At 37.7% G+C, this 144,179-nt stretch overlaps 8 protein-coding genes and 1 non-coding gene across 14 annotated transcripts in view; 4 read left to right on the forward strand and 5 right to left on the reverse strand.

The window, feature by feature from the left end:
- Nucleotides 1–12,836, forward strand: part of galr2b (galanin receptor 2b) — a 16,282-nt gene extending 3,446 nt beyond the window's left edge. Inside the window, exons 2-3 of the mRNA XM_059347070.1 lie at nucleotides 1,684–2,066; nucleotides 9,624–12,836. Coding sequence (XP_059203053.1) covers nucleotides 1,693–2,066; nucleotides 9,624–10,386 — 1,137 coding nt within the window. The 5' untranslated portion in view covers nucleotides 1,684–1,692 and the 3' untranslated portion in view covers nucleotides 10,387–12,836. The remainder of the gene's footprint in view (nucleotides 1–1,683; nucleotides 2,067–9,623) is intronic.
- Nucleotides 12,837–22,366: 9,530 nt separating this feature from the next.
- Nucleotides 22,367–56,566, reverse strand: axin1 (axin 1). Of its 2 annotated transcripts, XM_059347703.1 has the most exons (14): nucleotides 55,917–56,566; nucleotides 55,345–55,523; nucleotides 54,407–54,526; nucleotides 51,023–51,208; nucleotides 43,740–44,705; nucleotides 37,006–37,146; nucleotides 35,960–36,056; nucleotides 34,679–34,816; nucleotides 30,915–31,444; nucleotides 30,650–30,814; nucleotides 29,840–30,034; nucleotides 29,526–29,633; nucleotides 26,961–27,110; nucleotides 22,367–26,629 (listed from the first exon to the last, which is right to left on the reverse strand). In XM_059347703.1, the coding sequence occupies exons 5-14, from the start codon at nucleotides 44,627–44,629 to the stop codon at nucleotides 26,503–26,505; spliced, it is 2,541 nt and encodes an 846-aa protein (XP_059203686.1). In that variant the 5' UTR covers nucleotides 44,630–44,705; nucleotides 51,023–51,208; nucleotides 54,407–54,526; nucleotides 55,345–55,523; nucleotides 55,917–56,566; the 3' UTR covers nucleotides 22,367–26,502. The 2 variants fall into 2 exon arrangements, with proteins under 2 accessions (XP_059203686.1, XP_059203688.1); XM_059347705.1 differs by lacking the exons at nucleotides 51,023–51,208; nucleotides 54,407–54,526; nucleotides 55,345–55,523; nucleotides 55,917–56,566 and adding an exon at nucleotides 47,111–47,277.
- A 5,162-nt stretch (nucleotides 56,567–61,728) lies between these two features.
- trnat-cgu (transfer RNA threonine (anticodon CGU)) lies at nucleotides 61,729–61,800 on the forward strand. Its single transcript has one exon. It is a non-coding gene; the product is annotated as a tRNA-Thr (tRNA).
- A 7,330-nt stretch (nucleotides 61,801–69,130) lies between these two features.
- pla2g10 (phospholipase A2 group X) lies at nucleotides 69,131–72,718 on the reverse strand. The gene is made up of 4 exons (XM_059348888.1): nucleotides 72,619–72,718; nucleotides 70,998–71,166; nucleotides 70,244–70,350; nucleotides 69,131–69,279 (listed from the first exon to the last, which is right to left on the reverse strand). Exons 1-4 carry the CDS (start codon nucleotides 72,653–72,655, stop codon nucleotides 69,131–69,133), a joined length of 462 nt encoding a protein of 153 aa, XP_059204871.1. The 5' UTR covers nucleotides 72,656–72,718.
- Nucleotides 72,719–79,535: 6,817 nt separating this feature from the next.
- On the forward strand, nucleotides 79,536–96,450 carry zc3h7a (zinc finger CCCH-type containing 7A). 3 transcript variants are annotated; one of them, XM_059348703.1, is made up of 23 exons: nucleotides 79,536–79,656; nucleotides 80,959–81,058; nucleotides 83,040–83,079; nucleotides 83,291–83,494; nucleotides 85,075–85,233; nucleotides 85,991–86,071; nucleotides 86,285–86,338; nucleotides 86,426–86,465; nucleotides 86,558–86,910; nucleotides 87,012–87,264; nucleotides 87,791–87,819; nucleotides 87,915–88,059; nucleotides 88,155–88,313; nucleotides 88,662–88,867; nucleotides 89,285–89,385; nucleotides 89,515–89,696; nucleotides 91,422–91,495; nucleotides 91,826–91,962; nucleotides 92,053–92,158; nucleotides 92,258–92,366; nucleotides 92,478–92,611; nucleotides 95,484–95,647; nucleotides 95,745–96,450. In XM_059348703.1, exons 2-23 carry the CDS (start codon nucleotides 80,991–80,993, stop codon nucleotides 95,932–95,934), a joined length of 2,988 nt encoding a protein of 995 aa, XP_059204686.1. In that variant the 5' UTR covers nucleotides 79,536–79,656; nucleotides 80,959–80,990; the 3' UTR covers nucleotides 95,935–96,450. The 3 variants fall into 3 exon arrangements, with proteins under 3 accessions (XP_059204686.1, XP_059204687.1, XP_059204688.1); XM_059348704.1 differs by having other exon boundaries at nucleotides 91,829–91,962; XM_059348705.1 differs by lacking the exon at nucleotides 86,285–86,338.
- Nucleotides 96,451–98,984: 2,534 nt separating this feature from the next.
- rmi2 (RecQ mediated genome instability 2) lies at nucleotides 98,985–101,930 on the reverse strand. Its single transcript, XM_059348431.1, has 2 exons — nucleotides 101,598–101,930; nucleotides 98,985–100,693 (listed from the first exon to the last, which is right to left on the reverse strand). The coding sequence occupies exons 1-2, from the start codon at nucleotides 101,884–101,886 to the stop codon at nucleotides 100,542–100,544; spliced, it is 441 nt and encodes a 146-aa protein (XP_059204414.1). The 5' UTR covers nucleotides 101,887–101,930; the 3' UTR covers nucleotides 98,985–100,541.
- A 199-nt stretch (nucleotides 101,931–102,129) lies between these two features.
- ubfd1 (ubiquitin family domain containing 1) lies at nucleotides 102,130–109,886 on the reverse strand. Of its 3 annotated transcripts, none has more exons than XM_059348980.1 (7): nucleotides 109,574–109,886; nucleotides 107,184–107,456; nucleotides 106,878–107,086; nucleotides 106,731–106,796; nucleotides 106,513–106,618; nucleotides 106,330–106,412; nucleotides 102,130–103,640 (listed from the first exon to the last, which is right to left on the reverse strand). In XM_059348980.1, exons 1-7 carry the CDS (start codon nucleotides 109,587–109,589, stop codon nucleotides 103,530–103,532), a joined length of 864 nt encoding a protein of 287 aa, XP_059204963.1. In that variant the 5' UTR covers nucleotides 109,590–109,886; the 3' UTR covers nucleotides 102,130–103,529. The 3 variants fall into 3 exon arrangements, with proteins under 3 accessions (XP_059204963.1, XP_059204961.1, XP_059204964.1); XM_059348978.1 differs by lacking the exon at nucleotides 109,574–109,886 and adding an exon at nucleotides 108,983–109,535; XM_059348981.1 differs by lacking the exon at nucleotides 109,574–109,886 and adding an exon at nucleotides 108,889–109,026 and having other exon boundaries at nucleotides 107,184–107,452.
- Nucleotides 109,887–111,715: 1,829 nt separating this feature from the next.
- LOC131984092 (UNC93-like protein MFSD11) lies at nucleotides 111,716–124,108 on the forward strand. The gene is made up of 13 exons (XM_059348968.1): nucleotides 111,716–112,160; nucleotides 112,664–112,719; nucleotides 112,839–112,946; nucleotides 113,029–113,108; nucleotides 114,590–114,686; nucleotides 116,963–117,021; nucleotides 117,200–117,344; nucleotides 118,431–118,480; nucleotides 121,861–121,926; nucleotides 122,016–122,141; nucleotides 122,232–122,406; nucleotides 122,498–122,633; nucleotides 123,335–124,108. The coding sequence occupies exons 1-13, from the start codon at nucleotides 112,071–112,073 to the stop codon at nucleotides 123,485–123,487; spliced, it is 1,341 nt and encodes a 446-aa protein (XP_059204951.1). The 5' UTR covers nucleotides 111,716–112,070; the 3' UTR covers nucleotides 123,488–124,108.
- Nucleotides 124,109–131,102: 6,994 nt separating this feature from the next.
- Nucleotides 131,103–139,548, reverse strand: kdm8 (lysine (K)-specific demethylase 8). The gene is made up of 8 exons (XM_059348284.1): nucleotides 139,397–139,548; nucleotides 137,022–137,500; nucleotides 135,377–135,549; nucleotides 134,187–134,319; nucleotides 134,031–134,081; nucleotides 131,587–131,736; nucleotides 131,390–131,482; nucleotides 131,103–131,304 (listed from the first exon to the last, which is right to left on the reverse strand). Exons 2-8 carry the CDS (start codon nucleotides 137,475–137,477, stop codon nucleotides 131,140–131,142), a joined length of 1,221 nt encoding a protein of 406 aa, XP_059204267.1. The 5' UTR covers nucleotides 137,478–137,500; nucleotides 139,397–139,548; the 3' UTR covers nucleotides 131,103–131,139.
- Between the last annotated feature and the right edge of the window lie 4,631 nt (nucleotides 139,549–144,179).

Genomic DNA, 144,179 nt, shown 5'->3' on the forward strand with positions numbered 1-144,179 from the left:
AGCAGACAGAGGGCAGATCGAACAGCGGAGCAACATTGCACGGGAAATGCCGAAGCGTAAGTGCAGCTTCACAGATGAACTGCAAAAAAAATTTCCGACATACCGTCCCGGGACAGGTGGGAGGCGAAGTGCACCGTGTGCAATGCTGGCACATATGTCTCAGTGTCTAATAAAGGTGCTGGAGATCTCAAAGCTCAAAGACAACTAAAGATGAAAAGTATAGATCCTTTTTGTTTGTTAAGTTAGTATCTTTGTGAGACTCTTCTATTATTTATCTTATTGCAGTTATTAAGAGATATATTGTTGAAGCTAGATTTTCTAACAGAAGAGTTCATATTTAGAACATTATTTCATATTATTTATTCATTTATTTGAAAAGAGTCTACGAGAGCTATTATTTTGTTACAAGTTTTTACAGATTTCATTTTATTTTATTACAGAAGTTAATTTTGCACCATTAAAGCATAATAAAGCATGTTCATCAACCTCCGAGAAGCCTGTCTGAATTTGTGTCTCGAGGCCGTGCCGATTGTCCTCTTTTTTGGAAATCAAAATATGGTCACCCTAGATTAGCCAGTTAAAATCACAATATCGGAACATACTGTACTGCAGGTGCAGGCAGGTGTGGAAAAAATGCCTAGAAGAATTAATGCTGGTGGTTTGAAGGCAAAGGGTGGAGGATTTTTGTTCTGTTCACTCACTTTGCATTTTATTAATTGATAAAAATAAAAAAAAGATTAACATTTTTGAAAGCATTCTTATTTTACAGCATTTTTTCCACACCTGCCGAAGACTTTTGCACAGTACTGTATATATTTTTCTAGCGGTTGCACAGCAAAGGACCTGCAACTATTGGCTGCAGCAACTTCATTTCATCCAGCACAAGACCCAGTTCTAAGCTTACACCCAGTGGTGCCACTGGGCACTAGCTCGCTGTGAACCCCAGTTCTGAGGTTTGCACTGGCTGAATTTAAGTTGCAACAGCCTCTAGGCCTGAAGGTCTAAGTCTGAAGCTGTGTCTCGCTCTCCTCCAGTTGAAGTTGTCTGCCAGCTGCTGGGAGTAAGGCAGAGGGGCCAGAACTAGAGGTACATTAGTTGTTTTCACATTTATGGACAGGCAAACAGTAAATTCATCAAATTCAGTGCCCCATATTGCTATTTTCAAACTATGTAACTGTCATATTTTGCAGCACAACTTAGTCTTTAACGTAGATATCAGTCCACGTGCTTTTAAGATATCTTGAGGTCAAAGGTCAAGTGACTCATTGGAAAATTGCCATACTAGTTTTAACTTTGCGAAAATATAGTTTTTGTAACATTATTTCACACCCTTCTCAACAGGATATTAACATGACATGGTCCCAATAGATTCCTGATCTTCAAGTCTCAAATGACGTTCTCTGTAGCCTTAAAACTGTGTTCACTAAAGCATCTGAAGAAGAAAAAAAAGGCAAAGTGGGCTGTTGGAACACTAGGGGGTTAAAGGCAACTGAGAAAGTTGGGAAAGGACTTTTAAGTTACATCACGAACCCACTGGCAATTAAAAGTGATGAAAACATGTCAGAAACTACACATGATATTTAGGATTTTCACATAAAAGAAAAAGTTAAACTATCCAAATCTCTATAATGGTTAGACTACACTTTACTTGACACATGTATCTTCACTGTTCTTCTTTTCCAGACTTGCAAAATGTCTGACTTTGAGGATTTCAGCAAGCCAGGAGGGCAGGGGAATGTATCTGAAAGCTACCAGCTGAACCCCACCAGCGTGATCGTGTCTGTGGTGTTCTCCCTCATCTTCCTGCTGGGCACCATCGGCAACAGCCTGGTGCTCGCCGTGCTTCTGCGGAGCGGCCAGGTGGGATACAACACAACCAATCTGTTCATACTCAACCTGAGCGTGGCCGACTTCTTCTTCATCATCTTCTGCGTTCCTTTCCAAGCCACTATCTACTCTCTGGAGGGCTGGGTGTTCGGCTCCTTCATGTGCAAAGTGGTCCACTTCTTCATCAACCTCACCATGTACGCCAGCAGCTTCACACTTGCTGCTGTCTCTGTTGACAGGTATGTTAATCAACCAACCTGGTCTCACAGAAATCCGTGAAATAGCCATGGATTTCGCTTAACTCAAAATCCGTGGAATAGCCACGGAATCGCTCAAATTTCCGTGAAACTTACACGGATTTCGCTACAATGCAAGTTAATGACAGTCATATCCCGTGGCTATTGGTTTGTTCCAAGTCACGTGACTTTCAAGGTCCCAGCGGTCAGAACAAAAAACATGGTTCTCAAACAGTTCTCTCATTTTTAGTGAAAAAATCAATATTTTGACCTAGTTTCTGCATAAAAATGGATTTTGATCACATTTCTAGCGAGAAATATATGTTTTATTTTCTAAATATTCCATCCATCCATCCATCCATCCATTTTCTTCCGCTTATCCGGGGCCGGGTCAAAAAATTGGATTTTGAGTTAAGCGAAATCCGTGGCTATTTCATGGATTTCTGTGAGATCATGTTGCAATCAACCCCTGTGAGTCACAGAAAAGATGTAAAAATAATACACTGAAGCATATGCACAGCAATACTTTCACACCCATCAACATGGATCACATGTAACATTTAAAACATCCATAGACACTTTTCCAATTACCGTTAAATAATTATGGTAAAGAAAAGGGGTTATTTGATAATTGATGACATTTCCCATAAAGCCTTTTGCTTCCTGTTGCAAAAGGTTGTTGCTACAAGGCTGCAACTAAAGACATTTTTTGTATCCGGATACAAGCCTGGATATGGATTTAGTTTATGCCGGGAGTCATGTTATAATGGACAAATACTGTTTTTTCTTACCTTATATTCAACGGCAATGCAATTTTCATGCCTTCAAAGCATCAATAACTATAGATATTGGCATGCAAATCATTAAAAGTATACGTCCACATCCGCATACTTTACTTTTCATCATTTTATGGATGCACAGACTTGTCAGTGATGCTTTTTTCCCCTTAAAAATAACAAGCACTTTCAGATAAAAAAAAATATCACTTTCCATCCTGAATAACAGATTTGGGTGCATCCCAAATAAATGACTTAAATTATTTATTATCAGAGTCAGCAGTAGCTGCGACTTATCTTCCTGTATCTCTTTTGCTTTTATTTCATCATCTCCCATCAGAAATGTACAGAGCGGTGTAAGTAATTCAGCATTCATTCAAGGTCTCAAACTGCTATACACACACATACACGTTTCCCCTTTAATTAATACTATCCTGTCAAATTTCCTAATTTATTCCTCCAGATTAATAGTTGTAGCTTTCACCTTTACATAATTCTTACAGGCTGTGAAACACAGTATTGTATTATGTCCGAAATTCCAACGTATTGCAGTATTTTGCAGTAATTAAAATGGAGATTTAATAAAAACACAGTTTTAAGGTTCAGGTGCAGCAGAGGAACATTTATGTCCCCCAGAAAGAAAGAATAGAGTGATCGGATACATGAAAGACTGAATGATTCATGGGCACATATATGTTATTAGAAGGGGCAAGATGCATGACACATGACTCGTAATGACTTATGTATGAATCAATTCAGAATGAATAGGGATGCATCAGTATCTCTGTAAGCAGAACATTACCTGCATGTTACCATAGAAACATCAAGCAATTAACAAATGGATCCAATTCATTGTCAAATGCAAACATCTGCATGTCGCTGCACGATCAAATTATGTCACATTTACAAGCTATTATGCTGGGAGATGAGGTTTTGTTTATTATTTATGTGTGTGTGTGTGTGTGTGTGTGTGTGTGTGTGTGTGTGTGTGTGTGTGTGTATATATATATATATATACATATATATATACTGCATATATTCTGTATATATACTATATTTATTTGTTGTTGTCACGTTCACAACACACGAGAGGCACGGAGGAAGAAATTTTAAAAAATTCATAATCACAAAACAAAAAATGGAAATTCAGCTGAGTAACTTCTGTTGAAGTCAGTACAACAACCTGGCAGAGTGAGTGAAGACCCGGGGTTCTTATACTGATGACTTGATGAGAGGCAGGTGGCGTCAGAGGGAGAGGAGTTGACAAGATGATCAAGGGCAGCTGAGTGGAGGGTGCTAGAGAGCAGGAAGGAACCAGAACACAACAGATGTTGTTGAGAGAAGAGGAATGAAGCATGAAGGAGATTTGTTCATTAAAACCAAAAACATCCAACAGGTGACAGAAGAAGAACAAAAGAAAGGATGCACACGTGAAGTGTTCGTCAGTGCTTATTTATACATGAGATAACCTGACATCTGCTCCCTCACCTAAAGACATGTTATGATACTCATTTGCAACTGAAAACTTTTGGAAACAAATGTAAAAAGATAAAACATAATTAAACTGAATCAGAAAAGAACTCATGCTTCATTCTCTAGTTTGTTAATATGAAATAAAGAACACTTGGTCATGCAGCTACATGTAGATGTTTGTAGTTATGAAAGAAGTATTGAAATCTTTAAAAAGTACTAATACCACAATTTGAAAAATACTTACTGCTTACTGTTACTTACTTACTGTTACTGCATTCAAAGTAAAAGACTGTAAGTATAGTCAAGAAAATGTACTTAAAGTATGAGTGTAAAAAACAAACAAATTATGCAGCCAAGTGGGCTCTTAAGTTGTTAAATTAGTATCATAATATAAGATAATTATTATTGAAGCAGATGTATTGTAAGTTGCCAGCCAGTAGAGCTAATTCTATACAATTTTTATACCTATGTTTGGTTAAATATGCTGCATAACAAAACATAGTATTATACTGTATACACTTATTATTATAGGTTTTTCAAATCTTCATCTGCAAAGTTACTAAAGTCATCAAATAAATGTAGTGAGACAAAAAGTGTGAATTTCCCTCTGAAATTTAAAGCAATATAAAAGCAAGAAACTTTCAAACACAGCAAAGTACAAGTAACACAAAATTGTACTTAAGTAATATAAGTAAGAATATTGTTTGTTTATTATTTGTCTCCTTATTAGCACTAACATGTTTAATAAGGCTACAAAGTGCACCAAGCCTCCAAAAAAAGAACTATTTCTTAGATTTGGTACAGTTGGTTCATGCTTTGAACTCTTTTTGGTGCATTTAACCCATTACAAGTGTTATGTTTTTCATGTGAAGCTAAAAAAGGAAAAAGAAAAGAACAACAACAACTCTGGGAACATAGAGGATGACAGATCCCGGAGGAACACGTTAATGGAATTAGTCAAAGACCCATCAGACCTTACGGAGATGCAGCATCTGTAATTGACCATCTTATCAGAGAATCATGCATTATCCCTGGCTGAAAATTACATCCCTCGCAGTCGGCACTAAGCCATCATTATAAGCCTGGTTGTTGGGCAACATAGTCAGCTCAGTCAATACGGATAGAGTCGGTGTGCAGCCGCCCTCTGCAGCAGACACCCTGTGCTCACACTGGCTGTGTTTACACTTTAGAGGATCCAATAGATTTTTCAGCCAGACACTTCCTCCCCAGTCTGGAAAAGAGCAGGGACATCCGAGTCAGGGTGTTAATGGATTTCTGCTGTTTTTCCTCATCAGTTCCTGTGTAACAAATAAAGAAAAGGCAGCAGCTTACAGTTAGACTTTAAACCAGCAATCCCCAGCAGGAATTAAATCACAGTTCAGGCTGAATGAAGAGCAGCACACACACACACACACACACACACACACACACACACACACAGACGCTCGGTCTTATAATGGAAAATATTTTCTGCTGCAGTGAGCCGCCAACACACAGATCATACTTTTGCTGTGATTTTATGCCAGAGGATATCCCATGTGAAAATGATTCAATATAAAACAGAACATTTCAGCAGTATTGCTTTTAATAAGGGAGTTAATTTGCACAAAGATTTAGGCATAAGATAATATGATGCAGAGTTATTCATGCCTCTACTCTAACGCCTAAAATATGAAAAAAACGAAATGGAGATTTTTTTTTACATCTGTTTTTAAATAAACATCTGTTGAGACTGCAGTTTTACATCATTTTTATAGCGGTTTCTTCATGTGCTTGTGCAAAATGTAATGTGATCAGTGGAGAAACAGCAGCCACCAGTACATTGTGAATTGGAGCATACTTTGAAATTCAGCCATGGCTCCATTTCACAGAAAAATTTGATGATCTGCTCAACAGATGTTTCTAAGTAGGCATTTTAATTGGTCTCCAACTCTCCAACTCAAAAACATTTAGAATCAAAAACATGCAAAGAAAAGCATTGTCAGATATTAACAGATTCATGATTTCTTATATCCGAACTTGTAGTTTTCTTGTTTTTTTTCATGTTGAACATGAAGAGTCTTTGGCCCTATTTCAGTGAGATTTCAAAGACCAGAGGGTCTGTTGCCTGTGATTCTGGAGAGCTACAGTAGCTGAAGTGGCCTGTAAGTGCACAAGAGGAGGACATGGATTTACAGCTGTACCAATCCCTGCCTCAAGGAAAAGAAGCTGCAATACCTCAAATACTCCCTGTCTCAGTAAACATCAGCTCATAAAGCAGCAGGTTTATTGTTTATTGTATCCTTTGGATCCCGATTAGTCTTCATAGAGATGAAGACTATTCTTCCTGGGGTCCACATTAAATCAAACAATTATTACACAATTACATCATTACAGCATTTACACAGATAATAACATGAAGTCATTCATCCTAACATGATTATAATGTATATTAACATGATTATAATATATATTAAGTAGTACAAGGTATGATTATAAAAAGAGTTACATGATTATAGAAGAGTATACGAGGTAAGCATAAATTTTACCATGGTTCACCAGGTTGAATGCATGTTCAAAGAGGAATAAAACCAGGTGACGATGAGGCAATAACTTCAGCAGTAATAGAAGCAGTGCAGTGTCAGAATAATTAAAATGATCTGTGCTATGAAAACACTAGGCTCTTTTTTTCATAATGTGTGGCGGGATTTGCGCCTTCATCGCCTACCTGCTCAGCGACATCAAACGCACAGCATAAGGCACAGTCATGCTCTGTGCTATTGTCATGGTTTTACCAAGTGATGCAATCACAGTCAGAAACTATTGAAAATCAAACAAAAAAATGTTTTTCTGTCGATATAATAGCCAGTGTGACATATTCCCCTTGCAGTGATTTTATTCAATAAAACCCAGAAATGACTGTGTTGTGGATGATTAACATCCACAACACAGAACGTTCAGTGTGAGCCACGATGCTTGGAACATTGGAGTGTGGAGGTGGAAGCGTCCTTGGAGGAAATTTCCTTTATGTACTCAAACTGCTGAACTCAGTTGTCTGAGTCTCTCAGTATTTTACTTCAGATTTAATTTGTGATACCCATGCTGAACCTTTGAAAACACAAAAGCAATACGTTTTACACAAACACCGGTCCCCTGGTTGAAAGCCCTGTGTTTATAACATAGACTGGATACAAATTATGGATGTAGTCACCGTGACGTCACCCATTGGTTTGTGGACTGCCCGTTCGCATCAAGTTCAGTGTTATGCTTGTCGCCATCTTGTTTCCTATACGGGGAGCAGACCATATTTGGACTGTGGAGGAGGAGAGGGATCTGATCACTGACTACAGCCTCTCTACACCTCAACCTGACTGAGAGAAGCTGCTGCTAATTCATGTTAGCATTAACTGGAGCAATAACTGGGATGTTAATTTTGGCTAGCAAAAAAACAAAAACAAAATGTATGTTACTGACCTCAAAAAACTGAACAGCGAGTCCTTGGAGTGTCTGTTAGTCCAACCAAACACTGAACAAGACATATTTACTGAAAAAAACGTTCAAATAAACTGTCATTAAGTGAAAATACAGTGAAAGGGTCAAAGTTATAAGACCAAACTGCTAAACATCTTTTTTATATCTATATAACATTATATATAACTTTATTGACATGTTGTCGTGGATACACATTGTTCTGCTTCTCTCCTGATGACGGCTCGCCTTGTTAGCCACCTGTCAATCAAAGGTAGCCCCGCCCCAAATCATACGATTCTGTATCTTATTTTTTCTTCTAAATGGGGCCATTATTTGAACTATGAAATTGTCTTGAAGAAGATTTTTTACTAGCGATTGAGACCATAGTGTTGTCCTGTTTTGCATTGAAATGAATGGACAGAAATGTTTCGGCAGCCAAACTTAGCACCCCCTGCTGGAATTTCTCACTTCGTGGTTTGCCTCCTTTCTCAGACCCAAGGGTTGACGCCTGGTTTATAAGTGCACCATGTCATTCTTTTTACTACGTAATGCATTTCAGAAAAGTTAAATGCATATGGAGAGCCGAGATGATGTAGGAGGGGAGGATCAAGGTACTGGATGAAAGGACGAGGGGGGGGTGAAGGGATATTGAGATGTTGGGTAAATGGACGGATGGATGTTAGAAAACCACGATGACTCAGTGTCGGCTGAAGGCGGGGAGACATAAGGGAACTAGGGGAGTCGAGGATCTGTGTGGGGGAGCTGTCTCTTCGTACACTGATACGGATCATGCCCGCAGTGGTTCCTGTAATCAAACAGAGAGAGAGAATAGAGAGGTAAAAGAAAAAAGAAAGATGGGAATTGGAGGGGAGGGATTGTGAGAACAGAGCCAGAGGGCAAGACAATGAATCAGGTGTGCTTATGTAGTCTACTTGTGCGTAAGTTGTCTTTGTTCCCGAACCAAAGTACATAATGGGCTATAATAAACTGCTCTGCATTTGACAAATAGGATCGTTTTGCTGTAGAGGACAGTCTCATTATTTTTATTATTTCCTTCTGGACTGATACAAAAACACAGATTTGTGTTTGTTGTGTCTTCGAATTTTAGTTTAGTTCAATACTGTATTTGAAAGTGATGGTGCATATTAATAACGTTTCTGAAAATAAGCCAGAATAAGCCAGGCTGATTCTCATCGGTGGTCCTTAAAGCACAGACTTAAAATCTGCAGATACAAACCGAGCCTGCACTGTGTAGAGACAGGAGAGACAGCTCCTGTTTCACACAGAATCAACAACATAACAGTTCACACAATCCACAAATAGCATGATAACAATGTGATGTACAAAGACCATGACGAGCAGGAGCAGCTCTTACATCAAACGTAATGATGACAACAAAATAACACCTCACATCTAGTGCTCAATACAAGTTGGGTTTCTAATAACGCCGCCTCTTAATGCTGTGCAGAAGAAATTGTGGTTGGCACAGTTTCTAATATATTGTGGTAAATTGTTCCAATCCCGGGAGGCTCTGGCAGAAAAAAAGCATTCTCTCTCTCTCTCTCTCTCTCTCTCTCTCTCTCTCTCTCTCTCCCCTCTCTCCATCAGCCCTCCAGTCAAAACAATGAGAAGAAATCTGCACCAGTGTGGACTAAACAATAGCATTCATTCATGACTGAACTCGTAAACAGTTTTATTTTAATTTAGTTTACACTTTAATATGAAGCTTTTTATATAAAGACTTACACTCTTTCAACCTATAATTATCACACTGCACCACTCACCAGCCCAGCATGTTCTCTCATTATTATGTTCATGTGGTTTGGATCGCATGTCAAAGTGCTGCTTTTGTCTTTTATAGGTATCTGGCCATCCGTTACCCGCTGCGCTCCAGAGAGCTACGGACTCCCTGTAACGCAGTGGTTGCCATGGTAGTCATCTGGGGTCTCTCTCTGGTCTTTGCGGGTCCTTACCTTAGCTACTACGACCTGATCGATTACGCCAACAGTACTGTGTGCATCCCCGGCTGGGAGGAGCAGAACAGGAAGGTGCTGGACACGTGCACCTTCCTGTTCGGCTACGTCATCCCGGTGCTGATCGTGAGTCTCTCTTACACTCGAACCATCAAGTACCTGTGGACGGCCGTCGACCCTCTGGACGGCATGTCAGAATCGAAGAGAGCCAAACGCAAAGTCACCAAAATGATCATCATCGTCACCGTGCTTTTCTGCATCTGCTGGCTGCCGTACCACGTGGTGATCCTGTGCTACTTGTACGGAGACTTCCCCTTCAATCAGACCACGTACGCCTTCAGGCTCCTCTCACACTGCATGGCCTACGCCAACTCCTGCGTCAACCCCATCGTGTACGCTCTGGTGTCCAAGCACTTTCGCAAAGGCTTCAAGAAAGTGTTCAGCTGCATCCTGAGTAAAAATGGCAGAAATAAGGTCCACGTGGTTCACGTGGCCAACACTGTGCCCGGGTTTGAGGCCGGCTCCACAGAGGTGTCGCAGATGAACGAGGAGCACATGCGGCAGAATGAATGTGAGATGATTAACAGGCCGATCGCAGAGCCAAGAGAAGCAACAGTGACACTTAATCTGCCATTTCAGCGGCAGACTTGACAAGTGATTCAACTTTGCTGATGGGCTCAGAACACATGCCTTATGTGATAGACATTGCAGCTTATATTTATAATAGAGAAATGTAGTAACTTCTCATCATGACATTCACAGTTTAGGTGGCAAATAGGAAAGGAGATAAAATTATTTATGCACAGGCGTACCTATTTTAAGGAATGCATCACCTTTAAAATGACCATTTTATATATCAATTACTCACCATGTGTTACCTTGAGTTCTTGAATAAAACTTTCTCACATGCCTCCACAGTGAATGTAGAATCCAACAGTGGAGTTTTACAATGTTGGGCTTGTATATTTCTGCAAAATGATGCACAGATAACATTGAATCTCTACATTGTTGACCCATAAATATATTGAATATGAACATTCCTGAACTGCAGCACGCTGCAAACACATGACAACTGTAACATGGTGTAAACAAGTGACAATGGCTGTTTTTAAGACATGAAACACCTTGGTTAGGCTTAACCCATAAGAACCCATGGTGACACCCATGTGACAAACATTTTAAATCTTCTAGAACCTCCCATATTCAGCTTTTTTGCTTTTTAGCTAACTTCAAAAAGCTTATTTTTTGTTACGAGGCTAAGTTTAATCCCATTTAACAATTCTACTCCATTAATAGGGAACTGAACAAATTAAAGTCACAATTTTGATATATGTTATGGAGATGCAAACAAAAAGGCAAATAGTTATTTGTTTTTATTAATAATTTATTCTTATTTTGTTACTTAAAAATAAATCAGAAAAATAATTTATTGTTAAACAGCACTATTAATGTCACAATTTTGATAAATGTTGTGGAGATGCAAAGAAAAAGGCAAATTTGTGTTTTTGTAAGCAGAAAATGTCATAGTCAAATATCATAAACATAAATACAGATCTTTGACATTAAGAGGTAGTATTTAAAAAATAAATAAATGTGATCCACTTGTTCTGTGGTATATCCCCCATAAGTTTTCTTTAAGGATAAATAGGTCTGGGTTCTTATGGGTTAAACATGTATTCTGGACACATCAAGCAATGGGATACAATTACACTACGACAAAACATCAACAACCACGTTCCCATCCTCCTCGCCATTACACTTGCCCGACACTGGACCTGTGTGGCTTTTAACATCATATCATATTGTCACTGGGGAAAAAAAACCCCATTGCAGATCAAAGTGTCTGGGGGCTGTGTGGAGGCATGCAAGAAAAAAAGTTCCCTTCACATATTCAAGACAGGTGCCGAGTAATGAATCCACAATGGTCATTTTAAAGGGGAAATATTCCATCAAGGTGAGTTGTGGTGAGTCCACAACCAACAATGTTATCGTTTCATCATTTTTGTCAAGTGCTACTTTCCATAAGAAATACCCACTATTTACTAAAAGTGAAAATGTCTCAGTATTTCCTGTTTCCACCATTTGCCTTAACCATGGCCTGCACTTTGGTGTTGATTAAAGGTTTTCAGCATTTGAGATTCCACATTGTCCCAGCACTTTTTAAAAGCAGCACAGAATGTGTGTCCTAATGTAACAGTTATGTTTCGCCTTTTCAAATGGTCCCGAAGACATTGAGAGGTGACTGTGGGAGGGAATTCATGCGGGTCTCTGTTTGACTTCAGAAAGTGTTTTATGCAGGTTCAGGGTCATTGTCCTGCTTGTAAAGTCTGAAGAGAATAGCATTTCTCTGTAAAACGCTGCTTCTCCTCTGCGGATGTGAAGCCCACGCTGTGCAAAGTCATCCAGTCATCACAACATTTTGCTCCAAATCTCTCACATGATCTTTTCCTCACAGACTCAACTGCAACTGTAATCTTCAAAGTCTGACTGTGACTAGATTTGAAAGTGCTAGTCTGTATTTAAGAATGTAATTTTCTAACTGGGCCAGGACGTGATTCGATCCGTTTTTTTGTATCTCGCATGCAGATGCTGTTCTGTCTTGTCAAGATATTACTGGTATATTTGAGTTATATATGCTGTAAAACTTTTTCTTTTTTTTTTAAAATGGTGTGAAAACTCAATATAAAGTTTTGTTTCAATTACAAACCAGCATTTGGCATAGATTTTTAATCTTAAAATATGGATTGGAATATCTTAAGATGGAAAAACAACTTCAAGGATCAGGTGTGTTTTACATTTATTAAAAAGTCTATTAGTATTTGATAAATATTAAACAGATAAAACGGGGCACATTTTCTTGCTTTACTTGTATTTTGCAATGATGGTATTCATGGCATGTTTCTCTTTGGTGTAAAATATTCTATATTTAAATTAATATGTTTATCAATGAGTGCACTTAAGCAGTTAAGAGTTGTGTAGTTTTAAAGGTGTGTATTTTGTGTATTTAAAAGCTGTGAAGCTCTTTCTCTGTTTTTCTGTGAGCGTGTGTCCTACCTCAAAGCTGTAAAAATTTCAAAAATAAATAAAAGTAAATCTTCTTATCTTTTAGCTTCATTCTGTTCAGATTGTGCAAGATGCAATTTTTCCTCTTGAGTGACTCGTCTCCAGGCAGAACATTCTCCTTTGCACTGACCAATTTCCCTCTAGTTTGTTGTCTTTGTATACTATAATATTTCTGTTTGTCCTGTTCATCATGTAGACTTTTTGGTTATAACAGTAGAACTGTAGAATTTAAGAATATATATACATTTAAATATATATTTATTAACATGTTGGTGTAAGAAAAACTTAAATGAGTAAATAAAATATTTTTTGCTTTGAGATTTTTATCAATCAATCAATTGAACAATCAATCAATCAATCAATCAAATAAATCAATCAATCATTAAATGCGTCTGTCTGTCTGTCTGTCTGTCTATCTATCCTTTATCTATCTATCTATCTATCTATCTATCTATCTATCTATCTATCTATCTATCTATCTACCCATCTATCTATCTACCCATCTATCTATCTATCTATCTATCTATCTATCTATCTATCTATCTATCTATCTATCTATCTATCTATCTATCTATCTATCTATCTATCTATCTATCTATCTATCTATCTATCTATCTATCTATCTATCTACCTACCCATCTATCTATCTATCTATCTATCTATCTATCTATCTATCTATCTATCTATCTATCTATCTATCTATCTATCTACCCATCTATCTATCTATCTATCTATCTATCTATCTATCTATCTATCTATCTATCTATCTATCTATCTATCTATCCATCCATCCATCCATCCATCCATCCATCCATCCATCCATCCATCTATCTATCTATCTATCTATCTATCTATCTATCTATCTACCCATCTATCTATCTATCTATCTATCTATCTATCTATCTATCTATCTATCTATCTATCTATCTATCTATCTACCCATCTATCTATCTATCTATCTATCTATCTATCTATCTATCTATCTATCTATCTATCTATCTATCTATCTATCTATCTAGTAAAACAGCTTTGGCTCACAGGAAGTTATAAAGAGCATAGAGGCCACAAATATAATAACTCTGTGTGCAAAGGTCAGAACAATGGTCTATATGTTCTAAAAAACAGAAAACTATCAATTAGCGTCTCTCTGCCTATTGCTGCTTTATGCTTTTAGCTGCTGTTTTTCTGCTGCAAGAGTAAGAGATGATATTAACAAGCACAGCACAGCACAGCCAATCCCCAAGAGATTGCAGAGAGACCTGGGAGGTGAGGGCAGAGCTGCAAGCATCATAGGCTGCGCTGCACTCAACAGAAGGTGCTAATGATAAATGAAGCTCTTGTGGTTGTGAAATAAGCACACACATTGAGATTGCATAATGATGCTCAAACTTTTGAACAAACTTTTATATTGGATTTCTGTGTGCACAGCAGGGCAAAAGAAAGTGATCAATAACCTGTGATGTGCAAACAAATGGACAATAACCATGGTACACATACAGATCACACACAAGCTTTTCAGACATGTGCTGAATGAGCTCAGAGACCATAGTTAGTACATCAGACTAGGTGTGAGGTAGGCCATTACAATAGAGACTCTGTTATAACACCTGGTGCAGCTCTTTATTTCTTGTGGTTCAATGGATTATTGTAGAGTTGGTTTCTCTCATCATGTTTTCAGACAACGTGTTATTTTCTTTCACACATTGCCATCAATGTGTCCACAGGCCTGTGGAGTCTGGAGTGGAATAATTATTTGTTTTTTAGTGGTTTATGAATCAATGACTTACGGTGTTTTGCAGTTGCTTAAACACACATTCTGAAACATTAAGCGCACTCATCACATCATTTAGTTTTATATTCTAGCATTTCCCTCTTAATGAGCAGTCTGTTTGGATGTCTCTGAAGTCAACACAGAAGCAGGTAATCTAAGAGTCCAACACAGTGCATCAGTTGCCATTTGTACTGTTGTGTACTGGTTTTTGGTTTCTGTTGTACTTCTTGCACTAGAAGATTAATTTTGGATTAGGGAATTGCACCCTACAAAAAAAATATTTATGAACAATGATCTATAAGATATCTTTTGAAATATGACTTCTATTTAAAGTTGTGAAGTGGTCACACAAATGTTTTTTTTACGTTAAGATACTAAAATAAATCGAAAAGGGTTAGGGTTAGATTCAAATAATTACTTCCCTAAGTAACTACTGGACGAAGTGATGTAGGTGACATAGAAGAAGGCAAAGAGGGCGATGTGTATGTACTGAAGTTTTTTTTTTAAACATCCCTCACCCATTCCACCTGTGCTAAACGGCCTTTCTCAGTCTTTATACTGTCACATACTGTAATTTCCTTGTTTCCTCCTGTCCCATAAAGGTCACCTTCTAACAACAGAAATCTCTATAGGTCGTAATAAGCAACACATCCTGGCTCACGACTATGAGAGTAATCTATTAATTATAGTGTTTAATTTTTTTGTAGGCAGGCTTATTTATTATTTTCCGTATTGTCTCCATCTCATGTCTTTCTATTGTCTTTTATTGTGAAGTACTTTGTGACATCTGGTCTGAACACATGCTATTGCACTACAGAAAGAACTTCAGCTGGTGATCTATGATAGAAACAGGTCAGTCAGGGTTTTGGTGAGCAACCTTTTTCTAGGGAGATTACATAAGATACAACCGGCAAGAAAAGAAAAAAATATTGCTGCTCCTAGTTAAATAAAATAAGAAAAAGACTGTATGTACAGACAGGTTTTTTGCCATGTCTTGATGAATTATTTTTTGTGAGTAACCTCATCTTCTTGTTAAATTCATCTGAAGTATGTGTTCATGCCTCTTCGGCCTTCTGTAGGCAGATAGCAGATGAAAAATGAGGACGCAATGATTCGCAACAGCAACATCTCCATTATCAGGAAGTTAGATGTACCACCGCTGAGGGAACAAAGCTTTTTCACTGAGATAAATAAAGTGGGGTCAGAGTGGGACGTTTTCTTTGTGAATGTGACGTAGCTGACGTAATAAGGCCTGTCATGTTGAAGGTGATTGTAGGCAATTTATACTTACGTAACCAACAACCTTGACAGTCTGTGTTGGTGCTATGGTTGCTCTGGAAACCTGACCACAATTATTCTTAGAGGTTGTTTAGGTAGAGGTCATGTTGGGAGTTTTGTAACTGCAGATTTTCATCAATTTTGCTGAGATTTTTTTTATATTTATTTATAAAGTTTTAAGTCAGTGTATAAAAGCATTTCTTTAATAAGTACAAGTTGTGTAGATGCTGCTTTGTGATCTGAAATTACATTTTTGTCGCGCAGACACAAACTAATGCAAAACAGCTTAATATGTAAAAAGTGGAGACTTATTTATTAAGCTGGTTATACAGTTTTGAAAACAATTAAACCTCAGAGGTGCCAAGGGAAATTACATTTATGCTTGTTTACACGTGCTTGATTATTCTACCCAATGTGAATATTTGTTACTGGAAAAGACTCTAACTTCAGTGGCAGAGATTTGATGAAACACAGTGAAACAACAGCAGCTCAACAACAATGAAAACTAATAACCTAAGCTGATGAGGACAGGATGAGGACAGGACGAGGACAGGAAAAAGTGAAAGAGGCAATCACCGCTTTCCAAGCACAGCAGGAGTTGCAACTAAAGCTGTGGATGGAAGTGATTGGTTCATCAGACAGGAGCTACTGGTTGAGTTACAATTGCTGCATGTAAAGGTACATCTAAAAAAAATTAAATATTATGAAAAAGTTCAATATTTTTTGTCAATCATTTCAGAAAGTGAAACTTTTATATCATATATATTCTTTACACATAGAGTGAAATATTTCAAGCCTGTTTTATTGAAATTTTGATGATTCTGGCTGAGAGATAATGAAATCCCAAATCTCAGAAAGTAAGAATATTGTGAAAAAGTTCAATATTGGAGTCCACAGTCAGTGTTGATTTGGGGTGCTATGTCCTCTGCTGGTGTTGGTCCACTGTGTTTTCTGAAGTCCACAGTCAACACAGCCAATTACCAGGGCATAGAGCTCTTCATGCTTCTACAAGCCCTCTGGAGATGCTGGTTTCATTTTCCAACAGGACTTGGCACCTGCCCACACTGGCAAAGGTACCAAAAGCTGGTTCAGTGACCATGGTGTTACTGGGCTGGACTGGCAAACCTACACGGCTAACCTGAACCCCATAGGAGTCTATGGGCTGTTGTCAAGAGGGAGGTGAGAGACACCAGACACCAGTGCTGTGTTCCAATACCCATACTTCCCGTACTTACTATACTTAGTTTGAGTACGCAGGGTGTTCCGATTCCGATCTAAAGGTCCCGGATGTTGCACTCATAACGGTCAAAACGCTGAGTGTGGAACGATGTACACTATACGCACTCAACGGCCGACATCTTGTCTACGTAGCGGAAGAGGCGGAGCCAGGCAGAGCCGCTCAGCTCGAAAAAAGTGTTTGTAATGGCGGCCGACGACGCCGGCGCATTTCCCACATTTGCTGCGTTAATGGAGCCATATTGCCGGATTGTATAAGTAAAGATTAAACAACACAAAGGATAATTTTTTCGCCGTTTAAAGCCGGAAGTTTTTTGCAGGTGACGAGCCACGGCGGCCGTCGCGAGCGTCATTTCCGGTAAGTGCACCACGGAGTATTAGATTTGGAACAACACTCACCTGCTGAAATCTGCGTACTTAGTAAGTGCGGATAGTGTACTGCGTTTAAAGCCTGATTTCCACCGGGCGCGTTACTGCAGTGTAACGTCAGCGTCGCGTATGACGTTGCAAATAGGTAACACTCTAATCAATGAGAGCATTTCCACCGGGCGCGTAGCGTAACGTTACTGCAGCGTCGCGTCAGCGTCTCTACGCGAGCATTAGGTAGGACTTCTATTTCTCCGCGAGATGCTGCCAAATCTCGTGAATCTCAACAGAGCAGATCGCACCAGACAGGAAGTCCGACTCAGAATCAGCGTAAAACACTTCCGCCCCTTTCAAAATAAAACACAATACGCAGTTCATGCAGCCTAAAACTACTTCACATCAACATTATGTTATGACCGGGGCACCAGATCGGCAATCAATCAATCAAAGGGTCTCAGAGGATTGGCGACACGGAAGACAAGAGACTGATTGTTGAAGTGGAACATCATACAATAATTTATGACATAACATAGGCTATTGTTTTTATAAGGATAGATGGTCAGATCAACATATCTTTCACCTCAGAGAAGCAAAGTAAGTTGGTTTTTGTTGTTGTTGTTTACTTTATACACACAGTTTATCCATAGACTGTATAAATAGAGTTTAAAGTTTATCACGGGATCTTGCGGTCTCCCGTATGGTCAGGATTATCGCGTGATCTCGTGATCTTAGTGTATACGGCCGGCTCGCTAAGCTGACGTGCTGCTGCTGTAACGCGCCCGGTGTGAATTGACAGAAGCAGCAAAAACGCTGTGGAGACGTGCTGCTGCTGTAACGCGTCCGGTGGAAATCCCCAGTAAGTGTACTCATGGAAGTATGGGTATTGGAATGCTGCCCAGATGACCTGAAGGCTGCTATCAAAGCAACATGGTGCCATCATACATCACCTCCATGCCTCGCCGTATTAATGCAGTGAATCATGCAAAAGGAGGCCCAACCAAGTATTGATTATAGAAATGAACACACTAATCAGAAGCCTGACATTTGTGTTTAAAATACCCTTTTTCTTTATTGATCTTATATAATATTCCGATTTTCTGAGACACTGAGTTTTGTGTTTTCATTATCTCTAAGCCAGAATAATCAAAACTACAAGAAACACAGGCTTGAAATATTTCACTCTATGTGTAATAAATTTATATAATATACGAGTTTCACTTTCTGAAATAATTGACAAAAATATTGAACTTTTTCACAATATTCTAATTTTTTGAGATGTACCTGTATGTTCTATGTAGGTTTTAAAGGTATACTTTGCAGATATAATAAACAGGAAAAAAATGCAATAGACCCAAATAACAATAATACCTCTTAATCATGACTTATGACTTATACACTGACTCTATCATACAGTGTAGCACAGTTAAATTAACCCTCTATGGAACCGCATTATGATACCAGTTAGGAAAAAAATGTTTGGAGTGATTCTTTGTCTTAAAACAGACTAAATAAACATGATTTGAAGAAATTTTCTATTTTTTGGGGGGATGTTTTTGGGGTTTGTTGCCCATAGGCAACATTGTACCATAATCGTCCACAATAATTGAAAAAGTGTTTTTTTTTTTAAACATAATTCATACAAAATTCGAACATTATTTATTTGATAAACATGTGTAAAAGATTCAGTAGCTTCAAAATGGTTTTTAACCGGTTTCTTGTCTGAATGTTGCCTGTAGGCAACATTGTACCATTGAACCAACGACCCATTGATTGATTTTAACAAGTTTCCATTATTTAATTAGAAAATAAATTGCATGAAACTATTGCAAATGAAGGTTTACTCACCTATTAGTAGGAATATATTTTTTCCAGATGGAAAAGGGCCAGGAAATGACGTTTTGAGTGCTTTTCTGAGGTGCAAATGGCTAAGCTGTTTCCTTTGGAAAAGTCTGCAAAAAAAGGTTTCAATATGGCCTCCTGGAGGTCATTTGACAAATTAAAGCATTGCTATTGGTTCCTAATACTCTTCCCTCTGTTTTAAAGTATTGCATCACTCAAAAAGATGCATTGTAGAAATTTGACCGGCCAAGAATGGGGATGTTGCCTGAGGGCAACACTGTACCATAGAGGGTTAAATTCAGTTCTGCATAGAACAAGGAAAAGAAACACCCCTGCAGTACAGCACATGCAGCAATGTATGGGGAATAACAGTGCAGTCTTTCTGATGTTCCTGACTGTCAGACCACAGGATCTCATCCACATCACAACCATCACAACAAGATATCTGCCCTCGCAGTGCTGCTGACGCTGTTTATGTCCCTGTTGTTCTACCACTGTCAGAAATTGTATTACTGTGTTGTGCTTTGTCTATATCTACTTGCAAGTTGAAGGTTCACAAGGTGCATCTATGAGCTGTTCCAAAGAACTGGTTGATTGTGTGTTGCCATTCTCCTTAATTAATGAAGTCAGATTCATATGTGCGATTCATTAATAAGGGGCACATTTTAATCTATATCTAATATGCTTGACAGATGCTTCGACCATTCTGCATGTAATTACATATGCAAAGAACCCGATGTGTCGAGGGCAACTGGTATAATATATTTTGATCAACATGACATTAGCATTTAATAATTGGGAAACTGCAGATAATTATACATAATGATTTGCATGATTGTACCAAAGCATTTGTACCTTAAAGAATGAGCAATTGCTTTTATAATGTGCAAACTGACTTCACATTGTTGGGTTGAAGTAGTTTTGAAAATTTCCATTCTGATCTAAGAATAACGGAAGCCCTGAGAGGCTAGGTGATTTATTTATTTGTTTATTTTGCAGTCAATGTTAGCCAAAACCTTAGTTTATCTCTAACTTTAATTTGACATGCTGGATATATTATTTATCTCACCTAGACTGGGAATACCTTGCTTAGTCTGCTGCCCCCGCAACCCGGCCCCGGATAAGTGGAAGAAAATGGATGGATATTTAAGTCAAGAGATATTTGATTCTGAACGTGGCCTACATTATATTTACTATAGCTATGATGCATAAAGGAATATTGTCTTAAAAAGAAGTCACCTTGCCTCTCAGGGCTACCATATAAAAAAAGTCAGGAAAAAAAATCCACAAACAAGCTCTTTCATTCGGTGTAGGTCACTGGATCAGCCTTTAAAGCCTGTTGTATTCTTTAAAACCAGTATATCCATTTCATACAAAAAGGCACACTATTCCTTTATATCCAACCTTAATCCTCAGTGGACTGAGGTTACATACTCATCCCTGTGACTCAAAGGAAGAGGAGAAGGGAAATAAATGGTGTGTACTGGCAGGTCAGCGTGTTGCAGAGGACATCCATTCAACACTAACAGTCAGAAACAACAGCTCAGGTCTTTCTTTAGAGGTGTGAAATAACCACATCAAAACACCTGCAGTGCAGCTGTGCTTCCTTCACACATGCATGAGTCAACACTTGAGTGCACAAACATTAGAATTGTGCTTGAAAAACTAAGCTTAAAAAATGTTTTTATTCCACTTCAACGGGCGCCATTAGCCATTAGCATGCTGATATAATTCAAAGACATCTTTTTTCAATTTTCTAATCAAAACCAGTTTATCAATCATTAGTGCAATGTGAGCCTGTGGCTAAAAGCACATAAATATGAACGAGCACAGCATGGTAACATCTCCCTTATTTGCACATTTTTTTAACAGCTCTCCCTGAGTATATGGTGTTGATTAGCTTACAGGGTTTAATGTTAAATCTGTCAATCGGCAGGAAATGGATTATCATTAGTTAATCAATATAAAAATCGATATGTAAACAGGCAGAGAAGGAGAGCAGTGTTTGCAGTGCTCATTTGTTGCTGGTTATTCAGCCAACGAAACGGTTATCTTCATGTCCGCAGGAAAAGCTATTTAGTTCGTTTTTTTCATTCAAAATACACGACTGATCCACAGTTAATTCTGTGTGTATCATCCAATATGCTTGTCTGAACAGTTTTGTTGGAATAATCTCTATGAGATGAACACTGCAAGTAAAATATTACCAGTTAACTAAGAGTGCCCTCTTCAGTTTGGGATTTAACATTGCAGTAAGGCTGAACACATACTGACATGATAGTATTCTGCTATTTCATTGTGTTGGGGAGCTTTTATATTATGATCTATACTGCTGGTTCCCAACTTGGAGGTCCAGACTCCACTGGCGGTCACCAAAGCTTCACAAGGAGATCCCGAGACCTTGATTTCAGGGAGACAACACACTGTTATCCTTTATCTCAGCAATTTCTGTGAAGAAAACTGGATAAAATTGTTTTTTTGTTTGTTTTTTTACTTGTCAGAGGATAAGGGCACCACTTATTTTTAAAGCTGATATTGGGTTGGAACCAGCAGTACATAAAAAAAAAAACTATTACAGAATACTCTGCAGAAATCAATAAAATATGCTGGCTCTGTGATATTGCTGGCTCTGTGAATGTTTTTAAAGGACAGCTGAATGTCTACCACTTTCATTTGGCTGCTATGTGTTTGTGGGCAGCAAATGACATAGAAATAGAATTTTAGTTTATTAAAGTCAGAACTCAAGTGCTGGTTTATTGCATGTATTTATTGTCGAGGTACCTTTAAATGGTAACCATGCTAATTATAGTGAACAGAAACAGGTCCAGGGTACTCAATGTGCTGACCGGGCTGCTGGTTGATGACAAATTTAAGTTGTACATATTTACATAGACACGGTGGAATAGTGACAAACATTTAACAAAATAAAATTAAAAGTCTAAAACATAAAAACATAAAGCAAATCCCTGGTATTTATGTCCCCACATCTGTTTGAAAGTCACACAGCAGACATCATTAGCATAGTAATAAAGGCACTCTGATGTTTATTATATACATTTCATCAATCTTAAATAAGGGATGTTTACTTTTGGGGCTTTCACAGTAAGAATCATAACAGATTTGATACTCTACATTTCAAAAGAAATAAACAATGAAAATCAAGGTAATACTTGTAGCATTTAACTTGATCATGTACTCAATAATAGTATAATTTAACAGACAAAGGAAGCGAATGTAGTAAATATATTAAACTGATATAAGTTAGGAATCTAAAAATAAAAAATGGCAGCTTAAAAAAAGGAGATCTTCCGAACACTGGGTTTCTATGCAACTGCACATACGCTACAGCACTCTGGTTTCAAGGTCCACTTATTCTGCACAACACATAAAAAGCCTTTTATAGCACATTTCTCACCATGGACTCCAGCAGAATAAAAAGATGGTGTCCTTGATTCTAAATGTCAGGTAGCTTCGCCAGCATGATTTTTAGTTTAATTTCAGTCTGTGCTTTTCCAGTGAAAAAGTTTCACTTACTCTGCCAAATAGAGGGGACAGGAAATAAAAATTGGCGGAGATATTTTCAATGTTGCAAAAATAACAAGGTGTGTGTGCTGCAAGCCTCACAAAGTGTTCCATATGAATGTGATGCTTTCAAAGCTGATGTTCATAAGATTGTACTGTCGTCACACACGCCTTGTCCACCGCAAAGAGAACATTCTGATCTTTCATGCAAGAGCTTCAATAAAATAATTAACAATAAGGGTACAGAAAAATAAGTGCTGCCACAAAATGACATATGTGGAAGGGTAATTCAAGAGCGTGCCTACAGTAACCTAGCATCTACTTCTTCTCTTTGGTGTAACGTGATCTATCAAAAGTAGATCGTTCGCACTAAACAATTCATTCCTGCCAGGCACAAGATGTAGCTGTGATAAGCTAGAGAAGGCTACAGATTAGAGATCAGCCTCTTCTTAACTGATCGATCAACCGATTAAAAGTTATAGATGGTAAATCTCGAGGATCACAGAAACGACCATGTACGGACATGGAGGCTGGAGAAAAAAAACATAATCAACACAACGATTCAGTGTGTTAGCCCTCCTCTAAACTGACTGTAATAATAGAGAATAGAGCACTTATATTATGATTAAATATGCCTTTATGTGACCTTCATTCCACAAACACAACGTTTGATAGTATTCTGATGACATTCACTGGCCTTCTCATTCAAATGCTGTGATATGGCTGCTGTGAACAGCCTATAAGAGCCTCTCTGCACTGCAAGCGTGACCTCGAGTGTGCGAGTCAACAGGCGGCAAAGATTCTGACACTGACCTCTAAAGCTTCACTTTAGAATCTGAACCCTTAACAGCGCCATTCAGTGTTTAACTGAAAATACATTAAAAGCAAATCAGCTAAATGGCATGCTCAGAATAACTGCTTTTCAAAATTTGCTCTGGCACCAATTATTGTTGAAAAGGTCAAATTATCTTTTGAAAGATTGACGAAGCTGAAATTTCAGCCTGAAGATTTAACTGAAGTATCATGTAAACAAACTAAATCAAGAGACATTTATTCAAATAGGTTTTCCTTCTAATAGCCTCATTTTTTTATGTGTAGACTTGTTTTAAGCATTTTTCTAACTAATTTACTGAGTTAAAGGACCAGTGTGTAAGACTGGGGGGAATCTGTTGGCACAATTGTGATACAATATTCATAACTAGAAGTGATTAATATGGGATTTTTAAGGCTGACGCCCCCAAGGGGCAAATTATTCCCAGAAATACCGACATAGTAGTTGATATGGCAAATTTTTGAGTTGGGATGAAAATAGTTCTCCTATGTGAACCAATAGGACTATGCAAAGGTACTCGGAAGACTGCTTTCTTAAACAAATATCTTTAAGGATATTTAACAATATTATACATTGAACATACAATGTATTAACACTGTCAACTACATTGCCATCTTTTGAGAAGTTGTGCCAAACATAAGTGCTGTTTATGGTCACTTTTCAGCCTTCCTTAGGTGGTGGAAGAAATAATGCATCTGTCCAGCAAATTGGCCCTCATTTATCAAACGAGCGTACGACAGAAAGTGAGAGTAAAGTGGACATACAATCATTTCTACACAAGGCTCAGCATTTATCAATTTGGATGTGAGCGGAGGGTACGATCAGATCTCATGTCTGCTCTCAGTTCGTGTACGCAAATTTGAGTCAGCGTGAAGTCCACACGTCTGAGTCGGATAATTGATCTTAGACTATTGTATCGATGCCTGGAGCTGATAAAATTCTGCGGTGTTTTGGTTTATAATGGTGACAAACCAAAGCATGTTTAGGCTATACAATATATCACTAAACCCTCATTAAAAATAAATACACCCTGCGACCATGAAATTATTAAACAGGCTACTAGCCGAGGCTATTGAATGTTTTTGTCTTCTACTACTTATCATTATCCTGCTGGACACCGGAGCGTCAGCGTCTCCTTCACCAAATAGACACATCCCCAATCAGTGCTGCCACGTGCTCCTCTGAATTTTTGCTAAATGTAAAGAAGTGAATAATATCTCTCCATCATAATAATAATAATATTTGCATATATGCTATTAGGCTTTATATATCACAATGTATAAATGATGAGTTTGATTGTCCACTGCTACATTGCTGACAGCACCACTGATTTCCTTCATTTTCACTTTTTTTTCCTGCCAAACAAAACCAGTTTGTTGTGTTGCAGTTGTTGGACGTCAGCGTTTCACTTTCTGCCTCTGAGAAATTCCTCTTCTTTTGGAATTAAAACTTATTTTAAAACATTGTTTACCTGCTAGCTGCAACCAAAAAGCTGTGTTCCACATTTAAAAAATTCACCAAACTTAGTAACTTGAGTATATAACTACTTTTATTTCATAAACCTCCGTCGCTACGTATTTCTATGAAATGTCTTTTTCACTCCTGTTATTTGTATTTGACTTTAGGGGGGAAAAAATCCTCTTTTTTTGGCTGTAATGCCCCCTTCGGAGTCGTATACTCTCAGGGCGAGCCATCGTGGTATTTAAATGACGCTTGTTTTCAGCTGCCACATTTATCAACAGCCGATCATTTTTACGATTTGATTGGAAAGATACCAACGTTTGATGAATCACATGTGAGCCCTGTCGTGAGACGAAATATACACTAAGATCTGCGCTCGTTTCTACGCTCGTTTGATAAATAAGGGGCAAAATGTCTATGATAGGCCAAAATCAGCCAATATCAGCTGACCAATATAAGCTACCACTTCCTCCACTTGTGGAGGGCTATTCAGTTGGTTGCAATCTGAAACCTCACCACTAGAGTCCACTAAATCGTACACACTGGATGTTTAATAATAAACAATAAATTAATCAATTTATCTTTTGGATCGGGGAACCAACTTGCATAGATATCCACCTTGTGCTTTCCAATCGTGTCTTTTTTTTTTTTACAGTATTATTGCATCTACTGTTTAATTTGTTAGGCAAATTTCTTTAAACCTCAACTGGTAAAAACAATGCAGCAGAAACTGTAGCCAGTGGCTACATTTACATGCACTATACACCAAATAACCAGAAAAATAAAGAACTACTAAGTTAAGCGATTAAAAGCAATAAGAAGAGCACAAACATTAGAGTCCAGAGGGCTCTTACAATGAATAAAACAAACAAAAAATCAGCCCTAATAAGGATTTTGATCGTCTTCAACAGGGGCAACACTCCTGCTTCAATAAGATTGAAAATGAGCATTTTAAATACTTAAATAGATATAAAATTTTGTTATCTTTTAACACAAACTGTACACATCTGGTACCAATACATATAAAAATTACAAGTGTGGTTACTTTAGAAAGGACACCCTCTGATACATCATATCAAAAATATGTAGCTTTAGTAGCACTTTTGTTCTTCATTATCTAGTAAACTTTACAATGCTACATTACACTCCAAAGAAGTGAATGAGGTCTTTTTTTCTTCTTCTTCTAGTCCAACAGCATCACTGCAGCGGTGCTACCGAACCTCAAAGTTGTCCTCACAAGTTGTCCACTGTGACATCTGCTTCGCTCTTCCACTCTAGATCCACTTCCACTTATCACTTCCTTCATTTCTCCTCCAATCCCAATCCTAAAACACTTCCTCTTCACCATCCTCGCTCCAACACACGCTGGCTTTTTACTCCATATTCTTCAACGTGATCTTCAATCAATTTTTTCAACTTTCCCGATAATCTTCTCCTCAAAGATAGGCAAGATAGCATCCTCTTCACGTACCTCTTCAAACACCACCCCACAGTCAAACTCATCGCTCACCTTCTTGAAATAATACCTGAAAAAGGCGAGGGACAAAGTTAACTTCTCATTGTTCAAAGCTTCACACCATACAGAGACACAGCAACAAGGTTTTATGATAACCCAATTCTATACAAGCTACCTGACAATATTATTTACTTAGTTTTTATGTACTTTGTATTTTATAATTTACCCAAATATCCCACAGACAACTATATTTCCAAGAATGTTTTAGAACTACAAATATTGCTTTATTTTGCTGTGTCAAAGCAAGCTGTATTATAGGCATTGCAATTTTAATAATGATTTTTATTTGTTATACATTTCTCCAGTTATGTGCACAGACAGACATCAAACAGTGGTCCCACCTGTAATTTCCTTTCTTTGTTAGCAGTTCTTTAAACTGGCCCAGTGTGACAACTCTCCCTTTGACAGACGTCCTGTACGGTATCAGCTCCTCACAGAAGTAATATGCCACAGTAATGTTTTCACACGGCTGCTTTTTAGTGGCTTTGTGTCTGTAAATGGAAAAGACAGAAACCCATTAAGAACATTCAAAACTTTCCCATCATTAAATACCACACTTCAAAGTTATAAAGAATGTTCAAACGTATAAGAAGCCCTAGCATAAAAAATATGGGTTATGATTCTGTACTTAAAATGAAATAAACGACTCCACATTGAAAGCAGCCGTCCCTAATGACAGTAAGTCCTGCACTTTGTGAAAGGTGTTTACATAACCTTAAAGGAATGAGGACTGACGTCATTCTACTGTATGTGTTAAAGGTCAAACTCTCTAATTAACTGCTGTTCAACTGTTCACATGTTGACTGATTGCCAAGCAGAGAAATAAGAGCTTTCAATAATCAATTCAGGAGGAAACAATAGAAACGCTCTCTGAGGATAACTCATATAGGGGAAAAAATAACATGGTAAACAAGGAAAATGACAAGCACCGTTTCAACAGGATGCACAGGTGAAATCTACACAAATGAACTGACGTGAAACGAGAAAACAAAACAAACCAAGGAAGTCACAGATACTGCAGTAGAAAATTATTTGCTATCATCTACTTTGGGAGAAAACAGATCCAGATAAAATGTGCTGCACAGCAAAGCCTGCTGTCAACATGTCAAAACCAAATACTAGAAAACTCATAATATACACAAGCCTGAATATATATTTTTCAAGTATTTAGGCTTAAACCTTGTGCATCATTTTGGCTATTAAACGTTTCAATCATTTTTGCTGTGTTAATGCATATGGCATAATGTTTAGTCCAACCTCAGCTCCTATAATAAGGCTACAATAAACTGTGTAGCCAAAATAATGCTGGGTCAAAAATGTCCCCATCAAAACCCATTACCACCTTGGCTTCAAAATTGATTTTATTTTTGTCAACCAGATGAAGCCATTTTCTCATGATTGATGTTTTGCACTAGGTTATTGCAGCTGTATTGTGGAGCACTGCCATGTTTAATGCACTGTAGCAGAATCAGTGTTATTGCTAATCATTGGCAATTAGTACAGGGAATATAGTTCAATTTCTGTGTTCCTTTTATTAAAAACAACTATAACATACAAAACAACTGGCATTTAAGGGTTTCAATTTTGAAAATGACACAGAAACAGGTTTTTTAGCAGCTTTTCGAAGGGGACATTTTCTCCTCTAAGGACATCAGAGTAGCGCATTTTTAAAGTGATGCACAAGGGTTAACCTTTGACAGCAGTTGAAGTAAATGGGCGTACTCTGGTATTCATGACTTCCTCTGAGTGGGAGAGGCCCTGAAATGATGACCTTACCAGCAGCCTTTGGGTGTGCCATGGTGCACAATGAGAAAATGTTATCCTTCGAGATCTCAGATGTTTTTAGTCTGACATCTTTTGTACAAACTTGAACAGCCACAGAACTGCATCTGTTTTTGTCACTGGACGGAAACTGAATTTGACCTCACTACGTTATACAACAGACTAGTCAGAGAGAGATGGAGTTACTAAAAGTTCCCCCAGTTGAGTATTGTTACTACATTTATAGAAACTTATTCTGGCTTTACTGCTGGTTTTATTATTCAAACTGCGATGCCTGTTTTTCTTTTGGCAAAAGCTGTGCTTTATACTTGTGTTGAACAATTTATTCTCTTTTTTGCAACTCAGAACCACCATAATGTTCTTTTAGAACAAGCATCCATTTATTTTATTTTTTCAAATCCCACCTTTCAGCTATCTTTTCAAGCCTGGACACAGGAGGTACTAAAAGGTTCAGTCTTTTGTGATCCCAGCACACATCAGGTCCTGAACCACAGTCCTGCCTGGCAGTACTATGTAATCTGCCTTTCATCTGCCTCTTACACAGCTCCCCTGCTCCACTCCACTTGTTAAGTACCCATCTGAGAGGGTAGTTAAACATCAAACACAAAATGAAAAAGCTGTCTCTCTCCCCATCACTTCTGCCTCTTTGTAGTCTTCAGGGAAAAAACCCAGCAAGGGACCTGATAGGTTTTATACCATCAAGTGATCCTAGTAAGTTATGACAGGGTGATGATCTTTCAGTTTATCTCATGGTGTAGTGGACAATCCTGTCTTGCATTGAAAAATCTTACATTGTCTCCTAACAGACCTGAGGTACTCTGGGTTCAACCAAGTCACATTAAACACATGAAAACCATAGATGGCTCCAGAAAAGATGCCATGGTAAAACAAACTTAAGAACTGTGGGACATTACATGATGAGTTACAGCACACAGAGGAGGGAATTAGGGAAAGGAACTGCTCATTACTGATTTCTAAAATGTCTATTTTAGTAGCTCTACTCAAACACAGTCCTGGGTATCTAAGCTACCAGCGATGAGAATGGGAGATGAAGTGGGTTGTCGTGACCTATGGGGAGTTCAGAGATAGTGGGAAAAGTAACAGGTAGGACACGGTGAACATACTCGGGCTGGGACAGCTCGCTGTCAGAGACGGCGGGCACCACGCTGAGCGGAGGGAACAGTGCAGGCCTGACTGCGGTGCGACCCCTCTGGATCACCTCCATCACATACCTGAGGGACCGAACAACCCCAGTAGTTAGACACAGACTGGTCCTAAGGAGCACACAGGCTAGAGAACAAAAGGGTGACTGTTTCATTTTGACTCAAAAAAAAAAAAAAAGGATAGATCCGGCTTCTTCCTCTGTGGATCAAGTAAAAAAGATTCTGTTGAAAAACGGCACTGATTAACAGGACAGATTAACTGTCCGTCCACCTACCTTTGCTTGGGTTGTACAGTTCCAGACTTGATCTTCTCCTCCTCAAGCCGCCGGCGCACTTCCTCCAGCTGGATGAGGGGGCTGGGAGCTGGATTTGGGGGCATGGTGGGATCCTGGATGAATGGGTGAGACGGCTGGACGTTGTTCCGCAGTTGGGCCTCATGGCCTGAGGTCCTCTTGGACCCTGTGGTACTCCTAATATGCAAATTCAAGACGTTTTGAGTATCAACAATCAAACTAAACAAAGTTTATTTACTATTTAGAGAAAGTGCCTTCTTTCCTCTTTCTCCCTTGGTAGTCTGCGTATACTAGGAATGTAACACTTTTTGTATTTGCATCGAACCGTTGCAGTACAGGGGTCATGGTTCATGTAAATTGATGCACGTAATAAGTAACCAGTGTTCACAAGCGCAAGTCCAGCCCAGATACTTTGAGCCACACTATGATGAGTGCAAATAAAAAGGCAGAGCTGTAAGACCCTTCTGCAGGTTGGTGCTTTGAATGTTTAAATAAAACCAAGGTGAATTTGTATTTTTCAGTTTCATAGCATAAGAAATGTTTTATATCCTGTTGTGATCTGTTCGCTTATGAGAAAGTGTGTGTATAGAGTAATACAGTATGGTTTAAAATGTTTACCAAGGTTGCCAATGGACAAAATGCTACATCAGCTTCCAGCAAGATAATTTTGCCTGCTTCTGAAAATTGCATTACTGTGTTCAATACAAATAAAAAGAAACATATCCTTATGCCAAACGTATAGTTCTTACTCTTAGCTGAAGCACTTATATTAAGATGATGGTCTTCACTTACCCGTATGGGCTTCTCTTATGCTGAACAATTTCTTTCTGTCCTTCCATCAGCCACAAAAGGATCTTCTGGTTTTTCTCCATCTCCTCTGCAGGCACTGGCATGTCATAAGGCCGCACTTCCTCACCTTTTTTGAATGCTCTTTTACACTGTGTGCCACCTTTGCTACTGAATAACAGTAGAAAACAATTGGTGAGTATTTGGAAAAGGCATTTGGAGTGCATTAATGAGAAAGAGGAAACTTATGCTTGAGTTTTTTTTAGCGTACCTGTACCCTGTATGCTCGATCGGGTTGGATCCCATCCCATCTGCGTAGCTGCGAGACTTTGATCCATAGTGACCCGTCTCCGTGCTCCAGGGTAAGCTGCCGTGCACCCGCATGGCCGCCTCAGCCTCCACTTGCTCTCTGGGCTTCCCAGCGCCTGGGTGGTGGATGTGGTGCACATGTTTGTGGTGGTACTGGTGGCTGGTGTCTCCTTTTAAACCGTGCCTTGATGGATGTTTACCCTGGGCCACTCCAAGTCCCGTCCCTTTGCCTCCAGAGACGCCGTCTGGTGAGCGTGACTTGGGAGAGTGGCGGCCTGTGCCCGGTGACTGGCAGCCGGGAGTCTTCATGACCCGCTGCACGTGGTCGTCCAGGATGCTCTCTGGGTTCTCCTCGTGAGCATCTCTCAGGAAAGGACCACTGTAGGTGTTGTCAGCATAGCGCGAGTTGTAGTTCTGCGGATAAGCACCAGGGGGGAACCTGTGACTGGGTAATGCTGTGGCTGCGGATATGACTTCATCACCTTCCTCTTCCTTTACAACAAAAACACATTCAAAACAAAACATAAGAAAATGTAATCTAGATTAACAATCTGGAAAAATAAATCCAGGTCATAAAGATCAGGTATGAAAATCTGAAGCATTAAGTCCAACACTTTGATTGAACTTAATCATACAAAACATAAATATATCCATTATATTCTTTGAACAGTTTATTTCCCAATTCCCATTTTTTCATAACATATGTTGTACTTATTTCAACCTGCAGATGGCATATTTTCACCACATGTTAATAAGCGTCCTCTCATTCTTACTGCAGAGGTTTGGAGCCAAACCAAGAAAAAACAGCATCCGTCAGATTTGAGGGTTCTATGCATGAATGCAGCACATTTCTGTTTCATGCAAAGACAAGTGCAACCGACACAGCTTCAGCTCTGAGTGACTGGGACAAAAATCACGCTCTGACTGAATGTGCTCCGGGGGGACTGATGGGGTGGGGTGGGGTGCTGCAGGCATTCACAATAGCTTTTGATAAGCAGGCACTATAGGGAGTGGAGGATGTGCAGCGATTAAATAAAACACAGCAGAAGATGCAGATAGCCAAGTCAAGTTGTAATACTAAGGGCCTCAAACCATCATTTTAACAATAACAAATATTATAAACCTAATAATTTCTTACTGGAGGTGCACATTTGATGCATTGTTGTATAATATTTTGTTTTGTCACATAATATACAGCATGAATAACAAAATCTATAAGTGTAAATTATTTTCATTAGTATTCCCCATCAAGACTTGAACCATCAGAAAAGAGATGAGAGAGAATTGAGGGGAGGGGAGAGACGAGTGGGAGATGGTGGTACAGTAAGGAAACAGTAGGTAGGGGTTTTAATTTTATTTTGTAGCCAGCTACAATTTTTACGTTAGTTATGTTAATATTCAAATAACGTTTACTTGTGAATATGCCAAACCAACTAGGTTTGCTATTGCCCTGTGCTCATCATCCATATCTAAAAACTGTATCAAAGAGGGAGGGAGTCTCATCCTGCATTTACATTAATGTAACTTCACTCTGCCCACTGCTTTCTTATATTCACTGTTATTGTACAACTGTGGCGTATGGAGCCAAATATTTCTCGGCATGTTTTTAATAATTGATGCTTCTTCGTATCTCAGCACCAGATCCAGATATCTGTATTAGCTGAGCCCACTGGAAGTGATGCATGAAACCATGACATCTTCATTTGAGCACATTTTTTTCCCACTGGTTTCCTCTTTCCATTTGAAAATGAAAATCCTCTGCAAACAAGAGCTGATATTTCAGATTCAGAAGTAGGTGGTGGTTGGGGATTTCCTTATAACAGTCTACAGGAGCTTATTTATACATGATTGCGCCTGCGAGGACTAATAATATACATGGCTGAATACTCTGTTCTCTTCTGTAAGGAAAACTTTGTCGATTTTCAACCGGCTTTGTGTCATTGCAGTGTGTGTAGTACATGAGATGAACTGTAAATGGCTTCCCTCCATGTTGCCAGCACCCAGGGCTCCTGCTTCATCCAGACGACTTGTATCGGCAAATGAGCGGGGAGCTCCGGGTGCTGGAAGCCAAACGCTGTCATCTGCATATACTGCCCACACTACAATGACACAGAGCTGGTTGAACAACAGCAAGGCTTCCCTTTAACACAAGTGATGACTCTCCTGCTCACTTGAGTCTATTTGTCATCATTTATTTTCATGAACAGCGTGCTGCTGCTTGGTCATGTGAAGTATCCTGTGCATAGCCGGGCCAAACGGTCTATTGTTCTAAAAAAAATAAGTTAAGCGAGGCCATAATTTCATTCTTAGCAGAACTGAGACAATAAGTCTCATCCTCATGAAATCACGTGGCTCTTATCCTCACAGCAATAAAATTTGAACATCCATTTTTATTCCTTTATGCATTACAACCATATCACTTTTAATATCATTGATATAATGGTTAAAAAGCTAAAAGCTAAGCTCATATTTCCTTTTCTAGAAGCTCAGAGTATCACTTGATGAAGCCAGTCATTTCATGTATGCCTCCAGGTTTAATAAAGCAAACCTTGAGCTGTGTGATGGCAGCTTCTCTCCTTTCAGGGCCAAACCACATAAATTGTCTGCCTTGAGACTAAGTGCTTGGGTCTGTGTACTGAGGGAGATTTTCATTTGTGGTGGCAGCAACCATTTCATCACTGTTCAAGTGACATCAAACAGGCGGCACGCTGTTCCAGGCTTACAAGTGGCCGAGTGTGCAGGTGCTCCATCTGATTCATCGACAAAGCCAGATCGCTGACAGGCCAAGGATGGAAATCTCCAAATGATTCATATTGTTTTTTTATTCCCCATTCAAATGGCTGGCCTCATTAATTTCATTAAGGCCAGACGGATTTAAGTCTCCTTTGTTACAGAAAACTTTAAGCCCAACGGCCAGACACACACCTCGCTTTCTGGCTCAGAAGTGGGCTCTGGTGGTCTCTCTCACACATGACTGATACTGATACTACTGGTGTGCTTTTCAATACACCGACTATTGCCATCATTTACCCAGTTCGTCTTTTATTAAGTAGAGTCAAGTCCAAATGAACACAGCTATTTTTGAAAACAGGGTTTTAAAGTAAATTCTGCCCATGCAAGCAGAAAGATTAAGTCCAAATGAAATCCCAAAACCACAACTGATGTGCAGTTGAAAGCATACCAAACCAACAGGGGGCGGTATATTAGTTTTTCAATTGAGAAAATTAGTTGATTGACTTAAAAACAATTGTTCTAAGAGATTAATCTTTGTTTTTACTATGAGAAATACAGTTTGGATTTGATGCTTTTTCCCCTTGTTATGTATGATAGTAAACTGAATATCTTTAGGCTTTTGTACCATTTGTGATTAATTTACTATTTTCTGACATTTGACTGCTGATATAATCTCGAAAACAATTGGCAGACTCACTTGATAAATCTGATAAGAAACAGTAATGGATCCATACTTTATCCTCAGCAGAAGCCAACATAGCTTCATATGACTTGATGTGTAACTGCAGAGTAAAATCATCTCTGAATCACTCCGAGACTGTCTCCTCTCCTTGCACTGCCTCTATTGTGTTTTGTTAAAGGTCATTTAGTCTGCGGACCGTGCTCTCCAATACCAACCTCTGCAGCAACTCCATGTTAAATCAAATTACCAAACAGTGAATCTGCTTGTGCTCTAAACAGAAGACAGTGGTTCAGAATATGAATTGAACATACCAATCGTACTCTCTTCAGTCTCTCCTCGAGCTTCTCTTGAGCCTCCCTCTCCCTCAGTACGCCCTCCAGTCTGCTGATCAGCTCTGCAGCAAACCTTTCCGGCTCCACATGTATATCCTTTGGAATCCGGTTTGTGCGCTGGGGAGAATAATGTAAAGCACATGGTAAAGAACACACTGCTGCATCACTCTTAACACAATTTCACATCCTCTCAGTCACCATATGAAGGGACTAAAGCTTAAGCAGGAAACATCCAAGTAGACAGTGTGAAGTGTTGAACGCCCAAAAAGGAATTATACATTTAAATTTCAATTAATCTCAAACAAGAGTTTACCACCAACTACTACTTGAGCTGACCTTTTTTGATATAGTAATGTTTTAAAAATGTTCAACATTATGGAGAATGTATAATCTATTTCTATTGTTATGAATTTTATCAGGGCTTTGCATTCCCATGCCTCCTGTGTGATTTTTGAAATAGAGCTTGAAACTACACTTCCCTTCAAAGAGCTTTAATAACATAACTTTATAGATTTGATATTAACCTTTTTTTTGTACTGCATTTGAAATAATTTGGGGAACATAAACTAGGGAGGATAACTAGCGTACTGTAATTTTTAATGTCACACATAATCTCCTTAACGAGGACACGAGTAACATTCATTTGCTCACCGAATAGCACAAGTTATTGCTCTACAGTCATGACAATTCAAAGCTGCTAACTCCTGATTTGGAACCAGTTTATGCACAAAAAGGTTGCAAAAAAGTGCCATTAAAAAAATTAAAAAAATCTACAAGCCCTGTCAATTTTCTTATTGCCTATAAAATGCAGTCATGATTAATTTGTTGGGGCAGGGAAACATGAGAGTTATGCTTTAGGGATTTGTGCTTTACTATGTAGTCAATTCATGCATCCTAATAGGATGCTACGTGTGGACTTTTAATTTGACTCTTTACTCCGAGGCCTAATTAGGGCCGGGGTTTTCCTACCAAGAGACAGCGTAAGCTGCAGAGGGAGGCATCAGGCTGTCACAGGGGAGGATTCATGTCTGCTAGGCTTCAGTGCTCACAGCTTAGGAAAGCATCAAGCTACATTTAGACAGCCTTCTCTTTCACCATCAGCTATTCTTACACTCCATCACAGGCCCTGCGACACAGCAGAGCTTAAATATGCACATCTCCAATGGTGCAGTGGAGAAAAATAAGGCAGAGACAGACAGTTAAAGAAAGGTGTAGAGGCGGAAAGTGAGAGGGAAGGGAGAAAACCCATGAATAACTCACTGGAATATGAGGTAGTGGCACTCGCCCATTTGCTTTGGCACTTTCGTGCATCTCCCGGCGATGCTGTTTGCGGTATCTGTAGGGTGGAACCCCATCTCTGGAATTAACAACAAAGACATTTTCATAAAACATCCTCATGAATAAACAACACAGGCAGCTTTGAAGTTGAAAGCTTTCCTCTGCATTTTTTTTTGCCTGAAACGGACACCTTGTAAGTCTTGATTAATCAGTGCAGCAGGACAGGCATTCTCACAGGCTTATCGAGTCCCTCCTGCACCACAAGTGGTCTGGCAGATTACAGTTACATGTTAACATATCCATCATTCTGTAATTCCGTGTGGTATTGGTCATGCTGGGTTTCACACTCTCCTGTGCTGGAAGCTCTGGACCAATTAGCTGATAACTGCTTCTAATCCATTCATCTTCAAACACATTTGTGTCCAGTTGTGCAAACTTTGAAGTTTCTTTGGCACAATTCCCCTGTGGCATCACTGCACCTAGAAAGCATCACTCCTAAAATCTTCTTTCCTAAACAGCACTGATCTACAGAGCCTGATCTACAGAACCAACTGAAAATAGTCCTGCTTCAAGTGATCCCAGATGGTACAAAACATTGCCTTTGGTCTCATGCCTGTGCCCAAACAAAGTTACCTGTGAAAGGAGACAAATTCTGCTTTGTTCAACTAAAATTTAGAACAGTGACTATAAAGAATCACTTTGGAAACATTTAAAACTCGTTTGTGTGTCGCACTTGCAAAAGAGGTCAGTAGGTTAGCGTTTTCATTAATGCACCTTCTATCAGACATGGATTCATGTCTGCTAAGAGTGAGTTTTTAGGATACCTAATTAGCACAACAGATCAATTCTAACAGCTTTTACTGGTTTGGTTAACGAGCAGATGGGACTTTAGTTGACTTTAGTTCAAGCACATGTATGAACAGGCAGGAAGTGCAATGAAACCAACTGGACACTTATTCCTGTCTCTGACTGACACGGTATAACAACCTTAAGTATGAAGTGTGTGTGTGTGATGGGAGAATACATACACACTGCTGTCGGTAAGGGAAATGGTTTCTGCGTCGCTGGACATGCTCTGCTGCTCACTGTCGTTGGCACTGGTGGCAGGAGCCATAGCATAACCGATGTTGACATAGTACGGGTTGATGGGCTCCCGACATGGTGCGTGCCTTAAAAGAGAAGAAGAAATACAGGAAATGCTGAGAAAAATAGATTTACTGGAAAAGATCATGATGTGATAAGCATGACTGTAAAAATACATTTAGAAACAAAGACAGTACACAGCTCTTTGGTATAATCCTAAATTAAGAACATGCAGTGTCATTTTATTATGACTAGAGCTGGACAAAATGGCCTAAAAATAAAATATCCCATATTCTTTAAAAAAAATACACCAGATTTAGGATTTTAATAGATTTGTTTTTCTAGAAAAACTATAAAAAGGCAAAATATTTTTTTAAACAGGTTTTGTTTTTATTTTTTAAAGAGAAATGATTAACTAAAGTGTCAGAGTTGTCCTTAATTGGAATGTTTCCTTTCCTGCAACCCAATGTCATTTTCTGTCACAATTTAGTGTGGTTTCTGAATAAGGCACACAGGTAACACGTTTTATACTTTGTGTGTGAATATAATCTATGATATATGTAAATATCAATATTACTATTGTGGTAGTGGTATAAGAGACAGTAGGACAAAAAAACATTACATTACATCATATTACTGCAAAACATTTTATTGAGTGCCTTTAAGCAAAATGCTTTGAGTGAATCTGTATGCCCTGCCACTGATATGTAGACGTTAATATAAGTCATTGGGACACGCTGGTAATAGACTTTGGACTTGTCTTGGTTTTTATTTTGTTATTTGTATTTGTATGTGCCTTGTCTATGTATTTATTACATATCATATACTCTTTGAAAAGCAGACATATTTACAAGTGTACCCTGTGAGCCATTTCTTTTTTTCCCCAGGTTTTAGGATTTTTCCGATGAAAAAGTCCCAGTATCTTGGCTACAAGTGAAAAAGAAAATTTAAGGGTCTGCATCGAGTTTCAATGTCAATTTGCTGTTATCAAAGTCACAAATATCAATAGCTGACCTCAAAAATCCAGTGTTGTTTGGGTTTAATGGCCACGCCAGCTAACCACATGTGGACATGAACTCATTACCCAGCCCACATTACTTCAATAACTGCCTGCAATTTGTCCATTTTTCCTGTGTAGCCCACTTTCTACACCTCCTAGACTGGCATGTTTGATAGTATTTTAACACCTTTATGAACACACCACCTGATTACTGATCGATGGACAACTGCCTATTCTGATCCACAGTCTTAGAGAAAAGCTTCATTCGTTTCTGACTCTGCTGAACACACTTCTTGCAGGGGCTTTGTACACATGAATTAAAGATGTTAGGCATCATCTCTTTTTATTCAAATTGGAATTCCCTGAAGCTTTCTCCCTGTTTGGAATGCAGAAGCACCCAGAGTTCAAAATGAAACCTTTGTGACCAACGGATTTTCATTAGCATCTACATTCTGCGAATAATTACAGTGCCGGGTTCGAGAATCGCTGGGACAAATAAAAAAAAAGTGCAGTCCACAGAAAATGAGTTGTGATTATATGCGGAAACATTTCAGATGATGCAAAATTAAAAGGAAACGACAAGGGAAAGAAACAAACATTAATTAAATCTGTCATTTGATGAAAGACAGTTGAGCTAAACTGATCTGCAACACTGCTCACAGTTGTCATTTCCATTTTGACATTTTGTTCAGAACCACAAAAGTGCAGTAAAGTTTATGTCCTCATTTGAAATCACTGGACAGTTACTTGACAAATGGTTATGTGCTGGATTCCTTTATGAACCGATTCTGTATCATGTTGTCTGTTACTTATTTTTATATCTCATTTGGAAACATAAAAACAATCTAATGCTCATATTTCTTAAAGGTCTAGGTGCTACATACATAAAAAAGTAGTAAGACACAATAAAACACCAGCTTTACTTGAATTCAAAATAATTTAAACTGTTTAAGAACTAGTTGTTTTGTCAACCATGTTTTCTCCATGCATTTTTCAAAGATAATGGCGTCCTCATTTGCCCTCTGTGTGCAATCAAAGCTTCCACATGCCATTCCCTTCTCTCTCCCTATCCCGTCGGCCCCCTTTCATATCAACTGTCCCTTTCTGCTTCTCTGCTATAAAAAAGGTTAGACTCAAACCTCAAAAAATAGTAGGTAGCATTATTAGCAGTAATACAACAGTTCATCCATATCGTTATTCTATGTTTGTCCCAACTTCATTCCAGCTTGCAGATGATTAGGACCCTAAATGGGAAAAATCTACTTTCATGAAAAATACAAAAGCCATGAAGTTTCGCCTTTGAAGAACATGGCTTACTTGAACAAAACTGAGCTGTTCACATTTCAAAAAGTCTCCCCAAACATTAATGAATGTATAGGTCATTCTCTTTCAAGTCATCTGATTTCTAAAAGCTGATCTGAAAGACTATTTAATCTCTTTTGTTGCCTGTCTCTGAAGAGATCAGACACAACTGATGTAAAATTTAGTTTCATAAAAACCCAACGGGTGCCGCTAAAAGGCTTTTTAAAAATGAAGCGTGTCTTTCTGTGATTCCAGCCAAATGCTTGATTGCTGAAATAATGATGTGAAAATACGCCCAAAACTGTGTTTCACTCTCTAATTAACACTGTATTTTTTTCTTATATTTCTGAAGAGATCTCAAGCAAAAATTGATCTCCATCGAAAAATGCCTCAAGTTATGTTTTCCAAAGGAAAAAGAAGTCAAACACAAACAAGCATTTGGTTCAACATGCATTCTGCAGATATCTAGCAGAAAAGCTGCATGAAGAACCAATGTGATGTAACAAGACTGAACCACAGAAAGAAAAGACAAGTAGGCAGCTGCCCAGTCTAAGGCAGGTCGGGTTTTGGTGCAGTTGAACCTAACTACTACAACTGTTCTGTGACCAGTGTTTTAGTCACATAGAAGGCCGTATTTGAAAGGTATTATCTGTCTGTTAGCTCAGCTATTCTCAACCTTGGGGTCGGGACCCCAATTGGGGTCGCGAGATGATTTCTGGGGGTCGCCAAATCATTTTGGAAGTCAGCTCTGTCTCCACTGTGTTTAAGAGTTCATGTGTTTTAGTCTTTTTGGTCACTTAATGTCTTTTTTTGGTCATTTTGTTTCCTTTTTTGGTCATTTTGTGTCTTTTTTTTTTTAGTAATTTTGTGTCTTTTTTTGGTCATTATGTGTCTTTTTTGGTCATTTTGTTTCTTTTTTTGGTCATTTTTTGTCATTTTGTGTCTTTTTTTGCTCATTTTGTGTCTTTTTTGATCATTTTGTGGTCATTTTGTGTCTTTTTCGGTCATTTTGTTTCCTTTTTTTGGTCATTTTGTGTCCTTTTTGGGTGATCTGAAGTGTGCGTGTGAGATTATATTCAGTGAGCGGGGGTCACGGACAACATGCATGTTAAATTGGGGGTCGCGACTCAAAAAGGTTGAGAACTACTGTGTTAGCTGATGTGAATTCTTGTCACAGGTGCTGCAGCAGTCAAAGTCAAACATGGGAAAGTTTCTGGAGTGTCTGACACCATTTCAATTATTCTGCTGTGGGCCAATATGATTGCAAAGTAAACAATAACAGCAAACACATTAGGATCTTAAATCCTCTTGTGTTTAGTTTGCAACAATGACAGTAAATGTTCTGTCCAATCTTTCAATAATGACACGATGTTTTGTTTTTTTACTGCAATGGGCCTTAATCCTCTGCCGAAGATGAAACCATATTACATGATAAATTTAAATCAGCAGTGACATTAGATAAGTTGTGGTAGCAAGCAATTACTTATGTTTTCATTATTTAATTGATACACTTTCAGTTGCAAAGACACTTAAAATATAAGCACGTAACTAATGCTAAGCCACTTTTTTATTTGTTTAACATGATTGCAATTTCTTATGCTGGAGGATCACAAGTACGAAGAGTGAACAAGCATCGGCACTCAGATTACTCAGAGCCTTTTAGAGTCAATCCATGTCTCTTCTCTGTCATTCTACCGGCTGCTGTGTATTAAGCCGGGCAGACGGACCGTACAGATTAAGACCAATTTTATCCCCGAATTGGTCACCCCCAACTAATTTTAGAATCGGGCCGAATTCCTGCCAGGCTGGTTGTCATTTGACGTGCAGAGGGGTCACAACACCTGATTAATTTCTCTAAGCGGATGGATTTCTGGCATGTCAGAGATTTTGGTATGGCTGCTGTCAGAAGACCTGTTCCAACTGGAGTGAGCTTGCGTTGGAGTAGTATTTTACATGTTGTTACTCAAACTCTAGCCTGGAGACTGCCATGATATTAAACTTAACTTTCCTGCAGAACAGACATCATCTTGTCTGCATCTTTCAGCCATCTGCGGCTCCATGCCTTACTTTTTTCCCTACTTTGCACCAGGGTAGAATTGCACAAATTAATGCTGCCTTTCTTCACCATTTAGTGAACATTGGAAACATCCATTTTGTTTGATTTAAATGTAATGTTATTTAAGTTATGATAAGTCTTGATGATAAGTAACAAAAACCTAACAAATGCCCATGTACAGCTGTTGTGTGTATCGGTGAATTGCACTCTCAAACTGTGTGGACACTAAGTCACATGGAAATAGGGGTGGGCGATATGGGCAACAAAAAAAAATCTTGATTATTTTTTTTACTTTTCCAACTATAATCTGACGATATCCTTTGAAATGTGATTAATTTACCAAAAAAAAACAGCTGTTAAAATTCTTCTTGCTTACCAGGACATCTGTGGATGGACACAATGTTTCACAACAGTTCTTGTTTATTTTTCTTTAAACTTAAGCATTCAAGAGACATTGAATGGGTAAACATCAGTTTGTTTTCTTTTTGAGATATTATAAATACTCGATGATGTAAAATTGCATATAGCTTAAACAACGTTAACGATATTATCGTAGACGAAATACATCGCCCCCCTCTACATTGAAACCACTAATCCTACATAATGATCCTTTAAAAAGTGCTCTACAGGTATTGAGAATTATCAATGAATAGATTTTGTAGTAAAATTTCCAGTGTAAAACTACACTTCCTCTTGGATTGGTTTTCAGGCGTCATGAAATCTAGCCTGACTGGAGACTCTGACCAATCACAGGTCATTTCAGATAGAGGGCATTCTTTTTGGCTGTTCAACAAATACAGATGTGCATCCATTCAAATAGTGAAAGCCTGATTAAATGGTGGAAAATCTAGCTAAAATAAATTGTTACTCCAGCATTGGCATTAGCTGCCTAGACTGCAGAGCAACCAAAAAAAAAAAAAAAAGAGTCTAAAAGAGTCTGACAGTAAACGCATTCTAACGCATTAATATGCTGAAGTGTTTGAGATGAAGAGAAAATGTTGCTAGTAGTATAGCCTTCTGCTAACCAAAGCCAAAGGGTCACAACTGTTTAAAGTTCATGTTTATGTAGCTTACTTGAGTCATCTTTAACTTAAATGTTTACAAATGTGTGCTTACTTTCACACGCAAGCACAAGCAAATGTGAAAGTTATGCAAAGCATCAACATAAAGTTAAAAAGACAAGCAGACAAGTCAGTTATCAAAGGAGAAGAAAATGCTGGTCACTCTGCTCTACTGCGACCTCAGCATTTATGCCACTGAATCAAACAAACAACTGATTTCAATATGAGTGGATTCCTCCATCTATGCATCAAAACGGACTAAAAGCTAATGTTTCTCAGCATCAATCAGCAGGCCATCAGCACATTTGACACTCCACGGATTAGAGCATCTGCGTGAATCTACTATGACCTCTCACACTGAGAATGAAAAGCATTTCAAAGCTGAGAGAATATTATTTTAATGCTGCTGCTGCGGTCGCAAACACAAATAGCTGACCAACACAGTCACTCTTTGCACTGCAGCAAAAAAAGTCAACAGAAATCACAAACTTTTGAATCTACGTACTTGTATTGAAGGGTTGAGTCATGTGTTAATAGTGCAATAGGAAGGTCACAGCAGATGTCCATATTAATGCGAATGAATAATAAACAAGGGTGTACTCAACATTCAAACTACAATGTTTCACTGTTGCAATGTTTTTGTTCCTTTTTTTTGTGTTTGACAATTTATTTCATTATCATTTCTGTGGATGAGAGTTTAGAGCAACAGCTATCAAATCAAATTATAATCAACACCCATCGCTGTGAAAAGTCAACATAAGAAAAAACAAGTTTGGGATCTGATTGAAAAGTCAAACATAATACAATTTGTCATGGAAAAGGAAGTAAATGCAGACTTAAGATTAAGAAAAAAAGAAGAGGAAGAGGGAGCCAAAAATGACAGTCTCCAGGGTAAGTGATTTCAAAAAGCTTATGCTTAAACAAAATCCTGGTGAACTCTTTCCTAACAAAACCCTGTCCAATGAGAAAATACGATTCCCCCAGTACCTGCACAAGAAAAACCAAGAACACTACTTCAACCTTCTAACAAGTTAACTTCTGCAGCCTCTGACATTTCTTCAACACCAAAGGTGTAAATACACCATCTTCCTCTCATCTCTGCTGTCTCCTGTGCTACTCAAACTCTGTTTTCATCTCAAACGTCAAACAGCGTTCGAGGTATTGTGGGGTTTCAGGCTTATTTCTAATTCAGCAGTTTGCAGAGACAAGCTGTGTAGTTAGAGCTGCACTGAAGCTTTCTAGATTGCTGCGAGGATTTACCTGTACTCGTGACTGTCCTGGAATCTGGCGCTGTTGGCAACACGCTGCGTTGCCGTCTCCATCAGTAGCTTCTGAGTAAGCCGGTTGCTCGGTGTGGGGTCACACTCGGGCTGCTCCTCTGGTTCCTGGTCACATCTCCATTCCTCATCTTCATTCAAAGTGGGTAAATAACCCGAGAGCCCCTTTCCATTCCCAGAAACAGAGCTCTGATCGCTGTACAGCTTAGGACTCTCTCCTCCTGTCCGGGTATATTCCAAATATATGTCAGACTTAAGAAATAAGGGATAGGTGTTTTCCTCCATCATAGTCTGTATCTCAGTCTGAGCCTGGTCAAACATTGCAGGATCAATGTGAAGCTTCATGACACAGTCTTTGATGAAGGACTTTGTAGCTGGTTTAATCTGTCGGGAAACAATCCCATTGTTGTCCAGGATGTATTTCTTATATATAGCTTTCGCAAGTTTGACCTTCTTCTCCTCGTTATTAGCTTCAAGTTTGCGGAAGCCGCTGCATGCAAACCAAAAGTCCAACATGTCTGCACACTCCTCCTGCTTGAGGAACGTCCTAAACAGAAGGATGCCATCTTGGTCATCCAGGAGGGAGTGAAGAGATTCTGCCCACTTCAAGTAGGGTGGTGTAGGGGAAGCGCTTCCCTCCGGCTCGTAACCCAAGTCCAAGTCAGGCCGCCTGGGTGTAGCCACAGACGCCTCACATTTGAGGCTCTCGTTCTTTGAGGAGAAGCTGATGTTGCTGTACTGGCGTCCATCACTGCACACCAGCTCCCCTTCTTCCCCTGGGACTGGAGGTCTCGGAGCGTCCTCAGTGAAGCTGCCTCCCAGGTCTGCTAAGTAGTCCCTTTTGTCGCTTATGCTCATAGTCCCAGCATCCATAAACCACGTCCCTGTAGAGCCCACACAGGGCAACTATTAGATCCAGACCTCTACTTATGCCACTGCCAAAAATCTCCTGCAAGGAGGAAAAATATATCATGAGACGCAGCTTTATCACATCATTGAAAGGTAGGGTAGTGCTGGCCTTAACAGGACACTACTATGGGAAGATATTCCATTTTTATAAGTACTCATTCTCAGATGAATGGTAAAATAAAATTTTATGAAGCAATTTATTACTAACAGGTGCAAGCGAATTCATATTAACAGATCTGGAGTTGACAAAACATTGATGGATTGTGTGGCATAACTGCCATATGCTTAGTTAGAAGAGGACTAGTTACTCTTAGAGGATTTTGCAGAGTTCACATTTTTATCAGATTTTCATGAAAAACTCATGTGGCTAGTTCCCAGCTGTACATTAAAATTAATGCAAATTCTGCAGAAATCCAGAGAATCTATAAATGTGAGACAAGCTACTGAAATACTCTAAAAACAGCTACTAGTTCACCCTTTAAAAGCTGCACAATCTGCATGACTGGCTGGTGAAATCAGTCGTTTATACTCAAATATGGAGGAGGAAATCAAAACAATAGAATAGCTGTGGAAAATACTCATGGAATCAGCTCAAAAAGCAATAATAGAATACAATGAAATAGAATATCATGCACTTGATCTGTGACCACATATTCTGCATAACATCTGCAAGCCTAAGCAGAAAGCAAAAGTCACTTGGCTTATAATGTGGTTTGATAGTCTATAAAGTGGTTTGATAGTCTATAATTGTACCATACTGAGTCACATTCGGAGTTATGTGGGAGTGTTGTGGTTATCCAAGCCAAGAGTCGTGGCTTTGGCGCTGTCTGGCCCTGAAGGCAGTAGTATGAACATAGTGTAGTGTTAATGTAGATAATGTAGCGGATTCATATGCATAACCACGCCATTATTTTACACAGCTACTCCAGTTAAATCCAAATTAGTATTGGTGGATCATCACAATGATAAATTCCCTTGAGATTTACAGTATGAACTCAGTAATGAAGCAGTCTCTCTACTATTCATTGATATGAGCAGAACTGCAAAAAATACTTCATTGATCCTAGTATCATATTCTCTCTTTATTTCATTATCCTGCTACCATAGTGCAGGGTCAGCAGCAGAATAGCATGCCTAATGATTTTAGGGATTGAATGTCTTGTTCAAGGACATGTCCTGGTCTTTGCGTATTGTCCCTGAGCTTTCTTGCTGAGCAAAGACACAGTGAGTGTATAAATCTCTACCTCTACAGACTACATACAGCTCAAATTTAAGCTTCCCACATACAGTGTCAGGAACCAATTTAGTCCTGATTCCCTAATGTAGCTACAGCGTAAAAAAAAAGAGAGCCAATTTTCTCTGACTGTTAAAATTCACACATCCATGCAGCAGCCAACATTTCTTGACAGATGAGGGTCGGCCAAAATTGTGGTGACCAGTTACGGCTCTGACCAGTCAAAATCCTATTTATAGCTCAGTGCACTTGTTAATTCTAAATAATTCTTGCAAAAAGTAGAATTACATTTTTTTTAAACGATTGGCAGCTGGCTTTTCTCTAGCTGTGATTTTAAAAGAAATCTTTTTTAATGGTTGCCACCACGTTCCCTTTAGGGCACACCCACTCTCTGTCTTTTCCAATACTGATACAAATCATTCTCCTGATTGCACAAAGACAGTAAAGATAAAATTGGCTACAATGCTTTTTTCTCTGCACAATCCTGGAGTGTGAGCAGCACGTGCACTGTGCATAAGGCCAGGTCTGCTGGGCAGAAAATCACAACCAGAATAATGTGGGTTATTTAATGCCAGCATATTTAATGCCTGGTATATAAATGCTAAGGAATCAATCTTCTTGCTACCTGTATGTAATGATGCATCGGCACGAGAGATGTTCGCTTAGCGCATTAATATTGAAATGAACGGTTCTGCGGTCACAGGTGTGTGGCTTGTACAGGGATAACTAGAAAGGTTTAGGCGTGATTTCAGCCGGTCAGAGAGAGACGAGTTCAGGGAAATGTCCCCTTTTTTCCTGAAACTGTATCCGTTTGTCCCTTTTGAAGTGAGCCTCTCATCACATTCATGTCTTGGCCTCTCCAGAATGAGCAGAACAGCAGCGGCGAGTGGGGGAGGGGAGCCAGAAACAAACTCCGTACACACACACACACACACACACACACATAGCCAGGCCTTTCAGCAGCCGACCGACAAGTGCACAACTTTGTCACACTATTCACCTATTAATATCTGTACTGTCTCCGCTAACAGCTGCTAAACTAAACGAACAACAGCACGACCGCAAACATTTCCCTACCGTCAGAGGACACAGAGGGAATCCCACACCAATTTCCGAATAGATTTACAACCAGCAAAGCGATGGCACATATCTCCCGACTACCGCAATCCCAATCTCTGAGCTGGGGGAGAAAAAAGTGACATATACTTAACCGGTGAAAATCTTCTTGCTGCTTTCGAGTGCATCGGGTATTTGGACCGGCACAAGTCACCGCCAACAGTGTCATAGTTGCGAACTGCAAGACTTTAAAAATAACAAAGAAAACAGTCCGCTCTCCACCTCTCCATGACTGTCTCTCACTGTCTGTGCGGAGCTGAGGCTACACAGCAGATGATGCACAGCGCCTCGCCCGTTCACTACACAAATTACCAGTGTTTAGTTTGGCTACATGTGGTACACTGATTTTGTTTTTTGACTCCCTCTATCTGAAGAATTAAAATAAATATCTAAAAAAAAATTAGGTTATAGCTTTGCCTTTTGGCCTATCATGCACTGAAATGTGGCTCAACATTAAGAAAAAAAATGATTTACAACCAAAAAGACAAAAATGGCACATTGACTTACTTTTTATTAATGAGATGAGATTCAACTTGAACTTGTTATCTGAACATAATGATTTACAGGATTTAAAACGTTTCCTTTAATCTATCTCTTTTTATATCCCTTTTGCAGCAGCATGTGACACTGTTAAAAACACATCTAGTTAGAATCAAACCTGGAACAACACCCAGGATGATTTTATTGCAAGCCAGTACATTCAAAGTACTAGGATAACGAAATGGTCATCAACCCGTCCAAACATATACATAAACATACATACAATATAGCAAAGGGGTGGACAGGACAGGAAGACAGGGAAAAAATTATGATTTACAATCAAAAAGAGAAAAATGGCTCATTGCCTTACTTTTTATTAATGTAATTCAAACCACTATTGGGGGGATAAATACATTCAGCATACTAAATCTCAATACCATTACATTTAATATGGTTCACAAGTAAGTAAGTCTCTGCATTCTTATGCTTATATTATTTATATGCTGTATATAAATGAAGATATTTTCAGCCTCCTAATGCTAAAGAGATTATGCCAGAGCTACAGCCCACATAACAATAAAGGTATATTATATTTTATTATTATAGTAATATGATTTAGTATTGAAGTATTTCGTTTTAAACTTGTTGGACTTGCAGCACAGCATTGTTGCAACAAAGGCAGAGTTGTCCTCATTTTTGGGGTCAAGTTTTTAAAAAAATGCTGCATTTCACATCAATAGCAACTCAATAGCATTCATTACATAAATATTTTTATATTCCAGACTCATAGAAGACATTGTAAAACTGTTAATTAGCTTAGTAGTAGTGACAGGTATACTGAACTTATTTCCACTACATGATACAGCTCAACTCAACCTGTTTTATTTTTTTGTTTTTAATCAGCAAAAGTTGTGGATACTTGGTAATGTTTTAAGTACCCCCTTGGTCAACTTTTCACACAAGCTGAGCTTATACTAAAATGGATTTAAACTGCAGACCACCGATTGGTCAGAGAGAATCATCACTCGGCAGGACATCCTGCACAAACCCCTGATTTTTAAATAGCCAAGCTACCATCAAAAGCGGCCACAAGGTTTTACTCACAGATTTTAAAAAATAGCAGCCCTCTTTAAAGGTCCTCCCTGTCATAGCTTCAAGAGAAATATCTGGGACATATAGGGTCTGTTTGCAGGTTTTCATTCCAACCCAGGACTGCACCACATTACTTTACTGATTCATTTACACAGGTTAAGTGGGTTCAAGGTGCTTTGATCAGTTAAATCAGCTGAGCATGGCACAAGTTTTACCTTTCCTGTTGGTTCATTCACGTGGCCTTTGTCATGAATTGTACCACTTTAGGTTTCACTAGAACAGCTGACAAAGCTCTAAATACCTGTGGTAAACTTAGGGAAACTCCATGATATCGGAGTTTATGATATTGCTCTTCAACACACAATGGACACAATAGCCACAGATTTAACTACCTGTCTCTACCACAACATGTGCCTACAATCACATACTATTTAGGCTACTTTCTTCTAACAATATGCAAAAAGTGGATTTCATGTCTGGTTTCCAATATACACATATTGCAGTGACCTTGTGGCATTATCAGCAATTTTGTGTTACTGTAATTTCCTCTGTTTGATATGTTTCCTAGCTCCTAATGTTGCCCAAAGTTTTCCAACAGCCTTCAAGATATATTTGTGAATGTGTTGGTGTGTTGATGGGAAAAAAACAATGCATCTATGGTGAAAACCAAACCAAGCAAACAATGGGCTGTTGAAATGGATATTGAATGCAACAATGTTTCTATCAACAGAACATTTTACTGCATTTTAGCAGCACTGTTAGAAACACTTGATTGTTTTATTACTTGATGATTTTACAGTATCAAAATATAGGGAATAAAAGGATAGCCCAAAAGCAGCAATAAAGGCTATTGTCAATTCCCATGCTTTCATGCCAGGCGATCATTGAGCAGTCATACCGTTTTAATAAGTCTAAGATGAAAGGCTGATGGGACACCATAAAAACATAAGCGCATTTGATTCTGTAATTACGTCAAACCATTTGGGAATATGAGCAGGAGCAGGAATTTATATTTCACACCCTGTCTCCTCATGTCACGTGAATTGCCTTCTCAAACCCAGAAACCTGTGAAAGTGTGCAGTGTACACACTGCTTAAATATTTATGCCAGCAAAATAAAACCTAACACACTTCAGCTTGCTTGATGCAAAATTGATTTTGGGTAGCAGCAATAAAAGCATCCAAATACTCAAACACTCATATTTTTTCTTTTTGAACATCAATTATTTTCTCTGACCATCTACTGTATTTCTATTATTGTTGTTATTTTCCAGTAACATTTGAGTGTTCTCACAACATGGATATCCAAAGGTCAGGATTTCTTCCACTTGAAAATCTTGTATCAGAACCTCAGATACCCCTTTTTCAACCAACACAAACCTAATTCTAGTGCTGGTGCTGGTTCACAGCTGGGTCAACTTGTGAACCTTCTCAGAACCTTTGTTTACTTTTCCACATGCTTGAGAACCACGCCATTACTTCATTGTATATGTCTGTATATGTCTCTGCTCCCCACAAGCATAATCTATCTATAAAAGCAAGAACGTCTGGTTGTGTGTGTGTGTCTAGGGCATATCTCGCTGACCATTAGTCAGACTGACCTAAGATTTCGTATGTGGCTTGTGCATAGCACAAAGCTGTGCATCCTCGATTTTGAAGATTTTTTAATTCATTTTTCAATATGTCATTATTTACGTAGTACGTGTTGCGGCATTGAATTGTTTCTGTTTGGATGCCTTTTAGTGAAGCTCTGCCCCATTGTGTGATAGGCCTACACCTGGTCAGTAATCCAATTCGTTCTGGATTTCCACCCTGACTCACCTCATCTGTAAGTCTATTTAGCCTACCTATCTTTCGGAGTTTTAAAGTGTGCTACAAGGTTCGATTTTCCAATAATATTCTAAAACTTTCCAGAGAATATCAATGTTCAATGTGTATGTGTTGGATGGTGTGGTACCTTATGAAAAGTAAGTGTTTTATGGAGTTGCAGACGTTGTAGTGGTCTGCATGTAATGTGCAAATTCTGTTATTCACATCCATCTGTTTGTGCTGCATGTAAACTTATTCCCTCCTATATCTGTGTCTGTATACATGTCTAACCATGTTGAATGATTAAGTTTCTTTTTCTTAAAATGACTATTTCTGTGTCTCTTTATATCTCATTGTACATCCATGTATTACCCGCAAGAGTATTACACCTCATTGTACATCCCACTTTCACATACAACCTCATTTGGCCAGAATTGAAAAATCTACTTAATCTCCCACTATACGAATAGGAGGAACTGGTTTTGAGATTAGGCACGGGCTCTGAACCGACCCTCGAGACTGCCTTGGTGGAAAAGGGGTAACAATGAAGATATGCGACCCTGTAAAACACATCACGTGAAGGCGATAGAGAAAATGCTGATTTACATGCAAATCAACATGTTTTACCTTAAGTTTGATTGTCTGCCTCACACATCCTCCAGCAGTACATCCATTTACTGAAGATTCCATTGCATGATTATTGAACACGTCGGGCTGCAGCAAAGGAAGCGTTCCTCTCATCACCTTGACACAAGAAGGTCTGGACAAAGCAGAATGTCGCCATGATAGTTTGTCTTTGTGATCCATTTGTACCTGAAGAAGAAGAAATATTTGTCAAGTCTGCTTTACACACAGCAGAAGAAAACCATATTGAGGAACTACTGTGTTATTTTATATTATTTGATATAAATTATTTTAAGAAAGGAAAGTTCTATCGTGATGCCAGTAACATAGGCCAAGCTCCCAAACCCTATATGCCATAAACTGATAAGGTAGCAAGGTGCCCTCTACTGAAACAGTTTTCCTAACAGAGGTTATCTGAACATAATGATTTACAGGATTTAAAACGTTTCCTTTAATCTATCTCTTTTTATATCCCTTTTGCAGCAGCATGTGACACTGTTAAAAACACATCTAGTTAGAATCAAACCTGGAACAACACCCAGGATGATTTTATTGCAAGCCAGTACATTTTCTGTTTAATATGATCCGGCTAACTGAAGTGCAGGCAAATCACATACAAGTTAAGGTTTACACAGAACCCTCTCTAGCCCATCCCAGCTTTTTTATGCTGGCTAGAGCAAAACTGAGTTATCACCATTGCTTTTTTTAAAACAACAAAACGGTGGTCAGAATCTGGCATGATCAAATGGAGGGCAGTACTGATGAAGAGAAAAGAGAGAAATGAACACATGAACGAGTGCTGTGGACAGCTGGTGTGGGTTTTCAGTTCAGTCCCTCACCAGCAGCTACAGTTTCTCAGTTAATCAAAAGAGGAGGAGGGCCATGAAAACTACAACACCAACTATAAACACAGCTTCTAAACCGATGCGGCTCAAGAGGCCTGATGCGGCTACACATCGGTCAACTCTGATCAAAAGCTGTGTCTGATGTCGATAGACTTCTCACATTCAGAGGTTCAGGGTTACATTCATAATGATACACTCAAGCAAAGCAGAAAAATATGTTTTGTCCATCAAACCAAGTGGAATTCCTTTTTTATGAAAAAGGGGCGTCCCTCTCTACCTTTAAAAAACTCCTGAAGACCCAGCTCTTCAGAGAGCATCTTCTCTCCTAGACCACATGATAAGTCTACTCCTCAAAGAATTGTCACTAGCACTAATAGCTCTTATTGCACTATACCTTGATTGTTTACTTTTACTTTTCCTGTAAGTCGCTTTGGATAAAAGCGTCTGCTAAATGACTAAATGTAAATGTAAATGTTATGATACACAATAGGTACTCATATGTAATATTCAATCTCCTCCAGTGCTTTTTAATGTGGCCTACAGGGCATCTACTGAAGTCCATGGAACTTATTTATTTTAATTTAAAAATTGGACTGACATATTTTACTTTTTTTGTTTTTAACGTTTAACTTTACATAACATTTTGGGATGTTTTCACAATTTACCATGGAGGGAATGCTATCCATACAGGTCCCTGACCATGTTAAACCAAGGCTAATATGGATTTTACATGGTTAACAATTTAAATCACTGAATTACCAGGATTATCATAAATGACTTCTTCTAAGCACAGAGACAGCTGTGAGCACACAGACCTGAATTAAACACTAGCTAATTATAAAATAACGTTAAAAAATAAAAATGTATGGTCATTAATAACTGTGCGTTCATTTTATACAGCTTGATTTGCACCACTGAGATTTACTTTTGCCCCTGTATCACCAGATCAAATGTTAATGCATTTTCCATTGGCATCCTATTTATAAACTAAACTACACAAACACTTTTACAGAAAACTGCAGTAATAAAATATTTCAGCACCACAAGATGAAGTGTGACCAGAAGGTTTGTAAACTGAATCTCTTTTACAGCTAGAAACAGCTGGGTGTGGAGGGTGAATGAAAAAATATTCTTCCATTCCTTAGCAACTACAAACAAGAAGCCCTGAAGCAAGTGGCCCAGTGAAGCTGCTCAGCAGACAGGGGAACAATAGAAGACGATTTCACTGTCTCAGTTCAATGACTGTATGAACTAGTTATACAAGAAATCAGCTAAGCTAATGTAAAAGTGGTATTTTGTGTCAGAATTGTTGAAGAAATTTAGTTGTTAAAAGCCCTCGTTGAGAGTTACTGAGTTACAATGTATTATGTGTTCACTGATCAGTGAAATTAATTTCAGACAAAAATGCTAATTCTGTAGTTTGCTTTAAAACAGTTTTTATATTCATGTCTCCTCAAGAAGGATGGCTTCAAATGTGTGAATGATTCCACTGTGATACTTTAAAAAATATTTTCACATTTTAAAACATCCTGGTGCAGTTAAGTGTTACCAGAGGACAACTTCATGTTTCCCAATTCAGTCCTTTCAGTTGTCTTTTGTTCCACCTGTCAGTGTGGATTTAGACTCCCTAGTAGGCCTTGGCTGAAATAGGCTTATCTCTGCTGAAGACTCTCTGATGAACAAAAGCCCATTAAGACGTGTAAATGAATGCTCCCATTCTGAGTGCACACAATAGATATTTCTGTTTTTTCAAATTGATGTATTCAAAGAATTCAATAGAAAGTTAAGAAGAGCAGAAGAAACAACAAACAAGACACGACATCTTTCAAAGCCCTCAAAACTAAAAATGGCAAACATACAGAGGGCTTATAGACTAAATTGAGACACTTGAAACTGTTGATGTGATTAACAAAGTTATTATAGATAAAAGGGTTTTAATAAAAACGTGTCAGGCATATTAAAGTTATTCGATGTCTTTTTTAAGTTCTGAAATGAAAGAGTAATATCAAAAGACTGTCAGAAAATGTATTCTGGAGTCCTGCTGATGTCCTTTGTCCTGGCTGAATGTATCATGACTAACAAGCCTTGGAGTGGATTAGGCACAGAGGATTGAGCAATTTTCAGACTTGAGTTTATTTTGCTGGATATTATAGCTCAGTGAGCACCATATTCCCACAAGAAGAGAAAAATCTTATTAAAAAGGCCCATGTTTCCTAGGGTGATATAATACAAAAGACATACATCCATAACCATGTACCAAATGACGAAAGTACATTGTCAGACATCTGCTGGCTTGGAAATAATTCAAATTAATTTAAGCGTTCAGTCTATCGGGGTCTTCAGTAGTCTGGGCATGGGATGCACATTCACTGGTCAAATCAAATGATGTGCTTCGGTTTTGATGAGACGGAGGACACAACAAAACCAGTATGGCACTGACATGAAAAACGATAACAGACATAATAGAGCGATAATCAAAACAATGGAAAGTTACGGGTAAGCGCAGTTTTCATCCTCAGAGATTCAAAAGCAGACATCGTACCTGCTGGTTTACCTTACTGTGTGGTTCTTGGTTTTGTTGTGTTGAATCGCAGACTACTCCCACCGCTTTTCTATGGATCGAGTATAGTCCTTCGTAGTCTGCAGTAAAGACTGCCGCCATCTTTAATCACAACAGAGTCCATCTGTCGATGGTTCTTCCCTTTCTACCCTCTCTTTCTCTGTTCCAGTCTCTCTGTTCCAGCCCTCTCTGTTTGTTGTGGGGGGTTCTTATTTTCCATCCAACATCAAACCACCATATCGACAGGCTCATGGGCCGCCCAGTAGGGGGGCAGCTTGAACATGCTGCATTGGCTGTTGTCCTTTTCCAAGCCGCAGATTAACTGACCACATTTATTTTTCTCAAAAGGATACAGATAGCCTGCAAAAAATTATTTCAGCTATCAGGCCTTTGATTTCAACAAGCCTGGTCTCAAAGCACCTCCATGATTGTCCCTGAACGCATCTTTTCCTCAGATGTTCTGATTGATGGGATTTGGAGCTCTCTTTGATTGAGGCCACATCTGTAAAACTACTTGCAAATTTGTATATTTATTTATGACAGATTCTGATGATTTCAACCAACACACTGTTTTGACATTTTCCCCCCATTTCCAGCTGTTCCATCATATGTAACGAAAAACTGACATCTTCCTTTTAAGCAAAGCTCAGCTGGAATTCTTTGATCTCACCAATTGAAATCAAATGTGACCTGAGCAGCCTCGGACTACATTTATAAGTGTAAGCAGACTGTCTGTCTGCATTCATCCAACTACTGCATTTCATTTAAAGTGACACTTCCTTTTTGTTCCTCCTGGTCCCTTTATGCGTTCAAAGCCTGAATGCAAAGGCGTATCTTGTTTACTGTCACTGTTTTGTTCCGCCAAACTCTTTCAATGAACAATAAGAGGAGTTGAATTTCAAAATGGTAGATGCTCTCACCTTCCTCTCCTGCTGTGTGGCTCGTCCGATCTTGTTTCTGTCCGCCATGACTGGGCGCAGTCCCCTGCCTGCCACTCTGCAATACTTTCTCATTCTCATGAACCTGTTTCTGATTCTTACTAGTGTGTTGCTGAAAGATGAGCATCTTTACTTTATATTGCAGCTTCAGCCGTGCGACCCTATTGGAGGAAACAAGGACCAGATGATTGTCTGCACAATCATATTGTAGCTATGGTAACAGACCCAACAGGCATGAGTGATGTGCGCCTAATTGCTCCGTACACATTAAGCAACAGAAAAAAGAGAAACATAAATTAAGCAGTGTTGTGTCGGATCATATTGGTTTCTCAGACATTACACATTTCCGCCCCAAAGGCTTTTCAAAGAACTGCATCACAAAGTGATATTTTATTAATACTTATCATCTATCTGCTGTATGAAGTTGTGAAAATAGCCGAGTAAATGAGGAGATGAAGGCAAAGAAAGGAGGAGAAAAATGGATGAAAAGAAATTGTTGAAAAGAGGGGGAGAGATAATATTGCCTTTGTTACGTAGCTTCATCAGCTGCTTACCTTTCAAATGAATTTCACACTTGCATGTCTGGTTGTAGCCAGGGTCAGATCCAGCATACCCTTCTCACAATGACCAATTTTCTCCTCACACTGCACCAGCAAAGACCCACGGTGTTGGCTGCCACTTGCATTTGTCTGGAATGTGATGTATTTAAACACATTTTATTTCTAGACTTGAACTTGTCAGTGTTCTTTACAAACATGCAGGTGAGTTAATATAAAAATGTATATATTTGGACAATATAAAACAAGCTTCAAAAGCCTAGCAGGAGTGAGATCATAATAGATTGCAAGATGACAACTACGAAGGGCTGATATTCTATTCAGACAAATGTTTCTAGCTTTAGCCCTTATCACAGCAGACATCTTGACTTGTCATAGTATGAGAAGCACACGTTTAACTGTGGTTTTGTTATTTAAATGTCCCAGTAAGGCATAAGGAACCAGCATGCAAAATACAGCACCTTGAAACTTAATAAGTTATATGGAATTCAGTCGTCATTTTTATTATTTACTCATGTGCTTTACAAACAGTGACAAAAATCAAAAATGAAATGAAAAGTCAAAAATGAATCTTAAAAATCATTATTTTTTACAGATCATAGCTTCAGCTCATCACAACATATCCTGTAGCAACTTCCTACAACAGAATAATATATATAATATATTTAAATATATTATAGTTCGTAGTAAGTTTAAGATGAGGTGTTATGTTTACCTCAAGGTGGTCCAAGAAAATGGTTCAGTTTTCTCCCACATTAAAAAAATTCCTAACCAAAATCTCAAGATGAAGCGATGCTAATGTTAGCATTTGGCTAACATCAGCAATATCTTTCATATTGCTATTGCGCAAAAACATCAGTCTTTTAACTTTCTTAAATAGTCTATCACAAGGTCTGTGCTTGTTACAATCATAGTTTGTCTGGTTGTCAGTACCGTGTTCTTTAGTTATTGTGGTGAGACTTTTAAAAAGAACAAGTTGACGATGTCATTGTAACTGTAATAGCTGACCGTTAGCTGTAATGTTACTCATTAGGCAACAGAACTGAGCTTACGTTAACTTAAGCTAATTAAGGCTAACTGATCAGTATCAAATACAGAAACCACATTAACAACAGTAGGCTATACTCTTTACAAAATGATTAACAGCATGAGTGAGTTTGACATTTTTGGGATAATTCAGGTTTTTTTGCCGAAAGAAAAATTTATACTGCTTTTGTGATGAGGTTAACTATAGAGGTTAACTAATAGCTACCTAACGTTGTTACTGTAAGTTTATATATATATATATATATACAGGGCTTGCAGACCCGGAAATCCGGCTCGGGATTTTTTTTGGTGTTTTTTTTTGTTTTGTTTTTTTAAATCATGTTTTAAAAAAACTGACAAAAAAACCCCACCAGATCTGGATATGACTGGGGAGGGCAGCATCACGGTGGATAGCTTCTGCTAACGAGCCGCCGTTAGCAGCAGTTAGCGGCAGTTAGCTCTGTAGCAGTACAGTGTGTATGTGCTAACAGGCTAACAGTTAGCTCTGTAGCAGTACAGTGTGTATGTGCTAACAGGCTAACAGTTAGCTCTGTAGCAGTACAGTGTGTATGTGCTGCTGCTGCAGGATGTGTTCACTTAGCGATCTGTTTGTTTACAACAAGCACCGGACACTGTGCGCAGTTAGCGATGCCGTTAATTCACGATCACTATGTTCATGATCAGCGGAGACACTGTGCACAATAATTAGCCATGCTGCTTTGTTTATGATCATTTTCTGTGCACAGTTAGCGACGGCGAAAACCACAAGTCACCTCCAGAGTTTCTAAATCGCTCCACTTGTTGTGGAGACACGCAGAGTGAGCGGACATGAGACTTTCCCGGTGGTAGTCGAAACACGGCTATACGGTCCGTGCGTGCGCTCTCCCACATGTCAACCTTACTGGGGATTTCCACCGGGCGTGGAACGGCTCCGCCGCGGGTTTGCTCCGTCCTCTGCCCGGCGTCAGTTTCCACCGGGCGCGTAACGGCAGCGTAGCGAGCCAGAGCCACGCGAGACAACGAGAACACGCGATAATCCTGAACGTACGGGAGACCTCGAGATCCCGTGATAAACTGTGTATAAGGTAAACAACAACAACAACAAACAGCTTACTTTGCTTCTCCGACGATGAACTGCGTATTTTTTTTTTTGAAGGGAGCTAAATTTGTGACAGGATTTATATATATATATATATATATATATATAGCCTATATATATAAACTTACAGACTCAATATATTGTTTGGTTTCATTTTCAAAGAGAAGAAAGAGAGGTTTTTGATTAACGTAACGACATTTATGGATAACTGTATCATGAGATTGATAATACAGTATTGTTTTTCTTTTATATAATAATACAGTATTTTTTTTTGTTTTTCTTTTGCAAAAGGAAAGTCAGTGAAACCAAACAGTATATGTTCAAAGCACAGGGACAAATGAGGTTCAATTGAAAAATAAATCAGGTTACAAACTAACCCTAACCCTTCCCATAACTTAGTTGAGAAAGGGCAAGACCAAAATAAATGAAAGTTCTTACTGTAAGTTACTAAAGCTGTGGGCGAAAGACTGGAAACAGGAAACGGCTAGCCTGACTCTCTCCCAAAGGTCAGATCATCCGCTTTCCAGCACCTATAAAGCATCTTAATGTACATGTTGTGCCTCATTTTATGTTTCTAAACTGTACAAAATCTGAGCAAAAACGACAAACAGTAGTTACACTTAATTTCTTGGCCAGTATAATTTGCTCGGCAACCTGTGAGTCCCCAAGTTAAATTAGTTAGTGGACTGTAAAAATTCTAACTAGTGTTAGAAAAATTGCATGAGGAAACCTTGAAAATTGATAATCTGTCACCAACAGAAAAAACCTCACCATTTTTCTGCGCAGTTCGTTGATGGGGAAATGAAGAGCTGGAGACGTCCAAGTTCTCAGTTTAACAAAGTTTTATTACAATACGTCAAAAAACGTGCACTTTACAGAGAATCTCCGGGTTCAAAAACTAATGTCCCTGAATACAAACAGACGTGTTTCAGTTCGTGAAGTCTGAACCACGACTCTCTCCCTGAACCCATTAAAATACTAACATTTGTTTACAAAACATGCTGGTCGATTTCCTCCAGGAAGTTCCGCCCTCCTCACTGGCCGATTCGCCAGTCCCAATTAACACAACGGCACGTCATGCCAGCTGGGCATACGATCTTGTTGCCCCGGACAAGGCCATCCTGGCCTCTTCTCCAGGACATTCAACAAAACCCTCCTGCCTTGTTATGTATAACAAAGATATTATGTCATACAGAGCCAAAGGATTTTCACTGTCTCACATAGATTCTAAAAGTCTAAAAAATATGAAACAGACAATGAAATATATGTAGTCAAAGTTTCTAAACCAAAATTAACACACAAACATAATCATTGTATCAAAATCATATTGTCTGACTTAATATAAATGCATAGAGATATTTACCAAGGCTGACCTGATGCACATGTATGCACAGAGACAGACACAGAGTCAGACAACAGAGACAGACACAGGGACAGACACCAGGAAGTCAAACAACAGAGAAGCAGAAATAAAGCATAAAATAATTTACAAATATAGAAAATAATCAATTATTTTAACACTAGGGTAGCACCTATAGAGTATTTGCTGCAATTTAAAATTAAAGTAGACAATTTTACACAAAACATATACACAGTTGCTCATTTACTTTGAGCCATAGACTGTATAAAATATTTTGGTTAGCATGTTTAACACTCAATAGCCACACCTAAGGTGACAGTGCTGACATGCTTATAGATTTATAAAGCAGCCAGACGAGGCTTGTTAGATTAGTGCAGCATATCATTTTGCTCATTTTGCAGGTCAGATATCAGATTTCATACACAGAAAATTTACTTGAGTCTCACTCTTGTTTACATAAGAAAAGAGCAAGCTCTCTACAGGAAAAAAGTGTGTCTGTTAAACAAAATAAATATATAAATATTCTCACGATTCAGGGCACAGGGGTATTCCTGCACCAGCACAGCAAAAATAAGATGATTTTTCAAAGCATTAGACTGATAAATAATTAAATAGATTGCTACAGTAATACTTCATATTCTCTCAGGGAGTGAGCTGCTTGGCGTTCCCCACATGAACAAAAAAAATCCCCAGATCCATGTGATCTCTGACTCGAACATATTGTATCTCTCAGGTTGTAATGTTGCAGGGGTTTACGATAGAAAAAAAAGAAAGAATCAAATCCATGTGACATTATGATATAAACTATAAGCACCTCCAGATTTACAGCGGGATGCTTTCCCTGTTTAATCATCGATGGTATAGTAAATGCTTTTAAGACGGTTACATTTAGCTCGATAAAGCTTCATCTTAAGGGCACAGAAATTATAAATGGTACAGATAGAAAATAAATATTCAGAAGGATTACAGCTCAACATTCAGCATTCACATTTATCTAAAAAAAAAAACGTGGGACTTGAAGATATAGTATATATCTGTAAACAACTGGAGCAAAGAAGTATGGCTGGACTTTTAGAGAAACGGTCACATTTCAAGGTGCTCTGTTTATTCAAGAGAAGCCCCCTCTTCTGGTCCATGTGCTGACGCCTTGCTATAAGCAGGTCAAGGTGAACACTCCACATCTGTGATTTTCACTGCTAACTCATTCCCAATGGAAATGAGTCTTATTCATTTTTCAAACAGCCTCTAGGATATCTGATCCCCCCCACCCACCCCCAAAAAAGGGGAAAAAAGCCCCTCAGGCAAGCATTCATCTTTGATGTTTTGAAAAGAAAGACAGTGAAAAGCTGCAGTCTGCTTCATGCATATTGTATTGCTGAGAGAAGAATTACAAGCAGGCTACTGGTTCTCATAGTTATTAGCTATGCAAGCTCAATCTCAGTCTCAGTCTGTTCAATGCTGATTCAGAACAATATATCTTGACAGTACTGCACAGATTGCCCTCAAATTTAGTTTGGATATTAATGAAGATGATTGTGGTGACCCCTTGACCTTTTCTCTAGCACCAAAATGAAATGTCAAAATGTCCCCTTGACCAAACGATGACATTGTATTTTTTTTTTTGATTGTTGTCATACGTTATTGAGGGATGGTCATTTCACTGCAGTGGTTAAGTCCTCTGATCTTTTCCTCCACTAAATTACCACCCAATTTAAGCTCCCAAGGAGGTGAAGTCTTAACCAAACTCTCAGCATTGCATTCTTCTGTTTTGTAGCATGTGCAGTTGGCTGTAGTGTGAAATTTGCTGAGAATAATGGAGCAACACTGCATCTAAGATTTCAAAAACAGCACAATGGCATATTCTTTCCGTCCTATACATTTCCATTGTGGGTGTCATTACAGCTGCAATGTAATCTACACTGTTTTTCGATAGGTTAATGCAGGTCGTGTGAATCGGCTGTAGCGACTGCAGCAGACTATAAAGAGACAAGCCCTCACCTTCTTTGTGCTTCTTTGTTGTTAACACTGCAAGAAGGAGAGCAGAGACCTCTGCTTGCTGAAATCCGCTAAGACAGACACATGCTGTTCACACATGGAAGATAACAGCCTCACCTTGTGGCCGAATTGCAGCAATACATTTTTATACAGGTAGTGTAGCTCTTGTGGTTCATGTTTGTGTTGGAGGGAGGAAGACGAGCAGCGGCAGTATATGAAGGACAACAGAAAGCCTACCGCAATTTACTAAAACAATCATCCATAAACGCCAAGAACGATAGCGAACATAGAGACTCTATAAAAAGTATCACGACGAAAATTTCAGCGCAGGCGCGGTGGCCAAGTGGTAAGGCGTCGGTCTCGTAAACCGAAGATCGCGGGTTCGAACCCCGTCCGTGCCTTTTGACAGGCAGTAGTGTAAGGTCTGTTCTGTAAGGTAACAATGATAACAATAACACTGAAATCACAGCTTATAAATGTGTCTACTACCTCTGCATGCGAAACTACGCCCTTGCGGATTGTGTGCTTAGTTTCGGCACAAAAATCAGGGACCCAAACATTGCCTACAAATTATTATTTTAATGCTTTTTTATTTTATTTCATTCATGTTTTACTTGATGGCATATATGCATACATTTTTACTCACTTGTCCACAGTGTACGTAGTCACTCAGCCATTTATATCCTCATCAAATAAGTCCAGCCTACAATATAGTAAAAGCAAGGAGTTTGGTAAGAGTTTAGTAAGAATGTAGGTTTTACATGTGGATTGATTTTTGGCAAGTGTATGCTACTTACCAAATTAACATTTCCTCATTTTGTTGTTTTACCTATTATGTTTGTACTTATATCCAATAAATAATCTTTTTATTATTATTATTATTATTCATGTTGAAAAGGACATTTTAGACATCTAGGTGAGGTTTTGGATAGTTCTGGCAGACAAAAGGTACTGCTTACAATTAGCCTTGTAAAACCTTTTAGCTGTCAGCGTGAAATTTGTGGACATGTGAGGGAACGTTAAATTATTCTATATTTTTGTAAAGATTATAACATATAGTATACATTAAAGATAAGTTTATAAAATCTGGTGAAATATGCCAAAAGCTGCTACTGAGAAAGTAGTTATTTCAAGTGGGATGACAATCAAAAAGAGAAAAATGGATTTGATTAACATTTAACTAAATGTAATTAAATAAAATGTGTTTTCACATCACATTGTGACAGCGTCACTATAATCACGCATACACAGCTGACACTGCTAAGACAAGTACAGTTTCCTGGGTAACGCTCCATGTTTGAGCATCAGTGATTCATATCTGGCTCAGTGCGCAGTGTATCATCACGTTCCATCTGTTGAAGTGACCCTTTGTAAACTGCTGCATGATGATTGGAAGGAAACAACTGGAAGCTGTTACCAAGGTTTTAGAAAAACCTTAATCAGCAGCATCCACAGCACGTCACTGGTGGATAATGTCAAACTGTCGATCCACAAACAATCCACTGTGAGATGAAATCCTGCATTTATCACACAAATCAGTACCTAGTGCACTGAAAATAAGATCCAGATGGTAAAATTGCCGGTTCTGATGTTTATTTATCGTGACAGTGCAAAAGGATATTGTCCTTTATGACAAATACGACCGCTCTAACCATGTAAACAAACAGATCTTTTCACATAAGCACAAACAATAACTCATGCAATCAAGGCTATTGTGATTGACATATGAGTAAGCTCATGCTGCAAAGCCAGGAACTCTTTTCATTCTACAATAAATAAATGAAACGAAGGTGAGGAAATCTAACCACTTTATTTGTTCATGTTTTTTTCTTCCCCAGTAGGATTTGCTGCCATTTCATTTTCATTTTCTGACGACTTGACAAATATTTTTTTATCTTTAAAAATCTTCAGTTTTAGTTGGTCCAACAGATCTAGAGATAGTTTAAATTGGAGAAGAATGTCATCTCAAAAAAAAAAAAACCTATGTAAGCATATGACACATTGGTGGAAAGACTATGTCTCATGCCATTTCCTGCAACAAGATTGGAAAAGCAATTATCAGGACCTTTCTACATAGTTTCACTTTTCACAGCTGCTATTTAAAGTCAAGCTATAGAGATAGAATAAGGGTCTGCATTCATTATGTCTTAATCATCGAACCTTTACTGCCCTTTGTGTTTTTATTGCATGGGTAGGGTATGTGTGGTGCATATATCTTTACTGTCTCTCTCCCTTCTGCAAGCTTGTTAAAAATACAAAATAGAAATAGGAGCTGTGCTTCCAATTAGAAATCAACACAATGCAGAAAATGTGCAGTCCTAAGCAGAACAACATGTACCTGAAAGCTTGAGCTAATTGGCCACATGGGGTCACTACAAGCAAAAGTTTACACTTTTACACCTGAGTCTTCGCTGCATATATTTGATGCTGTTTGGCCATTTGTCTTACATTTCTCATCCTTTTCTGACTGAAAAAGTAATGAAAATTCACCTCCCTGGTGGAATCGAAATGATTTATGATGCCTACATCATTCTGCATGTAAATAAATAAATACACTTTATTTGTATATCCCCCTTCGTACAGGAAATGCAGCACAAAATGCTTTAGAAGGAAATTACATGACAAACAAACTCGTGATATGAAAATAATATGAAAATAGAATACATAGAATGCATTCATGGGTAATAAAACACACAAAAAAAATTATAAAAAAAGTACAGGCCAAGATATGTTATATTGCTATGTCAGCATATCTATTTCCCTTCTAAACTTTTTCTTTGATTATTAGTATACTTGTAAATATTGCTTTCAACTCATATTATGCCCCGCCCCCCAACCCACACACACACACACACACCTTGAAATGTTCATAGAATATTTATAGATAAAATTGCATGCTTTATTTGTGCAATTCTGCGTACATTTAAATATAAATGACTAGGCCACCTGTAAATGTAGGCAGAGGAAACATCTTCAAAGAAAAAAAAAAACAAGGGAGGCTAAAATAGGAGGAGGAGGAGGACAAAAGAGTCTGTAGTGTGCAGTATATATTGGCAGCGGGTTCAGGTCTGCTGTTGGCTGCACACACATTGATTTCCTTGTTTGTGTGGGCAGTCGTACTCTGAACTCAGCATGGATTTTTTCACAGCAAATGCAAGGTATTGTAGGACATCAGAATTGTGTATTCATCAGCATTCAAGTTGTTCTTTATGAATAAATAAACTCAGTACACTCGTAGATAGATGAACAGATAATGTGAGCAGGCTTGGAGACTATACATAATTTGCCTGAAAATGGCAGGCCAAACAGGCACACAGATCCTCTGCTGGTAAGAAGTCATACTTTGTTCTGCACATGGTTGTTATTGTTTATGTTTTGAGCTGTTTAAGCCAAGACTACATTGTGTGCCATCTGGCTCTCGACTGGGGAGCCAAACAGTTGATTAAAGAACGCAATTAGCGTGGAACAGGCTCTGTCAGCTCACCCGGCAGGGATTAAAGAATGTGCTCATTCATTGTGACAGCCACGCTGTCGTGCATATGTTGGATCGGCATTTATTCAATCACAGGATTTCCTCAAAAGTGCCACACTGCTCCAGAAATGCTAATATGAGGTCAGTTTTTAACCAGGATTTGTGTGTGAGATGCAGCCATTGTGAACTTTTACAACTTTTGAGAGAGTCCAGTGCCATGTAGGTGCAGACAAGATGCAGACACAGACTGTGTAATGATGGCACTTGGCGAAAGAATGCAAGACAAGTGAGAGATCATCAACAAAGTCAAGAGCTGAAATCCTTGAAAAGCCACTCGTAGACAGCAGGGACAGGAGAGAGGAGCATGCTGCCAAAAAAACACTCCTGAGGAAAATCCTCATCAACCTTCACAGGCAGCAGGGAAAAGAAAGGACCAGGATTCAGGCTGCTTTCATCCAGAGTCCCATGAGACAGCTTCCTGGGCAGAGTGGAATCAGAAAAACCTTGTTTGATGCAGGGAAACGTTCTGAGATTCAGAATTTCACTAATTATACTGGCAATTTATTACCCCCCAGCAGCTCAGATGAATAAAACTGTGCCCTGTTTCCCCTCTGCAAACCTCAAATGATACTTTTGTGACTTTTAAGATCAAAATAGTTTTGCTTGAGAAAGCACAGTTGCCTTACACCATCAGAAGAAGGTACTGAAACTGTGAAGCAATTTTTCACTTTCTGATCTCATGAATTCAAACAGCTGCTGTACTCACTCATTCTGCATGAAAAAAAGTATGTATGCTTATATATAAGAAGTATGCTTATATAACACAGATGTCTACATCTAAAGTCTTTCATTAAACACATGGCATATAATTTTTAGCCTTAATTGCAGTACCATTCAGTTTTTCTTTTCATTTGCACAGATTGGAGGTAGAACAACATGCACAAACAGACTTCAAGCCTCTAGGATGACTTCCACAACTTCAGAGCTCATACCCGCTGAAGGTCGGACACAATCAGGCAAGTGTTTGTGGGCTATGACCCAGATACTTATTTCCAGTCCTGGACTCACACACCAAGGCATCATCTCCCATTTCAGTCCACACTTCCGAGCGGTGCGCTTGTTCAACAAAGGAACTGTGTTTTCCGTGTGAAGTCACAATTGATGAGTGTAAAAGCTCAGCAACATCTGGGAGGGCTGTGTTTACTGAGATTAGAGCTGTGGTGGTGATACTGTTTACTGGGTGTCAGAGGAGAAATTAAGGTTTTGACTTGACAGCGGGACTTTCACCAATTATGAAGGAGGTTCCGAAGCCAAACCCAAAGCCAAACGTGGTGGACCAAAATACCAAAATAGAGTCATTTACTGCCTGTAAAACATTCACACCCACAGGCAATAACAGGTTGCTAGAAACTTCTAAATAAAATCTCATTTATTTTTATCTTTTTTTGTTGTTTTTGTTTTTCCTTTACAAATCTGAGTGATCACTATTAAATGCAAACTCTCTTCATGTTCAGGCATGTACCTATATATGCTTTTTTGCTTATACGACACAGTGCTTTACGTTCAGTATTTGTGAATATGGCACCATCTGCAGGCCAATTTCTAGAATTCACATTTTACAAGTCAGACCTGCTGGTTTGACAGCTCTGAGTGTGTTCCAATATCCATATTACCATACTATTTACTATGGCATAAAAATATTAAGTCTGTCCCAATGCACGTTTTGCAGTATTCAAGCCAGCAGTGCAGCATTTATGAGCAAAAGTGTCAAAGATCAAGGCGCTTTCTTGCTAAAAAGTATATATATATGTATATGTATACTGCATGCAGCAGCATTTCCTTTGTAAGGGCAGATACAGGATTCATTACAGTACTAAAAATAACATGTATATGATTTGGAACACACTATTTCTTTTTCCATAAAGGTATCCCAGCAGTCAGTTAAAGATGTGAAATGCTTCTCTTTCAGTACTGCAATGAAAACAGCAAACTGTGAAACATCAAATGAGATCACCCATGTCAACATGTGAAGGGTGAGATATGAGATCAGCTAATATTAGTTAAGTGACTCATATTGTAGACTACAGAGGCGGGACCAAGTCATTGTTTTGCAAGTCCCAAGTAAGTCTCAAGTCTTTGCCCTCAAGTTCTGAGTCAAGACAGGCAAGTCCCGAGTCAATTCCGAAGTCAAGACTGACAAGTATCAAGTCAAGTCCCAAGTCCAGCGGTTTGAGTTTTGAGTCCTTTCGAGTCCTTTTAACCACAGGGTAATAATATATTTACACAGATCATGTATGCTTTTAAATCTGTTTTTATTAATTAAAACAAGTGCAGTTGAAATTGCAGAAAAAAAGTGCTGGCAATTGCACTTCCTATTTGCACTATTAACCATTTTTCGTCATTTTTAACATTTAACTCATATTTTGAAAGAATATTCTTAATTTTAAATACATCTGTAATAACAAGTGCAACTGTAATTATTAGTTCAAAAGTGCTAACTTCTTACTTCCATACCAATGATGCCATATTGCATTTAACTAGTTCCACAGCAGCTCACAAACAATGAAAGATACAGAGCTTTAAAAACATATTTTTTTAATCTTTGGGTATGGGGGAAAGTAGCAAGTCTTCTCAAGTCAAAAGCCTCAAGTCCAAGTGAAGTCACGAGTCATTGATGTTAAAGTCCAAGTCGAGTTACATGACTTGGACTCGAGTCAGGCTCGAGTCCAAGTCATGTGACTCAAGTCCACACCTCTGGTAGACTACACATGAAAGTTCCTTTAAGCACAACAGTCTGTAACCATATTGTGATCCTATCAAAGCCTTAACCCATAAGAATCCATGGTGACACCCGTGTAACAAACACTTTAAATCTTCTACAATCTCCCATATACAGCTTTATGCTTGATCTTAAATCATTAAATGGCTAAGTTTAAACCCATTTAACAATTCTAATCCGTTAATAGGGTGTCCTGCATTGCATTTAACTTGCTCTCACCATATTTCCTGAACAAATTGAAGTCACAATTTTGATATATGTTATGGAGATGCAAACAAAAAGGCACATGGTTATTTATTCTTATTTTGTTACTTAAAAACAAATCTGAAAAATAATTTGTTGTTAAACAGCACTATTAATGTCACAATTTTGATAAATGTTGTGGAGATGCGAAGAAAAAGGCAAATTTGTGTCTCTGTAAGCAGAACATGTGTCTTAATGCCATAAACACCCAATGTATCGTATATGTTACATCACAGATCTTTGACATTTAGGGGTAGAATTTTTATTTAAAACATCATAAATGTGTTCTATGTGGTTCACTTGGTCTGTGGTATATCCCCCATAATTTTTCTTTAAGTATTACTGGGTCTGGGTTCTTATGGGTTAAAAGGAAATTAACACATAAGACTTTTCCCACATTTTTTTTTTTTTTGCAATCACGTTTTCCAGTGTGTTACAGCAGACTTTAAAATAGAAAAGCAGGGAAACCTTAGTTTTCCTATTAGTGCACAGAGTTTCCAAAAAGCCTTTTTTTTTAAAAAACTCCAATGAATGAAGTATAGTCACGAACAAACCAAAGACAGGGTGTCAACTTCAGAGTTATAAGTCAGGCAACGCCCTGCACAGTAGGTCAACAAATAAAAGTGCTGTTGTAAGGACTGGCTATCTGATCTCTCTCACAGAGTCTTGACTGTGTTCCAACAAAGGAATGCTCAAGTTTCATTATGCAGCTGTAATCTCTAGTACCTTCCAGGTAGACACTGTGTGTGTGTGTGTGTGTGTGTGTGTGTGTGTGTGTGTGTGTGTGTGTGTGTGTGTGTAGATGTGTCTGTGTGAATATGTAGGTGTTCATTCACTGTAAACTCTTTTAATAGTAGTTTTGTCTTTTATTATAACAACATATTTGATATAAAGGTGGCTGCAAAAACACACCAGTTTTACTCTTCACACACCTCATCATGTGCTTTCATAATACAAATAAGTAGCTGTACATGGAATCCAAAGCCTAAAAAAAAAACAGTGATGGGGAATTTTCTGTTTCTGCAGCACCAGCATGGTTCAGGGAGTCGTTACCAGCAATAACCGGCATATGACAGCCAACTCACATGCACACCCCCTCCCACCCCTCACACACACACACACACACACACACACACACACACACACACACACACACACACACACAATTTCAGCCAAATAAGAGGCATAAGTGACATTTTATATTTACAGAAGGTACACAGGACCTGTATTTATTGTGTCAGTAAATGGTACACATCGGATGTACATCACCACAGGCGACATCTGGCCAAAAGGCATATTTTTGGTTGTAAGGTGCTTTACTCAAGCATTTAGCAGCGTTTCTGTCACACTTGCACAGCAGCTTTTCACATTTGTCGTCCAAATCATCTGCAATAAAGAACATAAATGTCTTCTCAGTGACAAGCTGAAAAGAGGATTTTTCTCATTAACATTGTGTAGTTTGTGAATACTTGTTCTAATGCTTGCACAGTCATGGTTGTTAGTCTTTCAAACAAGTCTTGCTTGATTCATGGTTTATTTGGTGAGGTTTCCGTTAAAATGAGAGAAATCTGGCTACTGAAGAGTAATTGTGCATATTATTAATTCATTTTTCTATCAAAGCATTGGTTTCCAGCCTTTTTAGACTTGGGGAACTCAGGCTACCACTTATGGATATTTTAAAATTTTTCATACAGTTAAAGTGTCAATATGAAAATTCTGCTACTACGAGGCCTCCTCGGAGTGAAGCTGAATGTTTCAACCACATAACCATGATTTTTAGCTAACTATATCAACCGTTCAATCAATCAATTAACATTACTTGTGCTTAATTATTATAATAATAATCATTTTTCAGTTATTATTAGTTTTAGCAAACCGTCTATCCATTAATGATTCATTAAGCTGACTACTTTAATTATTTATTGAAGATGTTTAGCTGTTTAAATCCATTACATTAAGCTCATTTTTTAACTGTTTAGTCAAGGCCTACCTCTGGCTAGGGATCACTGATTTAAAAAATATCATTAACCTTCTATTTTTGGTCCTTAGATGTGTAACCATCATTAAGCTTGTTGCTATTTATGTACAGAAATACTGTGGTTCACGTGGGCTTAAAATACCAATAAATGTGTTTTAAACATCCTGTCGTTCCCCTTCATTTAGCTGCCTGCTTGATGTTTTCATAAACCCCATGGATATTTGTGGATCACACACAGCCTGCTCTGTTTCTCGCTTACCCATAATGGTGTCTTACATGGAACACCAAGCATCAAATTTACATGTGCAACCAGCTGTCTTACTTTCAAAATAACCAAATATTGTGCATAAATAAGAATTAAAAATGAAATACCACATTCAGCTTTCCTGTCCTCACACTTCCAGCGATACTTGGCTGTCTTGGTATAGCAGCCGAGTTGTTCTGCATCTCCATAACAGCAATCATGTCTGTGGCAACACCTACAGAGAGATTAACAACATGATGAATGTTTTATTTGGAAGGCTGAACTCTAGTCTACACAAGGCAGGGTCAAAAAAGCAGTAGGTGGGTCGTCAGAGCACTGTGGTTTGAATCCTACCGCGGCTATTTTAAAGGCAGGGCAGGATCGCCACATGACTTTTCACAACAGATAGTTAGCAGTTGACTGGTTTGAGGGGGTTCGATGTCTTGCGGCGAAGAAGGAAAAGAAGGAGACGGCAATTAGGATTTGGGTGTGGAATTTTGGGCCTATTTTGAAGCACCCATTGGAGCATGTGAGTAGGCCGAATTTGGACATCATTCCCCGCTTCCATCCCATCACACAGCATTTGTGGTTCAGTCGACTCATTCGGAAACGGAAACTGTGTGTGTGTGAGGAGGATGGAGGGTGCCTGAAAGGGGGAGTTAATGTGTATGCATGACCCATGGAGTGAAGGGCTAAACATCACCATTGCATGCTGAATTACATCCTTTGCATCACCTAATGTATAGGTTGTCTATATACTGTATAGTGTCAGCTGAATGTTTACATTTTGGTACACACTATCATCATGTGTCCTTATTCTTAAAAATAAAAACAGACTTGACAGTGTTCTTGAGAAGACTCTGATTAAAGTTGGTGCCTCACCAGTCTGCCTTGTCTCTGGGCCAGCCTTGACCACCCAGTCCACAGTAGCATCCATACCCTATGTAAGATAAGGCAGATCTCCCGGTGCTGCATTTGATAGTTCCAGCCAACTCCAGTAACCCTCGTTTTGCCCGCTGGGACCTGTGTGTTGCCACAGAGGCCGCAGCCACTGCGAAGGGAAATAAAGAACCAGAGAGGAACAAACTCATATCTTTCCTTGTCAACAAGCCTCCGTTTCTTTACATGCATTGTTGAGTGTAAAATGATCTATCTGCAAAGGTTTTTTGTCCACCCTCTACACTTCAATTACAAGTTTAGGTCGACCTGTAATGCAGCTGCAGTATATATCATACTGTCAACGTGAAGGTTATAATGTTCAGCTGGTGATTCAACTGTTTAAGAGAGGTGTTGATTCAACTTTATGATCATTTTGGAGGATGAGGATGTACTGTGTTGAACCGAATTGCATTATAGAGGTGTTTCTATTTTTCTATTTTAATTTGTCGAGCATATTTATGTCAAAGAGGGCAGGTTAAATAGCCTCACTAAAACTCCTTCATCAAAAACTGAACATTATAATTTATAAAGTAAGGATTTGTTGCAGGACTGTTAAACATTAGTGTATTACTGAATGGACTGCACAGACCCAGGGGGCTCAATGGGTCATGGGGTCCCTGGACCAAAGCTTTAGTTTGAAGTGACTGTTAACATTTCTTATTAAAATCAACCAAACAGCCACAGAGACTCTCAAAATTACAACACATGTACACAATGACAAAGAGTAAAAAAAATGGTTACAAAAGACACAAAATGACAACAAACAGAAGAAAATGTGATGACAAACAGACAGAATTACTACAAAGAGACACACAATCACTACTGGGAGACATAAAATGACCATAATGAGATGCAAAAAGGTGCAAAATTAGTTAAATACACATCTTTTTCTCTCTATTTCTGCCATCTGTCCAAACTTGACCTTTTCTTCCCCAATCTTTGTATAGAACAGCCTTCACAGTGTGTCAAATAAAGTGTCAACTTGTTAAAAAAAAATCGTCCATATGTAGTTGCAGTATCACTCTGGTGCAGGCTTTTTACATGTTAGTGCCCACGCACCTATTGTCTTTTCCATAGTTTATTCATTCCTACTAAACTCGTAAAGTGTATACATAAAAAATCCATTTCTAAGTGGCTCCAGAATCTATTAAATCTACTGTAGAAAGGTACATACATTTAGTACATTTTAGTCTGTTTCTTCACATGTCTGTGTTTCTGCACAGTGCAACAGTAAATAGGACTCAGAGGATTGACTTTATACTTACTCACATTTCACACCTCATGAACACCAGAAAGCTTTACTCTGCCTCTGTCTGAACACCTCAACCAAACTCAGATTTGATATAATTGGAAGGTAGAAAATGTTGTTGTTCATAATCATTTTAGTTTGCTTGCACTTGCTCCTTAGAATAACACTTTCACTGAATCACTCTGCATATGTAAACAGAGGCACTTTCCCTCAAGGCTGCTACCTGAACTCCCTCTGTGTCCTGAAAACAACTTTTCAAGTCTCAGCACTTCATCACTAGTTAGAGCTCCAAAGCAGAGTAAATAATCACCTTACCAGATAACAGCAGAAGTATCCGGTAAAACGGCGTCATGGCATGCAACAGGCAAGTGAACTTGACACCAAGCGTGCTTCACTTACACTCAGTGACTGAAGCATTCAGCGGAGAGCTTTTTATGGGTTGTTTGAATAATCTCCTGAGCATCACCATTGGCTGGAGACTACCCCAGGGTTTGTTAAACACTATGCCCTCTAGAGGAAATGGGCTGCAGGTTGTTTTTACTGCTTCTCCTCTGCCTAATCGGAGCGGTGTGTCTGTGTTCCCTACTGCAAAAATGTGTTCTACCAGGTAAAAAGGAATACACATTTGGGATCTATATGAAAATCTAATAAATATAAAAGCCTATTTGTTAGATCATTTAAAGGAATAGTGAAGAGGTGGGGTTGTATGAGATACTTATCCATAGTCAGTGTATTACATATAGTAGATTGCAGTTGATGCAATCTAGAGCAGTAGTTCTCAACCTTTTTGAGTCGCGACCCCCAATTTAACATGCATGTTGTCCATGACCCCCAATCACTGAACACAATCTCACACGCACAGTTCAGATCACCCAAAAAGGAAACAAAATGACCAAAAAAAGACACAAATTTACCACAAAATGATCAAAAAAGACACAAAATGAACACAAAAAAAAAGACACAAAATGACCAAAAAAGACACAAAATGACTAAAAAAAGACACAAAATGACCAAAAAAAGGAAACAAAATGACCAAAAAAGACACAAATTGACCACAAAATGATCAAAAAAGACACAAAATGAGCAAAAACAAGACACAAAATGACCAAAAAAGACACAAAATGACTAAAAAAAGACACAAAATGACCAAAAAAAGGAAACAAAATGACCAAAAAAGACACAAATTGACCACAAAATGAGCAAAAAAGACACAAAATGACTTAAAAAAAGACACAAAATGACCAAAAAAAGGAAACAAAATGACCAAAAAAGACACAAATTGACCACAAAATGATAAAAAAAAAGACACAAAATGACCAAAAAAAGACATTAAGTGACCAAAAAGACTAGAACGCATTAACACATGAACACTTTAACACAGTGGAGACAGAGCTGACTTCCAAAATGATTTGGTGACCCCCAGAAATCATCTTGCGACCCCAATTGGGGTCCCGACCCCAAGGTTGAAAATAGCTGATCTAGAGAAGCGGGCAGGAGTACCCGCAAAATAGAGAAGCAATATACTGCTGTTTATGAGGGCAGCAGAAATATGTACTTATCCATCTTTAAAAAGGACCACCCAAGAAAAATCAATATCAGTTGAAGTGACAGCTATATTTAGAATATTTTAGCCGCTTTATCTTGCCGTCACAAGTTGACACAGGCCGAACTGAAGCCGCCATCGATGCTCACTTCAAAGCTACCAGACTCCTTTGACAAAAACTGTTATTTAACCATGCGGGACATCTGATTGCCTTGCTCTTTTTGTTCGTGTGTGACTTTAGAGAATGAAAGTTTAGTATAATTTCATCAAAGTCACACGTCAACTTAAACAAGGCTGTGAAATAGCTCTTACACTGATAATGATTTTGTTAGGTGGCTAAAAGTTTTCACTTCCACCGCAGTGCACTGTCTAGCTTCTATGTCAGTACTCCAATCTGGAGGTGTGCTGACCGCCATCTTCTGGAATGAATATGTACTTCATACAACTCCACTTGAAAAAAGTCCAAACTATCGCTTTAAGACTTTCATATTGTTTTTTTTTTTGTCTAAATGTTATTTTTGCCTTTGCCTTTTAAAATCACAGACTAATTCTGGGATGCTGCACCGATCCCACACCACAGGATTCAAGAAAACAGACTCTTACTGAACAATGTGTTATATAACTGCACAAAAACAGAGTCAAACACTTAAGCCTATATTTTACAGACCAGAGTCACTCTGTCTAGATGATCATTTTAATTCAAGATTTTGTGGTTTGCACGTTAAACTTGGATATACACTACCGGTCAAAAGTTTTAGAACACCCCAATTTTTCCATTTTTTATTGAAATTCAAGCAGTTCAAGTCAAATGAACAGCTTGAAAGGGTACAAAGGTAAGTGGTGAACTGCCAGAGGTAAGTAAAAAAAGGTAAGCTTAACCAAAACTGAAAAATAATGTACATTTCAGAATTATACAAGTAGGCCTTTTTCAGGGAACAAGAAATGGGTTAACAACTTAACTCTATGGAGTCTTGGGCTATTCTGTCCATTTTTGAATTATTTTCAAGTAATTTTGTGTCTTTTTTTGGTCATTTTGTGTCTTTTTTTTAGTCATTTTGTGTCTTTTGGTGTCTTTTTTGGTCATTTTGTGTCTTTTTTTGGTCATTTTGTGTCTTTTGGTGTCTTTTTTTGTCATTTTGTGTCTTTTTTTGGTCATTTTGTGTCTTTTTTTAGTCCTTTAGTCCAACATAAAATGTGATTTTGAATCTTTTTTTTACTTTCAAAACACTATCATGCTCAATAAAGAATTACAGTGCAGTACACTGAGACATTGAACTGCATCATTTTTAATTAAATTCTGGAAAAGTTGGTGTGTTCTAAAACTTTTGACCAGTAGTGTATATATATGTAGTACATATATATATATGTGTGTGTGTGTGTGTGTGTGTGTGTATATATATATATATATTACTTTCTCCCAACAAAAACACCTGGGCGTGCAGATTATGATAATTATACTCTAATAATATAGTTTTCCCTCTATAATCATACCGACTGCACCCGCCTTCTTCTCCTTGTGAATAAACATGTCAGCGGGGTGAATAAAAAAGACCCTCTCTCCATAAAACAAAGTGTTGCTATCATTATTGTCAGTATGATTTAGTGAGCAGCACTCCAAGTGTCTAAGTTTAACAGCTGAGATTGTTTATTTGACAAATTGCAGTCCTGATCTGAGGAAGGCATGAATTGTGTCATATCATTGGGTTTCATCTTTTTATTATGCTTTCTCAAAGTATATTTTCAGCTCTGTCGCACTGGACTCCATTGTCATTCATAATGTGGTAATGTCAGGGAAGCTAAATCATGAAAGACACACGCTTTGGGCTTTGATAACGGGGGACATATTCACAGTGTTTTGTGATTCAGTTCCTCAGCAATGCCTCTGCACAATGTGAGATAAGCGCCTCCTCCTGGCAGTTATTGCAGCTGCCAGGGTGACTGCACTTCATGAGAGGAGACACGTCCCTCGATCCCCTGTATATCTGATTATTTTCAGCTCAACCTATCCATCGCCACAAAACATCCAGTCAACAATTAGATCATATCAAGATGCATACACCTGACTGAAAAGCCTGAATAAGCTGCAAAGGTGCAGTGAACTGTACAGAAAGCAGAAGCAAAAAAAGCTATGGTGTTTAATACTTGCTTTCTTGACATTAGCAGGCTCAGAGTGAGATGATATGTGAATGAGAGTGAGATAGCACAGAAACAAGATTCCAGATATACATATTTCAGATTAAATGAGTAACACTGGACATGTTTCAGCCTGAGAAAACATCCAGAGGATTCTGATGTTGCGTTAAGAACAAACTGAGTGTAAGTTTACAGTCCAGCTGGAAATCTGTGCATGAATTTGTCCTAATTTGGGGAAAGAAAAACAAGTCAGGAAATGATGAAAAGTAAGAAGAAGGCGAGTAGTTGGCTGTCTGCCTCCTCACACAGATCTGGATATACATCTAATGCTCTAACACATAACGTACAGAGCTAATTTGTACATGACAAAATGAAACAGATGCAAATAAAATTTGGAGACTGAAAGAAGATAAAACTCAACTGAATCCAGAAATAAGACGGGGCATGAAAGAAGGATCATTGCTCATCTTATTCTTTATACCAATAAACGTTATAGTCTTATAGCAGTATAGATTGCACAATTTTTATTGCTACATATATTGTTACTGCATTGCATTAATCTGTTTTTGCCCTGTTTTTGTTTCACAAATACTCAATTAAATGTACATATTTTCCAATCCTTGATTAGATTGATATGTGTTTCTTTTAAGAAACACATAATTCTTTTCATTTTAGATTTATACACTTGTTTTTTTATTGCTGATTGGTATATGGAATTGTTTGTTTTATTGTTGATTTTATGTACAGCACTTTGGAGACGTTTGTGTTGTTTAAATGTGCTATACAAATAAAGGGGATTGGATTGATTGGATTGGATTGATTGAAAAATATCAACAACACAATGATTGCATTAGCCAGGTTTTAAAATACATAAATATATGGCTGAAGTTCAATATGAAGCCACTGTAGAATACTGATTGTCCTTTGTCCATTTATTCCTCAAAAACATTTCTATTACCCGGTACAGCTGAACTCCAGTATAACAATAATTAATCAAATAGTGGTTAGAACTCTCGCCTCACAGCAAGAGGGTCGCTGGTTCGACTACCGCCTGTGGCTCTTCTGTGTGGAGTTTGCATGTTCTCCCCGTGTCAGCGTGGGTTCTCTCCAGGTTCTCCGGCTTCCTCCCACAGTCCAAAAACATGCACTAAGTTTTAATTGGTGACTCTAAATTGCCCATAGGTGTGAATGAGAGCGTGATTGTCTGTCTCTATGTGTCAGCCCTGTTATAGTCTGGCGACCTGTCCAGGGTGTACCCCGCCTCTCGCCCAATGTCAGCTGGGATCGGCTCCAGCCCCCACGACCCGTGTGCAGATAAGCGGTTAAGGAGAATGAATGAATGAATGAATGAATGACAGTGAAGCTCACTCCCTGAGTTGTCCTTAGACTCTACTTTGGGAACCACACTTCCACATTTATACAGGATCCAAAAGGCTTAATGTGTTGATTAATTCAAAGAGGAAACAACCAGGGAATGTCTGAGGAAGATTTGCAGGAAGGAGAGCTGAGGGCGAGAGGATTTTTCATTGCTTCAGGCTTAACAGTCTGAACTGTGATGTTTTGTAGATTTGGTTGAAGAGATGGAAATATCTTGCCAGTGTACTGTATATATTAGCAAAGAGCCTGAAGGATTGACAGTGACTGGATTGTCAAAGTTGTACATTTGACGATATATATATTGACTATGTATATAGTCAAATGTACATAGAAAAGAGTAAAACTTGTAATTAGTAATAATTAATACTCACTGGCTAGTTTTGTTTGCAGATAAAACCGTAAAAGTCAGCTATAACACAGTACACAGGCCATATTATGGCTTAATTTATGCTTTGCTTGATTTTCTTTCTTTCTTTTTTCTTTCTTTTAAAAGACGTTTAATAAGCATTGTTGGAGGGAGCCTGAGGCCTATAATTTTCATTGCCAGCAACTGCTTGTCTGTTGTGCACATGATAAGAGAAACAAAGAACTTGAAATTAAAGGAAACAACAGCATTGTAACAAATAAACAACATTTAAATAAACTGCCTTATCGACAGTGGTGGAAAATAACTAAGTACATTTACTCAAGTACAGTAGGCCTATACTGGGGTAGGACACTTAGTATTTTTCATTTTCTAATACTTATTACTTCTACTTCACTTAATCTCAGATGGAAATACTGAATGTTTTACTGTACTACAGTTATCTGGTAGTTTGCCCTTAGTTACTAGTTACTACTAACAAATACATTTGATGCATTATTATGGAGCAGTATATAAAGTAAAAAATATTACATATGCATTTATGTAAGCAGCATGTAAATGTTGTCAAGGTAGGTCTTATTTTAACTACCTAATTTAATGTTGTGTGGTTTCATTTGTATGTGTAAAAGTGATACATTTTGTCCTGAAAAGTAATTAAAACTTTCATCTAAATGTATTGGAGTAAAAAGCAAAAAAGTATTTGCCTCTAAAATGTAGAGGAGTATAGAGATGCATAAAATGTAAATACTCAAGTAAATAGTTTGTCATTTACTCAACATTTACTTGAGTAGGCCTACCTCAAAATTGTACTTGAGAAAATGTACTTACTAACTAACTGTACTTAGTAACATTCTACCAATGCTAGTGCAATGTACTTTGAATACAGAGCATCTGCACTGTATTTCTACACTGTGGTGTTTACTAAAGTATAAATTCATCACACTGTTAAAATAATCGCCTAAGTCATTTTTTTTCAAAATTGTTTTTTTTGCCTTAATCATCTCCCCATGATGCCGACCACCTATGGTAAAATCGCCTCCATCCTCAGTTGATCAGATCATGTGATTTTACCCCTTTAAGATCATCACTTCTTTGACAATTTGCCACATTCATATGCATCAGATAAGAACCCAGCAAAGACGAGCTAGAGGGAGATTGTTTAGTTATCAGTTTAGTCTATCAGTGTTTTATTGTTGACACTCATATAGGTAACACTTTACTCTAAGTGTCAAAGTAACACTTTATTTTGAAGTTGTCTACATAAGAGTCACACAAGCCTGTCAGAAACATGACATGACAAGTATCATGAGCATTAATGTTACTTCAAAGTGTCATTAATGTTCATGACACATCCCATGTCATGTTTATGACACGCTCATGTCACTCTTACACCTTCAAAATAAAGTGTTACCATATCTTGCTTAAGTCACAAAGGCATGTTCAAAAATTGCCTAAGTCATTTATTTCTCCTAAGTTACATAGTTTACACACACAGTGTTATTACTATGCCAATAGCCATCCTTTGTTACATCCTTTTTGAGTGAAATGATTAATAAATGTCATATGTTACACTTTTGGTGAAGTTTTTTGTGTTTCTTGCAAAACTTGAAAAAATGAGTTAGGCGATTATTTTAACAGGGTGACGATTTTTGAGTACTGTGTCCACCACTGCTTATTGCTTTATTGATCCACGATGGTTAAAGTTGCATTGTCATTTTCCATGTGAGGTGTTGTCATGTCCTACCTCTGCCTGTAGGGGCAGCACTGCGCTGGAGTCGGTGTTCGCTGTTCTTCTAGTCAAAGGAGAAGAAGAAGCAAAGGGCGGCCTTCAGCGATACAGCACATCTAGCCAAGTTATTTGAGCTAAAACGAAAAATCACTTTCCCTCCTTTTAGATAACCAACATAAGGGTTGTTTGGAATAAAGATTCATTCATGTAAGTACGTACAGCAGGTATTGTTAGATAATTTATGTGATATGTACGGGCTCTCCGGCGGGAGCTAAACATCTACTGTTCGCTATTGTTTGCATTGGGGAACTAGTTTAACTTGGGCATGCCTATGCTTTGTTAGGTTCAGTGTACTTCCTAGAAACTTAGTCCGGTAACGTCATGTCGCTGGTTAGGCCCGTGTGCTCCCAGCCCCGCAGAGCACAGTTGTGTTTTATCGGTTTTGATTGTTTGTATGTTGGTAACGATTAAACTGGCTGAGCTTCACATTGCTAACCTTTGCTAGCAAATGATGATTGCTAACTAGAAGTCTCGGCGGCCGCGGGTAACACACGTGCGCTAAATGCCAGGCGCCCATTATCGGACGAGATGCCTCCTCACTCATAAAAACTTCACCCAAAGGGTATTTTTCTCCATAGTTGCACATTTGTTTTGAAAAAGACACAATTATTTAGCGATAAAAGCAGATTTACTTAAAAAGTTCCCTAGAAATTAACTTAATTTGGGCCAAAACAGGACAGGCGCACCCTTCTAAAAAGCTAATATTATCACAATCTTCCTGTTTCTTCCTGTTACTAACATCCTCATTTGATTAGCAACTAATTTTAAAGGAAGGTAAAGTAACAATCAATATATGTTTACTACACCATAGCTATGTCAGAAGAAGGTTGACAGTTTGATTTGGCGGATTTATGCGCCGTGACAGCAACCCTTCATATCTAAACGTGTCAATAGTACGATCAATGTTATGTACTCCAATATAAACTATTGTGGGTACGCAGAGTTATTGTTCTTATTCGCATCGTGTGATACACTTGAATTTGTTTGAAAATAGACTTTATTTGAATAAATACTAGTCAGAGCTATCGAAATGATGTCCGACAATGGACATCCTGCTTTCAGATGCTATGTTTAAAACAGTTTTCACGGGCTTACAAGTTCATCCTTTATCGCCCATGACTTCAAATAGGTAGATTTCAGTTTAACGCTGATTATTCTACAATGTTTGTTAACGTTATTAGCTCGCAAGCTAAGAAAAATGTTCAGCCTTAATATCCGGAACTACACGTGTCGTCACTACTAAATGCGGAAGCTATGAGCACTGAGTGTAGATGGACTTAGTATAATTCTTGTGAGCACAACTGTCAGAAAACCAGTTAGACAACCTGCGGATAGTGATTTAGGATGAGCAAGCTGTTCTTTTATTTTGTCAGCATTGCAGTTTATTGCCAGAAACCTCCACCAGTTTTTATATTTTTGTTTATGTCATATATATGTATTATATTTCAGGTGCTGACAGAGGAGTGAATATTAATGCAAACATGTCCGGAGCTTGTCAGGACAGAAGGAGTCGCTGGCAGGAAATTCAAAAAGGCCTGCAATTCATCCAGTAAGTGTCGTGTGTTTTTTAATCACTGGTTAGAGTCGGGGGTGTAACTGAGCTTCACTAATCTAATAATTCAAATGCTAATAGAGTGCTGTAGACATTAAACATTTTTGTAGGCCAACCCAAATGCCAGGATGTTGGCGTTGCCTTGGTTTCCTCGTCAAAAAGCTGATGTGATTTTCTTTTTTTCTTTTGGATTATTGGTTATTGCGAGCTTGGTGACAAACAGAAGTTTGTGATACTTAGATGTTTTGTTCAGCAAGATAGTCTTCACAAATCAACACCGCTTTTATGACTTTTGTGGCATAAATACAATCGCAAGAAGTTAAGTTACAGAGGTGTAACTTAATTAGACAAGAGATTAGATGAGTTTCTGTGTTTGACGTGATGATGTTTCATGTCTCTGACAAACACTGATCTCATTTTGCCACTTGGTAACCAATGGAAACCCGAACTGCAAAAATGCTAACTCATGTCAAGATTATAGGACCCATTCATGCAGCATATGTTAAGCAGATGTATGGAAAGTGAAACAACCTTTTCTGATCCTGTGTTTTTTTTCTGTGCCATGCCCATTAGTCTTTCTCGTTATCCTATGTTGAAAATATTGTACTGGATAAGTATTTGATGGCTCTTCCCAGCTACAAGTACTTGTCTTCCTGTGCCTGCGAGTCCTTTTTTGTTAATGAATCAGCTCTCTTTAGACTGCATTATGCAAGAATGACTTGTCAGCTTTGCATCATGTGTTGTTGTTCAGATCGACAGCGTGTCCAAGAGACAGCTGATTACTGGCTTAGTTCATGTTAGTTTTGGTTTTAATGTTGGGAATTCTCCTGATCTTATCTAAGCTTTGTATTCAGGCATCAGACAGACTGTCAATGTATTGTTTTAAAAGCTATACTGGGCAATGCAGTGTTGCATTTCATCTAATCTGACAGGATCTTTTATTTGTAAAACAAAAGTGATACTTAAAATACTGCTATGCATGCACGTCATCACTTTGCACATCTGGAAGCTTCACCAATGTCATGAAGTGTAAAGTTGTCAGAGACTGAAACTGTATGTAATGCCTGATGATATAAACAGAATCCTAGTTGCCCGCACACTCAGTGTGCAAAAGAGGAAAGAAGACTTTAAATGCCACGGCAGCAGTAGAACTAGAAACAAGAATAACAAAACAACTTCAATGATTATTGCAAAATTTTCCATCATGGCATTTAATGACACAACCTTTGATTATGTAAATCTTCATCACTTTCACAATGCACCAAATAATTAATAGCTGGTGTTGATAATAATCTTGACAGTAACTGAGGTTCTGTGTGAGCATGCAGATGTGTATTATTATACCCTTTAAAGAAAATCATGATGCATCCATTTTTCTATATACGTCTTTGCCTGGTTTTCTCATTTGGATGATGAAAAATCTACTGTAAATGTAGCCTTATTTTCCCAATTTGTAATTATATTTTGCTGTAATTAGACAGCCAAAACATATCTATAATATCTGACATTTAAATGATTTTGTTTATTATATTATTATAGATGTTTACAATGCAGTGTTTAATCTTTTATTTTGAGTGAAATGTTGTTTACAAGAAGTTGCTCTCGACTTATTTGCATTCAGCAATCAATGCTGTCAGCACCTGCACACACAGCAACATCCCAAACCACAATAACACACACACACACACACACACACACACACACAGACACACCTTCCTGTTTTGATGTCTCTGTCTTTTTTTTTATGATGATGCACAATAGAATAAACTATAATCAGCTTAACCCACTCTTCAAACAAACATATTAAATTAGTGCTGCTCAATTCATCTAAATTTGATGAAAATCTCAGTTAAAACTAGTGCAATAGCCAATTTAATTTGAACTTGTATTATAACAGTTACTTCTAACTCCAGTGTATGCTCTTTCTCTTCTGCTCACACTCTTATATTTTATAACATGAACCCTCTTTTGCTTTTAGATCAACCCTTCCATTTCCTGGTAGTCAAGACCAGTATGAGGTAAGCTGTGTGAATTTTGATGTCTGCTTTCCAGCTTCCATCTTGTATCAACTTGTATTGTATCAAGTTACTTATTTAAGGACAAGGCCAAAAGGTTAAGTGGGTCACACGAAAGGCAATCTGGGATTATCTATTTCCTGGTGATTGAGTGACCGGACAAGTCAGCTGCATTATGTATATTTTGTACTGATTTGTTTTTTCTTTTTTTCAGGTGTTTATTAAGGATCTCGTATGGAATCTTTTTGGAGAAGGAAATGACGTGTTCAAAGAGGGAGATTGGACAAAATCCATCGAGATGTACACCGAAGCCTTGAGTATAGCAGACTATGCAGACTCGGAAGAGATCTGTATTCCAACAGGTCTACTGGAAAAGCTGTATGCAAATCGAGCTGCTGCATATCTAAACATTGTTCCGGTAAGCCGGTGGTGACCATCACACTAGTCTCATTTCAGTCTCCATCCCAATCAAGTTCTTGGTCTCATAAAATGTATCTATTTCTATCTATTACTATCTATATTCGATGTGTGTGTGTGTGTGTTTATTTATTTATTTATATATATATATATATATATATATATATATACATACACACACATGTATATAGATGTATGTTATGTTCTCTATATATTTTGAGCCTGCACCTGCACATTTTTAGGTTACTAGTTAAATGTTTCATTTCAGTGCCTGGGGTTTCAGACCGGTTTAGATATAAATTGCTCTTTATAAATATCTAGAAATTACATCGACCAAAAAACACACAGAATGCTAAATAATAAATTCTTAAAATACAAGTTAATTCTTAAATGTCACTGCTTTTTTAAAGAAGAGCTCTGTTTTGTACCACTTATTTGACCTCTTCGTTAAGAGCCCTTTTGCTTTTGGCCCTTGCAATGTTTACCATTGCTTGGTTTTGTTGGGACATGTCCTCAGCACATTTTGCTTTTCATACCAATCATCTATCTCGGTTTATCTGTCAACTGACATATTTTTCTTAAAATTAAGCTGTAGTTTATGAACGAAGAACTTGTATTTAGTTGGCTTCTTGTAATTGCAAATTATAGTATATTTCCCCAAATATTGAAACTGTGATCATAAATATGAGCATTAAGATCATTGGGTTATATACAGGCCCACCACAACCCCAGAAAAGTTGTTGGCCCCAATGGTGAACACTGAGCCATAACATCTGTATGGAAAAGTTGCTTTAGTTAGCGTAAGGACAGGCAGAAATATTTGACTTACTGAGTTGCGGCTGAATTCCTCAATGTTGTTCTTTATTTTCTATTTTTTTTTACAAGATTTCATGTCTGTTACATTTGCTCTACCTTGCATACATAAAAATATGTAGTTGTAGTATTTCAATAAATGGGAATGTAAAGTAAATGTACTTTAATTCTCATTATTTTTATTACACAGGATTTAGGAATAGGCTTGTAATCTACAATAATTTGGTTGTTGTGCAAAAATAGGTCAAAAAAAGAAATGCATTAATTTGTCAGGAAGTGGATGAAATGATTATTTTTATGAATACATCAAATAATGATGAGCTGAGCTGCATGCACAATGATGCGACTTACAGTTTGTCTACAGCTCTCAGAAAAACCCCGCCACATACTGTATGATAATACGTTTGTGTGTTTTGGTGATTTCTGACAGCTTCATGTGTCACTTTGAACAGTATTCATAGAAAATCTGAAAATGATCTGAGAAACTCAGGACCTTAGACACTTAGAAAAAGTCCCCGTGGGAAAAAAGGATGCTTTCAGAGAAACATTCAGTTCCTCTTTCTTGTCAGCGTCCGTCTGCATCGAGTCATGTTACATGGCAATAAAAACACTCTATCATCTTCAGGGAAACCGCACCCATACCTGACTCAACTCACTGAACATGTAAAGGCAATTTATGATCAAACTGCAGTGTCTTTGTTTTGTGTTCACTAAAGAACTACAGTTAAGTGAGGCTTCTCTAACTCTGGGACATATCTTCTTTCTCAGGGACTGTATGACCAAGCGTTAGAAGACTGTGAAAAGGCTCTCCAGTTGAACGAGGGCAACTACAAAGCACTGTACAGAAAAGCTAAATCCTTAAAGGAGTTGGGGAGACATCAAGAGGCCTATGAGGCCGTTGCCAAATGTTCCCTAGCAGTGCCTCAGGTAAGGCGTACCATCTGAGCGTTTCATGTTGATTTATCCTAATGTGCAGGAGATCGACTCACTCTTTCGTCTCGGCAAATTTGACAAAAATTAAGCAAAAATGCAGTCAGGGCTGCCTGCAGGAAGAGCACACCCAGTGGAGTCACGCTGTTTCTGGCATGTTGCCTGACACTAAGTTCGTTGCTTTGTCACAATTAGCGTGCTATCTTTAGTATAGTTATAGTTAGTTAGTATAGTAAAGTAGTAGTAATTTAAGGTTTAACTGTTAGACCCACCACAGACCACTTTTTGTGGGGACAGATGATATTTAGGAGGGGAAATACCACTTCTATGCCACATAGAAGTGGTATATCCAATCAAAAAGCTGGGGACCTGAACAATTATTTGACATTCAGATTGTTAATGTGTAAGATTTTCTATCATTTATATGTGAAAAAAAGAACATTGTATTCTGGTTAGGCACCTATTCACATTTTGAAGGGTTAGACTGTATAAAGGGCTTAGAACATTATGGTTAATATTAGACAATAATTTGGACAACCAACAACAGCGCTTGAGGTGTCTTGCTTTTTTTTTTTTTTTTTAATGTTGCTGAAATACTCGCAAATTATATTTTTAGATATATTTAAAAAACAAGTTTTGGTGCAATATATTGTATAGAAACCATGTCGGAAAATAATGGTTAATGGAAATAACCAAAGATCAAAGGCTGAGATGTGTTTGAATAAACACTGTCTGTTTTTATTGTTTCCCACAGGATTCCAGTGTCACACAGCTGACTCAGGACCTTGCCAAAATTTTGGGATTGAAAATCCGTAAAGCTTATGTGAGGAGTAAGGTACGCATGTCTCAGGAACCTTTTTCAAACAGTCATGACAGTCGGGTTATTTATTGTAGGAACTGACAACCATACAATGTGTGTCGGTAGTCCCATTGTCATTAACGTTATAAATCGGACTCTTTTTGACTGATTGGCACATCCATAGAGGGTTTTTCTTCGATATAATGAACATAAAAACACAATTTAATTAAGCTAATTCCTATTTAACAGCCTGCCTTGAATGTTTTGCGAGGATCAAGTTATCAAGATGCATCATGTGACAAGGTTAGCAACAAGCCAGTCTAAAATATATATCTGTACTCTCTCAAGAAATCCAGTGTTTTTAATGAATTTTCTTCTTAATTTCTTCAGTTTTCCCATGGCTCGTGTTCAGTTGAAGATATAGAAATTGGTAAGTTAAATACTTAATGCAGCTTTGATTAGTTCATTAAAGGGACAATGATGAAACTCACTCATCCTGTGCCCCCCCCCGATGTGTTTTAGAAGTGCCTCAGGTAACCCAGGATAGCAGTGTTTTGGCTCCAGTCCCAGCCCCAATCCAAGCTCCAGTGGCAGTGCACCCGCCTCTAAATGAAGCCGTGGTGGACGACCTCCCTCCACTTCCTCCCACCAACAGTATCTCATCTATAACCCCGTCTGAGCCGCCAGGCTTCGAGTCTATTTCCCTGCCCGTGTCCGTGCCCTCGTCAGTCCCCCTTCCTGTGCCCACATTTGTTAACGGGTGCAGAACCAGTAAGCCTTGCACGATGCTCGAACCCAGTCATGATTTTGACGCGGACATCATGGGGGACGACCTAGATGACCTACTGGACCAAGCCGGCCCCGAATCAGCCTTGGTTAGTGAGCGGATCGGACCTCAGGGTCTCATTGATGAATAAAATGTGACAACGTGTCGATATGTGAGCAGAAGTGTGACTTTTATTGTCTCTTCCTTCAGGTTATTCCCACAGTGAAGGGGCCTCTTCCTTTGCCAACCAGTATTGCCCCGGGCAGTTCCATGTCCAGTCCATTCCTGATGCCATCTCACATCAACCCGTTTCTTCACAGCGGTGCCCAGCCGTGCACGGTTACTCTGCCCCCGCTGTATCACAAGTCGGGGTCAAGTACGTATTTTGGTATGGACACTTTTGACACCCTCCACCCACCACTGGACTCCCTGGATAGTCTCAGCATAACAGACTATAAAACAGGTATGCTACTTTAATACTTGGCCTGTTTATTCCCCTGAACCCCAAACAGTCCCACGGCTTTTCCTGTCACTTTTTACTCACCGTGGCCTTGTTTTTCCACTGCATTCCTCTATGGAAACAGCACTACTGAATTGACAACTGTTAATGTTGAGTCTTGTTTTTACCTCAAGTGCAGTTGCTTTTATTTGTATCGAAATTCAAAATAATAAGATGTAATAAAGTACAATATATACAATATTTGAAACCAATTCTTAATCAAATTTTCTTAATGGAATATTTCAGAATGTATTTTTTTTATTCCAAGATTTGGTATACACTCTTTTAATAGAAAATCTGAGCTTTGATTTGATAAATGGTGTTATTTATTTTTAGAAGACATGCCTTTAAAACATGCTAATGGGTTGTGGGGTTTAGAGAGTTAAACATACATGTTTTCTTTGTTTCAAATAAAAGTCAATGTTTAAAAGAAGAAGAAAAACATCAGCTAACCAATGGATCACTCTTTTCTCCTCTGTTAAATTTTCAGATTATGCTCAGAGTCCATTTATCCCACAGGTAATTGTTGTTTAATTATTATCAGCCTATTTATTGTTACAGGCTTACGATTTGTCATAATTCATATTTCACCTTTTTTTTTTTTTTTTTACCAGCTGAACAATAATGACACCCCAATGGGAATGGCTGTAGGTATGCCTGAAGTGAAGGGTCTTCCTGCTGCTGTGGATTTGGCAAAGAACCCCTTAGCTGAAACACATGAATTCAAACAAGCGTGCTCAATGTGCTACGTCAAAACTGGTGAGGAATAGTTTTTACAGTGTGTGTGGTCTGCGTCTTTAAGGATAGAGAAGTACTGTTTGATCTAATGTGTTTATTTATGTTGATACCCACAGGGCCCGGTGTGTTGGATTATGCTCTTCATACAGAAGAGCATAAATGCAAAAAGGATGCTTTACTCGGCAGAATCAAACATTCGCCAGACAAATCTTGGAAGCTCATCCGGCCCAGGCCAACAAAAACCCAATATGTTGGACCTTATTACATTTGCAAAGGTAACACTTATAAACATGCAAATTTCCTCACTCTGAAATTGTAGCATTTCCTTTCACATTACCATTTCATCATTTTTTTTTTCCTCCCTACAAATCCCATTAGTTTGATTTTCACAGAGGGAAAAAAGATCATAAATGGCTTATTTTGTAACACAGATTATTGGTTAAAAAAAAAAAAGGGCATAGATATGTTTTTTCACATTAACTTTGTTATTTATTTTCCCTACATTCCTTTATTACACTTAATGTGCTTATTATTCAAGAAGCATTTTTTTAGAAGCTCTTAGTTTCTGCCATACACAAGTCATGATGACAGCTAATGCTAAAATGTTACCTGTGTTGTTTCAGAGGTGGCTGTTGGAAAAGAGTGCCTGTACCCTGGCCACTGCACATTTGCATACTGCCAGGAAGAGATTGATGTTTGGACTCTGGAGCGGAAGGGCTTTATCTCGAGAGAGCTGCTCTTCGATCCTTATGGGCCAAACTCCAACATCAGGTTGACTGTCCCCAAGATCTTACAGGAGCATCATGGGATATTCATGTTTCTCTGTGGAGTGAGTATTCATTTAGTTTGTCAAAACGAGTTTGACCTCTTGTGGTCTTTTGCACACAATTCACAATAATTGTGAACAGTCTTTATCTCTAAATATGTTTTGCATTTATTCATATGCATTTATAATCACTGAGTTTCTTTTATTCAGAGCAAAATTTAAAAATAAGGCCAATATATACCAAATTATGAATGTGATAAATCCCTGGTATGGTGTGCTCTTCATTGGACCTTCAATTTTCACTTCTGTTGTTTGTTTGTCTTGTGCTCATTGTTATTTGGGCTATGATTGTTAGGGACTTTTGAGTGACATATGATGGAATTTTATTGTGGTATTGTCCTTCTTTAATTTCTGCAGCAAATCTACTGTGTATTTATAGACCAGTAACCATTTCAAATGCATTATTTTCAATTTTTTTAGGTGTGTTTTGACCACAAACCCAGAATAATCAGCAAAACCAACAAAGATGACCCTTCACTTTGCTCTCATCCTGTGACAAAGCATGACTTTGAGAATCATAAGTAAGTCATTTCTTATTTTACAGCTCTGCAAATGTATTTCTAGTTATCTTCCAAAGCGCACAAAACGTGTGCAAATATACAAGAGGGAACAAGAGCAGGATAAACCTGTGGACATTGTTTGTCTCTTAGGTGCCTGGTCCACATTTTGAAGGAGAACACAGTCCGTTATTCCAAGATCAGACCCTTGAGTCCTCAGTGCCAGCTGGATCTTTGTCGCCATGAAGTCCGGTACGGCTGCGTGAGAGAAGACGACTGCTTCTACGCCCACAGTCTCATCGAGCTGAAGGTCTGGATGATGCAGCACGAGCTCGGTAAGACTGCTTTTTAAAAATACTCCTGGTGTTGTACATGGAACACAGTTCTTCTATGACACCTTTTGCAACATATATGATACAGAAAGTCGTTCCTTCCTTCTGCAATAAGACTTTATAACTCATCTACCTCTGCCAGAACCAACATTACTGAAATGCACTAAAATGTATGCACTAAATCTATGCACGACACTTTGCTATGTTATTAATATTATTACTATTATTATTATTATATATACTGTTGCTGCCATTATTACTATTATTACTATATACTGTAATATACTACTATTATTATTATTATACCGGCCTTACCAGCCTTATTTATTATTATTATTATTATTACTATTATTATTATTATTATATATACTATTGCTGCCATTATTACTATTATTACTATATACTGTAATATACTACTATTATTATTATTATACTGGCCTTACCGGCCTTATTTATTATTATTATTATTATTATTATTACTATTGTTATTATATATTATATTATTTTACTTGTAATTACTTTATTTATCTTTTTTCATTTTACTTTTATATTGTTTATTATCTATTTCTACATATTATATTATATTATATTATGTACTATACTATTATTATTATTATTATTATTATATACCGTCTAGTCACTATAGCATTGTTGCATCATATCACCAGTTTAATTATTACCATCATCTTGCCAACCATCCTACCAACTGATGTTCTTTTCTTAACTTCTTAAGTGTCCTTGTTCTTGTTCTATTCTGTGTTTTTTTCTATTGTTGTTTTTATTCATGCTACCTCAGTATTTTATTCTATTGTATTTTATTGTACTTGAATACCGGACTGCTGTGACAACCGAATTTCCCTTCGGGGATGAATAAAGTAATGTATCTAGGTGATACATTTAAAGGGGTCCTGCCATGCTCATTTTCAGGGTCATACATGCTTTTTGGGTTTCTACCAGAATGTGTTTATGTTAAAATAAACACTATTTTCATTACTATCCATCCTCTGTCTGGCACACTTTATTCTAGCACCTGTGCCTTTTTTTTTTTTTTTTTTTTTTAAAGCTAAAGAAAAGACCAGTCGGCTCTGATTGGTCAGCATTTCCGGGGTCTTCTGCATCTGTGCTCTCCCGTCTCTGAACTGCCTGTCATTGCAGTCGTGACATGATTGTAGCGGCACTTTCTGCCATAAAACCTTCATCAATAAAAGCTTCTAAACCAGAAGCTACACAATCGAGCATGGAATTGTGCAGGAATATGATCCAAAATTGGGACAGAAATTAACATTGGTATTTAAAATTACAGGTTCTTCCTGCCATTAGCAGGAAAACATCTTGCAGTGGATTGATTATAATGGCAGCAGCTGTGAAATATCACCATTAAAAGCATCTTAACCAAAAAACTACCCAATCAAATGAGCTTCAACTTGAATCTGGTCTGAAATTGGGGAGAAATTAACCAAGATTACAGGTTTTCTTGATGTTAGCATGTAGCTACATATCACACTGTATGTATTGTAAACATAGCTTTAATGTGCCTGGAGCAGATATCCATAGATACCTCACACAAACTGGCATGGATTACTTTGCATACATTTACATTTTTCTTCCAACTGAATCTTCGGTCACATTTATTATGAACATCTGCCATTTTAACACAACAAAGTCCCCTTTAATGCAATTGAAGCTTTACTTATTTGTTTTTATTTTATTTTCATTTTCAACATATAGGTATCACTCATGAAAGTATTGTCCAAGAGGCAAAAAAGTATTGGAATGCAACAGCTTCGTTGCAGGGAGCACAGGTAAGCCCAACAAAAAAAAAATTGTTTCTCATGTTTCTTGCTTGTTGTTAGCGTTTCCTTATTTCTTATCAGTCTGTGTTGTTGTTACCTTTATTACAGCCTATTGGCTTAATATAAATAGTTGTGTGCATCAAACATTTGCATGCCTGTTCTAATGTGATTTGACTAAATATAACTACATACTGTAAGCATTTATCAGGCCTTTGATTTGATTTTACCTGGGTTAAAGCAAAATATCTTCATTGCTCTATATTTTGGCAAAATCCTTTTAGGTGTATATTGTTTTGTGTTAATCACAAAGATTTTAACCAGTCCTTCAAATGTCATCAGCAGCTTTCCAGCACGCAGAGGAGGTTCGGGCCTCCAAATCTGAAGATGATGTTTGTTTGTGGTCAGTGCTGGAGAAATGGCCAACTAAGCGAAGCTGACAAAAACAAGAAGTATTGCTCAGCCAAGGCGAGACACACGTGAGTGTTAAACACACGAGTTGAGGACAGGAAGTGAATTCATAAGTGAATAAGTGCAGTCCACAAACTCTTTTTGTCTTTGTGTTTTAGGTGGGCAAAAGACAGGCGGGTGGTGCTTGTAAGTTCCCATGAAAGGAAAAAGTGGACGACCGTGAGAACACTTCCAACCAAAAAACCCATCCCATCTCAATTTGAGGTACGTGCCAAACATTCTTCTATCCCGCTGTCTGTTCTTTGTTTCTGATAGAAACAAATCTCCTGCAATGGTCACCAAATGTTATTTTTCCTCTATTAGATTTGCATGCATGTGACAGCTGGCAAGAAGTGTCAGTACATTGGGAATTGCACGTTCGCTCACAGTGTAGAAGAAAGAGACCTTTGGACCTACATGAAGGAAAACAACAGTGAGTAATATCAAGGAGATGGGCTCTCTTACTTGGTGGAATTTAATTAGTAGAATTTAATTAGTATGTGATGCACCAGAAGTAATCATTCATTTTATCCCCCCCATTTAGTTCCAGATATGGATCAGCTATATGAGCAGTGGCTGCAGTCTCAGAGGCCTGGCTGGGGTGAGGAGGCCTCCAATAACTCTGTCAGGGAGAATGGCAAACAGATCCACATGCCAACAGACTACGCCGAAGAAGTGGTGAGTGTAAAAGCTCAGAAAATATGCCACACTGCTTTTTTTTTTTTGCGCCTAGGGCTGAAAAAAAAATTTTTGCTATATTTTTTTTCTTGCAATTATTGCAATATGAACACGGTGTACAAGAAATGTCACCGTCAATGGGGGACCGGGGGCATGATCCCCTGAAATTATTTTTTTACAATTATTATGAAACTGTCAGACCTACATAGGCTGTAGATAATTAATGGAAATGAGAACCGTGTAGTATCAAGCAGCAGAAAAATGTGTAGCATGTAGTGCTGGGCGATACGGCCTAAATTTGCTATCACAATATTTTTTTTGCCTTATGTTGATATTCTAGGCTATATGACTCGATGTTTATCATATCAAAGTTTACAAATGTATAAAACTGAACCAGACCAAATTGAAGGGTTATCTGTCCCCTGGATGATGTGTGCTTATAATTTAGACATTTTTTGCCGTAAAGCCAAAATTTGGTGGCCTCTCGCACATTCTGAGGCCACTATTCCATCTTACTCATATCATATTTTAATGAATTATTGTACATGAGAATAAAGATTCTTCTGTTTTAAGGCATCATGTTTTGACAGTTGTAAATTCTGTGGTGGACTCTGCTCACACATCCATAGATAGATAGATTAGATAGATAGATAGATACTTTATTCATCCCCGAAGGGAAATTCGGTTGTCACAGCAGTCCGGTATTCAAGTACAATAGAATAAAATACTGAGGTAGCATAAATAAAAACAACAATAGAAAAAAACACAGAATAGAAAAGAAAGGACACTTAAGAAGTTAAAGAAAGAACATCAGTTGGTAGGATGGTTGGCAGATGATGGTAATAATTAAACTGGTGATATGATGGCAACAATGCTATAGTGACCAGGGGGTATATAATAATAATAGTGCAGTATATAATATATATAATATATAATAATAGTAGTAATAATAATAATAATAAATAAGGCCGTAAGAGATCCATGATCTCTTACTTTGAAAGCCACACGTTTACTTTTATTCAGAAGGCAGTCTAACACGTTCTTACCGTAACGCTTAGTACATACATGCACCAGGAAAACAAGTGACGGCTGACTGGCCACCGTGAGCTTTGTTCTCTTCCAGTATCGTTAGCTAGCCATCTGCTCTAACAGGTAGTCTAACCTCACTCACAAACTGGAGTAATGCTAACAGAGTGCTCGCGCTGTTACGGTTGTCATGACATCTCAAGTGTTTGACGTCGTGGCAGCGTTCCAGCCGCCTGTCCCCGCAGCGAGAGAGCGGACAACGGTGGAGCCTCCCACTGTGGTCACTGCTACAGAGTTAAAAAAACAACAACAAGAAAACAACAATGCCCTATTCCGAAGTAGCGGCAGGCATAATATAGCAGCGTCGAGCCGCCACTGCTACAATAATACTGCGGAAACCCTGGATAGATCCTGTTAGTGAAGTTTGTTTTGCTGAGGTTACAGGAGCGACGCAGGGTGCTGCGGCTCTCTTAGCGTCATACGTGCATCATACCTGATGCTTCATTATACACATGCTTCATATTCAGGTGATTGAACAGGTTTGTGGTGTTGCCTGTCTTCGTTACAACATCTTCTATACACGTTTTACAGACTATGGTTGTTTGTTCCGTGTCCTTATTTTGGAACTGGTCTACAACCAGCCAAAAAGGTCACATGTCACACCGCTGCTCATTGAGCTCCACTGGCTACCTGTTGCAGCCCACATCAAATTCAAATATCTAATGCTGGCCTACAAAGTTGTCTCCGGTACTGCTCCTACTTGAACGCCCTGATTCAGGCATATGCTACCTCACGACCGTTGCGCTCTTCCAATGAACGGCGCCTGGCTCTACCCCCCGTTAGTCCAAGTCAATCCAGACTCTTTGCACTTCTTGTTCCCTGCTGGTGCAACCACTACCAGTTCCAACCAGAGCAGGGGCGTCCCTCTCTACCTTTTAAAAAAAAAAAAATAATAATAATAAAAAAAACTCCTGAAGACCCAGCTCTTTAGAGAGCATCTTCTCTCCTAGCACCACACGATAATTCTACTCCTCAAAGAATTGTCACTAGCACTTATTGATGCACTAATGGCTCTTATTGCACTATACCTTGATTGTTTGCTTTTACTCTTCCTGTAAGTCGATTTGGATAAAAGCGTCTGCTAAATGTAAATGTAATGTAAACTATTTCCGACTCGCTAGCATCTTTCTTATCTTCCATGTTTGGCATGTTTGTCGCTTACAAGAGCTACAGCGGCTGGAGTGTCCACGAGACTTCCATGCAACGAGAGCTGCCGTGGGAGTCTCGTGGAACAGTGAAATCTCGCGCGAAGTATAGTAGTAGAAGTAGTATAGAAAATAAAATCGATGCTCCTCTTTCCATATCAAGCATTAATAAAATATTGATCGAATCACGCTTTACAATATGTTGACAAGATATCTAAATATCACAATGTCAATGCAGTAATTGCATTTCGTGCAGCCCAAACAAGGTTTGTGTATGAACTGGTCAGTGGTTTTTAATTTAGACTATATTTATTAGAGACCCGTTTTTGTGAAACCCTGCAATTTAATTGAGTTGTTTTCCTTTTCCAGTTTGCCGTTTAGGATGTTTAACAGTTGCACTGCCCTGTTATGACTCATTAGCAGCGTTGTGTGGTTTTCTTTTGGCACGTAATCATTAAGTTGTCAGAAACTGTGAATGCAGTAAAAACTATTATCGTCTAATGGTTAAATTGTGTGAACATTTTTAATAGAATCTTGTTTATAACGTGGTTACTTGCCAAGTGATTTAAATTAAACAGTGATACATTTGAATGCAATAGACAAATCATCTAATTTACAAAAATGACTTCTTTTTTTCACAGGCTGGCAATCATTGTTGGCTGTGTGGTAAAAACTGCAACAGCGAGAAGCAGTGGCAGCAGCATATCACTTCAGAAAAACACAAAGACAGAGTTTTCAACTCTGAGGATGATCAGAACTGCTGGCAGTATCGGTTTCCCACAGGCACTTTCAAAGTTTGTGAGAGGTACGATTATCAGCCACAGCACACTGTAAGTCTCTGGTTACCAGTCTTAAGTCCAGTGGTTTTTGATGGTTGATCTTTTGATTTTGTGTTCTGACAGGTTCCTCAAAAGCACATGCACAGAGGATGACTTGTGTAAGCTGGCACACGGGGAGCAGGAACTAAAAGAGTGGATGGAGCGCAGGGAATTCCTTTTGATGAAACTTGCCAAAGCCAGAAAAGACCATCTTATAGCTCCAAATGACAATGACTTTGGAAAATACAGTTTTCTGCTTAAAGACATTATATAATGATGTGATGACAAATTATGCTCTGTTGCAAATAATGCAGTATTCAAACAGTCGAGTCAGGTGATCCTCAAGGGCCTCTGAGGTGCACAGAAAACCGCCTGATCACAGCATGATTTTAAAAGAGGGCGTTCAGGACCGGCCCTCTGATTGGTGGCTGGTTTACTCTGATCTGAACTTCAGGAGTGTTATTGTTAACAGCTGAGTGGAAAACACTTAAAAGCTTTGCTATGCACCATTTACACGAATATCTGTAAATGATGCTGAAAATGGCATGTGTTGATCAGAGACGTGTTCAGATACAGCTGACCTTAAAGTAATTTCTTTTCATAAGCAGTTTGTATATGTTAATGACCTTCACCCTTCAATATGTTTAAGTATGGGATACTTAAAATTGAGAGTTCATTTGACATTCTCTTATTTTAATCTGTCAACATAGGTCATTTTCACTTATTCTAATAGTGTTACCAGTGTAATGGGCACCAAACTAAATAAAGCTTTTTTTAATCTGTGTTTAAACTGCTTTGTGGTTTGTTAACTAGTTAGTATCCAGTTTTAGTTTACTCAATTTTAGGAATATACTGGATATACTGATATTATCTGATAACTATTATTATCGCTGCAAAGTTAGGCTATTTTGGCGATTTTGAAAGTGGTCATGTGACCTCAATCTCAATTTAGTTTAAGGCAAACCCACATAGTTTTTTCTCATGTAGTGCAAATTTGCCTACTGTATTTGAATATTTGTGCATACTGAGGTCCCTAAACAGGCTTTAAATGACAAACTGGGTATCACTGGGAAGCTGAGACTCTTGTGGATTCAATGAGTCCAGTTCATCAGTAGTAGCTAGTTCATTGCAGTGAAACCATTTACCGAGTCTCAACCTCGCTGTATAAACTGAGCTGTTATGACGTCTAGGACAATTACAGCCTTGTGAAACTTTACAACCATAAACTAGAGACCGAGAGCGTTCAGAGGAAGTGCAGCTTTCCTATGTATATTGACAATAAGGGGTTTTCCCAGTTTGAAGAACAGAAGTGCTCGTCATCAAATAGTTGAAAATACAGAAATCTCTAAAATGACAAACATTTTTGAACCCAAATAACAGCATGGATTTTTCTATGCTGTTCCAAAGATTTTGGCATGTTGATGTTGTATTCTGGAGGGTTTTTCTGACTTTTTTATCCATTCTCCATATGAAAAAATTTAATCATTCAGCACCAGCTGAGCTGTATCTGTCCACCACTTCTATGTGGCTTTTATTGTTGACCTGCTATCTCCCCCTAAACATCCGCTGCCCACAACCACCAATTCTCAAAAAATATATATATATATATATACATTCACAAGATGACTATTGCTATAAGCCTGCCATTGGATGCCTATTTAAGATGCCATTTTTCCTCATCACCTATCGTATAAAAAGTCGTATAGTATGTTAAAAATGGTCAGTGTAGTTTGTCAAAAAATGCTTTAGAATAGTATGTTCATCATGGTAGCATAACGAAAAACATTATATAGTATGGCAATAAAACGCCATGTTTTGTCTAAATGCCAATAATGCCATACAATTTCAAGAAAAAGTATGTGAACCCTTTGAAATTACCTAGTTTTCTACATTCATTTGTCATATTTGCATCTAAACACCAAGTTTAGACAAATACAATGTGCTTAACCTAATACCATGCAAACAATTATAATATTTCACGTTTTTATTGAATACATCCATTAAATATTCATAGTGATGGTGGAAAAAGTGGACCCTTGATTTAATAACTAGTCGAGCCTCCATTAGCAGCAATAACCTCAACCAAACACTTCTGATAGCTGCTGATCAGACCTGCACAACGTTCAGGAGGAATTTTGGACCATTCTTCCTAACAGAACTGCTTCAGCTCAGCCATATTCTGAGGATGTCTGGTGTGAACGGCTCTCTTGAGGTCATTACACAGCATCTCTATTGGATTGAGGTCTGGACCACTCCAAAAGGTGGATTTGCTTTTTTTTTTTAAGTTAGTCTGTAGTAGTTTTACTTTGATGTTTAGGGTCATTGTCCTGCTGCATCACCCAACTTCTACTGATATTCAGCTGGCAGACAGCCACTCTGGCATTAACCTGTAGAATACCTTGAGAAAATTGGGAATTAACTTTACACTCAATGATAGTAAGTGGTCCAGGCCCTGAGGCAGCAAAACAGCCTTAAGTCACGATGCTCCCTCCATTAAACTTCACTGTTGGGATGATGTTCTCATATTGGTATGCATGGCCCTTTTTACACGATACCTATTGCCGTGTGTTCTTCATGAATAATTCCACCATAGTTTCATCAGTCCACAAAACATTTTCCCAGTAGTGTTGTGGAGTGTCAAGGTGTTCTTTGGCAAACTTCAGGCATGCAGTGATGTTTTTTTATAAAGCAGCAGTTTCCTCCTTTGTGTCCTGCCACCACACCTGATCAATCTTATGTGTCTGGTAGACTCATGACTAGAGACGTTAACCAGCTCCAATGATTCCCTCAAGTCTTTACTTGTTACTCTGGAGATCTTTTTTACCTCACTGAGCTTTCTGCGTTGGGCCTTTGGGCGCCCACTTCTAGAAGAGTAGCCACAGCACTAAATCGTCTCCATTTGTGGATCATTTGTCTAACTGTGGACTGATGAATACCTAAAATTTTTACTTTACTCCAGGGGTGTCAAACTCTGGCCCGCGGGCCAAATTTGGCCCGCAGTGTAATTTTATTTGGCCCGCGAGGCAATACCAAATTATTATATAATTATTGTACTATAAAAGCTGATCCGCCGGTATTATACGGCACATTTACCGCTAATACTACAAATCCCACAATGCCCTGCTGTTGTTTTGGCGCGTCAATCAGGACAGGACCCAGAAACGCTCCTCTGTGACAGTCGTCATAGCAACCTCAAGCTAGAGCTGTCTCCCAGCTACCCCTTCCCAAAAATGGCGAAAAGAAAGGCAGAATTTATTAACCTGTTGAAAAAGTTTATTTTGATATAATTAAATCAGAAGGATGCAAATAGAAAAGAGGCATACGATTTTTATTTAATAAATTAATGACATTGTGTTTTTTATTTGAAATTAGATTTTGCATGTCTGCACTATTTAGTTATATATTGTATGTTTATAAGCGTTGCTGGTTCCATATTTAATGTTAAAGCAAAACATGTTTGGTATATATTAAAAGGTTTATTTGTTCAATGTTGGCCCGCGATATTATTCAAGTTTTACATTTTGGCCCATTGTGTATTTGAGTTTGACACCCCTGCTTTACTTGTTACTTTTTAACCCCTCACAGTCTTATGAAAATCAACAATTCTTGATCATATGTCCTCAGATCTATTTTTTGCGAGGCATGGTTTACATGAGCAGATGCTTCTTCTAAAACGCAACCTTAAAAAGTCTTTTTTACAGGTCAATGTATCTCTACACCTCACTCAAACCTCATTTCATTGTGAGGACTCCAAGTTTGCTAATCCCTGACTCCAGTTAGTTCTTAAAAGAGTCATTAGCCAAAGGGTTCAATTACTTTTTCTACCAGCATTATGAATGTTTCATGGAAATATTCAATAAAGATGTGAAACATTATAATTGTTTGCATGGTATTAAGCATGTTGTGTTTTTTAATGCAGAAAACCATGTAATTTGAAAGGGTTCACATACTTTTTCTTGCAACTGTACTATAGTCATAGTATGACATCAAAAATGCCATAAGAATTGTCATTGTATAGTGTTTTTGGAAAATTGCGATCCTCGGTTTTTAGTAGAGAACAATAGGCTGAGTACTTGAAAATCTAAATCATCTTTATTTAACAGTAACCATGTGCCTTACAACTACTATACATGAATGCCATATTCTCAAAAGATAAAGCTAGTGGTAGAATCTGACAAGACTCATTCAATGAGTTAATAATACAAAATGCAAATCTAGGTGTGATTTTCCTACCCAAGTGTTAGCTGATCATTTTAGAGGCCTACATTTTTTACTTGTTTATATCAGTAGTTCTCAACCTTTTTGAGTCGCGACCCCCAATTTAATGTGCATGTTCTCCGCAACCCCCGCTCACTGAACATAATCTCACACGCACAGTTCAGATCACCCAAAAAAGAAACAAAATGACCAAACAAGACACAAAATGACCAAAAAAAGACACAAAATGACTAAAAAAAAAGACACAAAATGACTAAAAAAAACCACAAAATGACCAAAAAAAGACATGAAATGACCAAAAAGACTAAAACACATGAACACTTTAACACAGTGGAGACAGAGCTGACTTCCAAAATGATAGTATATCATTATATATACATATCAAAATAATAGCTGGTTTATATGACCTCCATCACACTTTGAAGCACAAATACTGCATACACAAATACAAGTCTGTTTTAACATGTCCAAATCTTTGTCACTCTTGCATCACACCTCCCAGTCGGAAGCCTGACATCTAGTAGAATCTGCTGTTCAGTCCTGTGAGGTAGTTCTTTCATTTGTCAAGGGATGCTTCAATGCCACATACCCAGCTGGACACACATGACAGGAGCAGGTCGTCCTGCCACCAGCGAAGCGGCGTTTCCACCAACAGCTCTGCATTCAGGCCAGCACCTGCTGCAGGTCCTCCACCTCCAGCTTCCACATCCGTCTGTGAAGCGCGGCGAGCTCTGAGAGGTCTGCCATCTTAACTGCACGGATGACTGGCTCCGGGGAGACGGCCTGGATGACACCCATCACCATGACATATTTGCCTGTAAAAACAGCAGCAGGTGGTCAATTGTTCAATTGTCAAATTTTTAAATGTCTAAAAATGCTAGAAATGGGTCAATTATAGTGTGTTGATACATGCGGTGGTATAATTTGTCAAAAAAAAATAGCCGAAAAACACACCATATAATGATGATGTCCAAAAACGACCCCCTAAAAAAAAAAAGTTGTACGCATGTCGATTTTTTTGTGAAAAATTGTCAAATTTTAAAATGCTGAAAAATGCTAGAAATGGGTCAATTAGTCTGTTGATGCATATTAGAGCATAATATGGCCAGAAATGACAGAAAAACACCATACTATGGGATGTCCAAAAACGACCCCCTCAAAAAAGTCATACTATACAGCCTCATACGCATGCCAAAAAAACTAAGAGGAAAACAGTTGCAATCTGTAAAAACAATAAGTCATAAACATGACATGGGATGTGAATTTGAAGTCACATTAATGCTCATGGTACTTGTCATGTCATGTTTCTGACAGGCTTGTGTGACTCTTATGTAGACACCTTCAAAATAAAGTGTTACCATATCTTGCTTAAGTCACAAAGGCATGTTCAAAAAATTGCCTAAGTCATTTATTTCTCTTAAGTTACATAATTTACACACTTGTTACCATGCCAATAGCCATCCTTTGTTACATCCCTTTTGAGCGAAAGGATCAATAAATGTCATATGTTACACTTTTGGTGAAGTTTTTTGTGTTTCCTGCAAAACTTGAAAAGAATAGTTAGGCGATTATTTCATCAGGGTGACGATTTATTTAATTGTATTGGGGTTTTAAAAAAAATCAAGTTCTGGTTTGTTGTACAAAAGAACAAAAAAAGTGTACCACCCCTGGAACAATCTACCTAAAACAGCCATGACTAAATGACGAAACTAACTTCACCTTGGGACAAGCATGGTTTCCCTTTGGGAATGTTGTTGACGCCTTGAACAGCAAAGGTCCCCGTCTCATCCATCAGCAGAACGGTGTTTCTGTCCAGCTGGACCTCCAGTACAGTCCCCTGCATCCACACTAGTGAGACCAGCAGAGAGCGACCCCGGCCCGGCTTGATAAGGTATCCCTCCCCGCTGTCAGCTGTCCCCCGGCTCTCTGCCGTCCTCAGCTGACCTGACAACACTTTGACCGGCAGTGGGCGTTTCTTTTCTGCGGTTGTTGTCGCCGTTTTGTACATTGCCGACTGCTTTAGGTTTTTGACTGTGTTTAACTATATTTGCATTACCCGCTTCCCGCCAGAACATTGTCCCGGAAGTTGTTGGCGTGTTTGGTTTTTATGGTTTTTATCACCTTCAGTTCCGGCTCGGGATCCTTCAGAGTAAAAGTATCACCATAGTCAGTCCAATGTCCAATTTCTTTTTGAGAATAATACAGGACTAGGTTTGGATACATTTTGAGTATTCAAAATTAAGAATCACACTAATATTTTACAGTTTTATTGTAGGAAGGTCAGACTTATACACGTTTGTTTAAAAACTGTCAACTCCCTACAGTTCTGTCATTTCCGGTATTCTTTCAGCTTCACATACTGTACATAACATGAAATATAAATGACAAGAGTTACAAACTATGGCTTTACAGTTCGACTTGAATGTGGTGATTTTTATAGGAATTGGCATTACATTTTAAAAATGTATTTTTGCATAAAGCAATATGAACAGATTTAACTGTTATTTGTCACCAGTCTCTGCAATTTCAATGTCACTGGTAGTGTGAACAAATTATATATATAACTTATGTCGAAATACTGATGGTGCAAAAATCATCACTTTGATGAACAGTTGTGAAAAATACTGCTTTAAAATTAACCCAACAGGCATGTTGTTCCAATCATTAATAAACACATGGCTTTAACTATGCAATCATGTTTTACAGGGCTGTCTATCTAGCATGCTGTCTTGGAATAATACACCAATTAACCCCGTTGAATTATGAAAAAATAATTGTGAGATGTGAATGGAATGCCTCACATGAATTTGACTTACCCAAGTAATTATCAGGGAAATAAAGTTAGGAATACAACTCTAGTTTTTTATTTTTTTTAGGCCATTACAATTTCCTCAGTTTAGAGGTGTTCTGCTTAATGAAGACCTTTATGTGGGGTGCATTAAAGCAGCTCTGGTCTGTGACCATTATACTAAAAGCCATGTTTAATATAAGCTAAACACCACACATCACATCACAGCAGGGCTGGAATGCCTTGTAAATGCCAAGAAATCCTGCAAGAAAATACACTACAGTCTGCAAAGGAAAAGCTACTTGGGATGTTTATTTTTCAGCAAGACAATAACCCTATAAAAGGTCAATGTCTTAGTCCTGGGGTGGCAAAGTCCAGGCCTCAATCTAATCGACAATTTGCGCTAGGAGTTGTTGCTGTTCATTCAAAGACCACATGAATGAATGTGAGCTGTTTTGCAAAGAGACTCAGAAGAGCTCCATTGTTTAAATGGGCATAACTTTGGTTCCCAACAAGGTGAATCAAAACACAGAAAGGACAAACAACAATGCCCTCATGCATTCATTTCATTAAATAAGTTTTATTTCTTTAAGAATAACTGAAGAAAAGTGTTAGCAATTTCTGTACAATTGTTTCATAATTTTCCCTCGGATTTGCTGAAAACCTTAAATGATCAACAGGGCTGAGAAATGTTATGCTGCCACATAGTGCACTTTTAACCTAAAAACAATATGATTAGTCCACAGGCATCCATCCGTTTCCTTCGAATGTATTCCAAGAAGTTCCTTAAGCCTCGCTGTTGACTCCGGTTTCATTAATCATTGGCTCCTTCTCTCAATCCCAGTTCAAATAAAAGAGGCACATTAGAAATACTGCCATTTTCCAAGGACTGTGTCTTTGATTGCATCGACAAACTGTGCAGGCACCCAGTACACCCAATATTGAGACGCTTCTGTGGGACCCAACTGAAAAGCCTACAAGAGTGGGAAAAAAAAGGAAAGCATGTTAAATGATTTTCAGATAAAAAAACAACTGTCAATAGCCACAAACTGTTTTTGGTTTGGGATGAAAATTATATCTTCGTGTATTACATGAGATCTAAAATATAAAGTAAATAAATAAAGTCAGCTGGAATTATGACACGCATATGTTTGCAACAAAACAATGCTTTTAAATAAACCAACATTCAAAGACCTGAAAGCTTTGTGTAATATACTGCCTCTCATCAGACCTTCAATTTTAAAAAAATCACTCCGAAAAAATTAATTAATTACTCTATACTTCCTTTTTTTGTTAAACTTTGGAAGTTAAAATAAACAGGCTTGATCACTAATATCAATGATGAGCTTGCTATTTTAGAGGAGAAGTTCCCTGCCCACTGACATTTTAAATCTTCATCTCCTCTTCCACCAACTCCTCATTCTGCACGTTATCGGCTCCTAATGATGCAGAAATAAGCTTTGATAGAGTAGCTGGCATCAAATGCAACTCTTGCATTTCTTGCAAAGTGGTGTAATGTTTATGTTCAAAATTAACAACAACATGCTGCCTGACTGTATTCAGAAAATGTTCAATCTAAGCCAAAGCCATTATAATTTCAGAGGGGTGTGTATATTTAAAAAGTTAAAAACCAGAACCAACACCAAATCACGATGCACAGCTGTCAATCTATAGAACAAATTGGAGAAAGACTTGAAAACTTGCAATACCATTAAATTATTAAAAAAATTACTTAAAAATAGGATGATTAATTTATATAAGTTAGAGTAATGGGTAATAAGCTTCTTTCTTTTCTCTCTTTTGTGACTGCTTATTTCTTTTGTTGATAAATAACAGATTGTACATTTCTAAATTTTAAATTTACTTGAGTTGTAACAGGGTAGGCGTAATAAGCTATGCTTCAGCCTACGCCTTTTCGGTCCAAATGTCTAGTATCCATTTTCTCTCTCTGTTTACATGTTGTTTACTTTGATCAATGTTTTTTTTTCTGGTTTGTTTTGATTACATGTATTGACCGAAATAAACAGATAGGAAACGAAACGAAACAAAGCGATGTCAATGTAATTCCACTATTCTGCACTTTGCCTGTATCGGCCCTGTGTATACCCTGATCCATACCATGACAGACAGCTGATCTACATGTTCAGTCAGTGGGAGCTGGAAATCTGGAAATCACCTCAAATGTTTCACTCACACAGCAGCTTAAATTTTTTATTATTTTTGCTTGAATAAACCTGTGGCCAGCAACCATGAAATTAACAGTGTTATACTGTCAGTTTTGTTACATTTAAATGTATCAGATCAAGCTAAAAAACAAATCAGTTATTCAGTTGACAGCTTTACTATATTCTCCTAAAATGTATAGTCTTTGTATCGATGCTGTTATGACACTTTATTTTGCTCTCTTAAAAATGGATCATGATGTCCATGAGACTACGCGATTCAATTAAGTTACTTGTTCTGGGATTTCCATTTCAGTGACAAAGAAGAACACAAAAGCTTTCAGACACAAAGGTTAATGTAGAGAAAGCGCTGACATTTCCCGCTCCGCTGCAGAGTCCAAAACCGCAAACGATGACCCCCATCACTCTGATGCACACAGACTACAGTGATCTCAGGGAGCAGCTCAACCTGCACTGTTCGCTCACACAAAACACCCTTTATAGATGAAGCATAGCTGAGCAAAATATATCAGACCACAACAAACACATCCGAGGGGTGTGCCATGAAGCAAGTGCAGGAGAGAAAGGGTTTCTTGGCTGGCTCGACAGAGCCTGAAACCCTGATGGTAGATAACGGGTACCAAGAAGGTGGTTATCAACTTGATCTGCTCACCCAGTCTTTCTATCTCAGGCTCTGTGCATGCTCCCATAAAAGGGGGCAGTTGGAGTGTCATTTGACTCTCTGACTGGTAAACTGATCACATTTCACCTGCTATGAGGAATATGAAAAAGTATTCCAGCAAACAGCAATGCTGCTGCCTCAGATAAAGCAAGAGAAGGCTGTTTTAAGGAAATTACTGGTGTAAATTCATATGTTAATGTGTCTATTTTATCACTCAATGAACTCTAAGCACCTATGTTTTATTTCTAATGTGATAGCTGCACATTCAGCAGATTTAAATGTTGGAACCTTGTTGTTTGAAGGAATTATACCGCATGCCATATTTAAGTAAACATCATACTGATTAATAATGTATTGAACTATTAACCTATGCTGCCTTTCGGAGCCAGCATGGGGAAATGGCCAGAGAACTCTACAAACATATTCAGTGAGGGCAACAACAACCATGCAAATAATATGACAATACTGGATCACAGACTAAATGTTTATAGGTTCTTGAGGCAACATTGTACACATATACAGTATAGAGCTACTTTTGCATGAATTTGTTTGGCCACGAAACAATCGTAGCCTTACAGGTCAATAAGTTTGCATAGATAAGTTTGCATATATAATATATTCCCTCAGGCAAGAATCTGTATCGCTCATAGTTTTACTATCAACTTTAGAGTGATTTATAAAAGGAGTTGATTATTGAAAGGCACTTTTAGCCTGAACTCAGGCTCCGACAGCCACCTACATGACACGTAATTTGACTTTGTTACTTGGCATAACAACTTTTCAAAAAACATGTGCCTGACATGCAGCAAGCACACTTACCATCATGTGATAGTCCTCATGGTCTTCGATGGGTTCAGACACTACGTTTTTAATGGAGCCCATTGGGACCTTCTCTGTTCTCTCTGTAGAGGAGAACACACACACAAAAAAGATGAAATTGTATTCATCATTATGTTTGTGTTGCGGGGAGGTTAGCAAAAATGATGCTGGCTGTAATCTCACCCTTTGTTCCAATCCACAACTGATCCTGCTCCAGTTTGAATGTGAGTCTAACTTTTCCTCCGGACTTGTTGTACATTCCGGATAAAGGCACTGTTGGTAATCGTTCCTGTTTGTGGAGAAAGGCGGTTAAGGCTTTGTGTGTGTTATTAGAATCATAAAGTTACCATGCCTCTGTGAAAACATGACAAAGAAAAAACAGGGATTGCATCTTCCCTCACCTTTGTTCCTTTAATAGATGTCATTATGTCATCTGGTTTACCTTTGTCCAATACTTTCCTGTGTTGCTGCAATAAACGGTACCCGTTTAATATCACAAAACTCCATAAATAATTTACTCTATTCTGCAGAAATGCCATTAATCTTACCTTTTGCCTGCATAAAGGCTCTTTCTTGTTCTCCTCGGCTTTAACTTCCTGCTGGATGACCTCTTTGGGTGTATTCACAGCTAATACATCATTTATTGTAGATCCTACTACCATTATTTTTGCACCATTTGTAATCTTTATTTCACGTAGCGTCTTGTCCTCTGGAAGCAATCCTTTGTACATCACTTTCTGCATTGCAGGTGGAAGACCTGGGAAGACAAAGGAGAGCATTTATTTTTTGAGCTTTGCTAATCTCACTAATGAGCCACTACGATATTTGAAAGTAAAAAAATGTGCTATTCTTACCAGTGAGTGAGTGGATCCTGTCCTTTAGTTTGGCTCCGGTGCTATCAACAGGAATTTTCAGATCATATTTATTCTTGTTCCAGATTATCTTCAAGTCCACCATCTCCTGATCACCATCTGCATCATCTCCATTGCTAATACTAGAGTCCTGAGTTGTGGCGTTTCCTGCATCTGTCTCAGATGTAGCTTCTGTGTCACCCTTTTCAGCATCCTCAGCTGGTGGCTCGGCTTCTTTTGGCTTTGCTTCAGTTTCCATTATGACTTCTTCACTTCCTGGAAGAGTATGACAACAGTGATGTAGATCCATTTAATAAATTCAGAGCAAAGTTGTTCTGTCATTTCCGGTTGTTCTCAGAATATGTATTCTACATTTCCCACATGGATGCAAATATGTAGAAATACACATCTGGGATGTCCTAATTATCACAAATATAGTCAGCAATTGTGGGTGTCTTACAACAATTACAAACAGTCTACAGTACTTGCAGTCTACAGAGACTGCACATCTATGTTTCTAAGAATTGTATTTGTTCTCTTTCTTGTGAAGTAACCACAAAGAAGTACGGCCAATTAAGCAAAGTTTCACTTTAGTTTGTGGAACTGAAATTTAAATGTATTCCGACCTGTATGAATGAAACACACAAATGGGCAAAACAATAGAAAAAAAACAGCACAGAACAATACAACACGATAACACAACATAAAAAAATTAATTCCTAAATTATTTCTAAAAATACAAAACCTATTAGTGTAAAAAAAAAAAAGGTAACAGCCCAAAACATACTATATTCCTTTCATGCTAACACCAAAATGCTATTTTGATCAAACATTTTATACATGCTCACTAAATGATTATGTTTTAACTTACAAAATGTGCTACAACTTTTCAGTTCCTTTTTCCATCAATACTACATCAATACATCCATTAAACTGAAATACATTGATTTCTTAGATTAGTAGTTTCCAGCAGTGTTTTATTCTAGAGGTGGACCAACTTTCCAGAACTACTAACCAACTTCACTGATGTGATTTTAAAATAATATGAAATAAATCATTAAAGCAGATGTGATCTGGATTGCTCAGCAACAAAAACAATGGGGGAAACCCAGCTAACTTTCTGTTCTGTTTCTTTACACATCACTATCCTCTCAAGTCATATTGTCCATTGACTCGACCATGTTTTTCAAATATAGTTTGAAAATCCACCAATTTAAGAGGCCTAAATTTAATAAACTGGGTTGGGTTTGTAGCAGTTTGTTTAAAATTCGCATTGGTTCTCTATGAAAGTTTACAATGAATATTATATTAGTTTCACGTGCATTTCACTATACTTTCCTACAGTAACTAGATCAAGTGTGTAATATTTTTGGCCCTGTAATTATTATTTCAATCATCTATATAAATTCTACAAAGAAATACGAATTCAGTGCTTTTACTTTAAAAAAAAACAGTTTTTCATGTAGTGCATTACTTAGTGATTGTTTGTTATTATGAGTCCTCAGTTTTGTATGTAAATTGAATCATTCGTTTCAAGTAATATTCACGAAACCAGTTCATTGGCTTAATTAGTTGATATTTCCAAGTAAAATGTAAGTGAGGGACATCAGTGAATCTGCAATTTACTTGTGTATTTCCATTTTAAAAACCCAGTGGTTCTATTAAATAAATACTACTTAGAAACAGCCTGAGTAAAGATTACAAACACTTTCTGTGTGGAAAAACTTGCTTAGCTTTTTTAAAGTAAATGTCACTCCATTTTTTTCAGTGTGATGCAGTCTAGTTTCGCTTTTTCTTCTCACCCCCTATCTCTCTCTCCCTCGTGGTTTTTCTAGACCTTTCCATTGCAAATTTTTTTTTCCATCAAATCAGCAATTCTTACTTGTGCCTTGGGTGAGGGGATACATAAATAAATGCGAAGTACGAGTGAACCTAAACAGACACGGTTTTAAACGATAATACGCAAGAGCCAAAACACTGAATCATTCGGTTGGCCCTGGTTACAAAACTGGTAATGTTAACGTAACAAACTGTTTGTTGATACTTCGTCGTTACCATTAATAACCTAACCATATTTATGTATGTTTTAATTGGTTAACTTTGCCGTTACAGACCTAACACTGGTTACATTTTTTAACATGAACTATGGTCATCCATAAAAATCTAGAGTTAGCGAAATTTGACTGCTGTTAGCAATCGTTAACGCTAGCTTGCTACAACACTGGTGAACATTTTAATTAATAACGTTACGGAGAGACGTATATCTACATTCCATTGCGTTAATCGCGTTACATAGCAACGTGTCAGTTCCAATGCACGTGTTATCCCATTAACAGGGATTAGGCTCAATGTAAAGATATGAAAGAAATACTGCTGTATTTCTCAGTACCCACCATCCTGGGTCGCCATGATGATTGTGTACAATCTGTTGTAGGTTGAGCCAAAGAGAGTACACAGAGCGGGATGAGTTCTGATATTCAGGAAGCAAAAGTCGACCGACAAACAACGAAAGTCGTGTTCAAGCGTGCATTTTCGTGTGACAACACAACCACCAGAAGAGACACAATATATATTTTTAAAATGGCGTAACAAGTATACCTATGCCTACGGGTACAACGATTAAAAAAAACATTTGTTGTTTCAGTTACCCGGCGGACAGGAAGCTAGAATTAAAATGCGCATTGCGTCCTCTAAAATAACTCCAAATAAAGTTGTTTTTTGACAGAAGCGGCTGTATTTATGATAAAGCAAATAATATCTCATTATAGTCAAATTGATTCAACCAGCCATATAATAAAAAGAAAGATTTTTATTATAAAAACTGAAAACACAAACTATGTAGCTACACATATGCTACATACGGGAATTTTGGGAAACACGGAAGTGGATGTGAGGGAGTCCTCTCGTTTTCTGAAGCGTCTTTGTTGTTGTGGCAGCAAGAGCAAACACCGAGAGCTGGCACTTTACTCACTGGCTATTGGTTAAGTTTTTCTTCTCCCTTCACATTGTTTGACGTTTGGGATTTAACATTATGCATTATCGCCAACTATAGGACTCTATAGTACATCTCAAACTATGAAAAAAACAAAAACAATTTTTACTCCCCTTCTCCCTCTCAAGCTTTGACAAAGACAAACAAACTAATATGCAGGTTGAACAATTTCTGATTAGTCCATTCATTTCTTGAAAACAAATAGTATTTAACTCTATTTTGCCTACTGCTTTAAAATACAATACAAATTGACTGTTAAATTGACATGCTGTTCCTACTTAATCGTCCATGATCACTGTATTCATCATTGTCCCATGGTTCTTTTCATGTGGGAACGGCAGGCATGTGATTATAATTACAGTTTCAGAAGGCGTATGGGCTTGGTTATGAAATGTCTTCTAAGCCTGATTTATTAAATTTAAAAAAATTACAATCAGTTACTATTTTTTTTATTAATCACTTGCATGTATGAATATAACCCCCGTGCAATGAACACAGTAACCAGTGTCGGAAGAAGTACTCAGATTTTTCGAAAGAATATAGCCTTCTAGCCTACTTTCAGTATTTATTTGTTTTATTTACCTATGTATTACCAGAAGATGTAGGCCTATGTTTTATTAATCTTAGTGTCTGTGTGGGATGGATGGTCCAGATGGATGGGCCAGATGTTTGGCATGTCACAGAAGTAAAAAAAAAAAACCAACTAACTAACTTTTTCTCTCAGTTTTATTATGTATACAACAGTTATTGATGATTACACATCAGGCATGTTATTATCCGAATCTGACAAATAAAGATATCAAATAAGTATAGCAATAGGCTAGTAGTAAAAAGTAAACAATTTCCTCTGAAATATAGTGCAGTAGACTAAGAAAGTATGGAAGCACAAATAGATAAGTTGGTAGGTAAGGTACAGTGGCAAGATGATGGCAATTATAGTGATGGTATGATGGTAATAATATTATTGTGACTAGACAATATATAATAATAGTACAGTATATATAATATATAACATGATAATAATAATCATGTAATAAAAATAATACGGCCAGTATAATAGTAGTAGTATATCACAGTATATAGTAGTAATAGTAATGGCAGCAACAGTATGTATGCAATAGTAATAAAAGCATGTGCAGGGTGTGCATACATACATAACATAATATATAATATGTAAACATCTATCTATCTATCTATCTATCTATCTATCTATCTATCTATATATATATATATATATATATATATATATATATATATTGTACCGTCATTATATATGCATATAAATATAAATACTTGAATGAAGTACAAGGCCTCAAAATTGTACTTGTAATAGCTACTAGAGTAAATCTAATTACTTTCCACCATTGACAGTAATAGTAAAAGATTAAAAGTCTTAATTTTCCAAGGACAGTCTGATTTTCATGGGAGAATATTCTCCTGCTTACCTCTGGAAGGCAGCAAAAGCTAAATTAGTGTAAATGAGCGCAAATTGCAAAAGAAGAAGAAGCAGCGGGAGGTTCGTGAGGAAAACCAAAACGAAGAGGGCGAAGAAGAACAAGTAAAAAAAAAATGAAAAAAAGAAGCTTGTAATTAAAGTCACAAGTTGTCATGCGTACTCAGTATGATAGAAGGGAAGTGCTTCTATAACAGTGGCACACTGTTGCTATCTGTGTCCCACACTCTCCGCTACACCTCTGCCCTGTGCTGCTGTTTGCGCATTAAACTGGAACTAAACAGTTAGGGAAGTCAAATTTAGTGGCGCGACGTTGTTAGGAATGGATTTATCCGAATCTTACGGGACTCTTTCCTAGATTTGTAGTAAAAAAATACACAGTTGACAGCACAACAGCGGCAAAAAAGTTTAAAATGTATTGCTAGGGCGAGTTAAGAAAAACACCATGGCAGACACAAGGACTTTCAACGTTGTTATTTTGGGTGTAGGATTTTTGTTCATTTTCACCGCTTTCACCACCTGTGGAAACATTGAAGTAAGTTAAACTTTATTACTGATTTTTTGCTCATTAAAAGCCGTGTTTTTCAGCCTAATTTAGTCTTAGTTACATGTGTTTTTCGTTTCCTCTAAACGCGTATTTCGATAAAGTCTGCAAAAGACATTAGGCTGAGATATTAATTTATTTATTATCTGTAAAACCACATTCTGCTGTCACACAGTGCAATCAGAAATGCATTATGCCATCACATAATTTACCATGTATAGTTACTCAATACCTCTATTGAGAGAATAACAACCTGTTAAAGTTGTATTTTTGGTATTTTATGCACTTTTTGATATTAAAAGTTTTGATCTAAAATCCAGTCAATGTCTAATGTGCAGTTGGAAACGGGCCAATCAGAGCTGTATGTGAGGCGCATCTCATGTTTCTAATTTTCTTCAATGGTCAGTGTAATGATAAGACCGGATGAGTGACTTGAGGACATAATTATGACTCATTTCGTCCAGTTTAACCCTGTGCTTTCATCTTATTTTCAGCAAACTGTGGTAAAAAGCTTGCACAATGAAACTTTCACTGGAAGTGGGTACCACAGGTAGGTCATGCAGGCTCATTCCTCATCTCAGACTGGAGGAAACAAGCAATGTTTATTTTAATAAACATGACTATTTTAAAGTAAAGCATAAACAGTAATTCTCCTTTCCTCCTTGACAGTCTTGGCATCATCTATGGAGTCTTTTCATTCTCAAATTTACTTGCACCAACGGTCGTTGCAGTAATCGGACCAAAGATGACTATGTTTTTGAGCGGCCTGCTTTACAGGTAAACATCATCATGGTAATTTCATACAGGATGTTAACCAAGATGCTGAAGCTGAAATAATATTCTGCATGTCTTTGTCCAGTGGGTACATTGCTGTGTTCATCAGCCCTGCAACATGGGCCTTTTACTTGACCTCTGTACTCATCGGCATCGGAGCAGCCTGTAAGTTCCTCTACCAGATGTGAAATTTGTTTTTATTTTTTGTTACAATAATTTACAGCTCAGTTTTAATTAAATTTGGTATGTTATCATCTTTTGCTGAAATCTTATAGCCGATAATCCGATATCGTAATGTTTAATTAGTCTAAACTGATATGGACACATACTAACTCAAATTTTCTCAGATAATTTGATTTGGTTCATTCATTTATTCAGCTTTATTGTTCAACTCCTGCGTTCTCATGGGAAATAATTCTGCTAACAAGAATAGCCCAGTACAGCTAAATCAAACTATTATCTTAATCTGATTACTTTTGTATTTGTGTGTATGTACGTACAACCCTGATACCAAAAAAGCTGGGATGCTGTGTATAACATTAATAAAAACAGAATGGATCAAGATATATTTACAGTTTGAACATAAAATATAAAATACTGTCTTTGTACAGTTTTCAATTAAATGTATGTCACAAATGATTATAATATAATATTATAGTATAATTCTGTTTTATTTACATTTCAGACAATGTCCAAATGTTCAATTATTCTCAACTACCTCACAGTGCAGGCCTGAAACCTGGGTTCCAATTTCAAAAAAAGAGTAATTAAGATATGTTATTTTTTTAAATTAATATTAGAGACATTTACTTTAATTTAACAGGATATCTGGAGTTTTATCTAGCTTTATTTTGCTTACAGTTGGGGTATAACTACAGATTATTTTCAGAGACAGTCTGCAAAATGTCAGAAAATAGTGAAAAATATTCATTATATTTTCCCAAAGCTGAAGGTGAGATCTTTAGATGTCCTCTTTAGTCTCCAAAACCCAAAGACTACCAGAAAATCCTCACAATGAGGAAGTTGAAACATGAAAATATTTGGCATTTTAGCTTGAAAAATTAGAAAAAACAAGTAGTTATTTATGAAGCTATTAATAAACGAATCATTTCAACCCTATAAGCTAGTTTACAGTTTATTTATATGTCAGTTTTTATTCAGAATAGGCAGGTTAACATTTTTTCATCTGACATACTGAATCACATCCCATTCACAAAAAAGAGCACATAAATACTTTTTTTGTAGCCTATTCAGCCTCTGTGTTCCAAATAGTGTTTAATCATGCATACAGGGATTATCATGACTGGGATGTGTTGATGCGTATAAACAGTATATCCCAAATTAGACCTTAAATGGGTTAGGAGCTGTTTCTGTAAATAGTGCGCAGTACTTTGAGCTTGCTCGCAGATGTTAGTGAAAATACTGAGAAAGCAGCTTTCTGTTGAGCATTTACTGGAAAAATGGAGAGAAATGATTTGGGGCTGTTCTTAATGCGGCCTCAAATCATTGCAGCATGATTTTTTTTTATCATGTCCCAGGGCTACTGTGTGGTTTGATGCATTACTTGCCAGCGCAGGAAGATAATTTTTCACTTTGTGTGGCCAATTAACAGTTTTTTTGTCCTTCAAATGATCTCTTTCCTGCAGTGCTCTGGACAGCTCAAGGACACTTTCTGGTGGAAAACTCCGAGGCCTCCACCATCAACAGGAACACGGGGGTGTTCTGGGCTCTCCTACAGTGCAGGTATGCAGCTATTGACTGTTTTACTCAAGTCTGTCAGCCCATTCAGTGTCAATACATGCAACCCCAATTCCATTACCTACCTGCAAACCACACTGCATTTTCACACTTTGATTATTCTGAGTTTGATTACCTGAAAAACAGTGTGCTACAGCATTGAGTGAATTAAATGTTCACTTTATTTGTAAAAATCCTCCTGCTAATAAAAGGTTGCTTTTTAAAGTAGCCTGTATTATATAATTCCTCCCCATAATTACATTCAGTGCATAAAACTCACTTCATCACCATGTTTTTCATGTTTCTTTCCCTCTTGTTGTTTGATGCAACAATTCCAGTTGATCAAAGATACAGTTACACTGCAGCAGCCAAAATACTGTCAGTTCTGTATTTTTAGCCTGACAAGCTACTGTATGGTTTATTTTAGAATATATTTTAATAAATCATGTTACAAATTGTCATATCTGTCAGTGAGTCATTAGTTTCTCTGCAAAATATAAAAACAGCCAACCCTCTTTAAACAGAGTTCTGCAGGTGAGAGTTTTGGCCTTTCATCTCTTGTATTCGGCCCACTGCTCTTGCACACTGGCGTGGACAACTAATTTGTATTTGTTAAAATATGCAAATTGAATTAGTATAATAATTACATTGGCTGTCACCTGCTCCAAAGCTCACAATAGGGCAACGCTAATCTGACTCTGCAGTGGTGATCCCTGCCACAGTAAACTTATAAATCAGTTCTTCACAGCCTGCAGACACATACAGAATGCAGATACTGTTATCTTTGATGCGTAACCCCTGTTATTCTTCTCTGAGGCTTTAGGACAGACTAATTGCTCATCTACATTTTTTAGTTTAGGTGGAATGTAATTAAAGACAGAAATAGATCACAGCATTTTATAGGACTGCCTGGTTCACCATGGAAGGCAAATAAACAGCATCCTCAAAGGCAGAAAAGCAGATTATAGTGTTTTTAAAAAATTGGGGTTTGATCAAAAACAGAACAAAAAATGGCAAGTCACTTTTCTTTTTGTCTCTCAAACATGATTTCTTATCTCATTATTGATAACGCTATGTAACCAGTGATTTTAATTACACTGATTGTCCCAATGAGATGACTTTAATTAAAGGTCACATTTTTAAGCTGTGAAAGCTCCGTTGTCCTACACCAGAGATTTGATTCAAATTAAACTTGTTGTATGTGAAAAATGAACATAGGGAATTACAATTAAATGTTTGAATGTTTAACTAGAATCTCAGACAAGGGACGCAACAATATAAACGTCGGTATCGGCAAATATTCATCTGTTGACTGCCATCAACCTGTTGGCAAATAAAACGAGTTGGTGGCAGTTACTGATGTTAATCTGATGCATCAGTTTTTTGTGCAGGCTAAATGATTGTTGATTATTGGTGGCTGACCGGGAAAACAAAAAAATCCTTTAAATCAATTCAGTTATTTTTTTATAATGAAGACTTCTTTGTTTGCCTTCAGCCAAAGGGGTAATAAATAACAACAACAACAAAAACATTGGTATTAGCATCAGCAAAATTTTTATTTTAAATATCTGCATCTGTATCGACCCATAATTTAATTTTAATATTTTGTTGTAGCTGTGTTTTGGAATTTCAATCAATTCAAAAGATCTTCACATTCCAGCAGTCTTTTAAAGATTCATTTCATCTTTAATTTCCGGTTTAAAATGTGTAAAAACGACTAGACATGTAATATTTGTTGAGTTGTGTACTTACACTATCCCAAATGTTTCCAACAGTATTCAAACCTAGAGAAATCTTTTCAGAGTAACATCGAATTGGATGGATAGATAGATAGATAGATAGATAGATAGATAGATAGATAGATAGATAGATAGTAATTAGATTTACTCTAGTAGCTATTACAAGTACAATTTTGAGGCCTTGTACTTCATTCAATTATTTATATTTATATGCAATGCCGGTATAATATATATAGATATATAGATAGATAGTTAGTTAATAAATATATATGTATATATATATATATATATATATATATATAGTCTTTATCATGGTTGTGATTGAGAGACCCATAGTGGCACAAATGCCGAGCTTGGAAAACAATTGTGAACATAAAGATTTAAATGATGCAGAGAAAATTCTGTTTGCATAATAAGATATGCTTGAAAGCCCCAGGATAGCCACTAAATGGAGCTTTACATGGAATTGTTTAAAAATTGAAAAATGGAGAATTGAAACTTTTTTACTCACTGACTTATTTCCATATTTGATCTCATTTACAGCATGCTGTTTGGCAATCTTTACATTTATTTCGACTGGAATGGAAGAGCAGAGATATCAGGTAGGGTTAAACTTGTACTGTTGTGATTATAATAGCAAAAATCTAGCATGAGGATGAAAGCAAAATACCAAGAGGATTATATAAGTGATTGGTTATTCTGAATATGCCCCTGGCTTAATGTTGTTAATATATCTTGTGTATTTTAATTAAGCGGTTTATTATAATCTTCCTCTCCCAGACAGCAGCAGGAAAAACATTTTTCTGTCCCTGTTGGTCGCCTCTGTACTCGGCACACTCAGCTTCCTGGTGCTGAGGAAGAGCCATCACGAAGAGGACATGCTCTCTGAAGAGGAAGGGCAGTCGCTGCTCTCAACTCGTATGATGTAAATGAATATCCTTTAGATAATTACACCTTTTTCACTGTCATCAAAATCACTCAGAATACATAAAAATGTCTGAACCACTACTGAAAAAGGACAAAAAGGGTACGAACATCAAGAGATGAATAAACAGTGAAATAGTAGACTGTGTTTTATGTAACAAATACACACATATAGGAGTTAACTCGACAAAAAAAAGCTTTTATTTACATTTCATCCAGTTGACCGTGTTTGACTTTAACACAACCAGCTAAAAATATTTTTTCAAATAACCCACCTAGAATTTTTTGGAAGGTTTTTTCAAGAGGACTCACCGCTGCAGTTCTGCAGGAGTCTTAAATCACTCTTGTCCTTCGCAAAAATGACCCACCATTTTCTGCAGATCATTGCAATTTTCACAGTCAAGCCTAATCGCTACACTTTTTACAAGAGGGTGCAATCAGGCAGATTTCAGGAAGCTTGGACTGAGACTTTCTCTTTAAGAGTGACAGGGCCCCATATTCAGGCACTGCCCTCAACATTATTTGAATTTTTGTGGCTTGAATATGGTTCTACTCAAACAATGAGGTGTGAAAAAATATGTAGCTGGCATCACATACCACTGAAAGTCATGGAAAATGTACCTGGACCTGCAAGTAGAAGATTTTAACACAAGGAAAATCAGATTTGTGGAAAACATGATGAGATGGAAATTAGTAGATCATGTTGAAATCTTGTTAGTGTGCAAATTTTTGCTAATTTTCTAAACCCGTCTATTGTGTAGCAGCAGATTGTGATTAGAAAGTTTTTCCTAAATGCAGGTATTTGATCCTGGTGTATTGGCTGAGTTTGACTGTGCACATAATTCCTGCTGCATAACACAGAAACCTATAGGGAGCTGCCATGTACTGTGAAAAACATTTTTTTTGCATGTGTTGGGATTTTCAGGGATCCTTGTGATGTTGTGCAGCTGAAGTGTCTTTGATTTTTAAACACTTCACTTGTTTGTCACTTGAATGTAATTATATCTTCGTTTGTGATTGTAGGTTTTTTCTGTTGATTTTTTTCAGCTTTGTCAAAGTTAAAAATCATTTATTTCCTGTTGTTTAGGTATAAGGACAGAGCAAACACTGCCCTGCAGGATGCCAAGTCAGAATTCAGTAAGTTTTATTATTTCTATATGCATATTTCTATATGGATGTATAATGAACTACAACCTGGATTCCCAAAAAGTTGGGACATGGGGTTAAATGTAAATAAAGAACAGTGTGTCAAATTCAAAATGACTGTTTATATTTACAAAAGTATTCTAGTTTAAGCAATATATAGCAAATCAACGCATTCTGATTCTATTACATTTTTTAACAATGTATTATAATATAATGTATAAAATTGGGATTGTATATGTTGTAATACAGGTGCTGGTCATATAATTAGAATATCATGAAAAAGTTGATTTATTTCAGTAATTCCATTCAAAAAGTGAAACTTGTATAATGTATACATTCATTCCACACAGACTGATATATTTCAAGTGTTTATTTCTTTTAATTTTGATTATTATAACTGACAACTAATGAAAATCCTAAATTCAGTATCTCAGAAAATTAGAATATTACTTAAGACCAATACTAAAAAAGGTTTTTTAGAAATGTTGGCCAACTGAAAAGTATGAACATGAAAAGTATGAGCATGTACAGCACTCAATACTTAGTTGGGTCTCCTTTTGCATTTTGAATTACTGCAGCAATGCGGCGTGGCATGGAGTCGATCAGTCTGTGTCAATCGTTTTTTGAGTGTTATGTTGATGCACCTTATTCTCCCATGATGCAATACAAAAAGGACATTGAGGGGCTTTGTACTTAAAATAGTGGGTGCAGGGGAGAAAACTTCAGAAAGGTCCCAGAAACCACAAAATCTGTGTAAAAACCCTATTTGTTTTGTTTCCTTATGGTATAAAATGCATGATGATTTCCTTGTATACTACCTGATAAAACAACATACTATAATGAAAGTATGTCGTAGGCCCACTCACTGTATATAATTAGTATGTAGAATAGATTTGAGACCAAGTTTAAGAGCCTATCATATTGCACGATGGACGATGATACAGTTGGGGGGAGGGGTTTTGTCTCATGGGACATAAAGGAACTATAATTCTATCTGATCAAACTGTGATGACGTGCGTGAATTCAAATTTTACATTAATTATTTAATATCCAGGCATCTGTGCACTGCCTATTTGTCTCTCCTCTCTGCTTTGCTGCTTTACTTGGCTGGTGCCGTGCGACTCATCACAACCGATCAAACAAATTCTCTTTTGGATTCGTTCCAACTTGATTTTGGGAGAAGTGACAGCTTGAGTGTCAGCAACTTCAACTTCAGTTGCAAAATCAATCTGCACACTGTTGATAAGTTAGGATTTTTTAAGCACACAATCAACGGCATTAAAATCCTGATGTTGGGCTCAATGGCTGTACGCATATCCTGCATACAGGTTCATCTAAAAAAAATTAAAAGTTTATTTATGTCAGTAATTCAATTAAAAAAGTGGAAATAACACATTATATAGATCCATTACACACAGAATGAAACATTTCAGGTCTTAACCCTCTATGGTTCGCATTATGATGCCAGTTAGGAAAAAAATGTTTGGGGTGTTTTTTGTCTTAAAGTAGACTAAATTAACATAATCTGAAGACATTTTATAATTCTTATTACATTTTGGAAGTTTTGGGGTTTTTTTGCCCGTAGGCAAGTGAAAAAGAGAGTTTTAAAAATTAAATTTAACATAATTTATTTAATAAACATGTGTAAAAGATTCAGTAGCTTCCTCAGAGTACAATACATAACATTTTAAATGTAAAAACATTATAAAATTAACTTTTTTAACCAGTTTCTTGTCTGAATGTTGCCTGTAGGCAACATTGTACCATTGAACCAACGACCCATTGAAATGAATGTCTTCAACAGTCTAAGTGTATGAAACTATCAAAAATGAAGGTTTACTCACCTATCAGTAGGAATACATTTTTTTCCAGATGGAAAAGGGCCAGAAAATTACGTTTTGAGTGATTTTTTGTGGTGCAAAATGGCAAAATAGGGTTTCAATATGGCCTCCTGGAGATCATGTGATAAATTACAGCATTGCTATTGGTTCCCTATACTCTTCCGTCTCTTTTAAAGTATCGCATCACTCAAAAACATGCATTGTAGAAATTTGACGGACCAAAAATGGGTATGTTGCCTGAGGGCAACACCGTACCATAGAGGGTTAATATATTTAATGTCTTCTTATTATAATGATTATGGCTTACATTTAATGAAGACATAAAATTCAGTGTCTTAAAAAAAACTTTAATATTACAAAAGACCAATTTTAAAAAGTATGTTTAATATGGAAATGTTGGCCTCAGGCAGGCCAGAGTATGTCTATCTTTATGCACTCAATACTTGGTTGGGGCTATTTGACTTGAACTACTGGAAATGGACTTTTCCATCATATTCTAATTTATTGAGATGCACCTGTATATTAAACAACTTTTTTTTATAAAATCATACTTATTGGGATTGTGTCGATAAGTGTGAATGGACAGGAGGGTGAGCTAAGCAGCCATTCTCAATCTGGCAATCATTTGGTTTCACTTTTGTGACGTATAGCCTATATTTTTGATGAAACGTCACTACGATGCTCCTCTATGGACCATGAACGTCCATTTAAAAATATTGTTGAGACACTATTTCAACTGCTAGCATGGCTAAAAATGCACATACAAAAGATGTGATATTCCATTTATTTCCACCTAGTGTAAAATTGTATCTGAGATTTTTCACAAAATATACAGCAACAAATCCCTTGTGATGTAACAGAAATATCAGTTATTTTTCTTTCCTCTGTTATTATTTGGCATACTGTCGGTAACCTCTAGTTCTCCACACTTCACTGCTCTTAGTCGGAATCTAGCAGCCAGTTTTGTTTTTCTTCAAGTGAAAATTTCTTTCATGTGGATAAAAATCTTCTAGCATTACAAGAGAGTACATAGAAACTGCCTGTTTCAGATTACATCTCCGTTTGTCAACACACTGCACCCGCCTTCAGTGCAGCCTCAAGTTGTTTGGATGATCAGATTGCTCTTTGTCTTGCGTGTATCTTGTGTGCATGTAGACTTGTGTGCACCTGCCTCAGAGGTATCGGGTTTACCGAAGATGCACACTGATTCATGTCAAGAAAGGGCATCCAGGCATATATAAACAAACCTAGTGGGATGTCTTCTTTTAAAGTCTGAATCTTCCTAACCGCCTGGGTAAAACTCTCTCTTGGGTGTTTTTTCACCAGCATTTAGATGTGGCTTTTTGGCTTATTGAGACAGAATACTTTCCTATCTTCTATCTGCATTGAACTTAAATTGTCAGGGGGTAATAGGGCCTTAACGTCTGCATTTTTATCTGAGCTCAATCCACGTGAAAAAAAAGGTAGATAGGTGCATAATATCTATTTATTAGCAATTCAAATCAGTGTATTGTGTGTCCTCCTATTCAGAAACCATCCAGCAGCTTCTGAAGACTAAAACTATACTGCTCCTGAGTCCCTGCATGGCATACAGCGGTAAGTCGCGTGGAGAATGCATTAATGCAATAAGTATCTAAACCTCCAGTGAAGGCTCGCGGCTACAGCATGCCCTTCTTGTTCTGCAGGCCTGGAGCTATCTTTCTACAGCGGCGTGTATGGAACGTGTATCGGAGCAACTGCACACTTTGGAGAAGCAGCGAAAGGCTTGATTGGGATCTCTGGGATTGTGGTAGGCATCGGAGAGATTGTGGGTAAGTTTGTATTCCTGTCTCAGAGCTGGTTAAGGTGATTTAAAGTCAAGGGAGGATAGTGAATTCATGAATATGTTCTTTTTTTATCAGGTGGAGGCTTGTTTGGATTGTTGTGTAAGAACAATCGCTTCAGACGGACCTCTGTGGTGTTCCTGGGAATGGTTGTCCATTTTGTTGCAGTCTATCTGATCTTCCTCAACATCCCAGATGACGCCCCTGTAGTCTTTGACACCACCACCCAAAGTAAACCATATCTAACTCCAAGGTGGGTAAATGATGAATACAGAAGTGGGAACAGGGAAAAGCCAGGAACTAATTTGTTTTGTTTTAATAAGAACTATTATTTTTTCCCTCAGTGCATCCATTGCCCTGCTGTGCAGCTTCCTGCTCGGACTTGGGGACAGTTGTTTCAACACGCAGCTCTACAGCATATTAGGCTGTGTTTATGCTGAACAAAGCACGCCTGCTTTTGCCATCTTCAAATTCATCCAGGTAATCCCATGTTGCCAATTCTCAGGCATTGTTAGCGGAGCTGAGCAAAGCTGGGTTAAAGTGTTGTCTTGTCAAGTATGAAATAAATTCACCTAAAGCCCCATTAAAACGGAAAAGAACAAGGCCCGCATGCGCCTCTTAATCTCCCCTTTGTCTTTGCCGAACAATTGGTCTCTAACAAGAAATAAACCCTGGAAGTTGTGGTATTTTCTTAAAGTCCAACTGAAATTAAATCATATGTTTTGTCTGTCTGAGCATATACACTGTACGGGCTGTGAAAATGACTTTTTCTTTGTTCTTTGAGAAACAAATAAGAAACCAAAAGGGATAAATTATATTTATTATATTTTATTTTTATATGGGTACACTCTAGTTTTGCATTAATTTGACCAAAATACTTATGTTTGACGACAAAAGGGATGAATGTGAGTAATTTGACTTTTTAGTAATTTAGATATAGTATCTAAGAACAAATACCTATAGTAATAATAATAATAATAATAATAATAATAATAATAATTAGCATGTTGCTACATAGACTTAAAAACACAAAATGCCATTTTCTGATAGTCTTTTGGGTTGTAAATCATATTAATTACACAAAACAATTAAAGTTCAGTTATGAAACTTTCTTTCCAACAACCACAAATCTTGTGCATATTTAATGTATGGAAAATCTAAACTCTATTATCCTCTGTCAGTCTATTTTTGCAGCAGTGGCTTTTTTCTACAGCGGTTACCTGGTGTTGAAGTGGCAGCTGCTGCCGATGGTCATCCTGGGCTTCGTTGGAACACTGTGCTTCTTCGTGGTGGAGAGGACGCAGAACTTCTCTGTAGATTTGCAGGAATATTAGAAAAAAACATTTCTGTATGAGCACTGATTGTTATGTGGGAGAAATTACGGCCATCAGAAAAACAACCCTGTGCTTTTCTCTCACGAGGGGTTATTTTGAAATCTATTTTTATTATAGTGCGCTGTAGATCACATTCATATAGATAACACTTATACCAAGTCTTACAAAAACATCTGATTTGCAATACATGGCTGTCAGTCAGCCTGGATTGTACTTTGCACTCTACTCTAAATACCCAACACTACACAGTATCATTAATCATTAACATGATTTTTCTCCTGCACTGCTGCGCTGTAGGACTTAAAAGAAAATAACCACTCTTCTTATCGCGTACTTGTTTGCATCGCTTCCAGCTCAGGTTTATTACTAAAGACGTATTTTTAAAAATATTTTATGTATAAAACTGTTACTTTTAGAGCATAGTTTTATCGTGATTGACAGTTTGATAAAAAATAGATGAGAGAAAATAATGCAATATTCTTCCTGTCATGTTTTGGAAACGTTAACTAATTAGTGCCTGACAATCATTGTTATTAACTTTTTGTTATAAATTTTGCATTTTGTTAGTGTTTTTCCTACAATTTTGTGAATCTTTGATGAATAAAGTTCTATGCATTTTGAGTGATTTAATTTAAATATATTGCAGGCACAGTGCAGGCCACTGAAATAACTCACATACAGTATAAGGTTCCATCTGTATATAAATATGAGGAATATTTACAGAGGTCACGCTTATTGATGGGGTTGCTTTTGATGTGTTAATAAGACAAATTGAGTTGAAATTTGTGCTCCTTGAACTGAACTGCTTAAATGTTCCCTTCAGAAGAAAAACACCTGATACGGTTTCCTTTTTTACAGTTTGTGTTTCAGATCTGAGTGGATCGGGTGTTTAACTCACCATAACATCGCCAATGTACATCCAGTTTATTGCACCACAAAACAAGATAAATCTGCTGGTTTTAATCCTGATTTGCCAGATTTATTTGAAAATCCATGAGGCCATTAATCAAAAGAGGAGCAGCAGAAGAGGTTCTGGATGGAAGAGAAAGGGTTATAGGCCCAGAGGTCCCACATTACTTTACTGGTAATTGAGTATTGATTACATTATAATGAGAGTAAGCAGTTTTGTGTGATCTTAAGTCAATTGTGCCACACACTTGACAACAACAAAGCGCTGATGGGCTAAGTGAAGTGCACAGCATTTACTTACAGAATTAAACTCTGGCAGGGTTCATATTATTGGTTTAGATAACCCTGTAAGGACAGTAACTGGCTTTGGATAAGTCTATTACCTGAACACTGGCACATTCAATGCTTCATCTATTACTTATTTCATATTGTGTGGCATATCTCGCTGACCTAAGATTTCGGATGTGGCTTGCGCATGGCACGAAGGTGTGCATCCTCGACTTTTAAGATTTTTTAATTCATTTTTAAAAATATAATTATTTATGTGGGGCGTGTTGCGGCATTACACTGTTTCCGATCGGACGCCTTTTAGTGGAGCTCCGCCCCTTTTAGGGTAGCTCCGCCCCATTGTGTGATAGGCCTACACCTGGTCAGTAACACAATTCACTCTGTATTTCCACCCTGACTCATCTCATCTGTTAGTCTATTTAGCCTACCTATCTTTCAGAGTTTTAAAGTGTGCTACAAGGTTTGATTTTCCAATAATATTCGAAAAGTTTCCAGCGAATATTAATGTTCAATGTGTATGTGCTGGATGGTGTGGTACCTTATGAAAAGTAAGTGTTTTATGGAGTTGCAGACGTTGTAGTGGTCTGCATGTAGCCTAATGTGCAAATTCTGTTATTCGCGATTAGCACGCTAAGCGGAGATTTAGCTTTATTCACTTCTTATGTTGCATTACTATGTTATTCAGGGATGACAGTCATGTTGCTTAGCGTAATGCCCATAATCATTTGATATGAGATACTTACATGCAATAGTATATCAGCTAATTGGGTTCATTTTAATGTACTTTTAGTGCAGGATACTGCGTAATGTGCTATCTCACAATTAGCATGCTAACGAATACATACTTCCTACAGGCACTGCAGTTCATAACAAGCTGACTTTCAATAAAAAAAAAGTAACAAATTGCCAGTGAGCCCAAGCAAATATTACTCTTCTTCTGGAAGCTCAACTGGTTTGGTGATCTCAATAGGTGACATGAATATGTTGCAATATGTAGTTAAAGTAACCAGTAGGGTCATTGGTATTAAACTGTATGTTAAGTGGTTTTAACATGTAACCACTGGAATTTAATATATATTGCAGGTAGGTGACATTTCGAGGAAAAACTCACATTTTCCGAGAACGAAGCTCAGATATCTTTTTAATTGTCACTATTGATTTTAACAATGTAAATTTAAGATATCCAAAATGAGGGAAAAAAAACACAAAAACATTTCAGGCATCCCTAATGTCATATCCAGTATATTTAAAACAAGAAATACCTTTGTGGGTTGTCTGCAATTGCATTTAAACTAGTAATAATGCAAATTGTAGATATTGGTAATGCCATTTTTACAAGTCAAAATCTACTTTTTGTTGTTCAAAATTATGTTAGGGATATCCCAAATGGTTTGGATAACTGATATGACTAGTCACAATTGGATTGTAGATGTCTCACAATGGAGTTTTCATATGCAATTGTGGATATCTGAGATTGAACGCTCAATACACCTGAATGGCAAAAGTGACTTACTTGTCCTTGGAAGAATGGCTGTTACAGATATTTAAAATGTTCTCTTTTACTGGGAAGAAGTGAATTCCAAGTATCTGTAATATATATCCAGTCGAGCTATTAGCTGTTTAAAAGGCCACTTACACTTTTTAAGGATTCAAAGATATCTTAAATTAAGTTTTGACTGGTGCAATCAAAGTCATAGAGATCTTGAAGTACAATTTCTACCAGTAAGAATATTATTGTGGATATCTTTCTTCACCGTTCTCACTAGTGAGAGAGACAATTTTGACGTTCGGGGAAATCCCATTAACGGGTACCTAAAATGTAATTACAGATGGAGAGTGGTTCGATTAAATGTTAAAAACGGCTTGCCATAAAACTGCCTGATCTGTCTCATATCTTCCATAAAAGAGTAATTTCTAAGGCTCGGGGTACTTTACAGTTTCTTCTTCATTGTCTGTGTGGAGAATTTGAGCTGCTACTCTCTGGACAGAGATTTAGACTTCCAAAGGCCATGCCTTACAGGCTGAATAATTCCTTTATATCTCAGGTCACCAAACTGTTAAACACCCACAATGACCCAGCTGATGATTAGTTTCCCATTTAACTAGGACTGGGGGTTGATGATAATGGTTTACAGTAGGGTTCATGTTCTCACTTTCATGTTTTTTTGTACCGGAGTCTCTGTGAGACAATTAAGTTAATGTTCTCAACTGAAAATCACAACAAGTCATAAATAAAACCTTTAATCTGCAGCATTATCATGGAAGCTGTGGTAACACAGCAATAAAGGAACAAATAATTTACCTAAGTGGTGTGGAACTAATGCATGATAAATGATGATTTAATGTGTGAATTAATGCAGGATGTGATGTGAATTCCTGTTGATGATCACTGTGATTATATGAGTTTAGTCGAGACAGTTAAGGAGTGTTTATTCACAGTTACTTTACACAGCCAAACAGTTGCATTAAAATTTTATTTCTGACCAATTAATTTGCTCCATGAAAGCAGAACAGTTACAATTTTCACAGAAATATGAAGCTTTTTGTTCTCAATTCCAGTCCATTCATTTTATTTTTTAAATATTCTGATTATTTGATTTGTACTGGTTTGGTACAGAAACATCTAAATGCTGGAATCTATCAATAAGTAAATAAATAAGAAGAAAGTTTCATATTTCTGTGAGAATATGTGCTGTTCTTCACTAGAATATTTATTTGAATAAACACCTTTTTAACCCATAAGAACCCAGACCCAGTAATCTTTAAAGGAAAATTATGGGGGATATAGCACAGACCAAGTGGACCACATATAACACATTTATGATGTTTTTTTTACCCTTGTGTGATGTTCATATTGTTGTTACTCAGCCAGTGTTTGTGGGTCTGATGGACCCGTTGCATTTTGTGGCTTTTAATGCCTCACAATCAAACACTTTTATGTTAAAATACTGAACAGATGTTTACCTTGTCCCAATTACAAGCAGTATAAACAATATATATGGTTAATATTTGCCCTTTACCTTTGTTAGGTCACATTTATAACTTATTATTTGTGTGATGTTCATATTGTTGTTACTCAGCCAGTGTTTGTGGGTCTGATGGACCCGTTGCATTTTGTGGCTTTTAATGCCTCACAATCAAATACTTTTATGTTAAAATACTGAACAGATGATGCACAACACAAGCTGAACACATGAACACAGAGTAAACATATCAGTCAAGACAGACTGAACATCAATTTCCACACTTCTATTACCCCCGGGTCCAGTGGACCCGGACATCTTATATGTAATAGAAATGTGTAGGGGGGGTGTATGGTGTGTGGTCATTAAATATGTATTCTTATATATGTTCTTCACAGAAAATGAGCCAAAGTCAGTGAGTCTCAGTTTGAAAAATTAATTAATTGTATAATTTTTCTTTTAATAAAAAATGAAAACGGGTCCCACAGACCCGAACACCACACAAGGGTTAAAAAAGATACTACCCCTAAATGTCAAAGATCTGTGATGTGACATATATGATACACTGGGCGTTTATGGTATTTATGTTTATGATATTTCTTATTTTAAAATAAAAAAATAAATAAACACATTTTCTGCTTACAGAAACACAAATTTGCCTTTTTGTTTGCATCTCCATAACATATATCAAAATTGTGACTTTAATTTGTTCAGGAAATATGGTCAGAACAAGTTAAATGCAATACAGGACAACCTATTAACGGATTAGAATTGTTTAATGGGTTTAAACTTAGCCTTGTAACAAAAAATAAGCTTTTTGAAATTACTTTTTTACATTTCTGTTTCCAGTCACACCCACATTTTGGAGAAGTCACTTCTTGTCAAAGTCACATGACAGTCACATGACCACCACAACAGAGTGCTGAGTATGTGTCGCTTAGAGATTTAATGAGTTCAGGCAGGGAATCCCAAAGTGTGGTGCACGCACCCCCAGGGGTGTACAGGCTGCTGCTAGGGGGTGCGCGGGATGAAAAATGTAATGGCGGTCTGATAATACACAATTACATTTTTCCCCACACACAATAAAGATATTGTAAAATGTAAAATCAAAAACTGTAATATTAATTAATTAATAAGAGCAGGCTATTCAAAATGCACTTCATCTTAAAACGAAGCGTAGAAGTTATCTTCTTCCATTTTTCTAACCTGTGTTATGGTGATGGGGTTGTGTTTTAGCTCCACTCTCATTTAAACTTGCTGCAATTTTTGTTCAACGTCGCTCAAAATATTATAACATTTTCCCAACTTATGTGCTTTCTGCCTCTGATCCTGAGCCTGTCATCATCCTCTTTGCTCTTAAAAGTGGAAGCTTGCGCATAACTTTGTTGCATTATATTGTGTTTCAGATTAATTCAAATGCGAGAGCGCATTGTTGTGATTATTTTATTATGTGTGTGTTCTGGTCATTTGAGCATGATTAAACATGCCGCAAAAAGTTTGGGAACCGCTGAGTTAATGTGAAGCATAAAGCTGAATATGGAAGATTATAGAAGATATAAAGTGTTTGTTACACGGGTGTCACCATGGGTTCTTATGGGTTAAAATACTTCCTAATGAGAAATAGTTTGAACATACAAAGTGTGTGTAGAACATTCATATATTTTATACATAGATGATTATTATAATATTGATTTATTTCTGGAGTAAGAGTTTAATTTGGTTACATATACCAATTGATGTATGGAGCAGATGTTAATTAACTGATGATCTGCAAAGTGTGAAGTAATCACATGAATAGTGACTTGATTATATGTTGATGGTGAGCAGCAGGAATTCACAACACACCCTGCATTAAATCAGCATGAGTGATGCATTTGTTAAAGGTTACTTAAGGGTATAATTTGCACCTATATTATAAAGTGTAAATCTACTATATTTTTATTATAAAAATGCACGCATGAGCTCATATTTCTCACATTTACAGGCACTGAAAGAAAACCGTGATTCCATTATGTTTGCAGCAAGTTGCTTGAGTGTATTTCACCTTGTTTTAGACTGTATCTCTTTGTTCATACTCAAAATTCTGACTCATTTTTTTTTCAAAATGAGAAAAATATAATTCCATTTTCTTGGGCTGCTAAAGAAAATCCCACACAACTCTTCACCTTCACCTCAGCAGTACTCCTCTGTGTGCAGCATCAATTTCCCAGAGCAGTGTCATAGGGACAGATACAAAAAATCTTTCCTTCCACATGCCATCACACTGTACAATTACAAATAATAGCCTGGTTCATTACATACCGTCGTTATGCACTTTGTGTTTTTTATGCACACTGTTCATTGCACCTTATTTGTTTCATAGCACCAACATTTTTATACTGCATATTCATATTTATTCTGCATTGGAATTCTACTCCTTAATACATACTCCTTCTTTAGACACTTTATTTGTACTTTTACATTACATTTTATTGTATTTTTATATTTTATTGCTTGAAGTATGCCTAGGTTGTTCTTTTTATTTAATTATTTAATTGTGTTGTTATTGTCTCTGTGTGTAATGCTGCTGCTACACTGTAATTTCCCAGCTTGGGATAAATAAAGTCTATCTATCTATCTATCTATCACTACACTACACTTCATGTGAATTATGTTGGAAAGCAGATCAAATGTGTACATCAGCGCTGATCTACTTAATTTTGTCACATCCTCACATACTTCATGGTTCTAATTAGAGGGCTTGTTCGAAATGGACCTACGGGATTCATGACTGGGGCTTGTCAGAGGTCTGAAATGTGAAATGAAGTGCTGCTGTCTTTGTAGTCAGGTGTTGTGTTTTTGGTGCTCAACAAGAGTTGTACTGTCAGGGTACTTAACCAATGAGACAGTTTTAATTTCAAAGTCTGTCTGTGCCCAGGGGATTAATTCATTTAATTTATTAATTTTCATCTGTGACCTGCTTGATTGCCTCCGACTGTCAGTTTAACCACAGAGCCGTGTTTATTACCACATCTTTGTACCTGTGGCTCACTCGGTTATTAAATTTGAAGACTTGCCTCATTTCCATGAATTATGGAAATCACACATCTGAGGATAGTTGTAGGAATAAGGTTGAGAACACAATTAAATATGCCAATTTGAAAAGGGAAACATATCCTATCAAATTAGATGACTAACAACTCTCAGTAATTATATGCAGGATGAAATGAGCACAACAGTTTTAACTGCTCGTTTGTTTTTTTGTTTTTTTCCCCCGCTGTTCACTTTCCACACAATAGATGTTGTTGCAATCATCAGCGGCACAATTAAACTAATCATTCAGCAGTGTGTGTTCATTGTTCATGGATCAAAGGTTTGTGTGATCAGCCGTTGTCCTAAGGTTTATGAGAATTAGCCTTGCATTAGTTAAAAACTCCAAATTGATTTCCCTCTACAGAAGCAGAAAACAAGCTCAATTTTTATTCGACAAAAATAACTTTTATTATCAAGTAGTCATGACCACCAGAAGCTGACGGAGAAGCTGAGCTCTAAGGATCGGACGTAATGCCAGTGCCGGACCGGGATGAACAGCACGTCTCCCGGCTGTAACACACATTCAAGGTACGGAGCCTCGGCAAACTCCGGGAATCGCTCTGTGTCGGGATTCTCCACCTCCACCTGCACGGAAAGGAGCCAGAAATTGGAAATGCTGCATGCATTTGCAAGCTCAACATGTACTATCTCCATGGACTGTCAATCCCACCTGACTGGTGTTGTGAAGGAGCTGTGATTGATGAGGGTACAGCTTGTCTGTGTCCTCCGGGGAATATAGGCGAATGTATTTGCTTCCCACCACCTGATGTATTATACAGCGGGAAATCCCACGTGGTAAACAAGCTGCGGTCATGTGATGGATCTTTGACACTAACTGGATTCATAAAATAACCTTGCTTGTGTCACCTGAGCCAAGAAGTTCTGCTGAGGGTCCTGGTGAAGAGGGGACACTGTACCTCTGGGCCCGAACCACGCGTTCACAGTGATGTCATCTTCGTCTCCTTCACCGAGGCAGCAGTAATCAGGAGGGCGGATGTCTTCCTTCAGCTCTGGTATCTAACAAGACGAATGACATCAGGGAAGCATTAAAACCCCACTGACTAAATATACAATGTTCTTTCTTTTTAGTCTGAATTTTCTCATGGTATCTAAGCTTTTTAACCCTTTATGGGGCAAAGAACTATATTTGGTAACTTCAGTGGATATCAAAATGAGGTCCCCATGTCTCTCTGTTTGGTCGTAGAACCACATGGATTTCTTCCAGCTAATCAGCAAAGATCAGGCTACGACACAGATGGTGACACCATGACATCTGACCAATCAGTTTGATAATAATATAATAATATTAACTTTATTAACCTTGACCTCCAATAAAAAAATCTGCAAGAAACAGTCGTACAGTTATTCTTCAGTGACTTGTACGAAGAGAACTTGACTATGACAGCATATTAGGGCCGAGTATGAATAAAAATAAAAATACAAACCGGGAGGTTGCAAATTTACTAGAATCAAGTAGAAAATCTACAAGAAAAAAAGTTGCAGATTTAAGAGATTTAAAGTGGCAAATCTGTGCTAAAAAAGTCGCAGATTTACGAGAAAAAAAGTGGAAAAAAGCAACTTCACCAGGCGCAGATTCACCACTTTAAATCTCATAAATCTGCACATTTTTTTCTCGTAGATTTGCCACTTTAATCTCGTAAACTTTTTTCTCAAAATATTACCCCCCTCCCCCGGGTCCGTATGTTTTTTTTTTTTTACACATTCTGTCTGTATGTAATATCCTCCAATATTCTCTAGGGTTGAAATTTGGAATTTGCAAGTATTTCAATGAGTGCCCTATTAAGGGTTAACCACCATGAAAAACATGCGGTTCAAGGGACGGCAATCAGAATCAGAACCAGAAATACTTTATTGATCCCTGGGGCTTTTGCTACAATTGCTGCTGTACAAGAAATAGAAATAGGAATAAGTAAGTATGTAAATAAAATAAAGGTAAAAAAACACGCTTTGCTAAATATACAACATTATAAAATACACGGTCGGCCATATAGATGGAATAATTTCGTTTTCAAACAAAATATCCATTGTGATATGTTTGGAAGAGATTGATTCATAAAGTTTTGACAACATATACACTTTATCTGTCAAAAATAAATTACATTGTCACAATCGTTTAATGGAAAAAGGTATAAAGTATTTTATTACAACTTTATTGGTGACCGTGTACAAATACAACAAGTCTTAAGTAAATAGACATATGCACAAATAGAAATAAAAATAGAAATATAGAAATGTCACCACTGAGCCAGACTGAAATATCTCAACAACTTTACAATAGATTGTCAAGAAATGTGGTACAGACATTCATGGTCCCTTCAGGAGAAATTGTAATAACTTGGGTAACTTTTCATTGATTGCCTCCGGGTGTGTTTGCAAAGGTATTTCTCAAGCCGTGGGTGGAAATACTCAGATCGGGGGCTTGTATATTCTGATGAACCTGCATATAGGAAGGGGAGCCGACTCTAAATGGCTTGTTGAATCCCATGTTTTCTGATTTAGACAACCCACAAAACCTGACTGGGTTGCCTAATTTCACAGTTTGTGGGTCTGATCGGCACAGAAGATATCCAAATGTACAGTATGTGTACAAGATAGCACTGAAAAAGTGAGTTTTTAAATGGTAAATCTCCTTTAAGATGGTGCGATAACATGAAGACATTGCTGTCTTCACACTAAAATAGTAATGAAAAGGAAAAAGAAGCAGACTCGAACATTTAACTTTCAAATGTTTTAGTTCATAATACAGTGACATTGGGTTTGTACTTCAAAACTGTCTGCACATACTAACCCATTTTGTCACCATTCTATTTAATAGTTAGAAATTACATAATTATTCACATGAAAGATCACCAAAGATGTGTTAATTATCTAAAAGGAAACCATTATTTTTTTTAAATTATTAAATCGTCTTTATTATTATAAAGTCACTTCCCAGTTTGAATTAACATGTGTTAAGTTAATTACAGGTGATTCTTGAGGGATGGAGATGTGGTGTGAAAAGTCAGTGTTTGGCCTCATCCTGATCTATCAACGAGCCTGAAATAACTAACTTTTAGCTTGACAAGGTGCCCTTTCTGTAAAGTTCAATCCAGGCAATTTATTGACTTTTAGGATAAAATTAGGACTAAAATGTCAATACTGCGCAAAGCAATGCGGTGTGAGGGTGACAGCTAGAAATAAGGAGAATTCAATTCTTCATATCGGCGAAAAATATAAGCTGAATGATCAATTAGTAACCTGACAAAATGGATCAAGTATTATTTCCATAATCATGTCGTCGGAAAACGTACCTGATCAAAAAGCTGGTGTTGAGCGAGGTAACCCAAACCTTTCCCTCCATCCTGCAAAATAAAATCAAAGTACAGAGTTAGAAATCACACGAAGGTCTTTGTTTGTTCGAAGTTACAACGCACCACTTCAGCAATACTTGATGAGGATGCACTTACTTTATTTATAATGTATCGATCGATGAATTCATTGACCGTCAGCAGTGTCTGCGACCATTCCTCGTCTGTGTACCTGGATCCCACCTCGACGGGAACAGTCCGACAGCCAGCAACAGACCTCAAGTATTCTATGCTTTGCAGTAGGGAAAAAAAAACCATTATTGTAATACAACTGTTATAAATTCCCTTTGTGACCAGAAAATACACCCTATTAATCTGTTAATTTGATTATATTGATATTGTTGATTTATACAGGTTAATAATTATATTTAGGCACTTTTTAGTTCAGTCTGTTTGAGTCGGGCAGTTTACAGGGCAGCTAGGTTTACGTTCGGGGGCCTTAGAATCAGCATGTGTTGAATAAGTGTGTGTAATGACCTGCTGCTGAAAAAGTTTGAGATAAAGAAGTTAAAGTCAAAACGGTGTCCTTATTCCCTAACCGGAGTACGCTCACGGGTGAAGAGTCCCAGCACAACACTTTCCCCCTATAGTTCTTTAATAACAACGCTATAATTGACACGCACAAAAAAGTCTGGTCATTCAGGATTCTAGCAATGCTAAAAATATGTCATGTGTGCACTTCTGTTTGTCCTGCTCCACCACCGGGGCTGAGAGTCAGATGCCAGGAGCCGTATGTCAGGTGTCAGAGTGAATAGTCAGCTGTCAGGAGTCGGCAGTGAGAGGGAGGACAGTGAAGGATAATCTTAAATTGAGAGGCAGTTATATCGACTCCGGTGTCAGACATTAGAGTCAGGAATCAGTGATGTTGTGACGACTAAAGCCACCTAAATTCAGTTGATGTTGTTGCCACGTTATAAGGGAAACTAAGACTGAAACTCACACCAAATGTTACATTTCCTGGCAGCAGACTGATGTAAATTGTATGTTTCATGCCAGGGGTGCTTCACCACCAGGTTTCTGTCCTCTCAGCATGAGGAGTGCACTCAGCTGGCATCACAAGTGTAAATCTGTCTGATTACATGGCTAGACTGAACATAAGTATGGTTCGAGTGTTTAACCATGATGGAGGACTGATGGATATGCTAATACTGTGAAGCCAGAGGTTAAAGAAAAAAATCGACATTCTTTTATTTATTTAAGATTTCTATGCTAAACCAATCTATAATTGTCTGGCAGATGTGGTGCAGTCTTTAATTGAAGGAGAACATGCATTAAAAATAAAAACAAACCTCCAGGGGTGTTGGTTGAGGGCGGGCCAGTGCTCAATGATCCCCTCTAAAATCACTGGTTTGAGGGGGAGCAGGTAGTTTGTGTTGAAGCTCTCCAGCGAAGGACACTTTATCCTGGGAACTGCCAAGTCGTCTTTAATCGCCGGAACACGATGGCACTCGATCTTTATTCTCTGTTTATGATGCCAAAACAACAAGTATTTGTTAGGTCTTAAATTTAATTCTAATAGCAAATGTCTCAAGGGGAAAATAATAAGAAAACAGTGTCTGTGATTACATTTCTCTATGATAGAGCTAAAATGAGTTGATCTTCTGAAAAATGTATCTCTAGGGCATTTGTGAAGCTAAAATGCCAAAACTGGTGATTGAGGATGTGCAGATTTTTTTTCTTTATGTGATAATAAACTCAGTATTGGTAAAAAATAAAAATAAAAAAGTAAAATAGTACATTGGTTTTGGACAGTTGATGAGGAAAAAAAGAAAAATCAATCTATGTAATTGACCAATTTATTGATTAACCAAGATTATAATAGGCAGATAAACGATAATGAAAATAGTTCTCAGTTGCAACTCCACTCTAGAGTGCAAACAGACATGGGACAATTAAAGTATTTCAATATATTTAAGCCTTTTTTTTTTTATTTCTTTCGAGGAAAGGAGAAATAAACTAATGTAGAAACATCCTGATAACCTCACTCTGAACTCTTCCTCTCCATTTTGATGACATCCAAACAAAGTGATCTGACATTTGTTTGTCGCACTTTATCTTCGGTGACATCTGATGGGAGTGTGACGAGATGAAGGGCGACAAAGGAAATACTTCTCTAAAACTTTAGAGAGGCTTATTACCTCCACAAAAAAGGTTATTTTCAGTTCAGCTTGTGTGCCTGCCTGTCAGCAGGATTACAGAAACACCACTGGCCTGATTTTCAGCAAAATTGGTTGAAGGGTGAAGCATGGGTCAAGGGAGGGCCAATTAAATTTTGGAGGGGATCTGAATCACAGGGCATAAACACTAATTATTTTTCCACTTTCATTAAAATTGCGAGAATGTGCTGCATTCATGTGTTGTCAGAATAATTTGAAAAAATTGTTCCTGTTCATATTTCATGACTCACCTTATCAGTTTCAGGGCAATTAAACAGCTATCAACAGGCTGTTTAAATGCTCTGAGCAATAAAATAAAAGCAACACATTATCTTGCATTTTCTAGTGTCTGTGTTGTTTCCACATAATGACTTAAAGCTCATGAACACAATGAAGTCTAAAGAAAGGCTCCTCAATTTGAGAAGTTAGACAAACCAAAGAGCATGTGAATGCGTCACTGGCCATGGTGGGTCTGTGCCCTTTGAGCATCATTCTCATGATGAAATGTCGTCAATGGTTACCGTTTGTTGCACACTTTAAATCATTTTTCTAAGGATAAGGTTCACTCTGTGGTTACATAATTAAACCAGCAGTTCACTTATCTTCTTCCTATTGTTAGATAATGATAAGTTCCTTCCATTTATTTTGATTAAGTTTGATAATAAATGTGCTTCAGCAATACATTTTAAGCCTCAAGGGTTCTAGAAACAATGTTAAAAAAAAAAAAAAGCTCCATTCAACTAAAATCTTCTGAAAACATCACATTATGACCACTGACCTTGACCTCAGTGTGTTCACTTTCTTCATCTCCTTTATTGATTTTCTTGACGTCACCTTGCAGAATCCGGACAACAACCTGAAGTATATTATCCATGATGGCTGCTCCCATGAGTAAACCCATGTCACAAGTCCTCACAGCCTGCAGGACCTGGTCTGCTGACGGCTCTTCGCGACACAGAGCGGCCACTTTGAACAGGCAGCCGTACGAATATACACGTCTCCATTCTTTGTCCACATGGCGCCATGTGCCCGTGTTGAGTTTCTCCCATGAAAAATCCATAATGATCTGAGCATTAAGCATTCGGCTGGCGCTTGTGGCATTGCTGTACAGCTGCTGCCTGGACTGTTTCAGCATTTCCACCACACTTGACTCCACTTTGTCGCTGAACTGCAGTGGAAACTGTTCCTCATTATGAGGCAGGACAGCGGAGATCTTTGACCACAGGGTGGCCATTGATGAGAAGGTCTTTATTTATGCTGTGGGAAAGAAGGACAGAGTCAGGACAGCACTTGTTCAGACTGAATCCCTAATGGTGATGCACAGTTAAATTTACACGCACACTGTTTGGATATTACTTCATCAGTTCACTGTAATTTTCTAAGGCAAAGGTTGTCATTTAATCACTTGTTCTGTGCTCAGTTGGTCAAGGGTCCACAATTAGCTAAAACTGCCCACCACTATTACACATACACAGGTCGGGCACTTGCTTTCCCTATCCCCGACAGTCTCTTTGCTGCAGTCAAACAGATGTATACACCTAATTTCCAAATTGGCAACCACAAAATGCAGGTGAGGGCACTATGAGCCAGAACTGCGGGTATGACACATGCACAGTGACGACATTCATACAAGCGCCAGCTCTGCCTCCATGTGACTCCATCCGTGTTTGGATGTTCAGTGCAGCTGGAGATGATGCCAAAGTACGAAGCAGCCAACTTTGAGCACCTGATTCATCTGAGTACAGAAACATGGCCTTGTGAACTTTGAGGCTGATGAAACCGAACCCAATTAAAACGGTTGCATTTAATTTGCCACATTCCTGAAGTAATACCTGTCCTGGTGCTAGGACAGGTATTACCCTCCAACAGCACTCATCATATCAGTCTGCTTTTCTGCAGCTTATCAGCTGAAACATTTGTGCAGCCTTTGATTTTATGCACATTTAAAAAAAAAAAAAAAAACAAGAACATCAAAACAAGCTGAAAATCCTGTTTTTTAGGATGTTTGGTCAGATATTATTATGGAAGTCGTTAAGGAGGATGGGCAGAGTAAACCTTCACTGAGTGCGCACTTTAAATTCAGCAGTACAAGATATGATTCCTTAAAAACCTCAGAAATTGGACTTTTAGACAACCACGTATCCACTCATGTTAACCCTTCAATATCCCACACACACTAACAAACAGATGCACTAAGAGACAACAAACAAACTTTAAATGTACACTTGAAGCTTACCCATCCAGCTATTTTTATATTGCAAAAATTTTTCAAGTTATTTTATTGTTATTATACTTTTTATTTTATTTTATCCCCCATTGAGTGTGATTGTCCTTTTTTCCTGTCTTTTTTTAAAATATATTTTGGGTCTAGCATTTTGGTTTTATTGTTAATTTTAAAGCTTTTAAATCCATTTTTTTGTCATCAATTTATTATTGTTTTGTCGTTTTATGTTTAACACTGTAAGTTAGCCTCCCACCCCTCACCTTCCTAACTGTATTAATCATTTTGTAACTTTCAAATACATCTTTACATTTTTTTATTGTCTTGCATGCATTGATTTTACTTTCTATATTTTTTTAACGTTATGATTGGGTTGTCAATAATCTGTGAACCACTTTAAACTACACTGACCTGTATTAAAGGTTTTACACAAATAACGTTTAATTAATTTACTGATTGAGGGTTTTTTTATGCGAGGCTGCATCATATTCACTTATATAAACTCCCAAATTCATGTTAAATATGAGACCTGAAAATATGAAGATGTGGCTAAATATAGTAAGTGTAATTCTGAATTCTTAAGCAAATACAACAATTGAATAGTGAGTAAAATACACAATTAAATTATGTATATTTTACAACGCAAAAGAAAGCAATTTCTTTTCACTTGTTGTAACCTATTTTATGAGACTCTCGTTACAAAAAACATGCCAAAGGCTCAACTGTTTTCGGACATGCTATGAACTAATATGATACCATGAATTAATTTTGTAAATGGCATGTAGTCACAAAATCAGGTAACGCTAATAACGTAGCAAGTGTAAATAAAGTTAGCTAAAACAAAAGCATGCTGTATGTCCAGGTAACCGACACATTTTTAAACAGCGCTAACTCGCTAAAGCTGAATTTAATACGTTAAATGATACGTTTACCTGCTTTTACGACATTCTCACGGTTAATAAAATCATTATGTTTATCTGTATGTTTAAAAACAGGAGACTGTAGTGAGTACAGAAGCTGCCTCAACGCCAACAACTTTACTGCCTGTGTGACAACAAAAACATACCGGAAGTGAACGCGGACAGCGGAAAACATTGGTTCCGCGTTCCGGAAAGGTGTCCACAATAGGAGTAAAAACCTTCTCACGGTGGTGCAAAAAATACACAACTTCAGTGCTATTACAATTTTAACACTTTCAAGGATGTCGACGTTTTATGTTTGATTTATTTATTTATTTTTGCAGCATTTTGATCTGCATTCATTCTGTGCTCCAGTAGAGGGTAGTAACCTCTGCACATACACTATAATGCAGCATCAAACATTGATTGAACTCTAACGGACTTACATCCCCAATACACACACTGCACACTGTAGCCCACACACATCTGTTTGTCAGATGTTGCCAGTATCATACTATGCATGCATCCTCCCACACTGCTCCTACACGGCCACATCTGTCCACAAACTCATAGCTTCACAAACATTTCTTTATTCTGTTTTTAGATTAACAACCAGCTGTAGAAGAGCTCAGTGAATTAAAATAAAACAACACTCTGGTGACAGCAGCCTTATTTACATACACATACAGGCACTTTAAATAAATTATAAATCTGTCTCAACAGGTGAACAACAGAGTCCAATCATTATGTGGCACTGAGGCAACAATTCTCCCATCATAATAAATGATGGCGCAGTTGCAAAACAAACATTTGTTTTCCCCCTTCTTGTCATTGCTACTCGGAATGTTTTATGCAAATATAGATATTCCTAGAAGGTTGATTGATATGTATCTCCTCATGTGAAGCTAAAACAATAATTGGGTTTGTCTTTTTGATGTCACACAGAGATATTTGACTTTTTTGTATATTCAATTGCTTTTTTTTTATGAGCAGTGAGAATCCTGAACAAACATGATAGGGAACCTTCGCAAGGAAAGTCTTGAATCTATAAACATACAGCACCATTATCAAATGTCAAACACTCTATGAAATTCAAATAATCTCAGTGCAAACCATGGAGCTGTTCCTGTATGTAAAGCAGACGGAGACAGGAGAGAGACAGCTCGCCTTTCCAGGAATCACAGGGGATTTTAAAATGTTTCATGCATTTCTGTTCATTCTCACTGTGTAAACAGCAGAATTCTCGTGGCTCGATCTATTGTTCACTTACTTGCTGGGAGGTGAGAAATTACTGTAGAGGCCAAAAGCTGCAGTGCGTTGCTTTTTTTCCCCTCTCTCTTTTAAGCCTTTACTATTGCTTTTGGAATAAAGAGTCTGAAACAAATTGCACATAATGTAAAGAGTATCTGATGAGCGGAAGGTTTGACTTGGTATAAATAATTGTGTGAAAAACACAAATAATGAATTATAATCCAATTTTGTGAAAGAAAAAAATATATAATGCATAATGCACCTACAAAAAGCCCTTGAACAACATAAGCCTCTTTATAAAAATAGTAGGTATTATTAAGGTGCAGAGACTTGTCCCCAGCTGGTCAAACACACTGTGTTCATTACTGTATGGGATGCAGTGGGAGACGAACCTCACACCATGATGTGAATTCTGTGTTGAGTGTGAGCAGTGGTGGTGGTCCCAGCAGTCAAGGCTGATGTATTATTCAGATGTGTCTGACTCTCTGGTTGTAAGACGGTGTGGGTCTACACTGAAGGTCAGAGGCCTAGTGATGTTATTCCTCCCTTTGCTGTCAGCGCCGTCTTCATGCGAAGGTCTTCTACCCAAATCTCTATCGGCAGGGGTCAGCGACCTTTCCCAGGTTTACTTGAAAAGGGAGGGCGATCACTCCATCTGATCCTCGCAGGGCCTCGTTATATAGTGTCGCTCTGAAGCCATTGAAGGGTTTCATTTAAAAAATATTCTATGTGCTTCTTTTTCTTTTTAAAATCTAGGATTAATTCTTAACCATTTTAAACTCAGATCACTGCATCCTCCCCAATGATACTATTTTGTAAATCAAATGATCTTTGATGTGGTAAAATAATGTTTTCTAAAACACTTTCAATCCACTTTGATGGATTTCAGTCCTCTCTTCAGGATGGTGGAGTGCCCATTTCTGAATTTTTACATATTTTTAAAGAAATAGTTTGATATTTTGGGAAACAGGCCTACCCTGATTTGCTTCTTGCCAAGAACTTGATGAAAAAATTAATGTCACACACAATTTGTGAAGTGAACATGAAGCTGCCAGTTAGTTTAGCTTAGCACAAAGACTGGAAACAGCGAGCCTAGCTCTGTCCAAGAATAAAAATAATTTACATGTTGTGTTTTCTTTCTTTAATTCATAAAGGAAAAAAAAAGGTGTGCCAGTTATAGACTCACTGTAACAAATTGCTGTAAGAAAACAGTCAAATTGTGACAGTAACATACTGTTTTCCATTAAAAAGGTATTATACTGTAGAAAACAATGCATTCTGGGCAATATTTGTAGGTAGCTTGCCGTTTCCCATAAAATATATGACCTATACAGTATATATATATATATATATATTATATTTTCTAAGTCTCTTCTTGTATACATTTTTAATGGCTGTATTTTACTTAAAAAACTCATTCAGTATATGGTTTTATTAAATGTACTGAGGTTACAGTGAAGACAGCACTTAATTCATAGTAATTGTCTTTCAGACAGTAATATGCTCTATTTTCAAAAATGACTGCATTGTATACTGCAACAATATTGTAACTAGCTTCAGTGTGTTTTAGTCTACTGTAAAAATCAATGAAATGCAGGATTTTACTGTAATTCAGTATGTGGTTTTATCACAGTAACATACTGTAAAGTAGATAATAGTAGAGGAACTGTAACATTAACAGTAGAATGCTGCAACCCTGCTGCCAGTATTTTACTGTTAATTTTCAAGACAATTTTTTACAGTGCTGGTTCTGTGCCAGGTCAGGTTATCCTCATGAATGGTTCATAAGATTTCCTGTGAAAAGTAATGGACTGGTATTTGTATGTACCCCACAAATTTTGACCAGTGACACCGAGTCAGAGAGGGCAGGAGGATGAATACAATGGTGGAAAACAAAATACTGCAGAAAAAAAACAACTATTTCTATATTAGCAACTGCTGCAAAGAAACCCCAAAATGGAAGACCGACTTAGCAAAAAGTGAGTCTAGAAGAGTCTGACAATAAACGCAATAAAACGTGTCAATATCAGCGAGGCGTTTCAGAAAATGTTGCTAAAAGTTTAGCCATCTGCTGACTGTAGCTAAAAGCTCACAACTGCGGGTGATGCAAGTTTATGTTTTGCTAACTAAAGCCTCGATTCACAGTGTGTCATCTCAAAGGGCTTTACAGGACATAAGTTTGCAAAGAAAATAATTCTCACACAACTGCCACGATACACAGGCACCGGGATCACAACCACAATCTGGGTGATCAAAATAAATGACTTGTACTTGTACGGGTCACTGTGTGAACCTGCATATTCCCCTGCTCGTCTTCTAAATTAACTTTGTGGTGAGACTGTTCTGTCAACTGCTGGTCAAGAATTAAGTTTCAATCCCAACATTCAACCTACTCTGACCCACTAAGAAATCAGTAATTTGTTTATCTCCAATTAGGCCTTTTCTGCCTGAAAGATAATACAAAAGCTTAAATCCCCTTGAATCTTATTTTTAATATGTTAATATTCATTATGAACACGAGTGCTATGTGTTTGCTTTTGATCAAAAAGTGAACTGATTCTGTTTCATAAAAATAAATTTAATTTACTTTGAAGTGAACAGTTTTAATTTTATGCCTCCACAAATACGAGCCTGTCTTGATCCCTTGTTTGAAATCTCTACTGCGCCTGATTTTGTGCAGTAAGCAATTGATTTGGTTTGTATTATCATGATTCCCTTTGAACCTGGGCTTGTCTCAGTGGTGCTTTAACAAAACCTCTGAGCAGCAGCAGTAGCAGCAGCAGCAGCAGCAGCAGCAGCTCAGGGTTTTCCAGCAGCCAGCAGGGCAGCAGGGCAGCATGGACCGTGACTGTTAGCAGCGTATTCCCAGGGGCCTGCGAAGCCTGAACCACCGGGACACCACAGGAGGGATGTAATCACCACCATTACGCTCCAGGTGCTGCTGAAATAAAAGATGGAAACAAGCCTCTGGTGGTGTTGCCATGGATCAGAATCCAATTAAACACTGTTTAGCTCGACACAAACTGCCAGTCGTAGCCTGTTGACTCATGAAATTAATGTATTGTCATCGCACAAAGAAACTGTTGCAACAGAGACTGCAGCATGACCCAAAGCAGGACCCATTCAAAGCTGCAGCTTCATTCTTGGCTGATGTAAATTTCATCAGGCAAGTGAAGTGTCAGCAAGAAGACACACGTGCAATTCCACTATCTTGGCATTTTTTGCTCTGTTTTGAAGGTCATCTATTTGCTTAAGCTTGCACACAAACATGTCAGTAACTCCGAATGCAGTGTCACATTTATCCCCAAGGCAATTTATGCATACATAAAAGCTAGTGGAGGTTAAGGGTTGCTACATTCCTTGGGAACCTGGTAATGGATATTTGGAAATGCCCCGAAGAGGTAACAAATGAGAGGTGTAAAGTTAAATGTCCTGTGAAATCATCAGGAGACCTGAAACAAGCTGCCTTTACAGCCTCAGGGAGGTTTCCACAGACAATTATCTTGGGCACACCCGGCCTGCAGCTCAGCGTGACTACAGGTCACCGACGCAGGTCCACTCACTT

The sequence above is a fragment of the Centropristis striata genome, chromosome 13, assembly GCF_030273125.1.
Source record: "Centropristis striata isolate RG_2023a ecotype Rhode Island chromosome 13, C.striata_1.0, whole genome shotgun sequence".
NCBI classification, from domain to species: domain Eukaryota; kingdom Metazoa; phylum Chordata; class Actinopteri; order Perciformes; family Serranidae; genus Centropristis; species Centropristis striata.

Bases quoted from the DNA above. Each gene is read 5' to 3' on its own strand.
- pla2g10 (XM_059348888.1), bottom strand. From the start codon at position 72,655: ATGACGCCGTTTTACCGGATACTTCTGCTGTTATCTG. The intron at 71,167-72,618 runs GTAAGGTGATTA...TTCCCTTCGCAG, and splicing joins GATACTTCTGCTGTTATCTG to TGGCTGCGGCCTCTGTGGCA. The intron at 70,351-70,997 runs GTGAGGCACCAA...ATCTCTCTGTAG, and splicing joins CCCAGAGACAAGGCAGACTG to GTGTTGCCACAGACATGATT.
- rmi2 (XM_059348431.1), bottom strand. From the start codon at position 101,886: ATGTACAAAACGGCGACAACAACCGCAGAAAAGAAACGCCCACTGCCG. The intron at 100,694-101,597 runs GTGAAGTTAGTT...CTGTTTTTACAG, and splicing joins GAAACCATGCTTGTCCCAAG to GCAAATATGTCATGGTGATG.
- kdm8 (XM_059348284.1), bottom strand. From the start codon at position 137,477: ATGGCCACCCTGTGGTCAAAGATCTCCGCTGTCCTGCCTCATAATGAG. The intron at 134,082-134,186 runs GTAAGTGCATCC...TTTATTTTGCAG, and splicing joins ATCGATACATTATAAATAAA to GATGGAGGGAAAGGTTTGGG. The intron at 131,305-131,389 runs GTGGGATTGACA...CTTTCCGTGCAG, and splicing joins TCCTTCACAACACCAGTCAG to GTGGAGGTGGAGAATCCCGA.
- axin1 (XM_059347703.1), bottom strand. From the start codon at position 44,629: ATGGATGCTGGGACTATGAGCATAAGCGACAAAAGGGACTACTTAGCA. The intron at 29,634-29,839 runs GTAGGTGGACGG...TCGGTCCCTCAG, and splicing joins ACTGTACAACCCAAGCAAAG to GTATGTGATGGAGGTGATCC. The intron at 27,111-29,525 runs GTATGTTCACCG...TTCCATTTACAG, and splicing joins AGCGAGCTGTCCCAGCCCGA to ACACAAAGCCACTAAAAAGC.
- LOC131984092 (XM_059348968.1), top strand. From the start codon at position 112,071: ATGGCAGACACAAGGACTTTCAACGTTGTTATTTTGGGTGTAGGATTT. The intron at 117,022-117,199 runs GTAGGGTTAAAC...TTCCTCTCCCAG, and splicing joins TGGAAGAGCAGAGATATCAG to ACAGCAGCAGGAAAAACATT. The intron at 122,407-122,497 runs GTGGGTAAATGA...TTTTTCCCTCAG, and splicing joins AAACCATATCTAACTCCAAG to TGCATCCATTGCCCTGCTGT.
- zc3h7a (XM_059348703.1), top strand. From the start codon at position 80,991: ATGTCCGGAGCTTGTCAGGACAGAAGGAGTCGCTGGCAGGAAATTCAA. The intron at 86,072-86,284 runs GTACGCATGTCT...CCTATTTAACAG, and splicing joins AAGCTTATGTGAGGAGTAAG to CCTGCCTTGAATGTTTTGCG. The intron at 86,466-86,557 runs GTAAGTTAAATA...GATGTGTTTTAG, and splicing joins AGTTGAAGATATAGAAATTG to AAGTGCCTCAGGTAACCCAG.
- ubfd1 (XM_059348978.1), bottom strand. From the start codon at position 109,025: ATGGAAAGGTCTAGAAAAACCACGAGGGAGAGAGAGATAGGGG. The intron at 106,797-106,877 runs GTAAGATTAATG...CGTTTATTGCAG, and splicing joins AGCCTTTATGCAGGCAAAAG to CAACACAGGAAAGTATTGGA. The intron at 106,619-106,730 runs GTGAGGGAAGAT...CTCCACAAACAG, and splicing joins CATCTATTAAAGGAACAAAG to GAACGATTACCAACAGTGCC.